The sequence below is a fragment of the Seriola aureovittata genome, chromosome 10 (genome assembly GCF_021018895.1).
Source record: "Seriola aureovittata isolate HTS-2021-v1 ecotype China chromosome 10, ASM2101889v1, whole genome shotgun sequence".
NCBI lineage: Eukaryota > Metazoa > Chordata > Actinopteri > Carangiformes > Carangidae > Seriola > Seriola aureovittata.
In genome coordinates, this window is record NC_079373.1 from 1,023,910 (window position 1) to 1,145,805 (window position 121,896).

At 40.7% G+C, this 121,896-nt stretch overlaps 2 protein-coding genes and 1 long non-coding RNA gene across 7 annotated transcripts; 2 read left to right on the forward strand and 1 right to left on the reverse strand.

Moving 5' to 3' along the window:
• Nucleotides 1-19,127: 19,127 nt before the first annotated feature.
• On the forward strand, nt 19,128-105,509 carry ripor1 (RHO family interacting cell polarization regulator 1). Of its 4 annotated transcripts, none has more exons than XM_056386530.1 (24): nt 19,128-19,345; nt 60,586-60,709; nt 62,480-62,632; nt 63,307-63,385; nt 64,112-64,135; nt 65,253-65,306; nt 70,850-70,999; nt 71,732-71,795; nt 72,999-73,042; nt 76,926-77,051; nt 77,889-78,037; nt 78,211-78,343; nt 82,097-82,222; nt 85,762-85,934; nt 86,108-86,807; nt 87,492-87,625; nt 89,952-90,072; nt 90,391-90,526; nt 92,550-92,711; nt 92,799-92,957; nt 93,077-93,273; nt 96,180-96,263; nt 98,077-98,167; nt 98,885-105,509. In XM_056386530.1, the coding sequence occupies exons 2-24, from the start codon at nt 60,612-60,614 to the stop codon at nt 98,980-98,982; spliced, it is 3,255 nt and encodes a 1,084-aa protein (XP_056242505.1). In that variant the 5' UTR covers nt 19,128-19,345; nt 60,586-60,611; the 3' UTR covers nt 98,983-105,509. The 4 variants fall into 4 exon arrangements, with proteins under 4 accessions (XP_056242505.1, XP_056242504.1, XP_056242506.1 ...); XM_056386529.1 differs by lacking the exon at nt 19,128-19,345 and adding an exon at nt 45,984-46,569 and having other exon boundaries at nt 62,516-62,632; XM_056386531.1 differs by lacking the exons at nt 19,128-19,345; nt 98,885-105,509 and adding exons at nt 45,985-46,569; nt 98,711-98,868.
• On the reverse strand, nt 59,855-67,735 carry LOC130175894 (uncharacterized). Its single transcript, XR_008828801.1, has 4 exons — nt 65,908-67,735; nt 63,314-64,007; nt 62,468-62,615; nt 59,855-60,660 (listed from the first exon to the last, which is right to left on the reverse strand). It is a non-coding gene; the product is annotated as an uncharacterized LOC130175894 (long non-coding RNA).
• Nucleotides 105,510-106,092: 583 nt separating the features above from the next.
• Nucleotides 106,093-120,480, forward strand: ctcf (CCCTC-binding factor (zinc finger protein)). 2 transcript variants are annotated; one of them, XM_056387094.1, is made up of 17 exons: nt 106,093-106,461; nt 109,675-109,825; nt 110,711-110,891; nt 111,015-111,160; nt 111,351-111,470; nt 111,683-111,862; nt 112,615-112,827; nt 112,930-113,092; nt 113,374-113,544; nt 113,687-113,820; nt 114,156-114,276; nt 114,516-114,665; nt 114,761-114,921; nt 115,609-115,791; nt 115,910-116,042; nt 116,139-116,384; nt 117,533-120,480. In XM_056387094.1, exons 2-17 carry the CDS (start codon nt 109,793-109,795, stop codon nt 117,778-117,780), a joined length of 2,583 nt encoding a protein of 860 aa, XP_056243069.1. In that variant the 5' UTR covers nt 106,093-106,461; nt 109,675-109,792; the 3' UTR covers nt 117,781-120,480. The 2 variants fall into 2 exon arrangements, with proteins under 2 accessions (XP_056243069.1, XP_056243070.1); XM_056387095.1 differs by lacking the exon at nt 109,675-109,825 and having other exon boundaries at nt 106,094-106,461.
• The last annotated feature ends 1,416 nt before the right edge of the window (nt 120,481-121,896 follow it).

Sequence of the window (121,896 nt, forward strand, 5' to 3'; positions counted from 1 at the left end):
GATGAAGTGATGGAGGAGGGGGAGTTGATAATTGTGTTTCTGACAGAGGGATAGAGAAAGAAGAGGTGCAGTTGCTAATAGTGTGTGTGATGTTGGTATTGATCAGTCACACAGACAGAGAGGTGGGACGTGACACCATGACCCGACACTGTGGCTAATCGAAAACTAATTCCCTGTCTCCATCATCATCATCACCATCATCATCATCATCACCATCATCATCATCATCATCATCATCATCATCATCAAAATCATCATCCTATCACATGAAAATACTTACAGCTGTGATCAGCCACTGTCCAGCAGCTATTACCTTTGTAAGGATTTCACCTTAAATAAAAATATATGGAGAAAATATCACAAGTCTACGAAATTGTTTAATAACTTTCAGCATCAGGAACAACTGTCAGCACTTATATAATAGATCATCTCCATGTCTGCCAAAATATGAAGTCTGTTATGATATTATTCCTTACAAAGAACACGTGGCTGAAAAAAGAACATTGAAGTGACAAAAGCTGCAGTTCCTCTAATGACCACTAGAGTCTGGCTCCAACAGTGAGTCATCCCCATAGACTCCCATGTTAAAATGTCCAACTTTACAGCAGAAATAAACATGTTTACAGCCTGGTACAAAAACACTGGTCTCTAGATCTAATTTCCTCCTTCATGACACCTGTACAGGAGGTTTAGTAAAGTGTAAAACCCATCATCATTTATTTATGAGTTACAATAAGGCTATAAATGGCAGTAACTCAGTAAGATTAATGAGTGGTAAGCATTTACTTGATCTTGTCTATCAAAGTGTTAATAACGAAATTAATAACCTACTTATAAACCATTTATAAATCCTTTATAAGGGTAGTCTTATTGCAAAGTGGTACCATATTTATTAAATGAATTAAGTGTCAGATAAAACTATAAAAGTAATCTTCTATTACAAAACCTACTTTAAAATATGGTTTAATTTTTTACAATTAAAAGTTATATAAAATGTGCTTCCAGTGTTCAAAAGAAACACAATAAAGCTAAAAGTAAGTGGGCTGAGGCTGGTGAATGGGCTAACAGGCTTCGACAAGCAGTGTCTAGGAGTGCTACCATACACTCACCACTAGTGCAGTCACAGCACAAAGGTGAACCACTCGTGTGTCCCAGTGTCGCAGCAGGGACAGCTTGTCTATAATAAACTGAAACTTGAACTACACACAAGGTCAAAAAAATGAACTAGAGACAAAGTGTCAGACGACACACCTCTGCCGTGTTAATGAGGGGACCCAACAATAATGGCACATAGCAGGAGCAAGAGGAAGCTAGCGTGCTAACAGTCGTCTTCATTCCCTACACCCATCCACTCTTTGGCAGAGGAACTCTGAGCAGGATGTGAGGGGTCAGAGATGATCTTTGCTTGCTTTGAGTAGCTGTAGAGATTCAGCTGAGGGGAGTGGTCTGTCCATGATGCCTTGTTAACAATCCGCTGTAGTTTTTCACAGTTTGACTCTCCGTGCTGCCGTACCATACTGTAATAGAGGATGTGATCAGTGGGGCTGGCAGGATCATAGTAAGCACAATAACCACCTGACCTGCGGCTGCAGCGTAAGACAGTGCACACCACAGGTGCGCTTGCGTTTAGGAATACGATAATTCTGCAGTTGAAAAAATGTAGTGCCAAAGGAAAGTGCTGATTTCACGGTACAGCAACACATCGCTCAGCGTGCTCCTCATAATCTACTGCAGGTAATGTACCGACTATATATGATTACCTCACACAGCCCCACGTCAAAAAACCCGAACTATCCCTTTAAGGAGGAGGATATAAATATAGTTACCCAAAATATTTCAGAAAGGATATTGTAATTGAGTACTTATCTAAAATATAATCTTATACACAGCATTGACAAAGATGTAGGTGTGTCAGCAGTGACATGGCATTCATTACATTTATGGCATACTGAGCTTGTTAAAGGAAAATTCATAATTGGCCATCTTGAAATAATTAGATCCTTGTTTTTATTCCTCTTCGCCGGCGACAGTCAGAGCTGGAGGCATATTGTTTTCAGATTGTCCGTTGGTCCGTCCTATTCTCATGGACACGATATCTGAGTAACACCTTGTCGGAACTTCTTCAAATTTGGCACAAACATTCACTGGGACTCCAGGACGAACTGATTAGATTTTGGTGGTCAAAGGTCAAGGTCATGGTGACCTCACAAATGTGGTTTTGGCCTTGAGGGAGATTCTTTAAATTTTGTAAAAACTTTCACCTGGACTCAAGGACAAACTAATTAAAGTTTGGTGGTCAAAAGTCAAAGGTCAAAGGTCAAGGTCACGGTGACCTCACAAAATTTGAAACAAAATTGATTTTGAACACAATATCTCCAGCACTCCTCAAGGGAATCCCTTAGAATTCTGCACAATAGTCCACTTGGACACAACTAATTAGATTTTGGTGGCCAAAGGTCAAAGGTCAAGGTCACGCGACCTCAGAAAACACTTTTTAGCTATTACTCAAGACTTCCACAGAAATTATGACAGAATTTCACACAAATGGTTCATATTTTCTGTGACTCTGGATAAACAGTATGTAACTAGTGAAACTAGTCTGAGTGGAGGAGGCAGACAACCACGAGGAGGTGATTCTAGTTTGTCCATAGTTCCTGAATTTATTCAACACAGACATTAAGTCTAATAAAAAAAAATACATGTAGGCGAATTGTTTCTCAGGTACACAACGGTGTGTTCATTCCAAAGTACAATGGAACTTCTAATTTCATCATGTGTCCCCAAAATTGTCTAAATATCTGAGGTGAGGCAACTTATTCCTTATCCTTTGGAAATAAACACACGGAACTCACATTTTGAGGTTTGCAGCATTTCACCCATCCCAGACCCAAACCCAGCATTGGAACTGGGCCTAAATATCCCTGGTCCTGATTGATAGAAAACATGGACCTAGTGGACCAGTAAGGTCAACGTTCAAGAGCAGTGAGGGGAAGTTTTTTCCAGTGTTCCATATCACATTCAATTGTTTCAAAACTATGTGACTGAATCACCTTTCTTACTACCATGAAGGTCAGCGCTGACTTTCCTAGTATGATCATAGTGTTGCTGGTTCAAGCTGTTAGACTCAGTTCAGTACAAAACAAGGCCTGTACAAGTACTGTGTGTAAAGTTAACCAGTATGTGACCAAGTGATCACTTTATAATTTCTCTCTGTGGCTTTTGCAGCCTTGAACCTACAATAACTGATTTTTGGTTCACTTGGGAGTGGCAGAAATTAGTTATGAACACAACATTGATATATCATTACCTTTTAAGCTGATATTAAATTGATGTGAAATGAAATATGAAATTGAATATGGAACAGTTGCTCATTCTACATCCAACATTACACAGAATCATTATTTATCTGGAGTCATGTTTGTGTCACCTGATGGATCCAAGTCCAGTATTCCCTCAGGGAGTCCTGCCACCAGTCAACCCACATACATGTCAGCAGTGACATTAATACAGCAACACACGTAAAGCTAAATATGCTGTATATATGTAGCATGTAGTCTGTCCGTCTCTGTATGTCTGTCTCTCTGTCTGTCTGCCTCCATCTGTCTGTCTGTCTGTCTGTCTCTCTCTCTCCATTAGTGAAGGTGTGTCCTCTGGTCGATATTTAGCGGAGTGACAAATGGGGACGCCCACTTCTCTGTAAACATCCAATCACAGACCTTATGACTCCCAGCTGACCTCTGACCCCTCTCCATATTTAGGGGAACTGTGTGTGTGTGTGTGTGTGTGTGTGTGTGTGTGTTTGGGGGGGTTGGGGTGAGGGTGGGGGTGGGGGTGGGGGTGGGCGGGGAGGCAAGCGGGGGCAGACTGACAACACTGAGAGATTACTCTGTCAATAAATGTTTTTATTTGCCGGGGGCAGATTGGAGCTTTTCTTGGAGTTGAAAAGGTGTTTTGAAGCTCTGTGTAGCGAGGCGGAGTGCAGACAAATGCTGTAATCAGATTGCTGTCTGGAGAACAATGTGTGGTCAAAATAAAGAGCAGAAATCACAGGGTAAAAACCCTCAGCACACAATCAATAGTGACAGCAGATGAAGACCCTCTTCCAAATCTAAACAGACTTCACTCACTCTCTCCGTGGACTTTCTCTGAGCTCAACACTGACAGTGACAACATCATGACTAAGAGTGAGTGAGTAGGAGGCTACTTCAGTCCTCTTCATCTGTTTCAGTTCAGGCCACAGAGGAGAAGAGAATGATGATGTCATTCAAACAATGACGGGTTAAATAATTAAACAGGAAGCTTTTCCTCAAAAAAGAACATTTTTCCGGTTCTAGGTTTTTGTTTTTTTAACAAACTGGATGAAGTTTTCCCAGGTTTGAAATGTCAGAAGCTGATATAACAACTGTCCTAATGACATCTGATTCTGGGAGTTGACCAAACAACAAAATCAAACCCTCAGCTCATCTGTGGGTGAGACGCTCTCTGCAATGCTAACAGCACTCTGAGTCAGTTTCATGTATGGAAAGATAAACTGTGGTTTTGTTGCACTCAGTCTTTCTCTACATAAAGTCTTGCTGACATGTGGTTCTGGTTAGCAGCCAGTTCATTATTTGTTGATTGACACCTGAGAAAAAGTGACCATGTTTCAGAATCGACCAGTGAAACCTGTAAGTGTATCATGTTGTTTTAAGCTTATCACCTGAAAAACTCTCTAGGAAGCTAATGCTAACTCAGGCAGCTAGAGTTGAGTACTGTCAACAGTATCACCAGGGATCATCAGTCACAACTTTAACATAGTCAGGAAACACTAACAGCAGTTTTTCCTACCACAGGTAGACAGCTGTTTAAACACTCGTTAGACTGTCATAATTCATTTTTCAGGTATATGAGCTAAATATTCAACATCATTTTTTATACCTTTCATTTACCAACAAGGTTTGTTAATGGGTACAAACATACCATGTTTAATAATATGTAGACCACCACATAGGCCTGGAGTTTAGTCTGCAGCATGTCATCTCTATTGAAATGACATATATTGATTTTCCTCATATCATTCACCTCATCATTTTACTGCTGATATATGGGACATAGAGTTTTCTCTATTAGGACCGTGTTTCCCAAAACATTCATTTTATCATAGCTATGCTGCATTTCAAAATATTATTATTATATTATTCTCATTATCATTATTATTATTATTGTTGCTGTTGTTGTTGTCGTCATCTGCGTTTGGCCACACCCCCAGTATCTCTACATGCAGTCAGTCTTGTCATATTGGTGAATGTGTTCTATTCAGGTTGTGGTGTGTCCGATTGTCTTATTCACCAATAAGCAGATGATGGTTGCTTGCTTTGTTTTAAATCAACAATTTTACCCACTTAATATTTTGCCTAATTACTTTGTTTGATTTGGGTTTGTGTTTTCTTTAAAAAGCTCTGAGAAGCTCGCCTGGGAAAACAACTTAGTGTGCCTTTAAAGTAAAACGTAACAGTGTGTTCACAGTGAGAGTGGGACACCCTCATGTGGACACAGTGGGGTATGTCTCAGCCATCCAGGTGCTGGTTTTATTAATCGTAATACGAAGGCAACTGGACTTGAGGTTCTTGAAGAAGTCCAGCTGGCAACATACAGCAGCACAGTGGGCAAAATGATGAGTTTTGGGGTTCCAAGTGGAACAGTGATTCTTGAGCAGGTCTAACACTGATTCAAGCTTTTAAGAGGCTCATCACTCCCCGGTCAACATGTGATGGTGTATTAGATATCTTACATGATGTTAGACTGTAATTGCCTCTGAAGATGTCGGGGTTTTTCATTTTATGACAGAGGCCATCTTCCAGTTTGAGATGGATTTACAGAGAAACGATTTTATGTGAAGAGCTCACCAGCAATCTCTGTGTGTGGAAGCTTTTTTTTTTCTTCAAGATGTCAGAGTGGTTCATTCAACAACTTTATTAACCACACATGCTCTGGAGGGTTCCCATTCTAAAATGATACTCTCTTCATGTGATGAAAAGACACGAAAGATTGACTGAGTCAATACTAATTGAGTAGAAAAGTGTTCAGCATTAACGCCCACTTGAAGAAAACAAGAGTATATCAGTGGCCTTAAAACAATCACAACCTTCTATAATTGCATTAAACAATTTAGCAGGGACCATGATTAGCTCACCCAGCTGTGAGGTAAAAGCCGAAAAGAAAAGACAAACACACCCAGACAAAAATATGCAGCTCATCATGATTACCACATGACATGCAAAGAACCCTGATACCCTGATAGTCTACCCATTACTTTAAAGGCATAATCCGTAAAGTCTCCCTAGTTCAGCGTTATATCAGGTGGATATTTGTATTAAATATTCTCACTGTGCAGAATGATGTTTGTGCAGGGTTTGACACTGACACCTGAAGGCTCTTTCTGAGTTTAAGAAGTGTGATTTTGTGATACTAAGACTAGTTTGGAAGCCAATCGTGGTCCAATATGCAACTTGGTGGCAAGTGGAAACTTGAAACCTCCAGAATTTTTTGATTAAACTCTTTTATAGCCTATCTTCAATTGTGTCTTTAGGGGTCTTTAACAACATCAACACCTGTGGTTACCAAGGTATCAACAAATGTATGTAGGACCAGGGATGTCACAGGAAAAGTTTCCTTAATCTCATATTTCAGACATTAGGCATTGAAATAGGAATTGTAAAAACTGAAAATTCAAGGAATAAGAGTGTAAATGTGATTTTATTTCAGATTCTGTCAGTGCTTGCTCAAAACACAGTATATGTTCATTTTGAGTCATTATCCCAGACTTGATTCACTATGACGTTTAACTGTCTTTCCTGTCTGGTAGCTTGCATGAACAAAGCCTTTGTTATCAAACACTGAAAGTTGAAGCATGTGAAGAAAAATGTATGTCTTTGTTGGAATTTCTATAAATATCTTCTAAAAAACATTATTTATATTCACTTAAATATATCATGTTAATAATATCATATTAATTATATATATAACAAAAACAATTCTCATTAAATAAATCATTTGGAAACACTTTTATAAATTCATGAATAAATAATAGAATTTGAAAAACTATTTGAAAGGCATTTTAAAAATGGGAATTCATACCTGGATTCCCTCTTCAATGGCCATTTCCTTTTTCCAGCTGCCTTTCCTGTCTTTATTAGCTAATCGATTAGCTTAGTCATTTAGCTTCTCCATTTAGCCTTTCTGTGACACTGTGGGCCTTCAGTGCTGGTAAAACCAGGCTAAACTATCCGATTGGCCATGGGATGTGTTAAGCTCTTTGATTGGTTAAAGTACTATCCAGTGGGTTTTAGCAGCACTGAAGGCGTAGAGTGTCACAGAAACTATAGAGACTATAATAGTTTAATTATAACCTAATTTTACAATTCCTTTTTTAAAGCCTATTAAAACATGAAATAAAGGAAATGCTTTATTACTTTTCCTGGGGCATCCCTGATCCTCCATGCAGTTGGGTTTCACACTAAAGCAGACACTGTCAGAAATAGCTACCGTATCTGTTTAAAGCGCAGCCAAACAAACTCCTGTTGTTTTAATGAAGTCAGTCAATAAGAACTGCAGCTGTCTGATTTCATGCGGCACACAGCCTGAGTAGTTTTCCACAGAGAGCATGGGAAAAAAGAGTTGGCTACCTTGCTAAGTTGGAGGTGAGCAGCCTTTCACCTTATTTATCTAGCAGCCTCTTCAAGTTCCATCACTCCAGAAATGGGAAATGATCCGCTCACACAAAACTGACCATTGTTCTCTTGTAGACACATTTTGGACAAACTGTCTTTCTGTGACCGCTTCATTTCATCAGCAGCAGTAAAAACCATTGGGTTTGCATTAGCAGTAACTGATACAAGCAGTGACACTAGATTACACGCTGCAGCCTATCCTGTGAACGCCTCGAGTGTGGCGGGCAACTTGATCCAACACAGGAATGGTGGACTGTTATATAGAGCGCTAATTACAGAGTGTAAATGTATTGAAGAGTATGAAACTTTTAATTAATTAAGAATGACACTTATTTATAGAACTGTTGAATCTGTGAGGGCAGATGTCATAATTTCCACTGAGTTACAGCAGTTTATATTAAGATTGTTTGGTGATTGGTTCACACACAAAGACAGTGGTCTAACTGAAACTATGAAACTACTGATGTTTTAACAAATCTGTTCTGGCCAAATTATATTAGTTACCAGTGTTATTCATGTTATAAGTGAATTTGACTTCATTTCAGCACCATGACCTGTTTAAACAGCCCTGATCTCTTCATGTTGGGACAGTGTTGGCTGTTATAGCGCTCATATTTGTACTGTGCAGTAGATTTGTGTTAAAACCATGTATGTATATATATACTGTATATATAAATATATATATTTTTTTGGAGAGCCTGCCACTGCCCCATACTCTGGTACCCTGATCCTTTGATTAACTGGTACATGATATCTTAATACCCGGAAACCCCTGCCACTGATACTCAGCAGCGAGATAAACTCTGTATTTCAAGTAGTTTAAATGTCTTTTTTTTCCAAAACAATTCCCCCGGTGAAACAAGGTCTGTGTAAATTTCATACAGAATAAGAAAATTAAATGTGAGCGGGTCCCTAAATGTGTGTGTGTGTCTCATTCTGGTTTACAGTATAATTACAGACAAGAACATCTACACTGGCATGAAGTGACACCGAGGTGACATCTCGACATTGCAGCCAGTTTTGAGAAGACGGCTTCTCACTCGCTCTGTCAACACAGGCGCACACATACACACACACACACACACACACACACACACACACACACATATACTCAGTTGGTAGTTTATTAGGAACACCTAGCTAAAAGTACTGCTGAAACAACCATTAAACCACAAGGCAAAGGACTCACACAGGAGACAGTTACTGGGTTAGAATCACCTCCTGGTGGTTGTCTGCCTCCTCCACTCAGACTAGTTTCAGATTACATCCCTGTTTATCCAGAGTCATAGAAAATATGAAGCATTTGTGCGACATGTTGTCATATTTGCTGTGTGAAGTCTTGAGTAATGGCTAAAAAGTGTTTTGTATGGTCACACTGACCTTGACATTTGACCTTTAGCCACCAAAATCTAATCAGTTTGTCCTTGAGTCCAAGTGAATGTTTGTGCCAAATTTGAAGAAATTCCCTCAAGTCGTTAATGAGATATTGTGTCCATGAGAATGGGACAGAGGGACAGACAGACAACCTGAAAACAATATACCTCTGGCTCTGACTGTCGCGAGCGCAGAGGCATAAAAATCTGTCCATTTGGAAACAAGTTGGTACATGTGTACACAAAAACAAATAGAAAAGGGCTAGGAAAAAAGTGAGGTCAATAGAACTAGACAAAGAACAAAAAAAAAAAGAACAACATTAGGTGAAAGGCTGGAACGCTCGTAACAAGGAACAGAGACAAAATACAGTGGAGGAGGAAGACAGTGAGACACTGGTGAAACCAATCAGACAATCATAGCGGCAGGAAACCCACAAGAGCAGACAGAAGGGATCTGAAACTAGAGGAGAGGTGAGTGACACCAAAATAAAACTACAGTACATGGGAAACACGGCGAGGTGCAGCAGAAGCTTTGTGGTTCCTCGCTGTATGTTCAGACTATGTATACAGCAATTAGTAACTCTACACATTTCAATAATGTACGGGGAAGGGCATTTTGACACCTCAGCACACGCGCTCTCTCACACACACACTAGTGCACAGTGATTACACAGTCAACACATCTACCTTCATGTGAACAGTAAATACAGACAACCTGAGAAGAAGGTGCCTCCTGTCCTACACTCTTCCCATTCTGTCCTCTCCTCTCCTCTCCTCTCCTCTCATTGTCAACAATGTGACATCATTATGACATCATCTGATAGACAGTGGACAGACCAAGCCTTTTATTACACACACGCACAGACAGACACACACACAACAAGTAAAGCCCACACTGGACCACCAGTATACAGTAATTATAGGCAAACAGCAGTTCTATTTATATCAGCACATTAATTACATACTGACCGAGTCCACACATATACAGAACATTAATTACATACAGTTAATGGAGGAATGGAACGAGGTGACATCTCAAGTTCTGTGGTGAGGTCATTTTCCCCAGCCTCTTCTTCGGGATCAGGCATCCACTCTTCCAATTTCTCTTCAGCTCACTGTCACTGCTCCATCATGTTTCCCATAAATTGTTCTTAGGGATTAGGTGATTCTGATCCAGGGCAAGTTAAATCCTGTGTTATAGGCCCATATGACAAATCACAAATTTGCTTCAAGGGCCTGAACAATCCAGTACAGCAGTATAACATTGTAGACCCACAAATCGGCCGAGGAAAAAAAAATGGAAAAAGAAGCCTCTTGAGGAGCAATAGAGGACATACAATAGATGTACAGAATCGAACAACAGTGGATTTACAGTGTGGACAATCAGGGTAAAAACATTTTAGATTATAAATATATGAAGAATATGATCTGAATATGATGAGTTGATACCCTCAGCAGAATAGAGATGTCATATCTCGTGAATTTTAAGTGAGAAGCAAAAAAATTCCAGCAGTAAGCCAACGATGAAATAAAGCAGACAGTGGCACAAGGAGTTCCTGAATCTTTACAGATGTAAAGTTCTGGGGAATGGTTTGAGGTTCCATGTGGAATTTTCCTAAATTCTCTCCATATACATTACATTACTCAATATGAAAACAAAATTGTGTTCCTTCAGAGTGATGATGTACACAAATAACAGACAAAATAAAAACAAACCAAACAAATACAAAGATAGTAAGGTGCAAATAGTACAGTCTAGTCCTTAATGGTTAAAGTGCATAAGGTCTCAGCGCTGTCACACAGGATACAGCTCTTGTGCTGATGGATAGATAAAAGCTGTTTCCCTGTACCATGCACCAGTCCACAGTGGAGACTGAGAAAAATCTGCAGGTGGAGTTGTGATCATTGTGATCCTTGGCTGCCATCTTCTGGCAACTCTCCATAATGTTGAGGTAAATATACTGACTGTGTTGATCATGTAGTGACTCAGAACTCAGAACTGGTCCAAACTAAAACACAAAAGGACACTAATTTTTGATTATTATCTCTTATCTCTATGCAAAGGTTCATGGAAGAATTAAAACAATCTTCACAATTTTAATCCAAAAAACTAATTACAGAATGAGAATCAGTAGCCTACAGATTTGGGGAAAGGTGGACTCAAAAAAAGGACATGTATCAGGTCGAGCTGTGCAACGCTGACTGAAGACTTAATATTGTGTATGTGGGTCTTGTTTTTGATGTTTACATATTTTGTTATAAGTTACAGAATTTTGTATGAAACTAAACTACATAAAATCTATATTTTTTTATATATATTTTTCAGTGTCTTTAAGGAGGTGGTTGCAATACTTACGCCTACAGGATTTCATCTAGGCAGAGGTTTAGTAATGAATTGCATTTACTCTTGTATTGTATTTTTTATGTACTTATGTAAAAGTATTTCTTAACTCAAGTATTTTACTTTTTTACCTTTCAGTTCAATTCAGTTTCAACTGTATAATGCAAAATCATAACATACATTATCACTGCTGGTCAACAGGGAAACTGATGGAGGCTAGCAGAGGCTGTGGCTGCTGATCATGTGTACTGGCTGTAGGCTGGAGGCTAGCATACTGGGAGGCAGGCTGAGGACTACCATGCTGAAGACTAGCAGGCCGAAAGCTAGCCGCATGGACTGGGAGGAAGGTTGTGCTAGCTGACTGGGAAACTAGTTGGAGGCTACCAGGCTGTGAGCTAGCTGGGCAGAAGACAGGCTGGAAAAATAGTAAGCCCAATGCTAACAAACTGAAGGTGAGCAGACTTGAATACTGGCTGGTATTTATGAAGTCCTTAAGCCAGCCAGGTAAGGCATCCCTCAGCCAAGGCTTTGAGGAGGTCTTCATCTGACAGCAATGATGGATCAAATCTCCACACTCGCTGCTGTTCATGACAGTCTGAAAAGGAGATATTCATTTGAACAGGGGAATGGTCTGATATTACAACAGCATGGTATCTATAGGATGTAACTTTTGGAATAAGTGCATCACCTAGCAGAAAGTAGTTAATCCTTGAATATAAATGGTGTACTGGTGAAAAAAGGAGGAATGTTTAGAAGTTGGGTCAATCGCGCACAGTGGATCTGAAACATTATTTGAAGAATCTGAATAAATGATTTAATTACTGTGGCCAATTTGGAGATTGAGATAGATTGTCTGGTTTTTGACCTGTCCAGAGTTGGACCTAGGACACTATTGAAATTACCAATAGCGATTTATTAAGGTCAGGCAATGTCCTCAATAGTTTTGGGAAAAATTGGGAATCGTCCCAATTTGGGGCTTAAACATTGGCCAAAATGACAGGTGTGTTAAAAAGTTTCCCAGTAACTATTACAAAATGGCCATAAATATCTGAGATGATATTGGTAGAGATAAACCTAACATATTCATCCCTATACACATTCTGTATCGCGACTCCCCTAGCTCTTGAATTAAAGCTTGAATGGTAAGTCTGAGTTATCCGGTTCTTCTTTAATTTGACATGTTCTGTAATCTGAAGGTGAGTTTCTTGAAGGAATAAGATATCTGGTTTAAAAGTCTGAAGATGTGTAAATATTCTATTGTGTTTAACTGCATTATTTAGCCCTTTAATATTCCAAGTAATACAAGTAATAGAGGAGGACATTGTATTACCGATCAGATTATTGGAGATAGCCATAACTGGTTAGTTAGGAAAAATTAAGTCACATAAGGGAATGTGAGTGCTAAGTAAAACATGATTCAAATCAAAGGTACAATAACACAGCTGAAAAGGAGGAGAGGAAAAAAAGAACATACAAAAGGTGACCAAACTAATCTGTGTATGTGACACTTATACCTTGGCACATCTCCCCCAAAACAGGAGATGACCCGCACCCACCCCCTAGATGAGCTATGACTCAACATGCTAACGAGGGTCTGCTACTCTGCACTTATCCTCCTTAAACTCAACTACTTGAATTGCTCTTAGCAGAGAACAACAAAGTAAAAGTCTAAATCCTACACATTCTTAATATTAGCATTGATAAACATCGTGTCAACATGAACTATTCGAACACAGTTATATGCAGGGAACACCATGTAGAAACAGAACATATAACAGTCCATCACTGTCCATTGCTCAGATACATCATCTTCCTGTCCTTTTTCCTTTAAGTATTAGGGCAGGATCAAATTAAGCGTAGTTCCAAACACTGTGTGGTGAGCTGTGGCGTCAGGTTCACACCGTTTCCTGGACCAGACCTTGTATTCATTTCACAGCCTGTGCAGGGCCATACTATAATTACAGTTATCCGGTAGATTGATAAAAAGCACTTATCAGTTATTCAGACGACTCCATTCCGGGAGAAGGTTTTCCATAACATGGGCTTTGTCAACGTTTGGGTCTGTGAAAATTTTCTCTCCATGAGAAGATGAGATGTGGGGCTTGCTGAATAAAACATACCAAATCTCACACCCTGGTAGTTGTGCAGGAGCTTTTTTACCTCTCTGAATGCACCTCTGCGTTTCACCACTGTGTGCGGCAGGTTCGGGAAATCATGATTTTATCCCCATTATAAGTTAGTTGGCTCATCCTTGCTGCTCTCCTTAGCACTTCAAGTTTCTCTTGATAATAATGAAATTTCACAATGAAGGCCCTGGCCTGCCGTCCTTGTGGGTGCTGGCTGTAAGATGCAATGTTCCTAGTCCAGTGCTGGCATTGTGTCAGGGTCCAAAACTAGTAGCTTAGCCACGGAGTTAGCAGGGAGAAAGCCCAACTTAAACTTTTCCTTTACCCCTAAGATTCGGATATTGAAGTGAAGTTGTCTTCCCACCAAGTCTTCTGCCTTCTGGTTGAGCTTGGTCACTTCCTCCCTCAGCTGGTAGACTTGGGACTCTAGTTCCCCCACCCACAGTATGTGTTTGTAGCATCCCCAAGGCTAGTTAGGCAGGCTTGCTGAGCAGCATAGTTAGCAACTAGAAAATTCCAGGGAAATTTTGAGTGCCACGGGGGCTACTGCCGGGATGAGTACATGATTTATTTCCAGTGTTCAAAAGTCACCCTGATCATATTCTGGTTTTGAGAAATGTCTTGATATCAAAGACTCTGATATAAAACAATGTCACATCCCTCCATCATGTATTATGTGGGAAATATCTCATATTCTGTGTTGTTTTTTTTAATAAAACAAGAAGCAACATGTCTTCAAACAGGCATTTAAAGGGTTAAAATCCTGAAAACTAATAAACATTTGGTAGGTTTGAGCAGAACTGAAGGGGTTTAAGAGATGTATGCAAAAAAAAGCAGAAAAAAATATTGATATATGATGATTTTATAGCATTTTCTTTGTGTGTCCTTTTTTGGACGCGAGGAACCCCAGAGGGTACAAAATGTGTTACCAGTGTATAATAGACCTGTAACAGTAACTGACATTAGATTTTAAAAATATGTCAAAAAAGACACTTTCTTGCAGAAATCCATACCTTCAGCTGTAACACAGCCAAAATGATCAGCAAATCAAAAAAGAAAAGTGAAGAAAATGTCCAAAAAAGGACAGAGGGACCCCTGAGGGTTAATAAATCCCATGAACCGCTATTTAAATTACCACTATTATGTTTTTTTCTGTGCTAAATTTAACATTACTGGGGAGGAGAGCAACGCGACTAGAAGTGACAGCGAGAGAGGGCTAGTAGCTTCTCCTCTCCTCTGTCTCAGCGGAGACCGTCACAACTTCATTCACTCATTTAACAAAACAAAAAAAAAAGCAACGAAGGAAGCAGTAAATAGACTTACATATTTAAGACCTAACTAAATGTAATTTAAGACCTAACATGCGGCTAATGTAAAGCTAGCGGAGCTTGGAGAGTTGGTAATCTGGTTGCTAGGCGCACGCACGCACGCACACAGGTCAGGAGCTGCCGTTGCCATGGCAATGTGAAAATCTGCCCAGAATTTGGCTTCTACATGGCTTCAAACAACTGCAAATTATGAGAAAACCGTTACTTCTTTTCATAAACCGAAAAGACCGTGCCAGACACTGAAGCCAGAAGTTTCTACAGTCTCTATTTTATTCAGATATCCCTTAAAATGAGTGAGTAAGCTCAGTGCGAAGACAGAGTGAGATTCTTTTGAAAAAAAAAGATGATTACATTAGGTGTCAATGAGAGTGAGACAGGTATTGCTGCCGGACTCGGCACCCCCGTTTAAATTTTGTGCAGACCCTGCCTGTCAAAGTTACATTTTATGAATCCCAACAACTATGTCTACATTTTCAGAAAGAATTATTTGTCTCCTTTTTACGGTTTGGCCGCGAGCTCGAGTTAAAAATAAAAATAAAGGTTATTTTTTTACTGCTTCACGCACTCTAGCCAACTGACGCTTTCACTCTAACTTTGAAGAAAAAGTGATTTGCACTCCTCCTTTGAGTGCTCACAGTTTGAAAAGTTTACATGTTATGTAAAAACAGTTCCTGTCTTTTTGAGAGAGCAGAAGTTTTCCTCCGTTTTATAGTTTGAATCACATTTCTACGTGCAGGTATGAGAGAGCTGGGTGACTCAGAAAAAAGGTGAAATTTTGTAGAAAAAAGGTGGGTTTCTAAAGAAAATTCCAATGCATTCCTAATGCATTATTTATTCCCAGTTTTTTGGGAATAACTTTGGGAAAAATTGGAATTTTAACACCAAAAGTCATAGCACCTCTTTCGGGATCAGGCCGCACGTTTTTATGTATATATTACCGGGGTTTTCTCAAAGCTGCGGGACGAGTTACGCGCCAAAATTTGGCGGAAGAATAATAAACCCGAAACAGAGTACCAAGAATACAAGTAGGCCTACTAGAATTTTGTCGGGAGGCGGAGGCGGCACGAAATTTGACGGAGGCAATTCTCTATACAGAGAGCCTCGGGGCACTCCTCTCAGCTAATCTAGCTGTAGAGGAGTGCCTCGGAGCTGAGCACCTGTGGCACTAATTAGCACAGGGTTTTTCCTGTATAGAGAATTGCCTCCGTCAAATTTCGTGCCGCCTCCGCCTCCCGACAAAATTCTAGTAGGCCTACTTGTATTCTTGGTACTCAGTGGATTTGCTGTATTGTAATCCATGCATCAGGCAGAGCCATCCGAAATTGCCAAAGAAGAAGAATATGAACATGCTGGATTTTCTGCCTGCGGAAGGAGGCGGCCACCTGATTTTGCAGCTCTTCAAACAAGTGAAAATTATCTCTTTTACACCTCGCTTCTTGAAAAGTTTTCCTAAATTAACGTTACATCCCATCGTGTAAGTTTTTTTTTTTGCAGAAATGTCTCAAATCATAGATTATTTTAAAAAGAGAGTTTGTGAGGAGGAGAATCGCGAGGACAGATGAAAGTTCAGAAAGTTCAGACATCATTAGCTCTTCTAAAAGTTAACTCATGTTACTGACGAGATACGGTTAATGTGTCAGGACTGACAGTAGGCCTAGTTCTCAGTCACAATTGGAAGGTGCTGGTGGAGGAGAGGATCAGAGCGAGAGAGGAGTCAAGGAGAGTACCAAGTCTTTAGCAGTGTAGTAACAAGTGTATTAAAGCCGACGTTTACATGATTTTAACATGAGTTTTTATTCATGTTCCAGATGTTATCAGAAGCATAGAATGACTGGCTTTGAGTTATATTAATGATATGTTAATCCCTTTTGAGCCACAGCTTGAGATCCTTAGTCGGATGTCTCCTATCTTGTTACCCCAGGAGACCAGGCCTTCTCAGTCTGCGGCCCTCAGTGTTGGAGTGTGTCAGGCTAGACAACTCTGCAAATCACTTGTTAATCACTTCTGCTGCTGTCAGACTGACAAACACTGCTCTCAGTAGACCACACACACACACACACACGCACACACACACACGCACACACCAAGAACTGACAAACTCACGATGTTCTAATAATTAAAACACACCAACTGTACAATATTCCTTATGGTTATGGTTCTATTTTTTGTGACATATTTTACCATATTTTTTATCTATCTGTACATACTATATTGCTATATTATCATTCTATTATTCATCTTTTGTAAATTTTTAGTATTTGATATTTTCATTTTGCAGTTCTTTTTATACTATCCACTTTGCTTTGACCATCTTATCTCATCTCATCTTAAAACTGACTTTTTATCCAATAGCCTTTTCCTAAATTTGCTCTGTATCCTGTTCTGTTCTTATTTTTCTTTGCTCCTCATTGTTTCACTGCTACATTCTGTGTTGTACTTTTAATTCTTCTTCTAATTTATTTAATTAGCATTTTTACTCTGTTTGCGCTTTTCTTTTGGCACTAGCACTTTTTAACTTTGTGTAGAAAAGTGCAATATAAATAAAGTTATTACAGTTACTATTATATTGTACCATTATGAATCTAAGGTGCACAAATGTTCCTCAGCAGCTAAGTGTCCAACAACAGTCATCAGGCTTACTCATCTCAGTGGTACCTGAGACAACAAGTACCACTGAGATGATGAAATACTTGGAGGCAGAATATAAACTGGGGCCCAACAGCATGTCTTCCCTGAGGGCCAGCTAACAGGTTCATCCAGCCATGGCTGTCTATTACACTGAAACCTGTCGTGTTCTCAGTGCACAGCGCTCATGCAGTGAAGAAATATATGATTTAGTATTACATGATGATTACCATCTGACATTTTAGAGAGATTTCCTCTCTATACAGTCATATAGACAATAAATAAACATTATACTTACAACTTCATAATGTTCTACACCACTGCTATTAACTGAGTAGCTGTCACTTACTTACTCCATGCATATAGATAAAGCACATGCAGGAACAAGGTAGTATGCACTTCAACTGAACTGACCAACTGATCCACATAGAAGTGACTGCAGCTCCACATGATTTCAAATGTCCAGCAGATGGCGATCCAGTACAACCGGAGGGGAAGAGTCCTTTTTAACACCCCTGTTCTGTTGATGCTTCTCCAGCAAAGTCAAGTAAAGACAAAAAAAACATTCAATTTCACAAGAATGAATAGAGAAAATAAATCACACATAATAAATGTTATCTTCTTTTCAGACAGCTAGTGAATATGGGAAATGCCTTTGATGAAAAGGCACATGGACACTTGCACTAAGACCACCTTTCATATTTTACTGTTTCTTAGGGTAAGGGCAACCATAAAAACACTTCTTGTTTAATGGATCCATAGTCAGAGCAAGCATAAACAAATTCATCTTAAAAAATATAACTCTGTCTTCATTACTACTTCATGTAACACAATTATAAAGAAATGTGTTGTTTTATGTTTGAGTGTTATATTTAAGATTCTGTGGCAATGTCGCAGTAACCTGCAAGGAGACCCTGCAGTAAAGATTATTTGCTGGTCTCCTTTTAACCCAGAGTTCCTCCACATTTCTGTACATTTTGAACAGTGTTTCTATGGTTTGTTGTGTGGAAATCTGTGGTGTGGTGCTTTAAAGCTTAATATCAGCTGAGATAATGGGGACTATAAAAATAATGTTGAGCATTTTTATGCCTCTGCACCGCTGACAGAGCTATTGGCATATTGAGGCATACGTGATTTTGGCCTCGTGAATATGATATCTCGAGAACTCCTTAAGGGAATCCCTTCAAATTTGGCACAGACATTCACTAGAACTCAAGGATGAACTGATTCGATTTTGGGGGTCAAAGGTCAAGGTGACCTCACAAAACACTTTTTAGCCATTACTCAAGACTTCACTCATCAATTTTGACAAAACTTTACACAGTGGTTAATATTTTATATCACTCAGGACAAACAGGGATGTAACCCTAACCGCCACTTGTTCTAGTTAATCCAGAACCTTAAAATCATATCATAAAGTAGACCCACCTCGTCATATCACTGGATATTGGACTTTACAAATCACATTAAACCATTTGCCAAATAGTGAAACTGAGGTCGTGCTGACCGGATGTGAGGTGAACCACAGTATAGCGGTTTAACATGTAGATCGCATGAGCGGTGTTTGAATTTGAAAGAGCCGACCGGAAGTGTTCACAGTGATTACGGAAAGCTTGACGCTTGTGAAGTGAGCCCTGGCTGCTGGCTGCATGGAGGAAAGCTGCTCTCTGAACCAGCCTCCTGGATCTTTTTGTTTTACCAGACAGGACCCTGCTAACAGGAGCCTGATGGACCGGGAGAAGACTGCCTGTTAGTTCCTGTCAGGAGCCGCCGGGTTTCTTATTTGGATAAAGGAAGATTTGAGTCAGCTGGGTGAGGAGAGCCAGGACAACGCAGCAAACATGTACGTTGATTCAAATGGCTTGTTTGTTTGTTTGTTTGTTTGTTTGTTTGTTTGTTTGTTGTTTTACCTGTCCTTACATCGAACTAGCTTAACCTCCTGTTTGTGGTCGGGGGGTTTAGCTACAGCATTAGCCCGGGACATCTTCTCTGTCTTATGTAGACGCGGTTCTCTAACTGCTGCAGTCTCGTCCTGTCAATCAACATGTCCAGGTCTCTCCTGCATGGAGACACCGGCCGTGCCAAACCCTGTTGACAAATCTCTTAATTCTGCAGGACTGAGCTCCAGCCTCACTGTCACATCAGCTCGGTGTTTAGCTTGTTGCAGAACATTCTGCGGTGTTCTGACGGCGGGCTTCAGCAGAAACCCCGTACAGTCCTCGTCACGCTGTATTGCCAAGTTTTCGAAGGTTTTGACTTGAAGTCAGTGTCACTTACATGAATGTGAATGTTTGGCACTGGACTGGAAATAGACAAAGTGCTGGTGTGTGTTTGAGACGGGAGGTGAGGTAGAGACCGGATTCTTCATCACCAAAGCTTTCGTTCTAATGAATTCAGTTGGGTCATGTTTATCTACAAAGAGCTGGTTACTGCCAGTTTTCCCCTCACAGTTTAAATACAGAGGGCTGATGAAATACTATCTTAAGAAATGCAGCATTTCCTTAGAAAGACGCACCAAGTACAAACACTGATGGTGAATTACATCAGGTGATTATTTTAAACATGAATTGAATTATCAGTTTAAAAAACTGCTATACATATCTTCTAGTTCCAGCAGATTTGCTATGTTTTTTGTCATTTTATATCATTTTAAATGAAATGTCAAATGTTTTGGACTGTTGTATCACTTTGGCTCTGGTATCTAGTGATGGGCTTTGTCATAAACATTGACATTTGTAGACTAAATTAATTGAGCAGTCAATAGAAATATAATCAAAATCGCAATATGGCCAAGTGTAATATCCAAATCACAGGAGCTGCAATTTCTTTAATAAAGGTTCAAATGTGTCACATTGTTGAGCATTGTTAGCCCCATATGTGTTGTGGTGCTACAGAGATGCCCTGGCCTACAAATCATATTCTGCAGATATAAAGGAACATGATTGTTTTGCAGCCTACTAGACCAACAAAAATCCCATCACCATCATCTGTAACTTTTTTCAGTGAAAATTAAATGCAAAAACAACCATTCACACTGAAACCGCAATATCTGACAAAATGATCACAATATGATTTTTTTATTTATTTATTGCATATCATGCAGCCCCCACTAATTCGCAGGCCTTCTGCATTCCCCCATCCATATTGTTATGACACCTGACAAGATGTCAGTCTCCAGATGGAGTGACAGCATTCCTGGCATAACTTTGAAACACAGCACATACTGTAGTAGCTCTCTGCCTGCAGAAACACACACACACACACACACATTTCCAAAGGAGGAAGGTCATGGAACCCAAATGTTGCTGTAATAGGTGACAAAAACAAACCCGGTCAGGCTGACTATGGGAATACTGCTTGGAAACCACGAGCACTCTCTGTGTGTGCCGCTCTCTCACAGCCAAGCGAACAGAACGGCCATTGTGCTGTTTCAGGGCTCTCACTGTTATAAGACCTAATTCAGCTAATGATCAGGCCTGAGCTAACAAGTGGGTGAAACAGATACAGAGCAGAGGGCAGACACTGTACTCACTCATTTGATTCTCATGTCATTCAACTTTTATTGTGTTCATTCACAAAGTAGGATGGAACATTATCTTTGTGCACATTACACTTTCAGCATATTTTGGCTGTGATGCAATAAAAATTGTCAAATCTGGAAAAGGTTTTTCAAGACGGACAAGGTGACATTATCAGGCATGTTTGCCATGTACTGGCTCAACCCCACAGCTCGAGGAGCAGTAGCTCAGACAGCTTCTCTGGCAAATTCACTTTTCAAATTCAGTTTCATCTTTTAGTCCAACGATTGAAACTGAAAGTGAGAATGAAAATTAAGGATGGCAGTCAGTCTCAGATGACTCATTCATGAAGAACTTCCTAAGGTGGTATTCTGTTGTATTACTGTAATGATAGAGATACATACTGTGCATTTGGACTAACCAAGATAGAAGTTCACAGCTTGGATGACAGATGAAATATATAGAAACTAAGGCTGCATGATATGCAAAAAAATCATATTGTTTGATTATTGTTTTAAAGTTTTATTTTATTGTGATGTCAGTTGGAATTATGGTTTTGCATTTTCCGGAAAAAAAAATGATGACGATGATGTGATTTTTGTTGGTCTTGCACCAAACAATCAAGTTCCTGTACGTCTGGAGAATCTGATTTTTTGCCCGAGGCGTCTCTGTAGCACCACAACACTGATGGTGCTAACAATGCACAACAATGTGACACATTTTACCTTCATCAAAAACATTTCAGCTCTTTGGATATTACATTTGGCCACATTGTGATTTTGATTATATTTTGAAACAGAGTGAATACAGTGACAGATGCGTCTGTACAGGTGACGGAGCTCACTGAATGGTTTGGTGAAAATGATGCATCTTGCACTGTGGCCGTCACATCTCAACCCATCTGGACACTGAGGCTGTGGGGGGTGTTTGACAGAAGGAATTTAATTGTGAAAACAGAGGTGAAGCGTGTCATCATGACATACTCCAGGTAGCTACGACTGGCTTACATGGTCTGGTTTAGTGAATTGGTGAATTTGGTCACTTTTGATAGTCACTGTTCTAAATGAAACACATTAGTCCATTGAATTAGTGCCACCCCAAACATAGCAGGCTCCCAGCAGGAGATCAAAGGTGCTTTTGCAGCTAACCTGTTGAGTGCGGTCAAACAAACTGGTGAATGAGGCAGAATTACCAACCAGGAAAAACAGGCAGCTGCCCAGAGGCCCCAGACACCCAAGGGCCCAAAAGCCCCTGGTTTACTCCATATCAGCTGGTCTTATATAGTTTAATTAATCACAAATTTTCGCCACTCATGTTAAATATCAACTATAACATCTCCATTTTGTGGCCCCCGCCTTGTAGACAGACCTTAACTGTGTTGGTTTGTTTTTATCTAATTGCTTTCATTTCTCTGTGCCAAGTAATCAACTCAGAGAAAACCATCAAAGGAGTACTGTAAGATTACAACCAAGAATTATTTTCATTATTTTGAATGCCCAAGTTGACATGTGGCGAAGTGGCAAAAAGACCATACATTTCTTTGCGTGGGTTAGGTTGGGGTTAAAACGAGGGTTAGGGTTAAAGTAACACATGAGTATAAGGTGAGCATGGCGGTGGAAAATATAGATTGGAAGCCATCATAAAGCAAATACGACGACATATTAGACTGGTACCGGCCGATCTGCACATTCAGATGTGTTTTCAGGAAGCATTACTTCATTGATGAAATTATTCCACCAGGCACTGGTTCTTCCTGGCCTCACCCAAAACCGGTACTCCATGTTGGGCTGATAACTCCGGTGGACATGGGTTGCTTGAATAATAGCTCACCTCTTGTTCATGTAGGCGGTTGTAGCATTATATATAAAATACAGAATTTAACTGAACAGCAGCTGCTAGCAAAGACAACAAGGCCACTAACACTGTAATTCATTATCATGTTGTAGTCACTACTGGAAGTCCAGGCTGAGTCGTTTTCGTTGCTCAAAATGTCGTTTGAACGGGAGGAGGAAACGTAGCAAAAGAGATGCGATTTGAAATGAAAATGTACCAGTGTGGACGTACGTTAAAGGTTACTTTGGGAAATAATTAAACTGTCATGTATAGTGGGGGAGAGTAGGAGCCCAAGGACAAAGTTTTTCCCCAGGAGCCACACTGGTGAGTTTGTCCACTTTGTTCATTGATGCTGATGTGAAAGCTGCCGATCAAACTCAAACACTTTCAGACTGCTGCTTGAAAACCAAAGTCTGATGTGGTTCATTTGTGGTCTGACAGCAGAAGTGGGGGCAGGGCTTGGACTTCTGGAACTGATTTCAACACTGAGAATAATGATAGTGGGCTTTCCCCTTTGCCTTTGAGTGCGACTTTTTTATCTTTATTTTTCTGTTTTCTGCTTTATTTAAATATTGTGTATGTACATGTGTTGATAGACAATGAACTAGCTCTGAGGCAGTTTACCCAGTGTCCTGGGTGTCTTAGCCAAAGTCCTTTTGAAGTTAATGACTTCCTGTGGTGGGGCAGACTCCCTTGAAAAACTGTCCAAACAGCCCATTAACACACACAAACTCTCCAACATGGACATACACACTTATATATACACATGCACACACACATGCCAGTGTGGGCTGTTAAATTTATAATGAGAGTGAATGACTTTTGCTCTTCAGATAGATCCTGGTGTATAGCAGGTTTAGTTTTTCAGAAATAAAAGTTGTATGTTGTGGTCTGGAACATGTTTGGATTCTGGATTAACTCTAGCTGGTGGGTCCTGGAACAGTCACAATTTGGTTAGGTTTAGGAAAAGATCCTGGGTTGAAATAAGTACTTTCTCGAGCCTAGAGGACCTTCGTTGTCATGGTTACAGTAATAAACATGCGGTTAAGGTTGCGGAACAGTCATAGTCAAAAGAAACAACATGTTAGCAGGGTACCGTATATATTTATATTTATCATTATCTCTCCAGCCACTGCGGGTCACTCACTCTATGCTTTTTAGACAGCGCTGGTTTACCTTGTTTCCGGAGGAAAGAAGCGAGAAGAAAGTGCAGTGAGAGAAATGGAAAACATAAAGGAAAAAGTCATTCAACCTGCCCCATCTTCAGTGAAGTGTTTGGACACATTTCAGATTTTATTACCTTGAGTGGAAGAAGCAACTCAGACCCATGTTATCTGCAGCTTGATCTACATTTTTAAGAGCTTGAGGATCTGATCATCACTAAAGCGTATGTCATGAAGAGCTAATAAAAACAAATGAAATGGTCAAAGTTGTCATATTGACATTTAAGGTGTATTGATTAATTTCCAAATGTCAATCATGCATTGAGTAACACGCAAGAAAACATGTCATCTTAAAAGACGCCTGTAGCTGCCTGTAGCCTCTGAGCTACTCGGTGAATTGAATTGTTAATTAGTAAAGATGAAAAGACAGAAAACATCCAACATGAGCTATTACCAGCGTTCTTGAATCGTTTTGAATCGAATCGTAAGATTTTCTGAATTGTCCACCCTTATTCAACAGCATCACAAACTAAAATGAGCATACAGAAGATTTATTGCAGTGCTGTTGGATTAGACTCATTGGTTTTTAGCTGTGAGGACCTAATTAACTGAGCATAGACGTCACAATGCCACAGTGTGTGATCTACAAGTCTAAAAAGTAGAACCTTTCAATAACATTTAGCCCAGTTTTCAAAGATACTAAGACAGTTCCCCTTGTCCATGCTGCTTCAACAGTTCACTTCAAAATACACAAAACTGTTTCGTGGATGCCAACGTGGCTGAAGAGTGTAACTACCTCAGCCTGTGGAGGGAGGGAGTCATAGCAGCTTCTCTATTAAAACTCTGACCTCCGTTTCTCAACATCAAGCACTATATGCTGATTCTCTACGTGGTCTTGGTTCTTTATTTGGGACGTTATCTTTATTGAACCAAGTCTGCCAACACGTAGAGGCAGAATGAGATGAGATAAAGATAAAGCTGTCGGCTCTTGAACTACAGGAAACTGAAGCTCAAACTGAAATGATGGAGAGGAGAATTTTGATAAAAATTAGAGTTTTTAGTAACGGTGGTCGACACTGTGTTGAGACATTGATAGTTGTTGTGGGAACAGTCATCAGTCATGTACACATGGGTGGAACCTTAAAACAGCCAGACTGAAGCTGGATCACTGTTATTATCAAACCTCAAGGCTCTACCTGACATAACCTCTGACTCAGCCGAGTGTGTGTCCGTGCAGTGGAGAGTCCTGCACACACTGACTCATGACTACACTAATAACAGAGCTGCTGCAGTAATCGTATATTGCACTGACTAGAACGGCTATTTAGCCCTTTGCTGACCTCCTGTCTGTGTCTCCTTATGGAGGGAAGTTTAGTCGTTGGTCAGTCGGTTGCTGTTATTCTCAGCACTGGTCCTGGGTCCTGCTGTTACTGCTGAACCTACTGTAGTCAATTCCCTGGAATGCTTTTTGCATTAACTGCAGATTTACATCACATGATCTCTGCTCTCATCTCTCTCATGCTCAATCTTATTCTTCTATGAAGCTTGTTAATTGTGTGATAGCAGTGATTTCCTTTTTTATGATGGCAGCTCACCTTAGATCTAAGACAGGCGGCCTGAAGTTTAGATAATGAGGAAATTCTCTGCTCATCATGTCTTATCATTTCTCCCTGCCCATTCTGTTCCTCTTGTAACCCCACAAACCCCCCAGCCTCCTCATCCTCATTACCCAGTACTGCTTTAGGAGCTGATCATACAGTTGAATCAGCACCTCCTTAAAACAGATTCATCACAAACTGAACATTATAACCTTCATGAAGGGGGACTGTCATGTTACACTCCATTAGTCTAAGCAAGGTGTTCCTAATAAAGTGCCAACTGAGTGTATATGACAATGATTGTCTCTCTCTCTCTCTCTCTCTGTCCTCCTCTCCACCTCTGGTGGTGTCTGCACATGCAGATGGTTCAGGTAAGAGAGATTATAAGAGGATTACCCACTAGGCCTTTTGCCGGTAAGACCAAAGCCATGGCAACCGATAGGGTGAGGAAGATCGTGAGTGTATGGTATATCTGTGTGTGTGCATGTGTGTGTTTGTGTTGTAAGTTTGAGCGTTGACACAAGGAGATTAGTGGTGCACATGGATATAAAATGGTTTGTACTCTCTGAGGGTGGACTATATAACTGTGGAGTGATACCATAGCTCCAGACATTTTCTCCTTGTGTCAGTGATTGTGACATGAATGGTAAACGACACAGGAAACATACCAGTGTCTTCTGCCTGATGTGTGCTCTTTAATGTGTGACACTGGTCGTGCTGTAGCGTGGCCACGGCCATGTTTGGAGTTAAGGTTAGCTCTGGAGCTGCTGAATGTGGATGTTCTCACAATAATGACAGTGGCTGAGTGGCAGTGATGCAGAGCTGAGTCACAGTGAGGCCAAAAACACAGCGTTGTGTAGATGTAGTAGAGAGACGTCACTCTGCCTCTAATTATAAACATGGTAAAGAAACTTGCACAATAGGATTTAAATCATGTCACTTACTTTTGTGCACACTGAGGCATTTTATCAGTGTGGGCAAGATCACAGAGCAGCGCTTTGAGACCAGCTCAGTTAAAAGCTGACAGTGTCAAGTTTGACTAGTAATGTCATCAGCATGACTGAGACTCACAGTGCATTTGATGACATCGGGCCAGTGTTCCTGTGCAGGGGTTATTGATAATTAAAACTCTGTCACAGGGGACACATTCTTCTGCGCAAGCTCCCCTGCAAGTTTTATTTTAATGGTTAAGTCCTTGGCCTGAAAAAGTTTGAGGTACACTGTCCTCAACATATTTAATGTGGAGAGGTGCCGCCGAAGGCTTCTGTGGCCCAGCCTCATGGAGCAGCCTGGCAGCAGTGCAGTGATATTCCCTTCTAAAGTTTGAGTGAGCTTCACCAAAGTCAGAGGTGGTAGTGTACACCTGTCAGTCTATACATGAAGGTGTTTCTGGTCTAATGCTCCTCTTGCACCTCTTCAAGATAGTATTAGCTGCTGGAAGAAATCGCTATGGCTGACTCACAGGCTAGCAAGCTCCTAATTCCTGCTTCAGCTGAGACAGTGAACAGGAAGAGGATGGGGGTGGAGGGCTGGGAGGAGCATCACAGAGCAGGGAGAGGGAGTGGTGGGAAGAGCAGAGTTGTGTGCTTTCCATTCTCATGCTAGCGTTAGTTTTATTTCTATAATCTACATATTAGAGCTTTATGTCAGTCAATCATTTGTGTAAGTATAGCAGCTGCAGTCATTTGGACCTGCAGATATGTTGATGTCAGCCTGTTTCAACTCACAAAAATAAAGCTAAAGCTGTTTGTTTTGTGTAGCTACTAATGCGTTGTTTTTCACTGTACTGTTTATACTGGATCATAAACTGGCAGTAAACCAAAAAAGAATGAGTTTCACATATTTAAACACATCTTAATGGCATGTAATTTGATTAGAGATTCTGGTATGTCCGGTTCCTGTACGTCAGTTAAGTGAGTACCCGGTGGTAATCACTGGGACTGGGGTCCCAGGTCTAATTTTGGTGAATCCCTATGTGACAGTTGCAACATTGCCTAAAGAATATGGGTTCAAGGGTGACAGTCTAAACAGACTGAATCCCAAGATAAAGACGTGTGCAACCTTCATCTAAGAGGTGAACAGAGGAGCAGGTTCTGGACACAGTCTTTCTTTGTGGTTTACAATAAAAGTATAAATAAGAATCCTGGTTTTCCATGGAGTTCAAATCACCACTGTGATGGAGTAAAACCTAACGGAGCAGTGTTTTAGCTCTCTGCAGTTGATTAGTTGCAGTAAATACTCTGAACGAGGAACAGCATGGACAACTGCAGCGTTAAAATACAGAATGTAACTGCACAGCAGCTGCTAGCAAATACAACAAGGTCAGTAACACTGTAATTCATTATCATGTTGTATTCACCACTGGTAGTCCAGGCTGATGAGAACCAATCAGGAGAGACCGTGGGTGTCTACGTCATGGTTTCCAAGGTCTCATTTTCTGTCGTCCAGACTACAACACAACCTCAGAGTTTTCAAAATAAATTAAAAAACCCAGAGTTTTCAAAATGGGACCAGCATCAGCTCCAGAAGTCTCTGTTTTCGGTGCTAGAAAGCTCCGGAGTAGTGTGGACGGGAGGAGGAAACGTAGCAAAAGAGATGCGTTTTAAAAAGAAAACATAGTACTGTGGAAGTAGCCTTAGGCTGTGTACTAAATCACTCACTACTTCCTATGTAGTCCGCTATATACTGAGTTTGCCATGTTGTGGTACTCTCTGAATGTATAGTGAGAATTACTATACCCTATATAGTGAACTCATAGTATCCCATAATGCATAATGAAAAGTGGTGTACAACTGATGGTCACTAACCAAACAATATGTACCATCATGCATTGCGCTAATGCTGAAAGACAGAAAAACAGTGCAGAGAAAAAGACCTGAGTGTCTGAAAGTGTTTTAACATTTAACCAAAGAGTTCACTGTATAATCATCTACACTGAACTCCCAGGAGAGTGAGGGAGGAGTGAATGAGTGAGTGATTTTTGGACCAAGTGGCAAGCTGCCATGACGTCACCCATTGGTTTGTGAACTGCCGTTTTGAAGCCTTGAGTTTAGCTTAATGGACGTCGCCATCTTGGTTTTTGGAGCTGGGGAGGAGTGAGGGTGGATTTGACCCACGTCCCCGAGGACTCCAAGTACACCCACCCGCTGACAGCAACAGGCTCCTGGCTGAGCCGTGCGAAGGTGCTGCTAACACGGTTAGCTTTCACAATTCGAAGTAAACTTTATAACTAACTGTTAAATTAGTCTTAGAAGCTAACTGCATACATCCACATTTGGCAAATATCATATATGTGAGTAACATGTAATGTTATTGTAGTTGAAGTTAGCATGTGTGCTAACGTTAAACTGTAAAACCACAGTGTAAAACGTATTCTAACCTTCCGTTTTAAATTGGTTCTGCAGAACATGAACAGACTTCAGAACAGCTTCTCCCTCAAACTGTGAGTGTGTAATAGCTGATGGCACTGTCCTCGCATAGCTATGGAGTATTATCTTTACATTTCTACTATAGTTGTCACTAAATAACATTTATCTATCTCTCTTTATTATTTAAGCTGACAGTGAAGTTCATACACAACTGTATTTTATTTTTAAGTCAGTTGCGGTTGTATTGCATTCTTTTGTACACCTCTCCATTGTTGTAAATTAATGAAGTTTTAATGTGAAATTTTTTTATGAAGCTTTGCTTTGTTGATGGTTTTCATGGAGCGTGTCTGGTATGAATTTTAACAGCAGCAGCACATGCAGAAGGGAAATTACACATGACACTGACGTTTTTCCTGAATTTGTAATTAATTACAAGACTTCTATGTTGGCTTGCTTTAAAATAATAGAAATTTAACACGACTAATTCAATACGATGTGCACATGATCTAAGCTCTCCTTTGGTGACCGACCTCCCGGCCTGCCTCGTCAATCATTGGAGACCAGGCATGTCAATTAAATAGGTACGCCCCCAAAAATATCTGTTTTTAAGGCCTAATACCTAATTAATTACATGATTATTTTCAGATGGACTACCAGAACACTGAACGACAGGTGTGAATTTTGCCATTGACACCATAATGAGTTGTGGAAAAAATGTATTGACTGAGTCATTTAATTGAGAAGTTGGTGTCTCTTGAATGGGTGTGTATTGGAGCCAGAGTTTTTTGGAGCCCGCCCCTAGCGGCCCTCAGTGGTATTGCACTTAAAGTCACTTCTGCATTGGCTTCACTTCTCAGCCCCGCAGCCTACGTCCATTTTTTTATACAGTCTATGTTTCGGACACAACCTGAGCCTAGACCTCTTGGAATCAGTTGTCAGTGGTTACTCAGTCTTGTTCGAAGGTGTGTGTAATGGTATTTGCTCTGTGTGTATCTCTCTTTCTCAAATTAAATCGAAGGCAACTGGACTTGTATTTGTCTGTGGAAGACGTTTCGCCTCTTATCCAAGCGGCTTCATCAGTTCTTATGTATTGGTCTCTCTAGTCCGCACTAGTCAGTCTGTGTGTATCTCTACTGGCCCATGCAACAGCTTCAAGGTTTTTGTTAACCCAGTGACACAGTTTCCTGAAGTGCACAGCCTGCTCACTGCCTACACAGTTTCCTGAAGTGCACAGCCTGCTCACTGCCTAGCAGCGTAGAGTCAGGCCCGGCTATGATCAGCACTCTCCGGTAGCAGGGGTTCTTTTATGCTAACATAACATTTTCAGTTAAATTCAGGCATGCAAAACAATGATGAATAGAAGTCTAGAAACTTGCACTTTTGGAAACATTCAAGTCTATAGCACATTGAATGTTGGGTAGTAAGTGAAACTGATCACATCTGATACATTAGCAGCTTCACAGGAAGACATGACTCCAATCCTCCAATCTATTTTAGCATGAGTATTAATGTAGGGGTTATTTTCAGTATGGTTATGTGTCACTCTGAACCATATTAGACTGGCTTCAAACTAGTAATTAGCCTGCTGCACTCCAGTGACAGTTAAGCTGCTTATTGGCCAGCTGGAGATTAACCAGAAAGTCCCCACTTCACAGGGGTCCACACACACACACACACACACACACACACACACACACACACACACATACACACACACACACCTACAGAGCCAGTCATGTGGTGCTTAGTGAAGTAGGAACAGTCTGTCAGCTCATTAACAACCTCAGTCTACTTCACCAGAATGAATCATGATTAAAATGATTGAGTTCAGGATTGTGCAGGTCTTGGTCCTGCTGGACTAAATCTAAGCTGGGCCACTCTGACCACATAGTCTGGCTGTACAAGATGAGATAGAGTTACTGGATAACATGAGCAAGGAGGAGCTGACCTTTCATCAGTTTTAGTAAGCTTGTTAAAGCAAAATCATCACTTCCTGCTGCTTTTTCACAATAAAAGCCTTTTCTGTAGATATGAAATAATTAGCTAGCTGGACAAACAAACATGTTTGTTCTAAACTGAAATTGAGGTTCTGGCTGTGGGACCATCTCTTGTCACTTGGTTCTAATATCTCTCTCTACTGAAGGCATAACATGCCAGTGTGATTAGGCTGACATGGTAAGAGCTTCTTTTAAAGAAGGTTAATACACTGTTAAATGTAGTTGTTTTCAGGTTTGTCCGTCAGTCCCATTCTCGTGGACTCGATATCTCAATAACACCTTGACGGAACTTCTTCACATTTGGCAACATTCACTAAGCCTCAAGGATGAACTGATTCGATTTTGGTGTTCAAGGGTCAAAGGTCAAGGTCACAGAGACTGCACAAAATGCAGTTTTGGCCTTGTGAATGGGATATATCTCAGAAACGCCTTGAAGGAATTTTCTTCAAATTTCATGGTCATGAACACCTCAAAAAACATGATGTCGGCCTTGTGAACACAATAGCTCCAGAACTCCTCAAGGGAATCCCTTCACATTTGGCATAAATGTCCACTTGGACTCAAGAACAAACTGATTAGACACACAATTGTTTAATATTTTCTATGACTCTGGATAAACAGGGATGTAACCTGAAACTAGTCTGAGTTGCATAGGCAGACATGAGGCCAACAGTAATTTAGTTGGTTATGGAGATGACACAAACCCTCAAAACTCTTTTGGATTTCTCCAAATACTACAGCCTTGCATTGTGAAAGTGATTCTCAGTACACAAAGACACACCTTCTGGTTTTGGTTTCTTCTTAGGAGGGGTTTAGAAAATGCTCAGTTGGCAGTAGGGATGCAGCGATTAACCGGTTTCATTATTAGCCACGCTTTGAAACATCAAAGTTATGTAATAGTAAAGGTTCAGCTTTCGGCGCAACCTGCATGGAACGTAAATAGTTATGCCAGCAGTGCACCAACTTTGAGTGCCGTGATTATCAAGAGAATGAAGAGGGAGACATTGAAGCTATGATATGATCACCACCCAGATTTACACGCAAAAGTAAAGGTGATACTAACAACCTGGAGGCAAGTTAACTCATGAAACGCTGAGCTGGGAGGGAAGTAAATATAAACGTCTCAGTTACAATCAACAGCGAGATGTTCTCAATTTCTTTCTGTCATTTTTACTAAAACTGCAAACAAAGAAACAAAAACAATAATAGACAGGATTTTCTCAGGCCACATGTAAAATAAAATGAATCATTAAAAAATAGGCACGGATGACAGTTGATTACAGTGACACTTAGTTTATAACCCACATTAGTAATATTTACCCGCGGAGGATCATTAAAGGTAATCTTCGTCTTTATATTTATAATAATAATTTTGAAAGATGTTTTTAAAATCCTTATTATTTTTCACTGTATTATTTGGATGCTGTATTATTTATATTTCAAAGGGCAGCAATAAATAGCACATTGAAATCTAAAGAATTCTCATGTGATTTAATACATCAGCAGTCTTGTTAAATAAATAGTGAATATTAAGAAGTAATACAAATAACTAACTTGATGTTAGCTAGTTAAAGCTGCCTTTCTACTTCTGTCTTTTTCTGTTCTTTCTCTCTGTCCCTCTGTGTCCATCATTTCAAATTAAAAGTCCTCTGCAGAGTCGTGTAATTGTGAGTTGATGACATAGCAGCAGTGGTAATAATGTAAATGAAACACTATAAGGCACCAAACCCATACACATGCATGATTGATAGGCTGTAGCTAGCTGGGACCACCTCACCTGCTTTGGTGTTGGATCTCTCTCACCTACACTGGATGACTGTGTTTGTACTGGGTGGGGCTGTGATGGACGGACCTCTCCCCTGCTCAGTCCGAGAGAACAACACTATTGGCAATCAAATAACTGGTGGACAATCTCCCCTTGCTCTGCCCCTCTGTACCTGTTCGTTCACCCGCCACAATCTGTGTGTAGAAATATTTTTACACTCCTCATAATAACATGAAAGATCTTTAACGTTGATTTTTTGCACCGTGGCATAGAACTGAGTACACATCAACTCAGCCTTCCCCACTCTTTCTCTCTCTCTCTGTCTCTCTCTCTGTCTCTCTCTCTCACACACACACTCCGCCTCCCCCGCTACCACCACATACAGAAACTAATTCTGTGGATGGGATGGAAGACAGTCGATGGTGACTAAACAATGATTACTGTTTATGTCACACACCACATCTTCTCCTGTAACTTTCACCATCCAAAAAATTAAATACAAAAAAAAATAATAAATAAATCATCACAGCCCTGGCACTGGGCACCAGTGAAATTTTAAAGATATGAGGCAGGACAGTGTGGAGCTCTGTTAACATTCCCTCGAAAGGAGTTATTTTTAAACCTATACTGAGAAACAGGTCACACAGACACCCAGATAGAAAGGCTCTGCCACTGTTCTCGATTCACTTGACCTTTTTTTTTTTTTTTTTTTGCTAAAATTAGGAGCTGGATATTTTTTTTCCAACTTCCTGGAGTCTCTGGTGGTCCCTGCCAAGAAATTGCATAGAACCTCCTGGAAAAAGGTGAATTGTCCCTTTTACAGTTTGGTTTTGCACAGAAGTGAGTTTTAGAGGTGCTGGTAGGTGGATTTAGTCACCTTCAAACAGAGCCAGGCTAGCTGTTTCCCCCCGTTTCCAGTATTTATGCTATGCTAAATGTGAAAATGGTAACAATGTAATCAAATGTTCAATTACTATCAATGGGCGCTCTACTGATTATAAGTTTACTTGTCAATGGGGGTTAGCCTTATACTCAGAAGAGACGTACAGAGAATGGTAGATGTCCATGTCTTTCTTGATTATATAGCAGGTCTACATTCTATATTAATACTATTAATTCTACAGAGAAACACTCACAGCCTGTATTCACAAACTGAACCTTCCAAGCCGTCGGGATTTACATAATTTACAAAACAGTCACTGCCCTCAGCCACGCCCACAGCCCATCTGACCCCTCTGGACCCACCCTCCAACCTTGCAGAATTTGGATTCTCAGGACCTGTACAGACCTGTTCAGACCTGCATTAACATGTGTCTTCAGTGATCCGATCTCAAGTGGTCAGCTCTAAGAGCGTCAGCTCACACCTGCGTTAAAAAGCGTCTGCAGTGACACTTGTGATCAGATCTCACCTCCACGCTTTATATGCAAATCAACAGGTATGCGTTTTTGTTTTTAGCCAATCAGACAGAGGGGTCTATTGTCAATGTGCTTGTGTGTGAGAGAGAGAGAGAGAGAGAGAGAGAGAGAAATAAATAAATTTAAAATATTATTTGGTTTCAGTATAAGCTGTGTCGGGACTAATCAGACTGTGACAGGGGACGTCAGTAGAGAAGTTGTTCCTTCAGTTTGGTCCAGGACACATTCACGTTCACACTGCTAAAGGAATGTGGACACGTGGTCCAGACCTCCTCTGAATGTGGTCTGAGTGATCAGATCTCAATTGCGTCCTCAGTGCATCTTGGATGCGTTCATACCTGAACTTAGAGCTGAGCCTTGTGACCAGATCATATATATATATATATATATATATATATATTGGATCTCTATTACAGACTCTTCTTAGTGTTTTGTTTGGACTCTCCAATTACCTTTTCAGCATTTCATCTTTTTAACACTGTTCTTCTACTCATCATTGCTTTACTTTTCATGTTGTTTTACATTACTTACTTACTTACTTACACTTGGACTGAAAACCAGCTGTGATTGTGTGTGGATTATGAACTTGCTTACTCACAGTTAAGAGATGATATCCAGCGCCTGGATTTACAGCTCTAAAAAAAGAGCAAAGCATATTTCCACTATAATTTCCCGATAGACGCTGCCATTACGCTGCCGCCAGCAGACGTTCCTTCTGTTCACCTGCCTTAATATCACCGTCAGTCTCTCATCTGCAGCCCCATTCAACCCCATTCAAAAGTCCACACAGTAAAGCAGCGACAGAAGTGTGGACTTGTCCTTCTCTTTCAACACTATTTTTAGGTTGACTGAGGTAGTGCAAAAAAACACAAAAAAAACAGTAACCTTACTGTAAGGTGTGTGTATATATATGACATGCAAATGTATTCAGTTACAGCCCTGTTTATTTTCTGTGCTTGTGGTGGCTTGGCACCATATTTTCGTTGCTGATCAATCAGAGTTGTCGGCTAGGCTAGGCTATTCAATCTGAGACTTTAAGAGAAATATAACACTAACACAAATAATTGCGTTATCCTGTTAAATTAACACTGTCTATTAAAGTTACTGAAGGGCAGGACGTCTAATGTGGCTATCGGCTAATTGCTAATAGTTAAACGCAAACGTTAATGTTCGCTGCCAACCAGGTAAAATAATAATGCAAAATAATTTCTAACGGCACTTTTGCTTTTTTCATTTTCAACTAAAACAGTTTGCGAAGGTCCTTCAGCAGCTGCCATGTTGATGTAGCTTTATGCTGGCGACACCAGCTCAGTGTTGTGAACGTCAGCTAGCGTTCAGCTGCTAGTGAGGGGGGGGGGGGCTGTGTGCAGTGCTGCTGTATGAAGTTGTGTCAACTCGAGGAGGCGAAGACGGCACTGTTGGTATCCATACTGTTGCAAATGAGTATCTAATCCGATACTATATTTTAGTGTCGATTAGTATCTGAGTATCGATTTTTTGACAACAGTAGTTACTATATACAGTGATGAGAGCTATAGAAGTGTGTGTGTTGCCTGTGGTATGGACAGTGTGTCTGTGTTTTATCTCAGTCTCATGCTGTGCCAGCCTCCATGACTCTTCACTTTGACATTTTCTGGATTTTTCTCTTTATGAAATCCTCCCCTCTGTCTGCTTCTCTCTCTCTTTTTCTCTGTCTTTATTTCTGTCTTACTCACTCCAGCCTAGTAGTAGTGTCAATACTGGTATCAAAATTCTTTACTGTCAAATGGAAAAAAAGGTCTATTTAGTTTTGTTTTTGCAGGTCTGTTTGTGTATATCTGTGAACTGTCAAATGTGATAAAATGCTGCTTTCCTCTTGTGACAGTGTTTTAAAGACAACAGCAAAAACGTTTTGTAGGAAAACTAATGGCTGGCTGGATTATGTTCAGAGGTCATGTAGTGCGACCAGGAGGTGCTTAGGATGGTGGGATTACAAAGTGACTATCACACCAGAGATCAGGTTCACATGCAGAGTCCTGTCTGTGCTTCAGGAAACAGAAGCTCTTTGGGTAAAGTCAGGGAAAGATGGTTAAATGTAAATGAACAGGTTGTGTTGAATTCCAAGTGAAGCTGTTTTTCTGTTTTTGTTGTCAGACAGTGGAACAAGTATGAAACAGTGACTTAAACGCAGCCTATTAAGACTACATGTTGACCAGCAGTCATTCAGGGGGCACTGGAGACTCTCTTCTAAGGAGAGGAGCCAAAGTTTGTCCAGGAAGTAACTAGACTGTGACAACTAGACAAAAACTGTGTGTGTTTTTGAAAAGAAAGTCACTAAACGAGTCTGTAACTCAGTCAATGACAGATGTTGGTGTTCATAGAGTCGGCCCCTGAAGAGTGTCATTGAAGGTTTGTCATAGTATGTGTCAGTGTTCACAGGTAAACATGGATGACACAAGTTTTCTCTCTTACTCTTGAAAGATAATGAACCTTACCAAAGGACCATACCAGTGATCTTTCATCCTGCCTTTCATTCTGAAATTGTGTACTTGAAGTTTTTTTTTTAATTTTTCTAGTGGTGATAGAAAAGCATTGCATTAAAGGAGGACTACAGTTTTCTTTCAGAATATCAAACACAGACACAGCGTTAAAGTTCCTCCAGACATTTAAACTCTGTAAAAATCCTCTGCTGGGATTCATATATTTTTTTAACCTGTTTTTACACATAAAAAGTCTCATCTCCTCTTACTTCCTGATTGAGAAATGTGGATCAGAACTTGAGCCCCGCCCACCACCTGCTGTCTCCAGGTGGACAGGTGAAGGAGCAGAGAGTATCAAGATGGTGAGAGGAGGAAACATCAGAGAGACTCAGCCACATGTTTGAGCCTCAGTCAGACCCAGACTCAGATGAAGAGTCTGAGACCAGAACCAGAGACTAGCAGACGGATCAGAACGGTTAGCGAAGTTAGCATCTTTTATTTGTTCATGTTGTTTGTTAGCTTGTAACTGGCAGTGGCTGACAGTGCTAGTAGTTAAACACTGGAGTTTCATCAGAGGGTCTTTATGTTCTTACTACTAAGAAATGATGTCAGTAGGAAATATAATGTGGATTTGGTTGTTTCCTAGATGCAGAATACTGCTGGAGTTTTAGGAGGTGGATTGACTTTGAATGCACCAGAAGAGGGAGGCCTCAAAACAGTCCCTGCTCCCCGCTGTGTTACCACAGGACGACACTGTCTGTCAGGACAGGAACGTACTGTAGGTGCACTAATATTTCACTGTGATGCACTTGCTGTCTGCAGGACCTTTCAAGTCTCTGCAAGTTGATTTTCATATTGAACAGAAATGAACTAACACTAGTGGCTGCCTGAAGGGTAGGAAGTCAATTTGAAAACTTATGATGTGCTTTGGAAAATGGTCAGAAAAAATTAAAGAATCTGTAGTGAAATGAGTAAAACATGTATAACCACTAGTCTGTGCCCTGCTACACAGTTACAGCATGTGCCTCATCAGAGGAGGAAAGAGGAGGGTGAAAGGAAGATAATATGTAACAACACTATGACTCAGACCTTTGATAATGGAAACAAGAGAGAAGAGAAAGTCGAGGTGTTGTAATTAGTGATTAATCTTCTCTGGAATTTAGGGATATAAGAGCTGAAGAAGGGGATAGAGGTGAAGAGAGAGGACAGCAAGAGAAAGGGTAGGATACTTCCAAACATCCACTCATATGTACATTTTCTTATCTTCCATCCCGGTTAAAGCCCTAAACACCATCTTAGATCTTTTCACTCTGGTGGTGGAATTATGTAAGGTCACCAAACTTAAAGAATCAATAAGAATGATAAAGTTGCAACTATTCGTGGTGAAATCAATCAAATCAGAGTAAACTTAGTGGAAAATGTGTGTTGGTGTATAGGGCTTTTAAAGCTGAATTAATATTGTTGTACAGCTTATGGGTTGAAGCTAACATTAGCGTTCATTTGTGTCCACTTGATGAATGTAAATCAAAATTCACTCTTTCCACCAGCTGGTGACCAGCAACTGAAGAAAGTCTGACTGCAGTATTAATTATGATAATCAATTAATCACAGTCTTTGATTGCTGCATCTCCAGTGTGAGGAGTTGATGCTTTTGTCTGGGTTTTGAACTGTTAGTCAAACAAAACAATTTGAAGACATCCTAAAGGAGTTTTAAATCGAAAAAAAAAACAAAAAAACAACTGGACTTGATTATTTGTCTGTGAAGACGTTTCACCTCTCGTCCAAGAGGCTTCATCAGTTCGTGTACGCATCTGACCAGGCTGGGACTGGTCCTACTTTCTGGTGTGGAGACCCAGGTATTTAACCTCTTGTGGGCGTTCACAAGGCTGATGATGTCACTGGTTCCCTTTTGTGCTCCAAGTGTCAACGACAGTCGTTTGCATGACTGTCGTTGGTGGAAAGTTGGTTTCGACTTCGTTAGTGCTCTATTGTGTTATAACGACAGTCGTTGGAGTCACATGCCACTTGTGAACAGTTGTTATTCTTGGAGGCTAGATTGTTGAGTCTCCTGGGAAGGGATGAAAGGGCAGCATTGTAAATTGGAGATAGGTGGTGTCTGAGACCTCCTCCCCTGTTGAGGGATGGTTTCTCTATTTTAACGTAGATGGCCTCTTTTACTCCTCTTTCGAACCAACTGTCCTCTCTGTCTAGGATGTGGACATTGCTGTCCTCAAAGGAGTGGGCTTTCTCCTTGAGATGTAAATGGACAGCAGAGTCCAAGCCTGAGGAGTTAGCTCTCCTGTGTTGGGCCATGCGTTTATGCAGTGGTTGTTTTGTTTCTCCAATGTAGAGGTCATTGCATTCCTCGTTGCACTGGACTGCATACACCAGGTTGCTTTTGCGGGTGTGTGGTGTTCTGTGTGTGGTGTTCTGTTGTTTTTTCGATTTAAAACTCCTTTAGGATACTATGACCTGGACAAATGAGAATATGCACAGGCCAATTTGAAGACATCACCTGTTGGAGTTATGACTTCTGACTTCTTATTAACTGTCCTGTCACCTGTATCTCAGGTACTCCATCTGTCTGCATGTTGGGTCTGAGCTCTGCCTCACGAGCGGTACACCATAAATGTTGGGCCTTGTCTATCAATTTATTGATTCATTTAGAAAATATTAATATAAAAATATTCAAATAATAACTTTAAAATGAATTAAAGTCCTCGGGGGCACCAGCCTAAACGAATAGGCAAATTAGCCAATATTGTTTTAGTCTCAAATTATTACTATTAACTTGGAACATCTTGGATTAATAATTAATTTAGTAACTGTAACCAAATTACCATATCAACAGTAAGTAAAGGTTGAAGGATTGGAGCTCTACTGCCTGGAGGTTGGCAATATTATACCGATTCAAAATGGTCCCTGTGACCAGATGACCTGAACAAAGAAGACTACACAAGATGGCGGTAAACAAAGAAACTACTCAAAATGGCCACTGAGACCACCTGGTGTGTGTGGGAGGGAAGGTGTGAGTTTCTTTGTTAGCCTAGATTATGTAATCTAAAGGTACCAGGTTAGAGGGAGGAGGTTAGCTTCATGCAGGTTCTAGAACTGAGACGTACTGCAGGTATGTGTGTGAACATACGAGTACTCGATTAACTGTATGACTGACCACAACCTAAGCAAACATTACAACAAGAACACATTAATCAACATGTACATTAACAAATTTGAGACTTATGCTACTTAGCTGTGCTATGCTGTGCTGGGAAAGGTTAGGCCCAGTCAGTTAACGTTACCCAGTCCTTGGAACAAACAAAGAGGTCCTTTCCAGTGTTGGTGTAAAGTCCAGTGAGTTGGGAGGCTTCCTGCTGGAGTAACGTCCTCTCTGACTGTTTTGCTTCTACTGTTATCACCTGTTCTCCTCACAGAGTTAGCTGTGCCATGCTAACTCTGTGTTGAGGAGAAGAGTGTTGTCCGCTGTGAGCAGGACAGCGAGAGATGTAGTCGCAGGTAGCAGGGGTGACCTGGGATGGGGCCTGGTGCTCCTTGAAGAGCTGAGAGGGGAGAGGAGATGCTCTCCTGAGCAAGCCAAAAAGACAAGATAGCGAGAACAAAGAAAGGTGTTTGGTGACACCCTGGGGGGGGGGGGGGGGGGTCATATGTCACACACTGACCAACACTGACTGGTCAGTGACGTCCCTGGGGGAGGGCCGTCCCCAGGTGTGAACAGCGAGGAATTGTGGGGAAGTGAGTTCCTTAGTCCCAACGCTGTATGAGGCGTTCAGTTGTGCTGTCGCATCAGATGATAAGCAGGATGAACTCAACGCCTCACAAGTCTGTCATACTGCGACTGTTCTCAGGTCCTGTACATCAAGAACCATTTACATGCTTCTGGAGTTTCGTGATGTGGTGCACAGTCCAGTCAGTAGTTTTAGACTGTTCCGATAGGTGGCAGTAATGCACCGAGGGGTTACAATAGAATAGAATAGATTAGAATACAACTTTACTGTCCATCAGAATGAAAGGAGAGAAGACTGCTACCTAGTAAACGATGGATATAGATCCTGGGTGTAAACAAAGCAAAAACTGCGCCTTGCCAACGTTTTATGAAGAAGAAATGCATTCAAAGCTTTTGTTAGAGTTAGACTGTTAGAGTTTCAGTGAGAAACAATGAATTTGAACACAACTTTTGTTTGTTTACCAGAAAATTCCACAAGGAACCTTTGAATTCTGAAGCATTGAAGCTTTAAGATCCACAAAACAGGAGGAGAAAGAGAAAAGGAGGCAGAGGAAGATGGATAGAAAGTTGACAAGCATACCTGGTCAGTCAGGATGTTAGAAATATGATGGGAATGTAAAGAATGTGGCTTCATTTCAGCACTGTGTGTGTGTGTGTGTGTGTGTGTGTGTGTGTGTCTGTGTGTCTGTGTGTCTGTGTGTCTGTGTGTCTGTGTGTCTGTGTGTGCGTTGAGCAAGTAGATTCCCAATAGCCAACAGCTATGCACACTGCCCACTGAAAACACACTGGGTGCATCTCGGCTGCGGAACATCTTGGTTTTCATTGCGGCGCCCATGTTAAAGCGACATACTGGCTGCGTCTAACACGTCTGTGGCAAGCCGGTTTAACATTTAATGGCTAGTCTGGATATGCATTACAGATATCCGTAATTCAGTTCTTCTTAGTCAAAATGAACATTTCAGATATCCACAATGACATTTTTTATAGGACAAATGACATCACTTGTCCCATTCATGTGTATGGGGTTTCTTATTACAGATATCTTTAATTTAATTGTAGATAACCACAATGTCAAATGTGGATATCTGCAACTAAATTCTGACTATCTATAATTCCAGTTTGAGATATCTACAATTTAATTCTGACTAGTCATAATTCCAGTTCAAGATATCTTCAACTCCTGTCAATGAAAGATATCTATATTGTTCTTTTTACATATCTTAAATTATGTTTTAAATGGTCAAATGATGTCATATATATCATGAAGTGATTTGTGACTAAATGTGACAGAATTCAATTATAGATATGTCAAACTGGAATTATGGATAGTCATAATTTCAGAGAAATCCAACACACCAGTGACCTGTAAACTCTATATAGAGAGACAGAGCTGCAGCAGCAGAGACACAGCCGGTGTGAACACACACACACACACACACATGCTTCTCTGCAACAGCTCAGCGACGTCAGCTGCTACGTTCATGCAACACAGGCAGTGTGTTCCCGGTGTAAGTAACTCCAGTCATTGAAGGTCCCGTGTCTTGCTTTCATTACACTTTAATGCACTGTATTTCCCTTTGATAGATCATGTTGGGTATTCGACAGTGAATCTTATCTCATTTATGGCGAGATGGACACTTTGGTTCGATTGGCGGAGAGACATGTTCAAAAACTTGTGACTTTATTGCCCCAACCTTTTCCAAATCACTTCTCATGTGCGAATATAAAACTGCCTTGTGTTATAGTTATTATATGTGCTTCATAATAACAGGCTCCATGTGATTTGCCAATGAAAAGCCTTTAAGGGCCCTGGTGCACCTGTGGGAGAAGATGGAGATCAGACTGGTGAAATGAACAAATTGCCTTTAACTTGGGGACCTGGGAGCCAAAGACTGCATGCAGAATGATACAGACTCAGTAACTAAGAGACATCATTAGTGCTTTAAAGATAATGACTAAAATGTTCATTGATTCTGTAATAAACTAGCAGCCAGTGTGAGGATAGTAACGTGATCTCCTCTCATGATTTTAATTAGTAGTCTGGCAGCAGCACTCTGTAAAAGTCTATGCTTTGTTTTATGATTTATGTCTAACCCAAACCCTTTATGTGAGGAGACCATTACCATGCTCTAAACGTGAAGGAATGAAAGCATGTGTGATGGATTCAGTGTCGGTTTGTAATATTCTCTAGATGATAAAATCAACAGCGTTGATAGTTAATGTTGGAATCAAGCGGGACACCAAGGCTTGTCTTGTAGAAAACAGACAGAGGGAGGATTTTTAAATCTGCCAGTGTGCCAATGTTTGGATTTGAGTTTTATTAGAATTGAATTGAATAAAGCAGTTATCCATTTTTATTGTGTGTCCAGTAGGGATGGGAATTGATAAGATGTTGTTGATACCAATGCCATTATTGATTCTGCTTATCGATCCGATTCTTCATTGATTCCCTTATCAATTCCTGTGGATTTTCTGTGTGGAAAGAAGTAGGCCTAAACACGTTTTCAGTGTCAACAACACAGTCTCTGAACACTGGACAAGATGGATAACTGCTCCGTAGTTGTTCAATCCCTGGGGGGGGGGGGTAGCTGTCTGCCTCTTTAGGTCAGGGGTGGTGCCACCTTCATCAAACACATGGCGCTCCTGATATTTAATGCCGTGCTGCGTCAACAAATGTGTCAGCATGTTGCGGGGGTCTCCACCCTCGCTTGAAATCTTAGTGACACTGACATTGCACATTGAACTGTCAGTGTCACTTTGTGTGAAATTAAGCCACACCTCCTCCACTCCTTCGCTGTTGTTCGTGCTGACTGCCACTAAGTGGAAGGCGTCGATAAGGGAATCGTTAAGGACAAAGGCAAATGATGTCCATGGATCGAACCAGTTGGAACCGGTTCTCAACTGGAACCCATTCTCGATTCCCATCCCTAGTTTCCAGGCTACCGGGATTTATATAGCTGTCCATCATCAGCCTAAAGATGGAAGGGAAGCTCAAAGTTTGTCAGTTCACACCAGGCTTTAAAATGCGTCTCCACATGCGTCTCAATTGACCACTTGTGATCAGATCTCACTCCCCAGCTTTATATGCAAATAAACAGGTATGTGTTGTTGTTTTTCAGTCCTGTGTTTGTGTGTGAGTGCGAGAGAGACAGAGATAGCGGGTCACGGAGAGAGGTTGAGTGAATCAATGCTCTGCTCACAGCTCTACAGTAAAATCTCTCTAGCTCTACAGGGGGGGGGGGGGGGGGGTAAAGGTGTGGACCCCTGGAATAAGATGACGATTCAAGTATTCTAGAAGAAAATCCTGCAAAGAGTAAAGATTTTAAACTATGAGCATGTAGGAAAACGTGTGACTCGTAGCAGGTGTGAAAACTGAAACGCTGTCTGATGGTGTGGGCTTCCTGTTTCCTGGATGTTAAGTTTGAGTGATGTATCCATGATTCTCAGATGTCAAATCACTGCACAATGGTTTAGGATTGGATTAGGCTTGGACAGGATTTTACAGCTCTGGTAAGTTATCAGTGTGGCAGTCATTTCATTCTGTTTCATCAGACATCATGATGCCATTTGAACTGAACATGGACTCATTAGAACCAGTGGTGATGGACAGCATGGCTTTCATTAGAAGGAGAGCAGTAGAGTTATCTGGTGTGTGATTTATGCAAGTAAGTGACCTATGGCTTCCCATAGCCTGAACCTTTAAGAGCATCGTGAGATTTAAAGTTCTTCAGACATGTTTTAAAATCCTCTGCTATGATTCATATTTAGTTGAACATGGTTTTCACACATAAAAACTGAAGCTCATCTCCTCTTATGTCCTGATTGAGAAATGTGGATCAGGACTTGAGCCCCGCCCACCACCTGCTTGCTCCAGGTGGACAGGTGAAGGAGCAGAGAGTATCAAGATGCTTAGAGGAGGAAACATCAGAGAGACTCAGCCACATGTTTGAGCCTCTTTACTTTCTTTACTAAATCTACCAACACACCAGTGTCAAACTACATCTAAAAGACTACTATTAAAAGTAAAAGTCCTGCATTCCATTCATACCAGTAGGCTACACGAGTAATACCAGACATATGTACTTGAAGTTATAATCTGTAACATTTCCAAAACAACTAGACCTATGTTTTATATGTTGTTGAGTTGTGTTGTTATATTTTCCCAAATGTTTCTATCAATTCTCAAACCAGAGAAATCTATGATTTTAATCATGTTAACGCTCCGTTTCATTGGTCGCCTGTCAGTGACATCATATCCTCTATGATCATGTGTCAGTGTGTTTGTCTGACTGAAGCTCAACATTGACTTTTATCTAGTTTTAAGCCACATACACTTTTTCCACCTTGGTGGTTTTCAGCTCTATATTTGAAGCAGATGAAGGATTTTAGTCGTCGGACGTCTGGATCTGAAGTTATCAGAGAAACAAGCTGAGGAAATGTTAGACAGCTCAGCTCCCAGCTGCTGGAGACGTCCTGTCCTGTGTCACTGAAGAGAGGAGGACACCTCTGTGGATCATTCAGCTGCTGGTAAAAACCTGCTGAACGTCTGCTTCATAAGTTATCAGAGAAACAATCAGAACAAAGGTTAGCATCAATCTCAGCTCCAGCTCTTCCCTGAGTCTCTGTCCTCCGTACAGCGTCGCTCAAACTCTGACTTTAAATGTTAAACTGCTTCATTCAGTGTTTTTAATGGTTAGAATCACCAGGTCTGTTTGATTTCCTGAACCACTGACACTGAAGGAATCCAAACCAATAGGTTCTGATACATTAATCTGTTTAAAAAAAAAAAAAAAAAATCAACTTTTCAACTTTGCTTTTTGTGAAATGATCAATTTAGTTGTAGTAGCTATTAAAATGAAACCGTGTTAGAAGATTAGAGGGGAAATGTCTCTGGTAACAAACCTGAATGTGAAACATGGAAAAGGCCATAAGCAAACAGTTTTTGTTCGATTAATCTTAAACAATCTTTTGTAATTTATCATTTTATAATATTTTAATCTATGTGACTTGCGTGAATGAATTTAAGTTACTTTACGCCACTGCAAAACAGCATCCTGCACAATGGACATCTTTTTTTATTGTTGGCTGAGCCAGTCATAGGCCACAGTGTCTGTGACTGACTGACTGACTGACTGACTGACTGAGTTGAGTGAGTAATGAAAGTACACAATTGGTCTTGGACTTTTCCTAGTGGCTTTTCCCCTTCAAAATCTTTTGGCCCCAACAGTTTCTATTACGTCCTCAGGGGGGTGACAGGCCTTTTTGTCTAATACCCTCTGTTTGATATGTATTTTTAGTACGATGCCTCATTCGCCCTGTTAGAGTTACTCCTTTAACACTTCCTGTGACCGTTTCAAATTAAAAGTTCTCTAGCTTTTCAGTGGACAGAGAGAAGCATTGTGTACCTTTGCATCCAGAGGAATCCCCAGTTCACCAGTTTTAACTGTGCTTTATCTTCTCGTCTGGGACCCTCGGTGTTCAGCTTTTCCATTTCTCCATGGTTCTTTCTAAAAATAGAATGTGTTGTTAAATTCTCCATTTAGACCACTGTCTGTGCACACTTACATACTCTTTATATGAATTTTGTTTTACAATTTCTGGCACTCAAGTGATGCCAAAAACCTGCAGTGATGCTTTGCAATGAGTTATGTGTGAAAAAAATCCATATTGCTTATGGGATAGGAGGATGTTGGGTTAAGAATTGTGTAGTGTGTGTGTGTGGTCAAAAACAATATGTTCAACAGGAAGAAGGAGGGGCAGGGAAACTGGTGATGTCAGCAGAAGAGAAGGGAGGACCGCCTTGCCTTTTCCTTTTTCCTCCTCCTCCACCCCCCTCCCCTGCCCCCCCCTCTTCTTATCAGCGCGATAGAGCGAAAGCGAGAGAGGGGATCAGTAGGAACGTGGACGAAGCATTAACAACTGTGACAGTGGAGATGGGGAAAGAGAAAAATAGTAACAGGTCAGAAAAGAGAGACTAAAAGAAAAGACAGACATAGTTATTGACACTGTCCAACAAATTCAGAGAAACAGATGCCACAAAGAGAGAGAGAGTAAAAGAGAAAGGAAAGCAAGAGATCAGAAAGTATACCAACTAAGAGCCAGTCCTCTTGGAGTGAGGACCGAGTACTTGTTTCTGGAATTGGGTGGACCCATCATAAGGAGGACTCGACATCAACCAACACAGCTACAATGTACAGTGGATATGGAGGTATGAACCAGTGGAGTGAGACTAGCTCATCTCTAATCATTAACTCTGTGTTTGTCAGGATGAACTGACTGTTGCTGGTTAACAGCTTTGTAACTTATTATGTCCAGAGAGAAACCAACAAAACCTGTAACATGTTTGGTAGCTTTGTTTGTCATGTTCGTGTGACTGCAGATGTTTCTCCCTTTCATACAAACAGCCTCAAATGTATTTTACTAAACTGTCAAAAGAAGTGTTCCTTCTGCGACATTAGCGGGGTCGCTCCACCTTTAAAGGACCATGATGTCACGGCGCTACTGCCACTACGCACTGTAGCAGCTATAGCCAGAGTTGTGTCTCGGTTCCTACTTCCATTTGCCATCTGGTTTGTAGAATATCTAGATTTGTTAAATTGAGTTTGACACAGGTTTTGGTCTCTGTGGTCACTCTGTGTTAAAATCCATTGTGAACATCAACATCTCGTCCTTGTTGTGGAGAAAAAAGTTGTCGACGAGTGTACAGTATTCAGAACCCAAACCGATATACTGTAAGATTTACATTATTGAAAATGGTCAGACAGACAAAGACGGGGCTGTACATAGTGATGGCCAAATAAAAAAATGGTGTGTGTGTGTGAGAGGGTGTGAGAAGTTACCATGACAACAAGTACCAGTGGAGGAGGTGTTGAGTGTCCAAAACAGCAGCAACAGCAAATTAACTCAGCATGCTTCTAGATAATGTATGATCAAATATACTTGAAGGAGGAAATCAGTAACAAAGGCCTATCTCCACCAGTAGCTTGTCTCCAAACATCTGGATTCTGTTGCATCACCTGTTTGTATGTGTGAAGTCCTTCCTACTTTCTTAGCCCAACCAGCAGTTAGTTTGAAATTAAGACTTTTGAAATTTGTAAATAGTTTGAGAGGAAACATCTGCATGTAAGCAGGAGCCACACAAACTGAACATAACTTCCAAAATAACAGCTTTAAGAGGCCAAGTGAAATAGTAAACTTTTAAATATTTATATCTGCATACATGGAGAAATATTTATGTTTCAGAATACCTGCATAATGAAGCATTATATCTGACTGTTGTTGTTATGTGAAATCTAATTGTATTTAATAACATTAACATTCTGGATTAAGAGTATTATTGAACTAGAGTTAGTGGGAGTGGAGCCTCCATGCTTTACTGTAAATCTTACGATACAAAAGCTTACATGATTAAATACCATTTCCATCAGGTGTCAAGTGTCAACCATATTCCATATGACATTTGATGCACTCTTCAAATATTCAATAACAGCAAATCTCTTTGTAAAAATTGTTTGCATGGTGCAACATTTTGTCGGAGAATTTATGGTGTATGGTGTTTGTTTTCACGCAAGTTCGTTATCTCTTTTAAAGTTGCCTTGTAAAATGGTTGGTAGTACTATAATTTATGGGTTTTTTTTGTAATAAATAGTGGTAATTTGCATGGTCCTATAAAGAGCTGCTAAAATGAAAAAAATATTTCATACTCCATCTCCATTGTAACAAGACAAACACAAATTTGGGAGATTTACTGTATTTGTTTATTTGGCATGCAAATGGTAGAATTCAAAGTTAAAGTAAGCAGTGGTGTAGAAGACTGTTCATATATGAACTGAAAAATATAGTCAAATATATGCCACTATTTGGTGCTCCTTCATGGCTGCGGATTGTCAAAGCAGCGACACAGTGGAACCCAGAGCATCTCTTTCTCATAGCTGAAGCAAAACAGACCTTGTACTATAATACATCATCATACAAACCACACACACACAAACACAGGACCATAAACACAACAGAGTAACAACTAGAGAGTTGCGCATCCTTCCCAAGGATCGTAATATAAGAGAGCAGTGAGACCAGAGAGGCTCAGAGACGGATTCAAAATGACCTGCTGTTAGAGCTCCAGAGAGAGCAGATGTAAAACTACACTCAGATGGTTTTTGGTTCTTAAAGCACAAGTATTTCCACTTTGTGAATATCAAAACTTTAAATAAAACCCAGAAGGGTCAAATATGGGACCTTTAATAGTATCAGTACACAATATGAGCTGTTGGTAGCTATAGTATGAAAATATTAACATCCATTTCACTTTTCAAACTGTTTCCCATATTGACTGTATCCCCTTGTGTGTGATAAGTTGTCACACATGGTACCACGGTGGTTTTAAGACGCAGGACTAAATTTTCAGTTTTCATAGCAAGTAAATATGTATTTAGAGAGAAAAGCCACACACATTTTGACATACACTACAGACTGCTACTCACACTCCTCACTATACACCGGTCAGTTGGTCGGTTTGAGCTGGTATAGCACCAATGGTGACAGCTAGATTATAGAACTGTTGACTTCTCATTCCTTCAGACATGACAGCAGTGAATCTTAATATCTCAGTATGAGAACTATCACAATATGATACAGAAAATGTCAAAACATAGAAAACAGTTTTGCTCTCAGAGGAACAATAACAGACAAAATACAGTAAAAATACATTTAAATTATTATTAACATATTCAACAATTTGATATACAAAACATTAGCTCCCTGAAATATGGTGTCATCTATGTATGTGTGTGTGCATGTTGTTTGGTAAATCTTACAGCAGGATTTGAGTTCTGCATGTTTTAGTTGTTCATCAAACAATAGTTCTGACACATAACACCACTTGAATGCAAAACACTCTTGTTTTTACATTTCTGTTTCTGTGCAGATTAAATGAACAAGATAGAAAATGTTTGTTAGTAAGCTTTAGAGGTGTTGGTAGATGTAGTTTTTAACTTTGGACAGAAACAGGCTACCTGTTTCACCCAACTTCTAGTCTTTGTGCTAGGCTGACCACATCCTTACTCCAGATCTGTACAACAAGAGATATTGTGTCATTTTTCCCCTGCATATTCTTTTTCCTTGTAAAAACCTGACCCTACCCACAATGCAACAGACAATGCAGCCAGCTGCTGGATTGGAGATTCTGTTGTGTTTTGCTTACAGCATCTGATGTAGCCTTGAGCTGCTAGTCTCAAGCAGAGATGAGCAGACCACAGGCGTCTGGTAACTCTACACCACCACATTTCTTCATTTTTTTATCTTATAGTCCTCAGACCAACTGAAGGTCACTTGAGGCAATTTATCAGACTCTGTACGGCATCATCTGGACTCACAAAAACACAGACTTTTTCAAATATGCAGTAGTACTTCCCAACACCTGTAAACACACTTCAGTGCTCTTCACCTTTTACTCACAGAAACGAGACTCTCATCTCAGTCTTGTAAAGAAAACAAATAATTGCTTTCTGCACAATGCTAACTCTAACCCTGCTAACCCTTGGTAATGCAGCTGTAAACTGCCATACTGTGTTACTGCACAATAATAACATGGCTTTAATTGAAGATGAGCATTTTTCTCACTGCCACGGCCCTTTCAGCCTTATAATAATTTTTCAGACACTTATATCCTTTTCCTGGAAATGAGCAAGCATGGCTGTACAGTAAAGCTGTTGGGTTATTCCTGTGACTCAGTATAGCCAGAAACTGCAGGAGTCTTTTCCTGACCCTGCCCTCCGTACAGGATGTTACTCCCTCCAGGGTTTTCTTCCCCTAAAGACAGTAGTGTGAGGCAGGGGGGGGGGCCTGGAGTCATGAAACTAAACTGTATGTACAGTATGTGTGGCTGTGAGAGAACAGTGTATGAAATAATGGTGTTGTGAGGGGAGGAAACTATTAACATCAAATGGAGCATTAATGATCCCAAGAGGAAGGACTGACCCGTCTTTCACCTTGCTTTATATGTAGTGTTGTCAGTGCACACATTTCTCCTGGAGAAACCAGGAAATAGTTATGAAGCAATTTTTTCTTGTTATATGTACATTTAGAACTGTTTATTCAGTTCTTACGTCACCCACCATAGTTATGGGTAGAGACAGATTCTTCAGCTTCTTATCTTAAATATAAACGTACGAACCCTTATAGGTATGATATGTAACTTTTCTGCATTAAAAGGCCTAAAAACAACCTGACTAATATTTTTAATGCACTGTTGTACACAGGATAACAGCGACAGAGGTGGAAGGCTGTGCAACTGGTTTTCATTTCTCTGCTGAAACCCTCAGCTCCAGAGGAAAGAGGATCCTTCATGTGCTAGGATTTTCTAACTGTATTATGACACACACTTTTTATTTCTTTGACTGTGTGGAGAAGTGATGTTTTCATATTGCAGATGACAAACATTAACTCTTAAGTCTTTCAACATGAGACTCATAGTGAGGATTCGCTGCTCTGCATGGACACTGGACTGGAAAACACTGGAAAACTGTATATGTTGAGAATAGATAGATAGAAAGAATTTCAAGTGTCCAGCAGCTCACTTGTAATAATAATAGTAATAATTAGATTAGTCCAGTTCATTATCAACTGTCTTTGGCTGAGGTGTTGTGTAGTCTGATGGCAGTGGGGACAAAAGATCTCCTAAACCTCTCTGTTCTGCAGCGCAGTGAGACGAGACGTTTGCTGTAGAGAGTACTGAGGAGTTAAATCGTTTTTCAGGGATGGTCACTATGTTCATTCCCTTACTGCAGCTGTCACACATATTGTACTGTAGCACACATTATGTGATAATTATTGATGCCCTAGTGATAGACCAGGCAGGAGGAGATCAACTTTAAAACAGACTGTGTTTAATCATTATGTACAGTATAGACTACACTAGACTAGTATAGACACCCATTAGCCTACCACACTGTTACCAACAACTTTAAAGCTCCATATAGTACAAAGGTAGATGTCCATGTGTAGTTTGATTATAGATCAGCTCTAGCTTCTATATTAATGCTGTGAAAGTATCAAAGCCTCAGTCCACAGAGAAATGCACACAGCCTGTATTCAGAAACTGACTCTTAAAACCAGCCGTCAGGACTTCTTGGACTTTGTGATGTCACAACAAAGCAGTCACTGCTCTCAGCCATGCCCCAAGCCCCACCTACTTGGACCCACCATTCAATCTTGTTTTTATTGGTGTTGTTTTTACTTTATTAACAACACCAAGTGGCCATTCTGTCGCCGAGCTAATAAGCTCAGAGCCTCCTCTCTTCTGATTGGCTCACTGACCTGTTGTGACTAGAGCTCCAGAGAGAAGTCTGAGAGAGGAGATGTAAAACTACATTGAGGTGGTTTTTGGTTCTTAAAACCAAAAATATATCTTCTTATGGATCAACACTTTAAATAAAACACAGCAGAAGAAGAAAATATGGAGCTTTAAACAGCGTTGCCTGAGCTTTTTCAGCCTGACTGGACATGTTTCATTCACCATGGAAATATGAGCGTTTAGATTTACTACAAAGATTTCGTTGATGTAGTGAAAACTTAAAAGCTGAGCAATAATACCAACCAGGCAGTGTCACCAGCAGATCCTCAGCTATCACAGTTACACTGTGTTGTACAAACAGATTGCAGAATATGATTATTTTACAGGCTGCAATTGTAAATGCAGGGCTTAAAGTATTGTGCCGGATCTCCGGTGTAACGCTGTGAGAGACAAAATTAAAAATGAAAAGTCAATACACTTAGGAATTTGTTGTAGATGCAGTTTATCATGTTCAAGGTAATAAACTTAACCAACCAATGGTATGAGAGGAAAGCGGTTCTCGCCCGTTTACTAGCCAATCAGAAGCAGAGCGGGGCGGGTCTTGGCAACACTGGCAGTATAGGATCCAGCGGCTTGAAGAGCCGGGCGAGGAAGCTACTATATGCACCAGCATGCTGTCCGCGCACTCCAACATACAACTACGTTACCGAGAGCGACCGTTACGGTTGACACTCAATAACTGACCGTGTCTGCCATTTATAAAAAAAAAAATAATAATAAAAAAAAAACGTTAATTGCTGAACATGATCTGTCCTTCACTATTTCTTTGTTCACAACACAAAAACAATGAAGAAATAAGTGATAGTGGCCTTCTTCATTTCACTTTAAACTTCAGTTTACCAGTTCTTTAAGGACTTCAATGTTACTGTATTTTTTTTTAATCTTCAATATTTATTTAACTCTCATTATTATCTGTTTTTCAGAAGGAAACACTTGAACGTTGCTATAATAGGCCTATTGTATTGTTTACAGTTGTCTGTTATATTGAACATACTTTTATGGAGAATAGAGAAAAATGGTGCAAAGCACATATTGTATATGTGCAAATCTTTTTTTTCCAAATTATAATTACCCAGAAGTTTTTCAAAGTAGATCGCACTTTAGAGCTGTTGCACTGTTACTGTTGACATATAGTATTTTTAAATAAATGGTGCAAAGCACATGCTGTTGAAGAGAAGTGAATCTGTGCAGCGAGACATTAACAGAAGTGCTGCTGTGTCTCAGTGGTGCTCAGTCATCCACAGGTCTGAAACACGTGCAGCTGGCTTATGAAGAATTCAGATTTAAATTGCATAAGGATTTCTTAATTACATTTTTGAAAACCCTGAATTAGTCTTATTTGATTAATTAATACAAAACTTTAATTTGAGGCTGAACCTATTCTTGCTGCTCTTCCTGAACACCCTGCACTGTGTTCAGCTGAGCCTGGAGGCAGACGTTCAGGTGCCCTGTTAGAATCAGCACTTTCATTATTAATCTAGACACAAGTGTGTTTTTCCAATTTCCCGCTGTCTGTGTGTTCTTGGATCTGTCAGCCTGTCTGGATTTGGAATTTCTTACATGACAGATATACACACGCCCAGTTTTCCCAGTGATGCATACACACACACATGCACACACACACACAGTTAACAGTGGGTGGTGCTACAACAAGTGCTGCATGACCTGCCTATCTATTCAATATAAATAAATGACAGAAATAAAGAGTCGTCCATGTTGGCTGAAATATCAGTTCACATCTCAGTTTGAACCTGAGTGTTGTGTGTTGTGGGTGAGTCTCTGAACGCCTCACTGTGTTTTCAAGGGGATGGACACACTCCACCAGCTCTGATGTTGTGGCTTGTGAAGTGAAGTAATGTTTGAGACTGAGCACTTTTTCACTGTGTGGTTTATTGGATGCTGATATTTTAGGTGATGAACTTTGTGGCATGTCCTGTCTTTGTTTGCCCAGTTTTTCAGCTTAGTTAATGATTATCATCAGTATAAAGGTTCTTTAAGCAGCTTGTTCATCCACTGTGTCCAAATGCAGCTGTACGTTGACAGCTTCTTATGTTGAAGGTTGTGGCTGTTGACAATTAGAGGGAGCTGCTGTCTGCTCCTATCTGCTCCTATACAACAGCCATTCAAACAATAGCATTTGTTGAACTGACTGGTCTGGCCCTGCTGTGCCTATTTTGAGACATGAGCGGTCCATTCATACAGCACAACCATATGACTGATTAGATTTACCCTCCTTCCAGTGAAGTTTGTCTACGTTGTCAAGCAAGGTTTTCTTATTGAGGAAATGTTTCTGTTTCGACAAGTGATTTTTTTCATTTCTATCATCTATCTTCCGTGTACAAGTATAGATTTAAAACATTATGAGTAATCCTCAGGGGATCAAGAATATGCACATTAACCTCCATAACAAACTGGTTCGTATTTTAGATATCTTGCTTTGACCAAAATCACCATGCTTTGGTCCTCCCATAAAAACAATGTATGGTATATGAGGCTTGGATGATATGTAAAATTTAATATCTCAGGACACAGTCCAGGCCATGATATACGATATTAAAGCAGTTTATGGTATAATTATATTCTTGAATGTATTTTTCAGTTGTTCGTTATTAAATAATACATAATTCTATCATTTTGTTTTATGTTTCAGGTATAAGTTACGGAAGAGGAAACTAAGAATTCCGACGTTTTTCTCAGAACTCTGAGATTAAAGTCAGAGTTCAAAAGGAAAAAAAAAAATTCAAATATGGCCCTAACTCTCTTCCGTACTAAGTGATGTTGCCACTAAACAGCAGTTCAAAGTTGTGTTTGTCAGATGCCAAGATACAATGCACAGTAAGCAAAGCAGTGAAATGAGGGTTGACTCATCAGCCTGTGAAAAAATGCAAAAAAAAAAGTATATATATCTATATATATATATATATATATATATATATATATATATATAGATAGATAGATAGATATTATGGAACACATAGCATATGGCGAGAAATATTACGAGATTTCATATTACTGATATAATCGGCCCAGGCCTGTGGTATACATGGGCTAAGTATTGTGCTATGTGTGTGTGTGTGTGTGTGTGTGTGTGTGTGTGTGTGTGTGTGTGTGTGTGTGTGTGTGCGCGTGCGTGCGTGCGTGCGTGTGTGTGCGTGTTTGGTTGGGTGCAGGCTGCATGTTTCCAGAACGGTCTGGGAGAACGAGGCCAGAGAGCGTCAGACAATAGGTGTGGTGTCACACGCTCTCTTTCCACAGGCGTATGGAAGGCTGAGTGTGTGGCACAGAGCCACAGCCCCACTGTTTATATGAGCGCATCAATAGCAGAGGAGATGGTGTGACTGGACTTCTGTTGTTATCACTGGGCAGGACTGTACCACTGTTTGGATCAGGTAGGGAAAACACTGATGGACTTCTGGATGAACTAGCTGAAGTTTGAGCGGAGCTGATGAAAGTCTTTTAATAAGGCTGGAGATTACAGAAGAGACAGGACAGTGGGGCGAGACAGGGAGAAATGTGTCGACTACCACTGCCCTGTCTGAACTGGAACTCTGACAGAGACATGGAGCCCTGTCAAGGTTGGTGTTTGGTTTTATTAGAGTTTAGGAGTGTAACAGTAAAACTCCACTCCTTCATTTTGGATTCATGGTTCAGTAGATATTTGATACAGCAGGGAAAGCGAGAGAGATGCAGATGATGACATTTATTTTGAAAATGTAAGTCAAGTCAATTTTTATTTGTATAGCACCAATTCACAACACAAGTAACAGTGGCAAGAAAAAGTATGCAAACCTTTTGGAATGTCATGGTTTTCTGAATAAATTTGTCATAAAATCTGATCATCTAAGTCAAGGGTATTGACAAATATAATGTGACTAAAATAATAACAAGAAAAAATCTGATCTTTCATGTCTTTATTGAACACACTCATTCAACATTCAACATGGCAGTGGAAAAAGTAAGTGAACCCTTAGAATTAATAACTGGCTGACCCCCCCTTAGCAGCAATAACCTCAACCAGGCGCTTCCTGTAGCTCTGGATCAGAACTGCACATCGTTGAGGAAGAATTGTTGCCCATTCTTCCTGGCAGAACTGCTTAAGCTCTGCCATATTCTTTGGACGTCTCATGTGTATGGCTCTCTTCAAGTCAATCCATAGCATTTCTATTGGGTTGAGATCTGGGCTCTGACTTGTTCACTCCAAAAGGTGGATTTTGTTTTTCTGGAACTATTCTGTTGTGGACTTGCTCCGGTGTTTTGGGTCGTTGTCCTGTTGCATCACCCACTTTCTAGAGAGTTTCAGCTGATGTAAAGACACTCTCAGATTATCCTGAAGAATTCTCTGATAAACCTGGGAACTCATCTTCCCCTCAGTGATTGCAGGCTGACCAGGCCCTGATGCAGCAAAGCAGGCCCAAATCATGAGGTTTCCTCCACCATACTTTACGGTTGGGATGATGTTTTCATGACGATATGCCGTGCCCTTTCTACGCCAGATGTAGTGCTGGGTGTGTTTTCCCCAAATAGTTCAATCGTAGTTTCATCAGTCCACAAAACATTTTGCCAATACCGCTGTGGAGTGTCAATGTGCTCTTTTGCAAACTTCAGGCGTTCAGCAATGTTCTTTTTAGTAAGCAGTTGCTTCCTTCGTGGTGTCCTGCCGTAGATACTCTGCTTGTTCAGTGTTTTACGTATTGTAGACTCATGAACAGAGATGTTAGCCAGTTCCAATGATGCCTTCAAATCTCTGGCTGTCATTCGGGCTTGTTTCTTCACCTCATTGATGAGTCTTCGTTGTGCTCTTGGTGTCATTTTGACTGGGCGTCCACTTCTTGGTAGAGTAGGGACAGTCCCATAGTGTCTCCATTTGTAGATTGTTTGCCTAACTGTAGACTGGTGAATTTCTAAAGTCTTTGAAATCACTTTGTAACCCTTGCCAGCTTTATGTAAATCAACAATTCTTGATCGTAGATCCTCTGAAAGCTCTTTTTGGCGAGGCATGGCACATAAACGTGTTCTTCTTTTGCAAAAAGTTCTTTTCCAAAAGTTTGGGGGTTTTTATCAGTCAAAGTAGCTTTAGGCCACACCCCCAAACTCATTGTCTTAACGAGACTCCTGGTATGTTAAAACCTGACACCAAATAGCTTTTTTGAGGTCATTAATTCAAGGGTTCACATACTTTTTCCACAAGCACTATGAGGATTTTTTGGTTATTCTCAATAAAGACATGAAAGATCAAATTTTTTTTTGTGGTATTATTTAAGACACATATATATTTGTCAATACCCTTGACTTAGATGAATATCAGATCACATTTTATGACAAATTTACTCAGAAAATCATGAAATTCCAAAAGGTTCACATACTTTTTCTTGCCACTGTATATCAAGGCACCTTTAAATCAGAGCAGGTCTGGACCTTCTCTTTATCATATCATTTACAAAGACCCAACAATTCCCACCAAGAGCAGCACTAGGCGACAGTAGCGGAGGCAGAAAGCTCGAGCCATCCGCCTCGACTGGTTGGTAAACATTAAATGAAGGCTCTTAATTCTTTTAAATTAATTATCATGTTGCTCAAACATTGGCTAATTGTAGATAACTTAAAAAAAAAAAAAATACAGTGTGAGGTCATGACACTCTCAACATACTCTAAGTTTAGACCTCTGCTCTGTGGGTGTACGCACAACAATTCAGCCCATGGGAGCGTATATGCTTCCAAATGTCACGTTGTCTGTAGAGCGTCATAACTGTGATGGTTTCAGCTAGAGATATGCTGTACTGCTTTCTCTTTGTGTGTGTATAGAGGGATTCTCGTCCGCCATCTTTGCTTGTGACGTCTAGAGTCACGTCACTCAGGTCGTTGCTTGCATAAAACTAAGTGGGAGCAATGCTTTTTTTTATCCTGACGTCAAAGTGAGGAGAAGTTGTTTTGAGTTTATTGTAGTGACAGTCAGATATTTAGAGCAGCAGATGGACTCATCTACAGCAGGAAGGCTGCTGTAAAGGAAGAAATGTGACGGGTCTTTGTTCCTACTTGCATTTTTGTTCTTTTGGTCTTTTGTAGTTTGCTGCTTGTCTGATCATCGATGTATTTTTGAAGGTGGTGTAAAAGGAAGTGATTGGGTCGGGACCACAGACAAACAAGCTAATCATCGAAGAGCTGTGTGCAGATGTTAATTGATAATTGTAGAGGTTTGTGGAGCTCAGCTCACGAACAATGCAGCAGTCCCCTGTTAGAGTTAGATATTTCCACTTTGTTAGTGCACACATTCAAAACCACACTGAGTTTGTTGCTGACTTGATGGAGGTTTATCTGCTGTCATCACCATAGATACTAATGTAACCACAGACAGCACCTTGTTGTTTTTCATTGTTTCCATGAATTAATTTGAATCCGATCCATGTGCATGAGCAAGTAAAGTACGTGTCTCGACTTGTTTTGTATTTTCACTTTACTGTAACTTGGATCTCTTTGGAAAACTGTGACTTCACATGGTCAAATAAATGTGTGAGATGATTCATTCTGGGTTTAGACCAATTTATGTGCAGGAAATTGTGTACGCATATTTTTGTGCGTACGCATCATTTATGCATCTTGCCCCTGGAGTCTCAGACTGAGACCTCAGGGTTATCGCTTATGATCTAGACTTTCTCATAGAGACAGCGATCTGCTGTGACAACAACCCATGATGATTTATCAGGAAATTAAAGAGGAAGGTGCCTGTGTGGGATGGACCCAGTGTGACCCAACTTTTCCACTTGGTCTGTTTGTCCACTCGACACCTCTGGCCGGCTCTGTGTCTCTCTCTGAAAACTGTTTACTTCCTTTATCTCTCACTCCCCTTCAGCTCCTCTGTCTGTGTGAGGACTTAAACTAGGTTAAGTCAACACACACACACACACACACACATTGATTTTTAAGGTTGGAAGTAAGAACTAATTACTTTAGCTCCTGCTGCTGTTTTGTTTCTGAGTATTTTGAACACTTTAGGTTAAAAGTAAAATGAAAGTGTTTCTGAGGTGAAAGTTGTACAATCAGTTTACTTCTACTACAATGAATATTGCTAAACACTCTTTCCATCCCTTGTGATTCAGTTCAGCTCCAGCAGAACTGACCTTTTCTGTGCTGCCCTCAGGACTATCTCCCTTTGTTAAATTTCCTGTCAGGAGAGGCAGTTGCATCTGACTTCCTGTAGGATTGTGACATTTCCTGTCATGTGGGAGGGGGGGTGTTTGGCAGTCATCTTGTAAAGGCTTTTCAGCTGTTTGAAGAAACAGGATACAGGACACTGATAGGCCACAGTAGGAAAACACTGCTTTAGCTGACAGAAATCAACCGCTGACTTAAAAAACAATAACAAAACGCCGCTGCAGGCCATAGACACAGATGTTGGTGAAAGGCCAAAGAATGAAAAATGGATTAACCCACAGAGACAGTTCAAGTCAAAGTACTACAGTGATTTAAACTGAAGCAAAATGTTGCTGCCTGCGTGTTTGAGTTTAAACTTGTCCTGTATAAAGAACTGATTTCCATTAAGGGTTAGAAGCAAAGGGCAGTTTGTCAGATACTATCACCACACACACAGCTTGCAGTGTATTAGTCACATCTACAGATGGGAATCAAAGGAAACACCAACATAAAATGTCTGTGTTGTTCCACCACCTTCCTCCTGAACAGTAAGTCAGCAAGTCTCTGACTCTACTGGAGGATGAACTCCAGTCTTTCTAAACATGTTAACTCACTTGGTGTTTAGATGATGGTGCTGGTGGCGAGCGCTGTCTGACATCCACAGGGCAGTATTCACATCATTCAGTGAGCCCTCATGTCCTGTGGATGGGGGCCTTATCATTCTGTTTCTACTCATTGTTACCCAAACTGTGGGTCAAGGTGTAAGAGAATATGCTGGACCCTGAGATGGTGCCTGCAGTTTAAAAAGTAGCTTGTCCAGAAAAGCCTAAAGTCTTCTCACTGACTCACTGAAGTACAGCAACATACTGTACACTCATATTGAAACTCAGATAGGGGGGGGGGTCATATCCCTCTGTGTGTGTTACTGCTCTGATTAACTGACTCTTGCTCCATGTACTTAACCCTGTTAAACTGAGGGACACACAGACAGATGAACAGCACAGAGCTGAATCTCTGGCAGTGAAATGTGCTGTGGTGTTTATTGCAACATGATGTCAGGTTACTCACATGACACACAATGTTTGTAACAGAAAATGAGTTGGTCAGGTCAGATGCTGACTGTCCGAACACAGCTGCTGCTTTCTACCGGTCATTTCTGGTTTCATTTATAATGATCCAGTTTTTGTTTTGCATTTGAAGAGTCAAGGTCAGATCAGATTTATTCTTCAGTCAAGATAAGTTCGACCTTAGATAGCCGCAGCACAGAGACGGACACACCTCCTCTGACACAGGGTTTGTAATGATTGTACAAAATATCATCATGATAAATATATGTTAGCTGGTGCAATAATTCAGCATTCTTTAGTTTTAACTTACTAACTACATTACATACAGCACTTTTTCTGTCTTCACTGTCACTGATTTATTCCTGATGGTGTCTCTGCACCAAAATGTCCTTTTTGGGTCAGTTGTTTTTCTGTTTGTTTCCATTTCAGTCAGTTTCCTATTATTCCATCCCCATTCATGTATTAATGCTATATACTACTCTAACTTCCTGTCTGTCAAAATGTCAAATGACAAAGAGTCCTCAAAAAAAGGTACAGAGTGACTGTTAAGACCAGGGGAGAATGTAGTGGCTGTTTAATCAGATGTGCCTGAGATGGATGACAGACAAATATGGCCGATCAGTCCGTCATGCTGTGGTGTCGGCAGCTGTTGATGGTTCTGTTCCTCTGCTCTGCACAGGGAGTCCGTCCCGAACACTCTCCACTATGTCGCTGTCCGTTCGCCCAGTCAGACGCATCACCTCCAGATCCATCACTAGGAGCCAGAGTTTCACTGGAGTCAACACCTACGACAAGTCCTACAGGTACACACACACGCACACACATACACACACACACACACACACACACACACACACACACACACACACACACACACACACACACACACACACACACACACACACACACACACACACTTGACAGGACATCCTGTCAGGTGGAGCTCAAAAGACAGACAGTCTGACTGTGTGTCTTCATACAGGGTGGAAATGGGCCGATGGGACTTCCAGGTCAGATAATCAATACAGCTGCTACAATACAGTTTATTTTTAAATTTAAATTTTTTCAAATTTTTTATTAAACTTTATTTAATCAGGCAGTTTCATTAAGATTAAAACCTATTTTCCAAGAGAGACCTGAGAACAAGAAGCAGTCACGAGAGACAAATCAACAACAAAGACAACAGAGCTACACAACACAAGAAACTAAGAAACAAAGAATCAGCAAAAACATTTACAATAGTCATAAAATACATTAAATAATAAAGATTTAAAATCTCCAAGGGAAATGTAAGACTCTACTTTTATAGATGAATTGTTAACTTATATATATAATTATTTTTTTTTACTTATATGTTTATGTTGGGATTATGAGATTCCAGGCTGGACGGGCTCATGGGGTCAGCTCACAGGATAACAGCTGAAGGAAATGGTGGTACACTGTCGTCATTATTCAGCTCTTCTTTGTTAACTAGCAAGCTGCGGCTGTGAAACCACTGACGCTCAGGCCTGTGTATTGTGTTGGTGTCAGTGTTGTTTCATTCATGACTGTGACCTCACTAACGTTCCTGACTGACTGTGAAATCTGAGGCCTTTGACTGACAGGTGTGGACCTTCTCTCACATTTAATAACACAGTTACAGTTTCAGTATCTGAATTAGAGAGTTGTGATCAGTGGATTCAGTCACTGAGGTGAATGTGTGTGGAGATCTGTGTAGAGTTGTAGGACAGAGCGAGGCTCCTTCCTGTATTCGTGCTACAGCTGAACACGTCACATAATCATATGTCACATCATTTACAGTGTTTCTAAATCTATCAGTAGTAAATCTTTTACCATGAAAGAGACAAAAAAGTAGAATATATATAGAAACATTTGTACAGGCCCATGCACTACCCCAGCCCTTCTCTTATATCTGCTATTATTATATGGATGTCCCTGTTACATAACTACACTGCACTATCACACATTTGTCACTTTTAGTAATAGTGGCTGATTTTACACTGCTCTGTCCAGTGTGTGAGACTCCAGTCCAACAGAGCCTGGACAAGAAAAGTGGTTTTATAGATGAATGGACAGATTTACCAACCAACTGACTCTGTACTGCTGCTGCCATATGTTGTCATCTCATGGCGAAACATCAAATTCGCTGACAGGGCAACACTGTTCAATGAAAAGCTTCACAATAAAGCCTCATCAAGGTCTTAACGCTTTTCTGATGTTTGAGGTGGATCTGGTCAACCTATACTGACATGTAGTTGTCTTTAAGACCAGGACTCTTATCAAACATGTAAAGTTTGGAGCAGATTGGACATAGTATAATTGAGTTACAACAACTTCCTAGTTCATCAGAATTCATTGTATCACCAGGGAAACGCTGTTCAATGAAAACCCTAATAAACAAAGCAGTTTAGCAGGGTCCTCTCACAGGTTGGTGCTTGGGCCTGAAATGTTTTGGAGGAGAGGGAGAGACAGACTGGGTCAGGGTTAGTGTTTCAGTCTGACGTGACTGGATCAGGCTGATCTGATGATGTCAGGTGAGGATGTTTGAAGATGATGTTAACCTGCTGTTGCAGGAACCTCTCAGTGTTCAGCACTCCACGTCTCAGCAGGAAGCCCAGCAGAGCCAGCAGGATGTTTACTATGTCCACCAAGTCCAACCCGCCACCTAAAGTTCCCCAACCAGAGCGACTGGATCAGGTCTATGAGGCACTGAAAAAAGGCCTTCAGTGAGTACACTCACAACACACACATACAGACACTCACACACACACGTCAATTCTCAGCTTTAATTTCCGAGGGCTTGATGCTGCACAAATGATATTTCTGCATGTCTGAAGTCTCTCATGTTCTGTGCTCCCATTCTGTATTAGTATTGCAGTATACCTGATCTAGTAATACATTTCTCCTGTCTACTGCAGGTAAAATTGTTTTCACACACAATTATTTGTTAATTAGTTGTTCAAATTCTCAGAGAAACAATTAAATTTGAAAATTGAACGATATCAGTCTTCCATCTGTCTGTTAATTATGAAGCAACAGCCAACAGTCGGTTATCTTGACTTAGCATGGGCTAACAGCTAGCCTAGCCCTCGTCTGAAGGTATGAACAACCAATACCTCTAAAGCTGATTAATTAACACAGATCTCATTTGTTTAACTACTATTTTAAGATCAACTGTCAACGGTAGAAATGCACAGTGAACTAGGCTCAAAGTTCAAATCATCTTCAGCTCACCAAATCAAAAATATCTACATGGTCAGACTCTAGTGTGTGTGTGTGTGTGTGTGTGTGTGTGTGTGTGTGTGTGTGTGTGTGTGTGTGTGTGTGTGTGTGTGTGTGTGTGTGTGTGTGTGTGTGCGTGTGTGTGTGTGCGCGTGTGTGTGTGTGTGTATGCTCTCAGGTCTTACCTGCAGGTTCATCAAATGGACTTGGACAGCCTCAGCAGACAGATGAAAGAATCAAAGAGGAATTCCAGACTGGTATGTCCTGACATGTGACCGTTTGGCTTTGCCTTTTAAAGTTCCATATTCTCTCTCCCTCTTCTTCTGTGTTTTATTTGAAGTGTTGATCCATAAGAAGACTTATTTGTGGTTTAAGAACCAAAAACCATCTCAGTGTAGTTTCACATCTCCTCTGTCAGGCTTCTCTCTGGAGCTCTATTAACAACAGGTCAGTGAGCCAATCAGAAGAGAGGAGGCTCTGAACCCCTCTCTAAACAAGAACCAAATCCTGCAAGGTTGGATGGTGGGTCCAGGTGGGCGGGACTTGAGGCTGGGCTGAGTGTGGTGTCTGCTTTCTTGTGACATCACAAAGTTCTGACAGCTGGTTTTAAGGCTCAGTTTCTGGACTGAGCGCTTTGATACTTTCACAGTATTAATACAGAACCTAGACCTGCTTTATAATCAAACAACACATGGAGAGAGACCTTTAGACTATGTGGAGCTTTAAACTCAAACCTAGTTACAATTCTTATGTCTAATATGGACATAGGCATTGACACTCTCAGTTCTTGGCTTTGTGATTTTTCCTGGGTGTCAGTGTGTCAGAGGTCAGCTGGGTTGTACTGTGTCCTGCTTCTTCACACTATCTCCATCTTGATACCTGTTTGAAAAATGAAAAGCAAAATGACACTGAACATAGAACAAGAGTGTACAACACATTGTGCTGTGATGAACACTAATGACTGATGCTTTCTTCCTCTTCAGGGTTTCCTGTATGAACTAGACAAGGTGAGTTACTGACAGTTCTTAAAAAGTTATATTAGAGACAGATTTTTACATTAGAGACAGGCCTGTATTTCTAACCCTGCCTGTTTAAGTATGCACTCGTATTCTAGTAAGAAGCGTCCTGTTTCAAACTGCTGTTAACGTAAACTCAACACTTCCTCCATGTTTACTTGTGTCCTGATGTTAAATTTCCTCTGTAGGTCAACACAGTTTTGTCAACACTCTAACACTAATTATTTCCAGTCACTTCTACTCAGTGTTTGTTTAGCTCTGTTAAACTAGCCTCAATGAAGCTCAACACTTCCTGCACAGATGTTTCACAAAGAAAGCCCTCCAACAGCTCAGAGGTCTGATACTTTCTTGGTAGGCTTGAAACATTTGTAGGAAGTCTTGGCAGCTTAACTGAGACCCACAAAAGAAAGAAATTAGAAGGAACTGTTTGTGTGTTGTGTTGTGTTGTGTTGTGTTGTTACATTGGAGGTCATGTGACCCACCTCAGTGTTTTTAGGAATACTGTCCTGGGGCCAGTTGCACAAAAACCTTAAGATTTCCACTCAAGTATGACACGTAAGATTTGATTTCTCCTTAGCTGAGGGAGTTACTTAAGGGTGTTACACAGAATGTCTTTAAGAGTTTCCTTAATTAAGGAAAAAAAGTTGAGGTATTTGCAGCAGTGAAGGAGATTTTACTGAGGTAAAGATAAAATTCCACTGTTTCCATAGAGACCTTTTTTTTGCTGGCACTAGCTTGTGATACGGTTTAAGGGTGTCTCCCAGGTGCAGCACACTCTTCCTGGGATGTGTTCATTTTCTTCATTTATCACCATAAACTCAGCTCATGTTGCAAGTAAGACAGAGTCAGAGGAAGCTTTAGTTTTTTTTTTCCTTAATTTGGTCACTAAGATATTTTGTGTAATGGTTTAACTGACTTTAAGTAATTCCTTAAGTATGAGACTAAGATAAAGAGAAATGCTTAAATACTTAAGTGAACATAACTCCGACTTGGAGTTTGTGCAACTGGTCCCTGAGATTTAAACTGGACTTGAGTTGGTATACTGTGAGCTTAGTTCAGTCTATGTTGAATAGTAGGATTAAATGTGCCCTGTGCTTTACTGTAACAGCAGGTGAAGGTGACTGAGCGGTATATAAGACGACTGGAGTTTCACCTCAGCAAGGTAAGACCACCATGACCTCTGTCAGAGAATACCTGTCTACATATGACTGAAATGTGTTCTCGATAGAACTCCACTGGTTGCTTTATATTTAGATTGAGTTTTTGTTCACATGACCTCTCAGTGACCCCTGATATTTTAATGTGGGGTTTCTCTCTGTATACTTGTTTTTGGATGGTGGACAAAAAAGAAAAATGTTATAGTACACATTAGTCATAGAATAAGATTTTTCTGCTGTAGCTACTAGCTGTTTTTAGTCTGAATTGACTGACTGTTGATACAACTTAGTGTTTTATAGGCAGCCAGTGTTGATGAGGGTCTGATGAATTAAATTTCCATTTTACATCTGAAACCAAGTACCACTTACTGAACCTGCCAGCTATAGTGGAAGTCTTCCAATCTCCATTTATTTTTATAGTTGCTCAGTTTTCAAGTCAACATGATGCAGCTTACAGAGGTCAAAACTAAATGGACTGCACAAAGTCTAATTGACCACTCAAAGCACTTTACACTACAATCCACAGTCACCCATTCTCTCACATATCTATACAGTGCAACTTCTAATCATACACTCACACATACAGCTGGGAATTGAATCCCTAACCTTCCGATTAGTGGACAGATCGCTGTACGTCCTGAGCCACAGCAGCCAACTGAATATCTCAATTTAAATCCAAAGAAGTCCACACTGATGATCCATCAGAATACGTCCTGAAGGATTCTGACAGTCCCAGAAAGCAGCTCTACCAAAGATGCAGAACATCTGTATATATGAGCTACAGGAAACCTGAGCTTCAGGTGATGTTACTGACAACATCAAATAGTGACTAAAAATCACCAGTAACACCAGGACAGTGTGGGCACTACAATTAAATCAAATCAGTAGTGACCATGGAAACAACAAAGCCCCATGCTGTTGGTTGCTATGACAATACACAAACATCACACATAGTGTGACAATAACAAGAAGTGAAAACACTACAGAGCAGTTTCACTAAGTTTAACCAACAGGAAATGAAAAGTAAATGCATTATTTATTCCCAGTTTTTTGGGAATAACTTTGGGAAAAATTGGAATTTTAACACCAAAAGTCATAGCACCTCTTTCGGGATCAAGACGCACGTTTTGATGTATATATTACCAGGTTTTCTCAAAGCTGCGTTACGAGTAAAATTTGGCGGAAGAATAATAATAAGTATGAGGAATATTAAAAGATGCCTCGGAGCTGAGCACCCGTGGCACTAACTAGTAAAACCCTGAACATGGCAGGGAACCTGTCTGATTAGTTCATCAGGCCTGTAGTGACAGGTGTCTTTGGTCTTTCAGTATCACTTGTGGAACAGTTTTATACTCTCCTTGTTTCTTCCTCCTTGTAACAAGGTCTTTTGGTGGATTTAGAGTCAGTTTTTCAACACAGAGGCAGAATCAGTCTGCAGTCGAAAAGTCTTTCTTTCTTATGAAGGTTCAAACTGAGGGAAGTGAGCTGAAGTATCTGAGCAGCATCATGATCACAGCTGCTCCACTTCTCTAAATGATGAGGAAAGGAGCTTCAGTGCTTCCTATCTTATCTCCTTTAGCATAGGAAACACTGGAGCTTCCTTCACAAGAGGAAAGGAGAAAATGCCGTCCCACAGTTCCTTGCTGTAGCAGCATTTAAAGCGACGCACCGTTATAGTTTCACCTAAATGTAGAAATAACAGAGCAGCTGTTTGTTTGTGACACAATCCAGAACTGATGGAAATCCTTGTCTGAGCATCTGAAGCTCTCCTTCCTTCCCATTGGGTAAAGCACTAACAATGAATTTTCTCTACTTAACAAATGTATAGAATTGTCAAAGGTGTCTATGGCAGAAAACTATATATATTGTGTGAATATACAGTAATTTACTCTGATCTTTTGCTCAGTTCGTTATTTTTTATTAAATTATTATTTCAATGGCTCAACTTTCTCTTCTTGTATATTCCTTTGATATTATCTTATTTCAACATTTTCTACACAATCCTGTTTGCTTTGTTTTTGTGGTTAGGAAAGGAGGATTTATCGTCCATGTGTTTTAATAAACTTAGTTTGAAAAAAGAAATCCTAGTGTAAGTGCAGTTTGATTATTGTGTTTTCATAAGTCCTTATGAATTCTCCGTGATATCTTTCCTGGACCTCATAAGGTTTACCATCGAGGTCAAGGAGAAGTGGTTAGAGAAGGAGATTATTTTTGACTTTTCAACCTCAGCCTCAGTCTCACTAGAATGTCGACTAGTTCGAGGGAAATCAGGGAGTCCAGAGCTACTGGATCTGCAGGCACAGCAATAACTTACTCTAGTCAGGAAGGAGACCGGCTGTCCTCAGCTGCTGGAGTCACAGAGTCAACGGTCTGGGCTGCAAAGTTGATAAGCTTAACTTTTGCGTGCTGCCTAATACATATCTATTTAACTGAATGGCCTCAGATTATGTGTGTGTGTGTGTGTGTGTGTGTGTGTGTGTGTGTGTGTGTGTGGTGTGTGTGTGTGTGTGTGTGTGTGTGTGTGTGTGTGTGTGTGTGTGTGTGTGTGTGTGTGTGGCCACTTGATATGGTTCTTTATGATGGTGCATGATAGTCTCTGTATATAGACATTTTTAACAAAATTCGAAAACTGGACTGGTAAGTTATGAAGTGCCATCAGGGATATTATCTAGAATCTAAAATTACCATGCATATACACACATGAAACCATACTCATTCACATACTATACTGAAAAGCTCACACATATGCAACTGAAACACTCACACACAACTGAAAGTCTCTTACATATACTACTGATACACTCTCACATTTACAACTGAAACAGTCTCACATATACAACTGAAACACTCACATTCACAACTGAAACTCTCACATATAATACTGAAAAGCTCTTACACATACAAGTAAAATGTTCTCATATACCGAACTGAAATGCTCCTTCATAATATTGTGATCAAGCAAGAAGATTTCCGTAAAAACTAAGTGGCAACCCATCGTGATGTCATCCACTGGTTTGTGAGCTGCCATTTTAAAGCCTTGAGTCTGGCATTTTGGCTGTCGGCATCTTGATTTTTAGGAGCCATAAGTAACCATAATTGGACAGGAAAAGTGAGGGGTGGATCTGACCTACACCCACCTACACCAGCAACCCGACCGCAAAGTTAGCTGCCTTAATTCAAAGTAAACCATATAGCTAAGTTTCAACTACAAATAAATGAGCTGCACAATAACAAACTAATATGTAGCATTTCTGTCAGAACTTCCAGATGCTGCGCTGATATTTGTATATTAGCGATGGATAAAATGCTGTGCAATGTGAAAGAGATAAACTTACAGAGCTGAACTGTCACCAACTATACAGATCTACTCAGACTCTTCCAGCTCATTGTCTTGACCATCTCTGATGTTCATCACTGTCCATGACCTGCTCAACAGCAAACAGCCTTTAGCAATTGAAGAGCCAGATATTCTCAGGAGTTGTTTGAGCTTAAGGAGTGTGAATAGAGCCAAAAACATGACTGGTGATGCTAATGTTACTGTGTGTCTGCCACATGTGTAAATAAGGACGTTATAAAGTGATAAGAAAACAATTGCAAATACACAAACGCACTGCAAATTCAGTCGCACAACACAATGGGGGGACAGAAGGCAAAATCCTAACTGCAGTGCCCCATGTTCGAGTCCAACCCATGGCCCTTTTAATCCTCTCTCTCCCCCCGACTTTCCCTCTCTCTCTGTCTCTCTATATCGGAATTAAGAAAAAAAATATATTAAAAGAAAAAAAGTGATGCACCTTCTGGGACGCAGTTTTTGTTCAATGCTTTTAACTTCAAAAGTCACAATTGGGCATTGAACAAGTTTGTTTTCTGAAGTTGTTTGTGTTTTGACTGTTAGCATTAGGACTGCACCTAATGATTATTTGTTTATCGATTTTTTTTCGATTAATCGATCGATTATTTTTTCAATGAATCTATTATTTTTTTCATACTCGATTATTATAACAACGAATTTACACAAAATACATTTTAAAAACTTTTATAGTCATTTATATTTCAATATTTTTGTTCTTTAATACCTTTTGTGTTTTTCATTTTGTCATTTTTAACAGTTTCACCAAGTGCTGCACATATTTAGGAACAGTATAACTTCAGCTAATAATTAATGTCACTTCAGTACAGTATAATAAGGGTTAATAGCCCATAAAAAAAACAAAAAACAAACCTTGAACTTTTCCTTATTTTATTGATAAACCCACTGTAAATCATAATAAAGAAGAAAAAATTTAACACAGAAAATTGTATTTATTTGTTTGAGTTGTTCTAGAGGTGATTTGAAGTTTCTATCTTTATCTGTTCATGAGATAAGCTCATTCTCTGGAGCAGTATTTATTGGTGTCTTTTGTCTGGTCCTTGAAAAACCAGCTCCAAATTCTCTGCTGCACTAAATATGTGACACATCCTTCTGTCTTTATTCTGTCACTTCAACAAACTCTAAACAACTTCTCCTCACTTTGATATCAGAGTAAAACAGCACTGCTCACGTTTAGTCTGGGTATAATGCAAGGGCAGGCCAAGCCTCTGAATCAGGATCTGAATCATACTCTCGCACGGGGGGTTAAAAGGGTTAAAACAAACAAATATGACAAACATAGTATCCACTGCAGGGCATTATTCCCCAGCAAAAATAGCCGAGTCTTAACTGGTAATCTGTGTTTTACAGTCCGATATAAAGTCTCTCCAAAATAAAGCTCCGCTCCAAGCATTTGAGCATGGCAGTAGTTCTGCTGTGATAAGCCATTTCTAATTTGCAGAGCTTGCAGAGCACCATGTTATTCGTCCCTTCTTAAAATACTCCCACACTTTAAATGATCGTGGGTGAGGTTATTTCGCTTCAGCTTTGCTCTTCAGTTGAATCCATGCTCTGACTGGGTGCAGCTATCATCACTAAAGCAAAACATCACTAACATCACTAAAGCAAATAAATAACTGTACACATAAAAAACTGACAGCACACATTTTGATAAAAGTTTATGAATTTCCCCTAGGGGATAAATAAAGTATCTATCTATCTATCTATCTATCTATCTATCTATCTATCTATCTATCTATCTATCTATCTATCTATCTATCTATCTATCTATCTATCTATCTATGTATCTATCTATCTATCTATCTATCTATCTATCTATCTATCTATCTATCTATCTAGTTCAATAAAAAAAAAAAACTGTGGTGTAAACTATATGCTACAGTATAGTGTGCATATTGGCACGTGAGGTATATGAGGTATATGAACATGGATAGATAGCAGTAGGGTCAATGTGGAAGTCATTAAATGAGTGTGTGTGCAACAGAGGTGATCAGTGCACGACGCAAGTCTGAGTGTGTGACGACACAAGTAGCCTCACCCTGAAATGAAGACAGTGCTAGTCTGCTACAGACTTCTGTTTTCAGCTCTTCACTTGCTGTGACGCTGCTTTCTTAGCATTTTCTTAGCTTGCATAGGAGAGGAAGATGAAATGTGTAACAGTGTTCCCTCTCTTCACAGATTGAGGAGCTCTATGAAGCCTACTGCCTGCAGAGGAGACTCAGGGATGGAGCCAACAAGATGGTGAAGGCATACACTGCTTCTCCAGGCAGCAAGGAGGCCAGGGAGAGTTTAACAGAAGCCAATAAAGGATACAAAGAATACACAGAGGTAAGACACAGAGGACAGAGCGTTGGCGGGTAGGATGGAGGAAAATGGTAATGGTATAGTTATCCCTGTAGGAGAACTGGACCATTGCATAAGCAAGTTGTAGGGGATTGGATTAAAGAGTAATATGATATAACATGGCAGCACTATAGATCAGGGGCCAGTCGCACAAAACACTTCAAGTTTAATTTCTCCTCTGCTGAGGGAGTTACTTAAGGGTTTTTCACAGAATCTCTGAAAATATTTCCTTAGTTAAGAAAAGAAGTTGAGGCATTTGCAGCACTGACAGATTCTACAGAAGTAAAATTCTACTGTTTCCATGGAGACCATTGATTTGCTGCCATTAACACATGTGATACCTGTTATCACTTTTGGGAAGTTGATAACATTAAATAAGTGCACTGCTATCTCAGCCTCCTCTTGTTTGGACGGGACCATGTTGCAGTTAAAACAGAGTCAGATATATCTTTAGTTTTTTTCCTTACTTTGGTCACTAAGGTGTTTTGTGCAACTTTTTAACTGACATTAAGTAATTCCTTAAGTATAAGACCAAGTTAAGGAGAAAACCTTAAATATAAGTGAACGTTTTAAGGAAAGCTTAAGGAGAAGACTTAAGGGTGTTTTGTGCAGTTGTTTTTATTTTAAGGAAATCTTAACTCAGACTCAAAATCTTAATTTAAGGTGTTTTGTGCAACCACTCCTGATCATTAAAGTCTCCCTTGATCTTCTCTGTAGAACATGTGTGTGTTGGAGAGTGAGATGGAGAACCAGCTGGGGGAGTTCCACATTAAGATGAAAGGTAAGAATTAAACATCCACCCATGTGTCTTCACTCTTTCTTTTCATCCCCCGTTTTACTTCTTCCCTTTCTTTGTCTTCTAGCCATTTTGCTCTCTCCTAAATTCACATGCTGGAAAAGGTAGACACTCCACAGCTCAGTGTGAGTGGGTGTAATTCAGAGGATCTTTGAGTCAAAGAGTTTCTCTGTCAGAAGATTACTGTGCCTCTGATCTCATGACTGGTACTGGGCAGATAGTCAGGTATCTGGGTAAAATTGAAAATAATATGAAAACACAATAATTCTAACAATTATTGTACTAGGCTGCACGGTGGTGCAGTGGTTAGCGCTGTCGCCTCACAGCAAGAAGGTTCCGGGTTCGAGTCCCGGCTCGGCCGTGGGATCTTTCTGCGTGGAGTTTGCATGTTCTCCCCGTGCCAGTGTGGGTTCTCTCCGGGTTCTCCGGCTTCCTCCCACAGTCCAAAGACATGCAAAATGGGGACTAGGCTAATTGGATACTCTAAATTGACCATAGGTGTGGCTGTGAGTGTGAATGGTTGTCTGTCTCTATGTGTTTGCCCGTAGAAAATGGATGGATGGATAATTATTGTACTTGGTCTTATTCATCAACAGGTAATTTTGTCTGCTCCTGATCAAAAGCAAAAGCTGAAATATGCCGTATTTGTTTGATTCATTTTTTTTTTTTTTTTTTGGGCCTTTTTATGCTTTTATTGACAGTGCAGTAGAGAGAGACAGGAAATGGGGAGGCAGAGAGAGGGGGAACGACATGCAGCAAAGAGCTGTCCGACTTGAACCGGGGCCGACTGCAGCGAGGACCTTAGCCTCTGCACATGGGGCGGATGCTCAACCAACTGAGCTACTTGATACTCTTCAACAGTTATTCAGTGATGACCGAACAAACATGGCTGCTGTGGGGCCGCTCCTAAACACTGTATTATTAGTTCAGTTTACAGCAACAAAGTATAGTTAGGGGTTTCAAGCACCGTGACTTTTATTTCACTCAGATTTTTATTATCAAACCATCAAATGTACACGGAGCAGGAAGACGTGTCCAACTCTAAAACTAACTCAGTTCAGCTGTGTCATTACAGGTACACAGTAACATGTTCCGTCAGTGGTCTGTCGTATTTCCAGACAACCTTTGGTGCAGACAGACCGGTTTCAGCATGTTGATCGGTTACATCTGTTTCTATTTGTCTTTCAGGTCTGGCTGGATTTGCTAGATTGTGTGCTGGTGACCAGTATGAGGTTAGTCCATCAGTTCAGCTCTCTCTCCCTATCTCTCTCTCTCTGTGGGTGATTTTGTATTTACTGTGTTGTGAACTGGCTGACTGATCAGACTGATCCTGAGGCAGAACTCTGTTTGAACCAGAACCAGGTGTCAGGACCGAGTGAGGCCTCTCAATACCTCTCTCAGTATGTTGAGTGCACAGGGAGCCTCTACACCACTTTGTAAAATAAATCAATAAAACATTATAGCAGCGGTACACACAGCTAGAACAGCACGATGCTCACCTTCACCTTCTGGCCTTAAAGCCAAAGTCGAGTCACATTTTATTATATAACCCAATATCACAAATCACACATTTACCTCAACTGGCATAACAGCGTGTAGAGCATATCGACCCCCTCTGTCCTTCAGAATCAGAGGAGGAAAAGCTTTCCAAAAAACCTTTAATGGAAGAAACATCAGGAACAGCAACAGAGGACATGCAATAAATGTTGTGTGTATAGAACAACAACATCTGAGAGGACATCAAGCAACTTCCAGGTGCTACCAAACCGAGAGGAACTGAGCCTGAAGACCTGGGAAGAGGACAGGCACAAACCCCAGCACCTCATTCATACGTCTAAGAGAAGGAAACAAACACAGAGGCAGAGAGAGACGAGGAGGAGGACCAAGACCAGATCCAAATATCCGGAATAAGGCACTGACAACTAGGGAGGGTGCATCACAGAGAGGGGGTGGGGGTGCTATTGGCAGCCTGGGGGAATAACCAAAAAGGTTTTAGAGGGATGCAGTGGTTTTCAGAAAGTTTGCAGTAAACTCGGCAGGACCACACAGACTCTACTGTACTAGTATTAGGATTAATGGATTCAGTGAGACCGAGACCGACACACTATGGGGAGATGGTAACAGGCACAAGGCCCCAACTGATCAAAGCACAAGCCACTGACTGAAAGTTAAGGCCTATAGATGAGTTTTAAGTTTGGGTTTAAAGGCCTCACTGGAGTCAGACAGTCTGGTGTCAGCTGGTTGTTTCAGAGGGAGGGGGCACGGTAGAAAAAGGCCCTGCAGCCTGCTGACTTCCTTTTAACTCTGGGGACAGGAGCCCTGTATTCTGAGAGCAAAGAAAGCGGGATGAATATAAGATTTAAGGAGGTCAGACAGCTATGAAGGAAACGGAAGCCGGTTCAAATCGGTACAAATTGTCAAAAAAATTGATTTATTTAGCTGCACAATTTCAAGACTTTTAGTACGAATACACAGGAGACCAGAAAACCAGGTGTTAAAATTCTGGACAGCACAAATGTGTTGTTACTCCCCTCAGGTTGAAACACCAGCACTAGGCGTTCTTTAGGGTACAGGCATTCATTAGTTCAGTACAATATCAAGCATTCTCATACAGAATAATCACATAACAAATGTAATACAAACATAATACACACTATTATTATTACACTATTTGTCAGATGTAAAAGGCTATACGCGACTAACTAACTTAGGGATAAATGAAATGCAGGCAGACTATCACGCTGCGACCATTAATCACTATCTGCAAACATTATACAGAAACACAAAAATAAGTTGCATACCTCATTGGCCGCGTTATCTCAAAAAAGTCGGTAAGAAAGAAGACCTGACTCTTCCAAATCTTCACTTTATTTGCCTTGCATCAAATCTGACACCCTCTGCCTCACATGCTGACCGTGGGGTGCAACAATACTAACAAACCCCACCCCATACAACACTAAAACATTAGTTCCTATGAAACACCAAAGGTACACAAGGTACAAATAAGAATAAATGGACCTTTAAATATTTATTCTTATCTGTACCTTGTGTACGTTTTTAACTATTTATATCATTCAACAAAATATAATCTATTTTAAAATGTAAATTATTCTTATATTTTAAATCAAATTAGTAAATGAACTTAAAAATGTATAACTTTCTCTTATGCAGCTACAGGTGTGAAGTAGGGTCTCAGTGTCTGTCACATGTGGATGAAAAAAAGGCGGGGTCGTGATGTCTTTAAAGTGATGGTTGGGGTTATTTGACGTGGGGTTGTGTGAGGTAGTCATGCAGTCGCTGTGTTACCTGCAGTAGATTCAGATCAGCATGCTGCCAGTTACGAGCGGCGGCCAGGTGTGCTGGCACAGAAGCTGACTGATGTGCTTCTGTACATGTGGTTGGTAAAAAAAATGCATTTTAGACACACAGCTGCAGCGCAATACAGTGCACACTGTAGGTGCACTTGTGCGTAGGAATACGGTAGTTGAGTGGTTGAGAAAAATAGAACCAAAGGAAACTGTTTTTTTGACGCGAAGATACAGCGCTGAAAATGTTCTACTTGAAGCTACATTTAAACAGATATTGGATTGTTTCAGCTGGCCCCGTGCACAGCAACACATAGCTCTGCTAGTGTACCATGTTCCCTGCTGCCTCTCCTAACTGGCAGCACTGATCTGAATCTACTGCAGGTAACACGCTGACTGTGCATGACTACCTCACACAACCCTACTTCAAATAACCCCAACTATCCCTTTAATGTCCTAATCAAAAGAGAGGGTGCGATCAAACACCACGAATCTGGGCTCTCAGACTTTGAGAATCACACAGTTGTTGAGTTACTGTTACTTATTGAAACTGGTGTCTATGTCAGTGTTATCTAAATCTAGGCACAGGTCTTTTATGACATCAAACTTCTCACAGCAGACAAGCCGGCCTTTACTCTCACAGGCACATACAGCTGAGTATCATCAGAGCCGCGGTGGATATTAACTTCATGACTGTGTGTACTTTTGTCAAGAGGTGAAATATAGAGTGAGTAAAGCAGAGGGCCAAGAACGGAGCCCTGGGGTACTCCGTATTTCACAAAAGAAAATACTGATATAGTATTATTGTAGGAAACACAGTGTTCTTTCACATAATCAAGACTTGAAACACATGAGATGTTAAATTTGTTTTCAAATCAGTTTAGCAGTACAATAGCATACAATGATTTGGTGGGGACAATGCCAGTTGAAAGTGGTAAATTGACAATATTTAGGATTATAGATCCCTAAACTGGCCAAAGATCCTTGGAAAGCGGCAGTAAGTATGTTATGAAGCCAAAACCAGCTTACACACAGATTCCTGAGAGGTCTGAGGTCTTCCAGTGACACAGTCATTAGGACCATCAGAAGAATTATTTTCCTGTAAACTTAAACTTCACTGTATAGACAGAAAAATTGCTTTGAAAATGGGGTGAAATGATGGGTTCTGAAGAAAGAAAGAAAGAAAGAAAAAATAGAAAAAATAAAGGAAAATCTAGGCGACTTGTACATTTCTGTCATACCTTAGAAAGAAAAACAAATTGATGAGGAAACTGGTAAATTCCACAAAATCTCTGAAGGCACTTGTATGTTTCACTTAGGGACTAATCTGTTTGTATTATTGGTTCTTCCATGTGTTTCATAAGTAAGTGTATCAGCTGAGAATTTATATGACAGAAAACTTTCTCCATGTTACTGTTCATACACATATGTCATTACTTATCAGGGTTGCACTGATCTCCATGTGTTTCTGGACTACTTCATTGATGCAACTAGTTTTTGTGTGCAATGAGCCGTTTTGATCCTGAGTGTGTGCATGTATGTTTGTATGATCATACGTGTACCAGAGTGTATCTCTCTCTCTGTTATCTGCCACCAGTGTACATTCACAGCTAAGGCTCAGTGAAGAACAGATAGATTTGAGTAGAGAACAGAAAAAAATGGAAAAGTACAAAAGATTCATCTCAGACAGTTGAAATGGTTGTTGAACACAATGAATACACACATGTAATATACACACAGCTCTGCTTATATGCACAACTGAGATTGATGCAGCGTGTGTGTGTGTGTGTGTGTGTGTATGCGTGTGTAGATCTTTATGAAGTACGGTCGGCAGCGGTGGAAGCTGCGAGGCAGAATCGAGATCAATGCCAAACAGGTGTGGGACAGCGAGGAGATGGTGTTTCTGCCACTCATCAATGAGTTCCTCTCTGTGAAGGTCAGTCCCTTTGGATTTATTTTTATTGAAATAGCTCATTCATACTTGATATTATACTTTTGTCTTGCACACTTGTACCCATGGTTCCAGGCTAGTTGGTCCTATCTCTCACTGTTTGTCTTTTATGTTATTACTTCCTCTTATTTATCTTAGTTTGACAGTGTGTAGGTGTCAGCCTGAATGAGACCAGGGGCCAGTTTCACCAAGATATCTCAGACTGCTGCGTAGTGTTGGTCCAGTTTTCTTTTTGCTCACAAGTCAGACCGTTTCACTGAAATAAAGACTGGCTCATTTTAAGACAAAAATATTACACACCTTACCCCCAGGCTAACTCAGGCCCACGACCGATGTTACCACGGTAATGATCAATGACACCTGTGCTGACCAACAACAAAAAAACAGGGAAACATAGCTCATAATTTGAGTTTTTAGAGACTGCAGCCAATAATTTTTTCAAATCAGATTTTTATTGTTTCACTTTGCTGAATTTCACATTTTACAACGTCCTTGTAACTGTTGAATTCTTCTGAGAGACAACCATTTTCTGCCAAGGTAAATGGAGCTGAGCTGATGGACGCGGTTCCTCGATCAGCCTTTTTTCTTTTTTTAATTTACCCAGAATTGATTGGAATACAGTCTGTCTTAAGATAGTCAAGAACTAAACTGCTTTGTGCAACAAATGAATTTAGACGTCTATCTGAAGTCTGACTATTTGTTATATCTAAGGCATAGTCAAAGTCTGTCTTTGTGAAACTGGCCCCTGTACACTGGCAGAAGGACTGGAGAAAGCAGAAGACAATGGTTGCATGATCAAACTTTATTACTGCGGTCTCCTAGGTGACAGAACTGAAGAGCTTAGCCAATCACGTGGTTGTAGGGAGTGTTTCCTGTGAGACCAAGGACCTGTTTGCTGCACTGCCCCAGACGGTTGCCGTGGATATTAATGACCTTGGGACTATTAAATTGAGCCTCGAAGTAACCTGGAAGTAAGTCTTGCCAACCCAGCTGACTTGATGAGAACTGTCCTGTTTGTCCATTAAATCAGTCAAGTGTTATTCAGTAACAGAACATCACTTAAATATTATATGGACAGTTTATTTATTCTGTCTTTTGTCTTCCATCCCTCAACCCCCCACCCCCCACCCCCTCCACCCTTCAGTCCATTTGATAAAGATGACCAGGGGTCAGTAGCGAGCACAGTCAACAAAGCCCCAACTGTCAGTAAGAGATTCTCAACAATCTTCAACCAGAGTCCACCTGACACGCCGTCTCTACGTGAACAAGCCTTCTATGTGAGTTCCTCCTCCTTGATTCTCTTTTACCCTCCACAGTAATGTTTGACTGAATGTTTTTGACTGAACTTTGTGCTGATATTCACTTTCACCTTTATATTTGTATACATTATGATGTATTTAACATGGCAGAGTGCAGTGCATGCAGTGGTTCCTAAGTTGTGGGCCGGGGCCCACTGGTGGGCTGTGAAGGTATTGCAAGTGGGCCACAAATCATTTGCAAAACAATACAATTTTGGTGAATTATGAAAAAAACAAAAATACATATATATATATATATATATATATAAATATGTGTGTGTATTTTTTGAATGTTTTAAAAGGGTATAAGAATGTTTAAAAACTCCTTTGTTTGTTTTTTTTCTTGTATTAACACCTATCACTGTGATAAGCCACGGACAGGAACTTTTATGTTGTCGCTGCCGGACTACATCATATAGTTGTTTGCTATCTCACTCTGATTGCGCTAATAGATCACATATATGGCAAAAACTGGAGAATCAAAACAGATAGCTGGTTAGAAACAGGGTCAAGAGACAGATGGTGAATCGACAAGTGATCCCTCCCCCGACAAACAAAAAAGAAAAACTGACCTTCAGTCTCTTTCAGTTCAGTCCTGAATGTTTGATCATTATCATTAAAATAAAAAGTGCTCTGAGAACGTATTATCTGGCCTCCCTATTGTAATGGGGTCGGATGTGGCCCATGATTTTCAGATTTTCAAGTGAAGAACTCTTGAAGAAGCAAATAATTCTATTTCTCATCAAAGAATTTTTCAGTTTCATCAGATAAATGACAGGACAGAGTTGAGCTGTTACGGTTTAAAAACACTGCAGACTGAGTTGAGAGAACAGCCACCGACCTCTAACCACTCCCACTGCGCTTTGCTCCACCTGCTGCTCCTCTGACGTGCAGTCTCTGCCTCGGAGTCTGACCAGGCGGCAGCACTGGCCGCTGCTGGACATCTTCAGAGACACGCTTAGCCAGAGCTGTTCCTGTAGCGACAAGTCACCAACAAGACACGCCACTGCAGTAAGTCATGATGGAGTAGAACCCCTGCAGATTGTAAAAGAGCCCAATGGCGTAGAACATTGGAAACATAGAGCAGTAGTCTCTGTTTGTTTGCCCATAGCCTCATGGAGCCATGAGGTATGTATGCAAGGTTTCCAAACAGCTACGCAGCTGATTTCACTGATCGTCGACAGGAAGCAGACATCTGCTGCTGTAGTGTAGATCTGCACATATATGACTCAGCACCGGCCTGTAGTGCAGGTAGAACCTCCTGACAGAACTTAGACAGTACTTTTAGGCCTTTAAGTCAATTTATGATGATAAAATTTGGAGTATCGTGGACCTATAAATCTGTCAGTCTACCACCTGATGTAGGTTATGACAGTATAAACTATACAGACTATAGAGGATATAAAGAAACATCTGCTGGCATCAGTCATGATGGAGAAAGGCTTAAAGGCAGTTTTCTTTTTATTCCTCCACGGCGACAGTCAGAGCTGGAAGCATATTGTTTTTGGGTTGTAGTCCATTATCTATGTTTAAACATACATACGTACATTCCATTGATGGAACTCAAATTTGGCACAAATGTCCACTTCGGCTCCAGGATGAACTGATTAGATTTTGGGGGTCAAAGGTCAAGGTCACAGTGACCTCACAAAACATGGTTTTGGCCTTGTGAACACAATATCTCAGTAACGCCTTGAGAGAATGCCCACTGGGACTCACGCGCGAACTGATTAGATTTTGGTGGCCAAAGGTCAGAGGTCATGGTCAATGTGACCTCACAAAATAGCTAGTACTCAAGACTTCACACAGCAATTATGACCAAATTTTACACAAATGGTTCATATTTTCTGTGGCTCTGGATAAACAGGATGTGACCTGAAACTAGTCTGAGTGGAGGAGGCAGACGACCACCAGGAGCTGATTCTAGTTCTTTATTACACTTCCAGTCCAGAGTCCAACATAAGTTTTGACATAATAACAATGTAGTGACCAAGTTCATTGCTGACATGTGGGATCTCTGCAACACTGATAAAAGGAAGTCTTACAATCTGTGAAGAAGCTTGAGCACACACCTGTGTGTGACCACTCACTTTCATTTTGATTTCCACATAAACTGGTTTAGATATTCTGGATGAACTGTAAGTTTGTTTACATAATCTCTGATCATCTGATGACGTCATGTTCCCACATCTCAACAATTGCTTTGATGAATATAAAGTTATCTTAATTTATGTTAATTATGGTCAAACTATGATTGTAAGACATGAATTATAATAAACAGGAATTATCCTTTGGTCCTTGCACAACAGGTGCTCATTCTTGACCTCGACAACAAGTAGTGTTACTATTTTTTTTAAGCTTGATTTAAAGTATGATTGAAAAATGTTTTTAAATCTAGAACTTTGAACCCATGTAACTGTGAGGGTTTCACACAACATGTTTTTTATATATATATATATATATATATATAATATATATATATATATATATATATATATATATATATATATATATATATGTTCCCGTTGCCATCAGGTTATACAACACCTCAGCCAAAGGAGGTGGACTAATCTAATTATTATTGTTTATTTATTATTAACTGTTTTTATTATTATCAACAATGAGCTAATGGACACAGAATTTCCCCTAGGGGATAAATAAAGTATATATCTATCTATCTATCTATACATAAATATGTATATATATGGTTACTGAATGATCCTTGTATTTCCAGTAGAGCAGCTTTTAAAAGACTGGTCTTCCATTGATTTCAGCACATTGATCAGTATCAGGCTCATGAATAGTTTGAGACATTCTCCGTGACTTCACACTTAGCCTCCTCTGATCACTGTTGACCTATCAGTTTTGTTCTTGTGCAGTGTACTCAGTGTTTTACCAATCTGGTCACTGAAGCAGATCAGAAGAGAACAAAGAAGAGGATAATAAAGATAATTAAGGAGTGTCTCTGTATTTGCCAGATTGTTTAATCTGAAGTACCCAAGCCTCCTCCAACTGAACCTATCAACAGATTTCCATAATAATTACTGTGGATCAGAAAAGCGGAATGGTCCATCCATTGTCACATACAGTGTAAATAATCAAAAGGGGCAAAGTGTGTGAAGCGTGTCACAGAATCTGCAGTGTGGTGCTGGCCTGTATTAGCCTGCTAGCTGTTGGTCAGTTGAAGCTCATGGCCTGGATACAGAATGAATGTGAGGCCTTCTGGCAGGTGGTCTTCATCTCTCACAGCAAGCTAACTCTGTTGAGAGAGAGAGAGCATTCCTATTGGCTGTTCTACAAAACAACTCCAAAGTTGACATTTGTTTAATTATTTATTACTCAAACAGAATTTGGGGTTTTAGGAGGCGTTGTGTCCTGCAACTATTTCTTTGTGAACAACCAGGTGCAGTGACTGCACAGCTTCCTGTGGTCTTACAGTGACGTTACCGGGTTGGGAACCATGATAAGTGTCTGTACAGGGACCGAAACCAAAATTCGTGCTCACAAACCATATCTGATGACCTGCACTACAGATTGAGACATAGACACTACTGAGCAGATGGAAAAAAAAAACTGTTGTTGGTCAAGCAGTTGGTCAATCAAATCACTTATCTCCTCAAACAGCCTCATGATTGCCACCTTGAAGATGCCTTGAGCAACAGAATGTGTCCACCTCTGTTGATGTGTTTGTCTGTATTCGGCCTCTGTTTCATCAGTGCTCTTCCCTTTCAGAACATGCTGCGCCGTCATGAGGAGCTGGAGAATGGAACAGCTTGGTCTAACTCATCTGAGTCTTCTGATGACTCCTCTAGTCCTCAGCTGTCTGCAGGAGTGCTACGCAACTCCACACAACATAAGGTAACACACAGCACACACTGTGCATTATTTATGATCTGCAGTCCTGTTATGACTCTACCTCTCTCCTCTCAGTTTATCATTGTATCATTATCTTGGTGAAGTACTGGTTCATAAAGGAGACTGACAGTGGAAGTGACTCTTTGTTTTTCCTGCTTAAATCCCTCTGAGGGCCACATGAAGAATTTACTGTTTTTATCATCCCTTTGTGTTTTGCCTCATAAAGTTGTCATTTTTAAAAGTTTCACCAAGTGCTGCTCAGATTCGGAATCAGCACCCCAGCTAATTATATATGTCACTCAATAAAGACTTGTGTACAGTATAATAGAGAATTAGTAGCCCATAAAACAAAAAATAATCCTTTATTTTACAAATAAAAACCTTGATAACAAAAACTTCAACACAGAAAGTTTCACACATTAGTTTGTATTGTTCTAGAGGTGATTTTTCTATCTTTACCTGTTCATATATATGCTCATTCTCTGCAGCAGTATTTATGGATGGTTTTTTTTGTGCTCCTTGAAAAATCAGCTCCAAAGCCTCCGCTGCACTAAATATCTGAAAGTCACATCCTTCTGTCTTTATTCTGTCACTACAATAAACTCAGAGCAACTCCTCCTCGCTTTGACCTCAGAATAAAACAGTTAGTCTGGGCAGACAAGCAACTGACAGCCAGGCCTCTGACTGGTTGTAACAGCACCCACTGGAGCCAATAGGAGTGTCTAATTCAGTGACATGAACCTAGATGTCACTAGCAAAGATGGCGGATGAGAATATTGAAATAAGTGACTCACACAGACGAATGGGGGCTTGTTAGAAAGCGCTGATTCTCTAGGTTAACATGAAAAAAACAGCACCTCTATCTCAAAGACAACTGTAAAGACAACATGGTGTTTGCGAGTGCATACGCTCTCATGGGCTTCACAGGTTTAAACCTTTTAATGTCTCTGCTGCATCTCAGCGATCCATGCAGTCACATGTGATGCTCGTCTGACTAAACTATACCCTGTAATTTCTGTGTCTGTAATATCATTCTTTCACTTTCACAAAAGAAACGAGATTTCATCAAACTTCGATCACTTCCTATTTGTAAGTGCAAAGAGTCATGGTGTACAGTCGGGGGACTTGGTCCGGTCTACTCCAGTCCTTCCCTCATGTCAGCAGCTGTGCAAAGAGCTCAACACTGGCTTCATTTATTTAAGTTAACTAACAAATAAACCTCCCTCATGAGGGTTATCATACAGTGCCATACGCAAATGTAATATACTGTATGTACATGTATCGAATTTCCATATATAAAATATATGTACATATAAAATAAAAACATATATGTAGAAATGATATATGGAAATTGGAAACTGGAACAATTTCATATATTGACATATATGTCTTGCCCATATAATTTATGTATGTATGCTTACATTGTAGACATGTTACATAAATATATATTCATCACTAAGCCTGTCAGTATAATGTATGTTGTAGCAGGCTCCAAAAGTCTGAGACCACTTTCACAGAATGAGAGAATTAATAAGAAAATCATATATAAGCATATAGAATGTTTCTATGTATGTTCTTTTAATAAACTTGCATATTTAAATTAAATATACAGTGTATCATCAACATATGTGGTCACAACACATTATACCATATAAAAATGGACAAAAATGACACTGTCTAATATTGTGAACACATATCATAACCATGTTTTTTTATGTCAAAAAGTGACGGCATTTATATGAATCAGTCTCCTCCACCTCCGCCTAGAGGTCCTTCTGTCTCTCTCCTCAGGAGATAACCTCTCTCTCTTATGTTGAAACTGTGAAAACCCAGCATAAGGGGAGCTGGGTCTGTTTCCTGGTTGGAGAGAATTAGCTCACTCAAGATAAAGGTGCTTCCTAGGTTGGTGTATTCCTAATACAGGCGCAGCCAAGCTGTTCACTCCTGAACAGCTTTTACTTGAGTGTTGTACTTAAGTATATTTTTTTAATATCCGTTCTTTTGTATTATATTTTTAGAACCTTCTGACTTTTACTCCACTATACTTAAAGACAAACATTGTACTTTTGACTCCACTATATTTCTATGAAGTACTCTTTGAAGCAGAGCTTTTAGTCAGTGAATTAATTTTTCTTTTTTCTTTTAATGTGATAAACCATACATTGTGTTCATCACAGAAGAAACACAGTCAACTCCTCCACTGTCAGTCATGCGTGAACCTGTCAGTGTCCTAATGATGGCGACATTAGATAAAGATGAGGCAGAAGGTTCTTCACCAGAGACCAGGGTCTGATCTGAAGTCTGTTTGAAGGTTTAGAAATAATGAAAGATTCATTAGTTTGAAATGTTTGCTGCGTTTACCACGACCAAACTTTATCACATACTAAAGAAAAGGTAATACAAAAACAACAAAGGCTCCTTTTGTTGATTCAATTGTGTTTTTATGGCCATCTCTACCGTCTTTTTCTACAGGTTCATTATTACTAAATGAGGCAGAGGAATAACTAAACATGAGACACACTGAGCAGAGAGAGCCGGAGAGAGAGAAGTCATCGGTAACGAGGCTTCGTAGTAACGACTATGACCAACTCTACATATCAAACAGAGGGAGTTAGACATAAAGACCTGCCTCTAATAAAAGTCTGTGACGTTCTGGAGTTGAAGAAAATAAAGACTAAACCATTGTGGATGCAGACGGAGGCTGTGCTCTGTGTGAGAGACTCAATCAGAAAGACAGACTGTCTCTGGGGGCCCCAGAGTCCTGCCTGTGGCCCTTTACTGTGCGTCATCCTCGACAACGTCAAAGTTATAAAATCAGGATTTGAGTACAGGAGGTCCAGATAGATACTAGGTTTAGACCTAGTCTTGTTTTAAGATTATTTGTTGAGAATGTTATGCCTTCATCTGGGATTGTGCAGAGAGACAAGGAATGTGGGGGGAAAAGCAGAGGAGTGATGTGCAGCGATTTGTCCAGCCAGCCGGAATTCAAACTGGGGACTTGCTGCTCGGGGCATTTGCACTAGGTCTTATGTGCCCAGGTCGACGCATGACTTGTAAAATGTTAAAATCAATTTTAAAATGGACCGGCAGCCAGTGGAGAGATACTAGGACCAAGGTCATGAGTACTGTTACATTTCGGACCAGCTGAGGGTGTAATACAAATATCTGGTCTACTGTGTCAAAGACTGCACATGGGTCCTGTGTCAGTAGTTCAGAGCTGAGGGGGTCAGAGTGAGCAGAAAGCAGCCTGAACAAACAGAGGCTTCATCTGCTCTGCTTTCCTTTTCCACTCTTGTTCTCCTCCTCCAGAACAGTTCAGTTTGCAGTTCGATGGTTGTGTGTTGCGCTGTGAACAGTGATGACATGAGATTCAGCAGCTGCTCTAATGAACCACTGATCTTCTAAATACACTGTACAGATACTTGCTTTAACTGACTCCGACGTACTCAAGTTTTTTGGATTGTATAACGTGTGTTTATTTACTACGTTGTCAGTGTGTTGGCTTCAACCCTCCCGGTCACTCAGTGTGTCCATGTCTCCAGGCAGTGGTGGTGACTCCAGAGATCCAGCCAGCTGTAACAGGAAGTTCCTCCCCACAACCTGAAATCTCATTCTGCCCCAGAGACTCCTCCTCCTCAACTCCAAACTCCACCCACAAAGTCAGTGCCATCAGCGAGTTTCCCAACACACCCAAACACCAGGCAGAGAGCAACAGGTGCTGCTTCATTTTGTTACTGTGCTTTTATTTGAGCTCTACTCTATGTTCAACATTTTAACATGACATATTTGTTGACTTAATTATATGATGTATTTTACACAGAGGTGATCTTACATGCTCATCAGTAGATTAATAGTAGTAGACTAACAAATACATGAACTCATTTACAGGGAAGAGGAGAAGGGGACAGTGACTGTGGTGACAAAACCCGACAGTGAGGAAGACAATGCAAGGCAACAGTCTCCCATAGCAGCAGTGGATGGCGTTGTGTGGAACAGCCACACCTCATGCAGCTACTTGAGATCTCTGAGCCACATCAGTGAAAGCAGCGCTGACGGCATTGTGGTGACTGACAGGTCAGGCGGCGAATCAGGGGAGGTGATGTCTCTGGCCTCCGGGATCTCCATCAACGACATTGAAATGGAGATGCCCAGCAGAACTCCTGAGCCGCCCGGCTCTGCTGCCACAGACACTGATGCGTCACCAAAGAGACTCGGAGTCACTGAAGAAAATGCTGATGCTGTCACAGATCAACAACCAATCAGGGTGCAACAGGATACATCCAGCTCTTTCCTCACACCCTCCTCCCCCAGGACTGAAGGGACGGACTCTAACGCTCCATCACACCTGGAGCTCGACATCCTTCCAGAGAGCGGGGATGTGACGTATGTGGCCCGATGGGTGCCGGTGGAGGAGGAGCTTCCAGGTGCAGCTGCAGACGGTCTGTCCAGAGAGGATGATGGTCCAGTGGACTGCGGGCTGGAGGATGCCCTGGGAGCTGTAGTTTCCTCTCTGGATGATTATAGGGGACAGTTCCCTGAGTTACAGCTGCTGGAACATGAGCTGAAGCTGCTGCAGGTTACACTGAAGGTGAGAAACAAAGTTACTTCCAGAGGTGGGTAGAGTCGCCTAAAAATACATTCCAGTAAAACTTCTGCTACTGTATAAAAACAAGCTCTCCAGTCAAAACGATTTGGGTGGTGAGTAACCAGATACACACACACACTGCTGTCTTTTTCCCTGCTATGCAGTGTGTTTATGAAAAGTCTTTTGCTATCAGATTTAATATCAATGTCAGAACCAGCCTCAAACAATGTGAACATTGTTTGGACTAAAGCAGCTCCATTATTCTATAGGAGATCTCGTTTCTTTTTCAAGCTTTCACAGATACATGTAGATACAACAAATACACAGATTCTTCACATATACACACACACACAAACAGACTTTATTTATATATTAGTTATATATTAGTTTTTTTTAATCTCCCCTGTCACGGACAACAGGCTGCATGTGATATCAGTGTTTGATGTTAAGGGGGAACCAGGTCTGGCTGGTGTGTGATTGTGTGTGAGTCTGTGCATGCTCAATGTGTTTTCTATTCACTATAGATTGTGTGTATACAGACATGCACTCGGTTCTGTCTGCATCTAAAGACATACGTGTGTGTGTGTGTGTGTGTGTGTGTGTGTGTGTGTGTGTGTGTGTGTGTGTGTGTGTGTGTGTGTGTGTGTGTGTGTGTGTGTGTGTGTGTGTGTGTGTGTGTGTGTGTAGGGTGGCAGGCACAGCCGTTCGCCCAGCGTGGTCAGCCTCACCGTGGAAACAGCTCTGGGCAGCTTTGATTTCCTCGACACGTCTGACTGGGAGGATGAGGACGAAAAGGGAGACAAGAGGAACAGAAAAGGCCGGTCAGTCCTGAAACACTGAAACCCAACCAACCATATATTTTATACCTAAGATTAGCTTGAGACACACTCTTCTATTAAGTAAATAACCTTACTGTCAGTTATCTGTTCATTGAAAGCAGACATGGTGAAGTCTGTCATTGCAGGATAATGCTGCCATCTAGTGGAGTTGTTTTGGACCATCACTGTGGCACAGACAAACTGTTCTGTTGATAATACTGGGCTGGAGAATTCATAAGGACTTAGGAAAAGAATCATGTAATTACTTTTTAAACTAACTTCATTTATAACACCAGGAGGATAAATCCTCCTCCTGACCACAGAAACAAAACAACAGGATTGAAATGTTGAAATAAGATAACGTGAAAAAAATGTACAAATAGAGAAAGTAAAGCCATTGAAATAATAATTAAATAGAAATAAGGAACTGAGCAAGAGATCATAATAAATGAATTCAGAAATAAGTATATAGTTTCCTGTCCTAGGCGCTTTTGATATTTTTACACATTTGTTAAGTAGAGAAAATAGATTTTCAGTGTTTCACACAATGGGAGGGGATTTAGTGAAATGACATTTATGTATAGATTGTAGTATTTAGCTATGATGATGTTATTGTTAACTATAGATTCAATCTGCTTGTTCTTCATGACTCCACTGGATTTAAAGAGAATGAATCTATATTTATGAAGTTGGGCTTCAGTCGATCAGACAAGGATTTCCATCAGTTCTGGATCGTCTCACAAACACAAAACAGCTGCTGTAACTATATAAATGTACTATGAAACTATAATGGTGCATTGGTGCACATTAAATGCCACTGCAGAAAAGAATTGTGGGATGGCATTTCTCCTTTCCTTTTGTAAAGGAAGCTCCTATGCTAAAGGACATAAGATAGGAAGCACTGAAGCTCCTTTCCTCATCATTTAGAGAAGTGGAGCAGCTCTGATCATGATGCTGCTCAGATACTTCAGCTCAATTCACTCAGTTTCAACCTTCATAAGAAAGAAAGACTTTTCAAACACAGCCCTGGTCTTTGCAGCAGGAAGGATGGAAAAACCTGATATGCTTTCATAACTTCCTCCTGTCAACACAAGCTCACTGAAACATGACTTTACAGGGGTTTTTTCTGCTCAGTATCACAAACTGTCTGGCATCAGTTGCTCACCTTACATGTCATTTAATTTGACCATCTTGATGGTTGGGTAACTTACTTCAAATGAAAACGATATTGCAGTGGAAACACTTTATTAATATGAAAACAGTCAAATATTCAAAACCATCTTGTGATGGGATCTCACCATTATTACATGGGTATTCATTGGTCATGGGTTGGACCAACCATCTTCATGTCAACTACACATCTGTAAAGTTTCATGACTGTATGTGTGACAGAATCTGTCCACAGACAGACAGACAGACAGACAGACAGACAGACAGACAGACATATAAACACTAAGAATGCCTCTGTGATAGTTCCTGCTACAGTCGGTGTCTCCAGGACCACACTTTACCACAAGGACTTACACACATACTCACAAAGTGAAAACAACACCAGCAGCTGGTAATTAACAATAAAAACTAAAGAAGACTAAAAATCTGTGATCACTACAGGGTACAGCACAGGGTGCTAAATGCTAACACATCTTAATTGAATGTGCTAACATTTGCTGATTGGTCCTAAACACAAAACTGCAGCAGAGGCTTATGGGAAAGTCACATATCTTTTCATAAATCAAAGTATTGAACAAAGTACAAATTTAAGCTGATGAAGTTATTAAAGTTCATCCTGAAGGGAACATGAAGCAAATCAATCCCTCCTGCATTTGGTGAGATGTTTCACTCAAACTCACACATGTTAACCTCGTAGTGGTGCCAGAAAAGTTCTCTGGAGACCATAAATGTCTTTATAAGCCATCATCTGGCCCTTCAGACCAAAGTGTTGGTCCAATCAGCTGACCAGCAGTCGAGGTTTGAGTTAAGGGTAGGAGTAGACTCACCCCATTAGATAAGATAATTGACAGTGGTATTTCCCAGCTCTCAGACTGAGGTGGAGCTGATGCCTCAGGACAGACCTACAGACTGACAGCTGTGTGCAGAAATATTTTTCTGTATTTTATCAAATTATTTGTGCCACTGCTATAACACTGGAAAACATTTCCTGTCAAGTGGCTTTTATCTTTTGCTCAATGATCACGTGTTGTGTGTTTTAAACAGTCTGTTAGGCCGTATGTCTGTATCTACTGAGAACTTTATCTCCTGTTGAGAGAAGAACTGAACTGAACTGAACCGAACCCATCACACATTACAAATCCCTGTTGTGTGTGTGTAGGTCTCTGCAGGACAGAGGCTGGTACAGCCCCTCCTCTCCCACCTCCCCCCTCACCACAGGCTGCACCACTCTAGACTGCGCCCTGGTGGTCCACCTGAAGAACTGCAGTGCACAGTTGCTGGTAAGAGACCCACAACACCAGAGGCCTGTAGCTGCCATAATGCACTTGTTTAGCAGTGACACTCGCTATGCTTAAGTTTGTTTTGTAACCTAAATGTAATATGTAATAAGTTCTTTAAAAAGAAGCATTAGCAGAGTTAAAGCAGTGATAGGGTCACTCATGCAGTCACTGAAAAGTCTTTTGAAATACATGATTTCCTGTGGAAAACCAATTCACTAGACATGTTATAAAGATTTACTCTTTTTCCAAACATGTTGTTCTGAACATGGCTGTACATGAAAGTTGTGTGTAATTTGATATATGGCATTGTGTGTGTAGCGTCTGGGTATGTTTGGTCCTCTACGGTGTGGAGAGATGTACGCCTTGGACAGACTGCTGAGAGAGGCCAGGGTGCTGGAAATCATCCGACGCATCACCAAGGACAACCCAAGACGCCTCAGACAACCTGCTGAAGGTAGGTCCCTGTATCTGTACATGTGTTTGGGCTCCACTGTGTGTTTGTCTGATGATCACATGCAGCCATCACTTTCATATGCAGAAGAACTAGAGGATCCTCAGTCACAATGGCACCACGAATGGACACTTTCCACTGACAGCACATAAACATCTGCACCTCTCTTCCACGGACTCTATGTAATGTTGCTGTCTCATGCTAAAATCATTTAAATCCATTTCCCCCTCATCAATCTACACTCAATACCCCATGATGACAAAGTGAGAAGAGAACTCTTAAATTGTATTACAAAGGAAACTGAAATATCACATTGACATAAGTATTCAGACACTTTACTCTAACATTTGAGATTTTGCTCAGGTTCTTCCATTTCTAATGGTTTCTGTGTTGTAATTGACATCATTAATTGTGGACACTAAAAGTGCACATGTACTGGTCGTACAGTGAGAGCCACATACTCCTCCATCTGGCACCAAAATACCAGGCTTATGTATGAAATAAACAGATAAAGACAAAAACTAAAGGCATTTTCTCTATAATTTTAGTTTAATTATGTTAGTCATGGAAATACATTTGCTAAAAGTTTCAGCATGCTTCAGCTGAAGCACACGTCAGGCGATCAGACAGCTTCCTGTGTGGTTTTACAACGGTCAGTATAATCCACACAATCTTTTTTTTTTTTAAAGTATATTTTTTTGGGCTTTTTATGCCTTTATTTGACAGGACAGTAGAGAGACAGGAAATGGGGAGGCAGAGAGGGGGAATGACATACAGTAAAGGCCGTCCGATGCGGGACTCGAACCGCCACTCGAACCGCCACTACACTACACGACGCCCCCTAATCCACACAATCTTAACTATGGTCATGTCAGCAAAGCAAATTTAAATTTAAATGAACATCCTGAAGCACATTGAGGCTAAAAACAAGAGACGCAATAAAAATTTTGGTGTTTCAGCCAAACCTGCTTCACCATGTTGAAAGTGACAACTAACTAAATCTCCACAGAAGATTCTCCTGAACCTCTCTGTTCTGCAGCGCAGTGAGATGAGACGTTTGCTGCAGCTGTAGCTGCTTCTCTGTCCTGCCATAATGTTGTGGAGAGGATGGTTGGTATTGTCCAAGATGGCCTCCATCTTAGACCCAGCCTGTTTGACCAGCTTGTCCAGGCTCTTTGTGTTAATGTCGGACATGCTGCCCCAGCAGACTGCAGCATAAAGGAGTACACTGGCCACCACTGACTGATAAAACATGTGCAGCATTTCACTGCAGACGTCAAAGGATCTGAGCCTCCTGAGGAAAAACAGCTGGCTCTGCTCCTTCAGGTAGATGGCATCTGTGTTCAGGGACCAGTCCAGTTCACTGTCCAGGTGCACACCTAGGTATTTATAAGTGTGCACCACCTCAATGTCTTACCCTGGAATGCTGACTGGCTGAAGGGTCGATGACCATCTCCTTGGTCTTGGAGGTGTTCAGAAGGAGGCAGTTCTTGTCGCTCCATTCACTGAAGGCCATCATCAGATCCCTGTACTCCTCTTCTTGCCTGTTCCTGATATGCGCCACAATAGCTGTGTCATCCGAGTATTTCTGGATGTGGCAGGACTCAGATTTGTATTTAAAGTCGGCCGTATACAGGGTGAACAGGAACAGAGCCAGAACAGTCCCCTGTGGAGCCCCAGTGCTGCTCATCACTGTCCCTGAGACGTGTGGTGTCAAATGTGACAAGTGACAAGTATGGTGGTGTGTCAGTGTGCTGTAGTCTGGATGTTAGTGTTTCAGTCGCCATCAAGTCTCAGTCTGCAAAAAATTGCTGATCTTCCTCTGTGGAAAAAGCAGTACTGTATGAATAATAACTAAGAAGAAACTAGCTTTTTCTAAGCTCTCAACTGCAAGTAGGTCAGGAATGAAGCTCCATGCTCCAAACTGAAGAAATTACTTAAACTTCAAGGGCCTGATTGAAAATAAAGAGTAATTCTTTCTTCTCTTCCTCTCTCTTTACTCTGTCCTATCTTCTCTCCATCACAGTGGTACCTCAGCTGGGCATGTGCCTGGGTGCCGAGTCACTATGGCAACACAGTGTGGGGAAGGGCAGTGTGTACAGCATCTCTGCTGAGAGCTTCCTGGTTACGCTGTCTACAGCCTACTCCAGCATACTGCCCGAGAGGGTGAACAGCATGGCAGACACAGGTACAACATTATCCATGTGTGTGCATGTGGTACCTGTCAGAGCGGGTGCCATGTTAACATGTGTGTGTTTCTGTGTGTGTTGCCTAGTGTTCTTATGTCTTGTTGAGCGAGTGCTGGATCAGAGGTTACCACGGCGAGGCAGCAACAGAGACACAGTGACCGTGACGCTGTTCCAGCTGTGGAGTTACTTAGACGCCAACAGCATCAGTGACATGGAAACACACATCACGGAACTGGCAGAAGAGGGTATCTCTCTCTCACACACACACACACACACACACACACACACACACACACACACATGTAAAGCTAAATGAACACCTGTATGCAGTGGTAATAAACAGAGACAACCTGCCTTCCACCAGTGTGGCTGGTGCAGAGGCTGGCATCATGTGACCAGGAAGTGATCGTCCACACGCTGCGGCGTCCTGCAGAGTGCAGCCTGAGAAGAGAGGGACTTCATGCTGTGGCTAAATTACTAAAAGACCCTCGAGGCAAAGTATCAGCCTCTGCCAGCTCTGTGCTGAGGAGCCTGGCTGCTCAGCCCCGGCAGAGAGAGCAGGTGAGTGTGTTTGTACTGGATGTATCTGTGACCAGGAAGTTTCTAACACTTTCACCAAAGTCTTGCCAAGAATGATCCATATTTTAAAATGATTTTAATATATTTGACTTTGTTTTAGGTGTATTGTTTTTACATTCTCTATGACCTCAGTCTATTCTGGATTGTGAGAATGTGTCTCCAGTCTTACTGTTACATGTGTTTACTTACATCATTCTAATTAGTTTTTAATGATGATCCTTTTCATATTGTTTTCCCGTCGACCATGCAACTTTTGTACAAAATCAACCAGATCTGTTTGACTGTTTATAAAACATCGATCCATTATCTATACCGCTTATCCTTGAAGGGTCACGGGGGGCTGGAGCCAACCCCAGCTGACACTGGGCAAGGGCAGGGTACACCCTGGACAGGTCACCAGCCTATCACAAGCCTGACAACCACTTACGCACGCATTCACACCTATGGGAAATTTAGAGTCGCCACATAATCTAATGTGCATGTTTTTGGACTGTGGGAGGAAGCCGGAGAACCTGGAGAGAACCCACACAGGCACAGGGAGAACACGTAAACTCCACACAGAAAGGTCCCAGGCCCGGGGTTTGAACCCAGAACTGTGAGGTGACAGTGCTAACCACTACTGTGCCGCCCTATTTATAAAACGTGAAAAATAAAATGATACCCAATAATTGCATTACACCTTTTCAGCCAACTTTATTCCAACTTTTTTTAATTCTATGGTCAATAGACCTAATTTAAGTAAACTTATACTTCACTTTTGAGTATAAAGAAGCAGACTTTTTTAATTATTTTGACTTTAGTTACAATCAGAGGAACATATGTTGATGGATTATCACTGACAGATATATGTCAAAGTTTAGTCAGGATACTGTTTGAAACCATTTCAAATTTTTTAATGGCAGCCTATAATGACACCTGTTGTCCTCGCATGTCAAAACTGACCCGGTCTGTTTTGACATGCGAGGACAACAGGTGTTACTGTTTTTAGACAGCCTCATTCCAACCTATTACCATCATTTTTACACTTGTTTTTTGGAATTCAAGGATAATAAACCTCATTTACATAAAAGTATACCTAGTTTTAAAAATAAAAGTAAAAATAAGAAGAAATTATAAATTATTATGGATTATTATGGATTATCACAGACTGGTTTATGTCAAATAATAGGCAGGATCCCAGGTCAAAACTGACTGATGCAATTTTATTCACAAATAAAGAAAGCAAAACAATGTTATTCACCAAGAACATTTATTTCCAAAACATAAAACTTTGGTTTCTATCATTAGAATAAATTCAGTTCCTTTTGGATTATAAAATCAACTAGAAAATTCCTGGAGAAATTTTGAATGTGCCCGCTACTTGGTGCGTGTACTTCACTCCTCACGGTTCTATCTGTACAAAGCACGTTACTTTCAGTTTTATTCATGTCGTAGAGACACTGACCTGGACAAAATGACCTCACAATAATGGTTTTCAACCAAAATTTTCCTCACAATTATAAAAAGACATGTACACACACGCAAAGAACCACACATCAACGTGCACACACAAGTACACGGAAATACACCGTGTTGATTTATCTTAGAGTTGCTCTCATACCTGGGTTAAAAGGCTAAGAATGTAACTCCCATCACTTCCTCAAAAACCGTAAAAGATATCAGAGTGTGTGTGTGTGTGTCTGTGTGTGTGTGTGTGTGTGTCTGTGTGGCTGTGTCAAAGAGTCTCTTAACGAGCTGGTTCCAACACCTGTGTCTAACTGCAAGACACAGAGCTGACTCAGATGTGGGTGTGATTTTGGCTCGGCGAGCCTCTCAAACGTCTGCTATTTGTGAAAAAATGATCACTCATATAAGAACCATTAGAGGACCATGAACGGAACAAGATCTTTGTGCACTGCATGTCTGGCTTTGGTGTTTCTAGAGCCAAAAATGTGGACACAGAAGCGAGTTACAGAAAAATGTCACTTCTGCATTTTTGGGGAAATGGGCTCCTTAATTTGTATTGCAGTCATAGGGAGAGGTGGAGGATACTCCCATCGCTTTGAGGCTCATGTTCAAATTCTGTAAGTCTCTGTGCTTAGGTAAACACGTTCTATGAAACAGGACAAATTTCTCTACTACTGAGGAAGCTGTGATTTGTGAAGATTGAAATATGTGGCCGTAAGGACGAGTTAAACAGAGTTTTTTCAGAGGAGTTCTAGAGCTTCTCCCACCATAGCGATGATGTCATCCACTCTAGCTATGAACATTCCGTGCAATACACACCCATTATAAGGTCTGAAACAGTCTAAAAATGACACAAAATGTAAACTGATTTTGTGTAAACCATAATAGTTGTCAAAATACCAATTTAACCTAAAAGAGTCCCATTTAATGTTTTGACCAATAAGTGTGCAGAATAAGAATATATGTCTTCAATGCTATTGCATTGCAGGCACATAACTAGAATTACTGTCTCACTGTTGTATGCTTCTGCCGACCAGTTCAGTTGCATTAATTAGAATGTGAATTCTTGATTTATAGCCTAAAATGCTTTTTGTGAGGTCAGATTGAACTCGACCACCAAAGGACAACAGGAGGGTTAAAATGATGAATCTCTCTTCAGTAGCATAATGATGATACTGTATTTGAGCATTTCACTGTAAGACACCATGATAGACTACACCAGGATGTTCCTGTCTGATATCATCCTTATCATCCTGCATTTACAGCAACACTGTTCTTCTTTGCTTGGATATATAATAACAATAATATTGATTGGGCTCTATTCATAAGGCTTCAATCACACAAATGCATGATGTGAACAGTGACGTGAAGTGTCCTGAAGACACCAGCAGCAGTGTCGTACTCATTGTAAAGTCTATAACAGTGTGCGTTCTCCTCCTCAGGCTTTGGTTAGCTGTCTGGAGCTTCTGGAGGACCAGAGTGTGGACACCAGAGTCTGTGGATGCAAGGCCTTGGCTTGTCTCAAGGTAGAAACACATGGGGTTTTATTTTAATTATCCAAAGTTCATGGTCTAAAGTGCGCGGTGCAAATATATTCAGGGCATGTCCATGGCTCTGTTCAGACCTGGTATTAACATCCGTCCCAGGTGATTGGATCACAAGTGGACAGCTCTAAGTTCACGCACCCAAGATGCATTGAGGACGCATTTGAGATCCAATCACTCAGACCACATTCAGAGGAGGTCTGGACCACATGTGTCCACATTCTTTTAGCAGTGTGAATGTGTCCTGGACCACTCTGAAGGACCAACTACTCTACTGACGTCCTCTGTCACAGTCTGATTAGTCCCAACACAGTTTATACTGAAACCAAAATATTTTACTATTTCAAATGAGTAAAACCTGATTTCACTGTAGAGCTGTGAGCAAAGCATTGATTCACTCAACCCCTCCTTACCTCTCTCTCTCTCTCTCGCTTGCTCTTTCTCTCTCTCTCTCTCATACACACACACACAAGCACATTGACAACAGACCCATCTGTCTGATTGGCTAAAAACAACAACACATACCTGTTTATTTTCATATAAAGCAGGAAAGTGAGATCTGATTATAAGTGGTCAATCGAGACACACATGGAGACGCATTTTAAAGCCAGATGTGAACTGACCAACTTATATCTGATCACTTGTGATCCGATCACTGAAGACGCTTGTTAATACCAGGTCTGAACAGGACCCATGTCACTTTTGCTATTTTAACAGTGGAAAAAACAGTCATGAACATGGTTCAAAGGGTTCTACTTAGTCTCTTGATTGATAATGAGAGTGTTTTGTGTGTAACATCCGATAAACCAATCACAGTGCCATCTCCCATTTCCTTTAAAAGCCAGGCACCTGCCTCAGTAGAAGCATCATCTGATAATGCTCCTTAAAATAGCAGTGAAATACTGAGCCACTGACTTCAGACCGAGTTTTTGTTGGTCAGTCACTTTTCTGCTGCCTCATGATAACAATGCGCCAACAATGCTCCTGACCTCACCTCATTTTAAGACCAACACGCCCAAAAGTGCCAATCATCAACCTCCAAGGCTGAAAAATGAAGCCAACACTGAAATGTCAAAAGCTGCAGTTCCTCCAATGACCACTAGAGTCTGGCTCCAACAGTGAGTCAGTCCCCATAGACTCCCATGTTAAAGTGTCCAACTTCACAGCAGAAATAAACATGTTTACAGCCTGGTACAAAAACACTTTTGGTCTCTAGAGCTAATTTCCTCTTTCATGACAGCTGTGTATACAACTCACCTGTTTACATTTTATTAAGCCTTAAAGTTATGTAGTTATGGGTGTGGCCTCTTTGAGTGACAGGTGAGTGAGCGTATACTTGCCACAAACCCACATGCAACAAAGTCTCAGCTCCACACACGCCCCACCTCTTTGTCCATTTTTGGATTAGCTGGGAGTTAGGGGCGGAGTCAGGCACTGAAGCTAAGTCCATCTTTATTTACAGTCTATGATGGGCGCTCAGATGTGTATTTGCTATTTAAATAACATGGGCGCTGGACAGGAAAATACCAACTGCATCAGTCTGAAACGAGCAAAGACACTTGTGTTGTGCTTTTCGCCGGGTGTAAGATAGGGCACATAGAGTTTGTTTTCTCGTCCAGACTTGTTCTATTTTGTCATAATACTATTTTAGGGCAATGTTAGTTTGATAGTTTATGGCACAAACATGGTAAATATAACTGTCATAAAATTCTGGCTGTATGCAGCTTGTTTGTTCTGTATGATACAGTTTGCCTTTGTGTTACTGACCACTTTCTTCCATCTGTTGTGTTTCCAGGCTAAAGAAAGTATTGACCAGCTAGTGTATCTCTGTCGGACGGACAAGGAGGAGGTCCGCGATGCTGCCAAACAAGCTCTGCTCGTGCTCGGTAATAACAACCATCATAGAACAGGCTTTACAAACAGAGTAAAACACACAATAATGATGAAACACGTTAAAAACATTAAATGTCAGTGGTATCATTAGATGGCACTGTTTCCATGAATGGAGTGAATAGGATGGTTTTAAGTAGTTTTCAGTAGTGTACTTTAAGTCTTGGTCATGACCTTTTAAATAATAAGAATTGTAAAATCAGTTCTAAAGCAAACTGGGAGCTGGTGTAATGAAGCTGAATGGTCATTGATGAAGGCTGTTGGTTGTTTGTTGTCTGTGGATGATTTATAAAGCTGTTTCACCCAAATCTGAGCACTAATGTCAGTTAGTATAATGTTGCTGTAACTGTTAGTAATGATGAGCGAAACTATGACAATTAGCCTTAAATGACTGAATATGTATTAATGTTACTGCACATAATGCACTTGCTGCTTCTTATGCATATATTTAATGTAATTATGGTGACTGAAACATGCTTTTTGGTATTTTTCATCCATTCATTTTTTTTTATTCCATTCATTCACATTTGTGACATAAGGTCATAAATAGTCAGAAAAAAGAAATGTGCATCTTTCCTGTTTTCTGCTTTATCACTTTATCCAACACAAATGTATCCAGGAGGATTAATGCATTCATTCATTCATTCATTCATTCAGTCATTCTCTTTTTTGCTTTTTCCATGTTCTTGTTATCCATTCATTATGTGGAACAGGGGAGGAGGGGAAGATGGCCCACAGACATGTGGAGACGTCTCAGGACAGCATACCAAGACTCTTCGCTCCAGGAAGCATGGCCAGCACAGCTTTCTAACCACACATTTACACACACACACACACACACACACACACACACACACACAAACACACACACATACACACACACACACACACACACACACACACACAAACCAGAAGGTCAGCCAGACAATACGAATACTGTGTATTGTGCAGTGCTTTGACACAGTATGCTGTTCTATTATATATACTGAAACATGCAAAGACAAATATGATCTATGATACACATTATATACACTGTCAGAGAGCTTACATTGATATTCACATGGAGGACAGACCTCTGCTTAACACTGGGCAAACATTTAAAATCAGTAAGCTACAAATAGACCAGTTCATGTGATAACTACTCCTAGAATATCAGCTGGTAAAGATGCTGGAAAGAATGTATAATGTGAGCAGGCTGGAATGGAAGGATGGATAAAGAGAGGAATTGACAGATGGATACTGAAGGAAGAAGATGTTGAGGAGTTAAGAGGACAGGGAGGAGCATGTCTATATACAAGTCAGATGACTGAACTCCTGTTCATCGCAGTTATGTCCTTCCATGGCCCAGACACAAATATTTTATGTTAAAATAAGTTAAGAAAAGTCTAGAAAGCTGTTTAAAGGCACTTTTCTTGGCCTACTAAATGCCAAAAAATGTACAAAAGGTTAAGTGTCTTATGATTTCTGATATCAAAGTTTTATTATTTCACTCTCTGTGTTTTGACTGGTCACATGTTGAACCAGTTGACATGCTACAGAATAATACGACCCCAAGCTCCAGCTCCTTTTCTTTATGGACACTGCTGTCTCTGGTTCAGGCTTAAAGGCTGTTTGATCAGTCCTGTTCCAGATGGACGACTGGTTCTGTGACATGTTGGCAAACTCAACATTAATGACACTAAATGGCTTTTCTCATACAGCTCTGTCTGCACTGTAGCCACTGGTTCTACTTATGCTTGTTGATTGCAGTTTTTGCCAGATGGCTGTGGTTCCCTGTCTGCAGGAGTTGCACCAAGGCTGTAGTCCAGATCACTGTTAGAGTCCACATCTGACTGGTTCTCAGACCTAGTCGAGTGAGTGAGTCCCTATGAAACCTAATTTAGACAGAGACCAACTAAATATCAAATAGTATTTGATGAAGAATATCCCTCCACTGTGTTATAAGCTAACTATGAAAGTGTGATGTCTGTCACTGCACAGCCACACAACTGAGAGGTAACTGAAAGCGTTGTGACCAGACTCGAGAGCAGACTACAGCCCTGACTATGCAACACTGTGAAATGCACTCACAAGCTGAGACTGTAGAGGAAGTTGTCACAGAAACAGTGACTGACTCACTGACATGGGAAAAATATTGGTTTGTGCTCAAAACACAGACGTTCTGAAATTATTGATCTTGTTCATATGAATTTCTTTTTCACTGCAGGAACAAGCAGAAGATTATTGAGACTGTGAACTCATTAAGATCCACAGAAACATCAGCCTGAAATATTGGACAGGTTCAGATTCTTTCTTTTATTATACTAAAGTCTACTTATTGGTTGCTGTATTTGTTGCTCCCGTCTGTTATGGCTCTGACCTTCGTAGCATGATTGCACTCACTCACCAAGAGAACAATGCGTCGTCCGGCTACTTCTCAAGGCAAAAGTGTCGACAGTGAAAAGCCTGTTCTCTTAGCAGCTTCCTCGCTGCATCCCTCTGCCTGACCTGCCCTGACCTCTCCAACAGGCGTGTGTGTTTTGTGTGTGACAGAGGAAGTTGGACAGAATGTTAAAACCCTGCTGAGGAGGTTTCTATGGAATATCTCTTTATCTTGAGATAACAAAACATTGTTTTCTGCTGATAATATCTCATTATCTTGGCATAATGAGCTTTGTTATCTGGAGATAACGGGATAAAAAAATATTTGCGAGTATAGCCTTTCTCGACTTCCGTAGGTTTCAGGAGGTTTCAGGTGCTGTAAGAGCGACATACTGAGGCCTCAAGAGATGTGATACAAATCCCCGTGTCCTGCTGAAGTGAATATGAGGCTTCAGTAGGCTGCCCTCTGGAGGCACAGCAAAGACACGTGTTTGTTCCTGCATTGAAAAAGAAAGATAAAAATGAAAAACTACATCTTGAAGATCTTTATTTTTGAGTGCAAACCAGGACTTGTTTCCATTGAGCTGAACTTCATGCATGTTGAATCACATGCATGAGCATTAAAATTTTGATTTAGAGGATGACTTTAGAGTGTCCTGTGGGTCATAGGACTGTGTCAGAAGAGAGCCACACCCTGGGAAGCAAAGAAATGAATGAGATTTTTATTGGATTGTATTGGTTGATTTGATGAGAAAGGACAGGGTGTATGTTCTTTTATATTCTTCCTGGATCTTTCAGTGGAGCTGGAATCCTTTAGCCAAATGTATTATGAAGCTGCTGGTGACGGTTGAGCAGGTAGGGCTTCACTGTGATTCTCATGGTGACGTGTTGTTGCTCATGCAGGGAGGGAACCCTGGGTGCAGTAGATACAGCAGCTCAAACAGCTGCAGTCAGTAGCCACTAATGCCACTGGCTTATTAACTGTGAATCCTCTTCCAGTTCAAAAGATAAAAATGAAAGCTTTTCATTCTCTGTCTTGCAGCCTTCATGTTTCATGTTGTCGACACACTGGCAACAGGTTAAAAAGAGAAGAAGTCACACTGTATTTCTGGATAAAGACTGAGACTCTAGATACTGGATAAGTTGCTTCTGCATAGAGACTGGTTTAAGCAATTCAGTGCCATCACTCTTTATAATATGACATATCTAACTCTTAATGGAAATACATATATGATTGTAAATTGTTTTTATCTAGCAGAGTCGTTGTTTGTAAATGTATACTTTGTTTTATGAAATGCATTTTTACTGTCGAAAATTATTCTCATTCATTCAACAATCAGTTTGAACTGATTCATTGAATGACACTAATCTGCTGTTAGTGGAGGTGGAGTCACTGAAAGGTTGTATTACTGTCACAGACTGCTGTGGAGGAGCAGACAGACGGATCACGCGGAGACGGACTGGTCCATGCAGGTCTGGGACCGGGTCAAATTCAGATCATTAAAAGTTGAACCTCTTACAGTGAATCATTGAAGATCTCTGGCTTTTAGAAAGCATAAGAATTTCTATCTGTCTGTCCATTTGTATCCTTCAACACTTGATCAGGAATAACTAAAACATAACTGGGTTTCAATTCTGGCCCCAGACATGGGCTCATGAATTATTAGATGTCTGGTCTTACCACTGTTTCTGCAGGTTAATGCCATTTACTACAAATAACAACTCTAATCTTTACAGTGCTACTGATTATTTTCCAAAGTAGGCACACTGCATTCACCAAAGAAAAACACTGAAGACCTTATTATTGACCTCACAGTCAGTAATTTATAATTATGACTCAGTAATTCATAATTACACGATGTGTGTCTATTATGACAATTGATATTATATATATCCATCTATTATGAGATGATGACCTTTTAATTACAAGACACTTTCCTCATAACTTTAAAATATGATCCCACTGTTTTGTGAGTCTGAGTTACAGAGTAATTTTTTGGGATAACTGGTCTCCATTTATTTAAGCACAGTATCATCACAATACACATCATGTGTACAACAATAATGTGACTAAATGTAAACACAGAGCTGATGGTAACTGTGCTGTGAGGGATTTACCACACTCAAGCGAGCTTCACCTGTTTGTAACTTCACATTGTGAGTGAACACATTCAAAAATGTAAAGCAGCATTGCAAGCATGAAGTCAAGAATGTGGTTTTTAGTAAATGGGTAAAAAAGATGCAAAAACACTGGTATCATTCTTTGAACAGTGGTAATATTTCTTGGTAATATTTCTATTTGTGACTAAAGTCACCCAAAGCTTTCCTCAATGTGTGAAACTCAGTTACCCACACTGAGTTTTGACCAATAGCAGTGGAAATGCCAAAGTGTCCATCCCCAGTGACTTCAGTCCTCCCTGCTTCATTAATTTCATCGTGACTCTGCTGACAGTGATGCTGCCACTCTGCCTTTTTCATTTCCTGAGCACCATGACTTGTGGGTCATCTCAGTCTGATGACTGATGAGAGTTTATCATTAGTATATTTATAATATATAGTTGTGTGGCAGGTTGCATACTCTATATTAGGTCTATGATGTATTAATGTTGCCTCTGCACTGTTCTGGCAGTAGAAAAATAGAATTACTGCCGTGCGGTTGTTTGCCAACCAATCAAACTGCAGGAAATACGGTCACAACCTTCTGTTCCATTCCTGAGTTACAGTGTTGATTAATGGCCAGAAAAGTGTTTTTGCAGAAGATTATGATGTCTCAGTGAAGTTGACCTTTGACCTTTTGGATATAAAATGTCATAACTTCATCATTTTATTCTTTTAGACTTTTGTGTTAAATTGTGTCATGATTAGTGTATGAATTCTGGAATTATCGCCAAAACATTTTCTATGAGGTCACAATGACTTGACCTTTGCCCTTTGACTACTAAAGTCTAATCAGTTGATCCCTGAGTGTGAATGAACCAAATTTGAAGAAATTCCCTCAGGGCATTACTGAGACATCATGTTCATGAGAATGAGACAGACAGACGAACGGGCAACCTGAAAACATAATGCCTCCTCCTCTATCGCCAGTGCAGAGGCATAAAACCAGAAGAAGAAATTTGTGGTAACAGGAAATGATATGTGATTCCTAGCAGTGCTAGCGACGGGGCTCTAGTTAAATCCACCACTTTGATCCAGATTAACTAAGATCAAGAAATAATTGATGGATCTGTAAAATTTAGTTCAGACACTCATGTCCCCTTCAGGATGAATTGACAGACATCTTTTTTAGTGCCATCATCAGGTCAAAATCTCAGTTTGTCCAACTGGTTTAAGACCAAATTGCTGCAAAGCTAAAGACATTCCCATCAGCCTTAGCTGTACTTTATGTTTAGTAAATGTTAGCATGCTACCATGCTAAAGTAATTTGGTGAACATTATACTAACTAAACATCAACATGTTAGCATGCTGGTGTTAGCATTTAGCTCAAAGCCCCACTGTGCCTATGTAGAGCCTCACACAGCCGCTAGCCTGGCTTTAGACACCATTTTTAGCCTGCCCTTCGGGTTGTCTGTTCGTCCCATTCTCGTGGACATGATATCTCAGTAACGCCTTGACAAATTTGGCACAAATATTCACTAGGACTCAAGGATGAACTGATTAGATTTTGGTGGTCAAAGGTCAAGGTCAGGGTCAGTGTGACCTCACAAAACATTTTTAGACTTCACAGCAAATATAACAAAATTTCACACAAATGGTTCATATTTTATATGAATCTGGATAAACAGGGATGTAATCTGAAACTAGTCTGAATGGAGGAGGGATAAAACCGCAAGACGGTTGTGTCCACCAACATCACACACAAATGTTGCAGTTTTAGTCTGACCGCTGTCATTTACCTCACTGTATGATTTTTACTCAGTATGTGAACATGCTACACGCCCAGAACAGTGGTTAGAGTTAGAGTATGCAAATGTGACACAGCTTTTGTCTTCAAGTGTAAGGGTTCAGGTTCCTAATGTACAATGTGCCAACCCTGTTTATTCCCTTAGACTGAGTTTGATGTTATCAGCAACACTTAAGTGTGAAGAGAATGTATTTCATGAAGACTGTTATGAGAAAGAAATCTGCAGTAGCTGTGCTTGTAAGCATGAATCTTTACAGAGGATTAGTCTTTAAAATATCACTTCTAAGATTAAAGTCAGACTAATGTCAGAAATAGAATTTAAATAATCAGAATTTGGCCAGAAAACTAAATCCTGAAAATAAAATCAGAAATCTGACATTAAAGAAATCTGACTTTTTTTCTCCATGAACTCTGAGCTTAATCTCAGAACAGAAATATTTTTTTCTCATAACCCCAATGCTCTTTTATGTATCACAGGTGTATATTTATTGAAAGCAATGATGCTTTTTTGATGTACTGTGAGACTGTCAGATATTATTTTCAGCTGTTAGAGGGAGGGCTGATCAGACAACGAGCTGGTTGTGTGTTGTGTTCAGTTTGAATGTTTACTTCTTTAATACAGCATATTATAAGTGACAGGCTGCAGTGTCACTAGAATCACAATATAGGACTGATGTTGTGTGTGTGTGTGTGGGGGGGGGTCTCACTGTTTGTAAATATGATGGCTATCACTGTATGCAATGTATTTACCACAATAAGTTTCTATAGGACAGCAGCAATCTGCAGCTATACCTCTGCATCCATAAAGCATCTCACAGTGTTTAAGTGCCTCAAGGTTTGATAGGAACAGAGATGCAACAAGACATAGATGAGATACTTTATTTAAGAATGAAGAAAGTGTGAAGCAGTGGAAAACCACTGTAGCACATTATATTTTTATTCCATAAGCTTGATAATTTGTGCAGCATTGGACACAAAATGTTTTATTCTTTTTTTTCTTTTCTAAAATATATTTCCAGGTATTCTGGTGTCAAATATATACAAACTATTAAAAATGTGTGTAAAAATCTCACGTACCATTGTGCTTGTTAACTATATCATGATCTGCCATGGACCTGTCCTGTGTGAAGTTTTGGGATAGGTTATGAGAGGGCATCAGCAGACTGCGTCTCCTAAAACAGTGATGCTACAACAGAAGGACAGCAGCTGTTAACAGCTCACTGTCCTCAGTAAGCTCATATTTTTGCTGACAATCATTTCATCATCATTTGTACCGATGCACCATATGATTTTGCCCAGAGAGCACAGCATATTTTATGCTGCATTCACTGCATTTGTGAAAGTTTGGATGCCCAATTGAAAGCAGAATACCTCTTAGCTCAGATATGAAGGTAAATCAATGATCTTGGCTGAAGTCATGCCGTTCATGCACTTAATGGCGACTTCTGTGGACTTTAGTTTATCCTTGTCACGTTTTGCACTCTCAGTATGAACACATGCACGATGACTGTCAAACTGCGAATACAATTCTACAGTATCGATCACAATTAAAGCAATTTTGCATGGTATTAAACAGATGCACTCACGTCATTTTAGTAAATCATTGTATTTGTTTTATTTGAAATGAACATGATTTCATACAAAATTTAAACACGTTATCCTTACTTTCAGTGTACATTTTGTCCCTTTGAAATTCTTTTCTGGTAGTGAGGGTAATCTCCGAGGTTCATGAAAGCAGCCTTATTCTTCCACATTGTGATAAATGGCCTTCAATGTATTCCAACGGGCGCCCCTCCTGGCCAATCAGGGTGTGTGCAGCAGCTTCGACACCACCCCCCAGCGGCCGCACAGGCGCACTGAGCTCCCAACTGCCATTTTGTGGCAGAGGCTACTCTGCTAAAGCGGGAGAGGGATTAAAACAAACTGCGAAGAAGACTGCATTTCTTACCAGCCCACCAAACTTTGTAGCAGACACTCTGTGCTTTCGGTCGAGTTAAACAGGAGGAGAAACACACTAAAAAGAGGTAAAGTATCACTACTTTTCTGATAAGGGGGGAGTTTGCAGGATCTTTAATCGGCCTCTAGGTGTCACGATGGGGCTCTGGGTCCGGGCAGCTCGTCGAAGAGTGTTTGTCTCCCTCTATCGTTATTGAAAACCCCGTCAAAATACGTTTAAATAACCGAAGTTCTAATAAATGTATACACAACCCACTGTATTTCACACATATTTGTGGAAATATCGTCGCGTATAAGTTACGAATACTTCGTCGATTTGGTTGGAGAGTTTAGGCCAAGGCGTCCATTTTCTCGCTTCTTTGTTTCCCGTCTTTACAGCCTTGACGACATGGAAACTGGCGGGTTTAAGTTATCGCCCATAGCTAACGTTAGCTTGTTTGCATTAGCATACGCAAAGTGTAACAACAAATAAGCTTTCATACGTAAACGATAACGTTACTACCTGATTGTACACAAATAGCGTAATTTCATTTCCCAGTACATGTTACGTTGAATTTTATCATGCTATATAACGTTAAAGGAGACCTTTATTTGAAGAAATCAATGTAGCAACGGACGTTAGCTAAGTTAACTAGGCTAGCTCAGATTCAGGGCCTTCCCCACCCAATGGCCCCAGCCTAGAAGTGCCCATTCCCTTAAAGTAACCAGAGCAAGCGTTCGTTGTCGTGTTTCCTTTAGCAGAATCGGTAGTCGCCGTACATAATACCGTTGAAATTAAATTCAGTTTAGGTAGCTTTCCTTGTAGAGAAGTGTACACACGGAAATTGTAACGTTAAGGCCAGCGCGGAAAAGAGGATGACGAGGCATTCATAGCAAAACGATCCTCAGTGATCACAGCGACCACTGATTCACTAAGACCAAACACACGATTTTGTGCTCTCCCAAGCTCTGACTTCCTCCACTATCGAGTATTGGAACTCTTCTTTTCTCCTGTCACCGCGGCCATGGTCGGATTTGGCAGTTGTTGTTGCACCCGTCGCCCGCTTGTCTCTTATTCTAAGCCCACCTAGAGCCTCATAGCCACAGATATATATTACAGCAGAGAGCTCCCTCTACGACTCGGCTTGGAGAGCTACAAAAATACCGCTATATAAATGCTGTGCAAGGAGACGACAGTTGCCCAACTGGGCGCTAATTATCTTTTCCATGTTGTGGTAAATTTGTTTTACCATAAGTCAAAGGATCTGTGAAGGCCTGTACCAGAGCCTCTCCGGTTTCCATCTATTTAGCAACATGAAGACAAATGTACATGGAAACCTGCAGACACACACATGTTAGGCATTGTCACAAACATGACTGCTGTTGCTACTCCCCTTGTCAGTGATGTTACACACAGTTTACATTTGCCAATTTTACTTTATTCAATCCGTTTAGGCCCGAATGCAACTCTGATGTTTATAGATGAACTGAGCAAATACAATCACCATTTGACATCATTTCAAGTATTCATCTCATTAGGTACTCTGGTTGTTAATCTAGACAGCCATCTCATCCAAACCATGAGTCATGCTGCTATAACTGGCATATATTGGTAAGTGATGCAGGTGGAACGAATAGTTGATCTGTGTTTGTCCAAGTATTTAAATTTCTTTACTCAGTCACCTACACAGTCTTTAGATCTAGATAGAGACCAGTTCTTGGACCCAGGTGAATGTGTCGCAATTCAATATGGACCAAAATCACCAGTGAATTGTTCTGTGGACTCAAAAGAAAGCCAATAAGATTTTGAGCTTGTGAAGTGCTGAAACATAATTTCAAAGACTAGTTATCATTATCAGCCTTTGTGTACCAGTAGAAAATAAACTCTGCATTAGAAAGTTTTTGAATGTCTTAATAAGATCTGAGAACAAGTGATATCAACAGGTCATTCCTATGTGAATTTCCTCTTGAGAGAATCATTCCTGCTTCTTCCAGATGCAAAAGGAGGTCTTGCTCAATATAAAGCACTTCTACCCATTAAGGATGGCACTGTCTGAACACCATGTTTTGAAAGATTGGGAAGAATCCCTTCAACTTCCCCTGTAATCAAAGTTTGACTGACATCAAAAGCAAATATTGAACACTCCCTTGTGTGTGTATGTGAGTGTCTGTAAGTTGCGTGACTGTATTCACTAGAGATGCCCAAATCACGTTTTGTGCAGCCGACTGATCATCTATGAGTGAGATCGGCCAATACCAATAATTTTTGGTGTTTTGTAATAGCAGCTGGTTTAGCGGTTAGTCAGTTATGTTCAACGAGCAGCACAAAAATCCCAAGGAGCAATGCAACAAGTATTCTTCAGTAAGGACAGCTGAATTATGCAATGTAATAATTAATTAACGTGTGTTCATTTACGTGATTTAACACAATTATTAACAGACTGAAAAAAAACATTACATTGTTATTCATCAGGCTAAACAATGCAAATAGTCTAATAAACAAAAGGCAACATGTTTCATAACATAAACTCAGTTGCATTGTGCAAACTAAAGAATAATAGGATTTCAAGCCAGATACATGCTGCATTGAAATTTTTTCAAATGTAAGAAATAAAATAATATGCCTCATAACATGGCTTGCAGTCTGTGTGTCTTGTACATTTCCAAAACAAATATTCATGACATGTATTGCAGATGTCGTATGTTATATCAATTTCGCACACTTTGTACTAGTTTCACTGGGCTGACATGTTGTTTTGATGGCCTGTTGCATGCTTGCACACTGAACAAGGTGGGATGTGGGACTACACTACACAGCACACAGTGCTACAGTCAGCCGCAGACGGTATTAACCACAGGTGATTGGTTTTAAGGTGATCAGTGACTAGAAGCATTATTTCCAATCTACCAATTTCACATTTTTGGTGAGAATCGGCTGATAAATCAGAGCATCCTTACTATTTACCACTTCACGTCCTTTGCTATCACTTCGTTGTGATAGGTAACTCAAGACATCTGGGGCTTTCTCAGCAGCTGAGCTGCAAGAATAAAAAATGAGAGGAGCTGTCATGGAAGCACTGACTAGTTTAGTGAAGATATTGGTGTCTAACAATAGAGTCCCCTACCCCTCTTGCAGGTTTACAGGCAAGTAGCAGCCTGAAGCCTAAGGTTAGCACAAGTATTTTAAGCAGAACAGTTGTCAGAGATGTGCAGGGTTATAAAATCACTGTCTGTGTGTGAGAGAAATATCTCAATGTACAGGTACAGCTGTGTGACCCTGTGTATCCCCTTTCCCTCCTCAGGTTGGCAGGGACAGTCAGGTAACAGACAGTTGACTCAGCAAAGCTCAGGGATTTCAGCAGCAAAAGGGAGATTGCCAGTACCACAACCCTGCAGACTGCAGCCCAGTGTACAGAAATCATGAAAACAGTCCATTTTTCCTTGCTATTCCAGGTAACACCAGTAGTGTTAAGTGCCAACAGTTTTACAACAATGGGTTGTTTGAAGTATGTCACACTTGCCTCAGACATTCGCTCAAACAAACCTTTTCATCAATCTCATTCATCATTAGTGACAGGTTACTTTACCTGTAGAGAGCCAAGTTCTGTCAGTCGACTCACAGCAGGTGGATTCAGTATTATTTGAATGAAGTATGTACAGAGCTGTACATGCTCGCTCGAGACTAACATTAGCATTAACAGCTGTTTACTTACCAGTCTAGAAGAAACATTGTGAGTTCAGCATCAAACCTCATTCCTTTACTCACCAACAGCTGTCTCCAGAGGTGGAAGCAAACATCAATGTTAACTCTTGTTTTGCTTCTTTTTCTATCACTTCCTTTCTTCTACTGAAGATAGCATGCTAACCAGCTAGCCCCAGTTCTCTGCTCTACCACCAGGAGAGATCCTGTCACACATTAGTGGGCCTGTGAACCGTAATGCCCCTGTCTGTGTGCCTGTCATTCAGGTGGCACATGAGAGCTGTAACCCAACCCAAGTCAGTCAGGGTTGTTATTTGTTTAACACAACGTGAAGCAATGGAGATGTTTATATTGTTAAGTTAATTGTCACAAAGTACTTGGCGATTAAAATATTTTTAGTGGAGCAACTTATATACTGCAACTTATCTACCCCCTCCCCCAATTAGCTACCGCCACACACAGAATCCGATTCTGTGGGAAACACTGGTTACCTGTTTTGTGTTGAGTTGCTGAGAAAATCTGCATATTCTTCCATGGTGTAGGATTAAACACCACCATCATAAAGCAAACTGTGGATGGCCTAAAAAGCCCGGGGGGTGACACTACATAATGTTTGTTTCCACAATGCTATATTTCAGTTTCTACCCAGCATGGACAGAGGGCCAACAGAGGGTGTAGGGGTGGTGGAGGTCCCTGCCAAAGACTTCCCCTCCATCCAGGCCGTTCACAGCCAGGATGCCATGGTTGCTGACCTCCTCCAGCAAGCTGCAGAGGCCGGGGGCGTGGTAGAGGGACAAGCTGGAGTCGTCCTTGAACAAGGTTGTTACTTATTGGGCATGACATTATCCCACAGTCTAATTGTAAAAAGCGTCTTGTAGTTGTAGATACGTTTTTGAGTGAATGTGGTCAAATGTTTTATCCACCTGCAATGTCATGTTTCAGGTCATGGAGAAGGAATGGTATCAGCCACTCAGGCCCAGCAGCAGCTGATGGGAGCTGGGGTCGGGGTTGGTGTAGAAGGCGGAGCAGGGGTTGAAATGATGGTTATGGACTCACTGGATCCCACCCTGTTGCAGATGAAGACTGAGGTAAGGTCGCTGTTTAGAGCCCAGTCTTAGCAGAAGGTTTGGCCTCACAAGAATACGTCACTGGTGCTGATGTCATTCTACCTTAGAAATGAAATCAGATGGAAGTGAGGACACCAAACCTGCCTGCTACTGTCTGATGCTTTGCCCTACATTTCATGTAACAGTCCCTTAACATGAACTTTATTTGCAGGTGATAGATGCTGCAGTGGGGGGATCATCAGCAGCAGTGGGTGTTGTTGGAGGGGTCGCTGGTGCTGCTCACCAAGCAACTGTAACAACAGTGGACCAGACCCAAATTATCACACTACAGGTAGGTGCTCTTTTGAAACCACTTCACACCGCACTGTCCTCCAGTTATTCCACTTTTTTATCTCTTTGTAGTGTCTGGAGAACGCCGTATTCACAAGCTTTCCTTTGGCATACTAGTTATATTCTGAGATGTTTTATATTCACTTTCAAGTCCTGAGTTTAAATTAATAGATGCCCCAGATGTGCTAACCTTTTGTTTCTCACTGTCCTCAGGTGGTAAACATGGAGGAGCAGGCAGCCCTGGGCCTCGGGGAGCTCCAGCTGGTCCAGGTGCCTGTTTCTGCCACCACCGTGGAGGCTCTGCAGCAAGGCACTTTTGTAGACACCACTGCAATGCCAAAGGATGGAGACCCAGTCATCTGCCACACCCTGCCGTTGCCCGAGGGCTTTCAGGTAGACAAACAGACATAGGTCAGGATTTGAGACTGCATTTGAAAATTAGCAGCTGCATCAATGCTGTTCTGTTACTTTTAGTCAAAAGTTTGATTGAAATTACTGCAGTCTTTCTAGTTGAACCTCAAAACATTTCTGTTGGACACTCATAGCTCAAGTCTGAATTAAATACAGTCACATTAATTCATTGACCACAGATGCACAAGGCAAAACTGATCAATTCTTTTTTTGTACCCCCAGAGCAGAGATGGATTTATAACTTATTAATCAACTCTTATGCTCAAATAAAACATCACATCAGTCTGTTAAATGATTTTATCCCTGTCGAAAACCCCAGAGTAATGTGGATGCCAGGAGGAAAGAATTAAAAGAGATGCATCTTAAAACTAAAATGTATTACCGTGGATGTAGACTTCCTCTGACTTGTCATGAGATCAAAATACATCTATAGCACTCATCTTAATCATTCTCAGTGTTTACTAAAATACCAATGCCAGCCCCAAATTATCATTAGAACTGATATAATCTAATATATAGATATAGTCTGGTGTTGATATGTGCACAAGTATTGTGGTTATTTCTTGTGCATTTAAACATCTTATGACAGCACAGTGCACATAAGAGGATGAACTGCTCATAATTCTGTTGGGCACAGCATTTCTGTTTTGCCCGTCAACACCTACAGAAGAAAAACCTCAAACTATTTGTCTGGAGTGATAACTGATGAAACAATTATTGTATTTGATGTGTAGGTAGTCAAGGTTGGTGCTAATGGGGAGGTGGAGACAGTGGAACAGGAAGAGGAGGGAGGAGAGGCCCACCAAGAGGAAGAAGATGAGGAGGTGGGGAACCAGCTGCTGGAAGAAGGGGAGGATGAGCCCATTCAGCCTCCGAATGATGACCCAAACTGGGCTAAAGACCCAGACTATCAGCCTCCATCCGGAGCAGTCAAGAAGACCAAAAAGGTAAGTGTGTGCTGTCAAGTTCTTTGTTACTGGGGATGTGAGACTCTTCCCTTCCCTTTTCATCTGCTGAGGATGAGGTCTTGACACTTGCTTTTTTTCTAGGGTAAAAAGAGTCGTCTGCGTTACGCTGATGGAGATAAGGACATGGACGTCAGTGTGTATGACTTTGAAGAAGAACAGCAGGAGGGCCTTCTGTCTGAAGTCAATGCTGAGAAAGTGGTGGGCAATATGAAACCACCCAAACCCACAAAGATCAAGAAGAAAGGTGAGACACTGCTGTGTGCTGTTATGAGGGCACGATGGAAATTACACTACCAGTCACTTTTTTTGAAGCACAAAACAGCTATGGCAGTCAGGGTTAGGGTAAGTATTTAGTATTATTACTAAACTATACTTAATTACTTCTACTCATCATTCTTAACTGTAGGTAAACATGAGTAGCTGTTGTTTAATCTACACCAGGCTGTGGTGCAGAGAAGTTACTAAAGTTTTCACAATTCCCTCTGCTCTCAACTCTCAACTTTGTTATGGAATTTTGTGTGTTAGGAGTGAAGAAGACGTTTCAGTGTGAACTGTGCAGCTACACCTGCCCGCGACGCTCCAACCTGGACAGACACATGAAGAGCCACACTGACGAGAGACCTCACAAGTGTCACCTGTGTGGAAGAGCCTTTAGGACGGTCACCTTGCTAAGAAACCATCTCAACACACACACCGGTATACACCAACACACAATATCATAAAAAATATTAGACTACAAGAAGACCAAAAAAGTGGTCTATGAGTAGATAGAAGAATGTTTTTTTATTTTACATCATACAAAGGAAGCTTACACAAGTCTTGTTTTTTATTTATGCAGGAACTCGTCCACACAAGTGCACAGACTGTGATATGGCTTTTGTGACTAGCGGGGAGCTGGTTCGTCATCGTCGCTACAAACACACACATGAAAAACCCTTTAAATGCTCGATGTGCGACTATGCCAGTGTGGAGGTAAGACAGGCTCCTGTCTGCTTTATGTTCTTGATTTTTTACTAAGTTTAAAGTTTAGTTTAATCTATTACAGCTGTTACACTTCTCTCCATCCAAATAAACCCACCCAGGGCTGGAGAAGAGTCAAAGATAAATTCATAACTGTGTAGCCAGCTACAAGTTTAAATATGTTTCTCCAACAAGTTAATCCACACTGTTACAGACTTCAGATGTACAACTGCTCTGCTCCAAGAGTCCAAAACAGTTACAGACTGCATGGCCACCATGATGACAGATGCATTGTTTTATTGCAGTCTTCTGTAAGGTGACTATGTTTGTGTGTCCATGTTGTGTAGGTGAGTAAACTAAAGCGTCACATTCGTTCCCACACCGGTGAGCGTCCATTCCAGTGCAGTCTCTGCAGCTACGCCAGCAGAGACACGTACAAGCTGAAGAGACACATGAGGACACACTCAGGTAAATTTGACACCTTCACCGCTTTTCTACATGCTACACAAAACTATAATGTTCACTTGTTATAGGGTAATTTAGAATATTCTGATGAATTCAAAACTTTTGTGTAGTTCATATGTTGTGTTTCAGACAACATATGCCTCATTGTTACCTCTCAGGTTTCTTTTGTCTTTTATTCAATTAGATTAGAAACATAAATTGAGCAGCAATGAACCTGTGTATATGTTAAAACCTATTCTCAGGAGAGAAACCTTATGAGTGCTACATCTGCCATGCCCGGTTTACCCAGAGTGGAACCATGAAGATGCACATCCTGCAGAAACACACAGAGAATGTGGCCAAATTCCACTGTCCACACTGTGACACTGTTATTGCACGCAAGAGTGACTTGGGTAAAACAAGCACACAACACACACATACTATTTACTTTGTCGTGTCGTTTCATTCCTGTAATATGTTTTCTTTTTTTTAATGTGTGCTACTGCAGGTGTCCATCTTCGTAAGCAGCACTCATTTATTGAGACTGGAAAGAAGTGTCGTTACTGCGACGCTGTTTTCCACGAGCGCTACGCTCTGATCCAGCATCAGAAGTCCCATAAGAATGAGAAAAGGTTCAAATGTGACATGTGCGACTACTGCTGCCGCCAGGTCTGTACACTCATTACTCTGTAGAATTACCATACATGTAGCAAATTTAATAATGGGTATGGGTGACCCAAACAGCCAGTTTTTAAAAACTTTTTAATTTGGTTATTGGTTTATAATAACCATGTCCACCATCGGTGTTAGTTGGTAGATGTTAAGTAATTTTATAAGGGCTGAAATAATTCCTCCAAACTTGAATAACTCAATTACTAAAAATCCTTGAATCTGAACCTTCATTTTATCCATAAAACATTAAACTGTTGTATATATACCCATTCAAGTAATTTAAAATTTATTAATAAAAATTTAGTTTTTCCTTTAAAGGCAGCCCTGTCGTATTGTCTTTTGTGTATTTAGTCTTTGTTCTATTACTCTTAATAAAGCGAAATTATTTCTTATCTGATTACTTGTTTAGTCAAAGGAAAAACTGGTAGAATATTTGATGAGTAAAATAAATGATAGCTGCAGTCCTAAAACATCTGAGCTGCTTTTGGCACTAGAGGGAAAGCTGGGATCCCCAAAGTCACAGGGTGTTAGAATTCATCCTCTTATATCCATCCACTAGTGCAGTTTCAGGACCAAAATACTAGGCAGAAAGACCGACATCCATAGGGCCTTGCTGCTAGCATCATAAAATGTAATCATTTGAATGGCTGGGTAACTGTGGTATGTCTCATGCTGCTGGTACAGGAGCGCCACATGGTGATGCACCGTCGAACCCACACCGGAGAGAAACCATATGCCTGCAGCCAGTGTGAGAAGACCTTCAGACAGAAGCAGCTGCTGGACATGCACTTCAAACGCTATCACGACCCCAACTTTGTGCCCACCGCTTTCGTCTGCCCCAAGTGTAGCAAGACCTTCACTCGCAGGGCAAGGGCGCTTCTCTTTTATCTTTCATACACCCGAAGTTGATTCTTAGGGGCTACACACAGGCTAAGATGGATTTGTTATAAAAGTCAACAGCCTTTGTAACTGTGTATTCTTATAGAACACTATGGCGCGCCATGCTGAGAACTGCAGTGGTGAGGTGGAGGATGCCGAGAATGGAGCTCCAACCCCAAAGAGAGGGAGAAGAGGAAGAAAGAGGAAGATGAGGAGCAGGAGAGATGAGGATGACAGCGGTGGGAATGTGATTGTGTGGGTGCACGTACTTTGTTAGCTCAGCTCCGATTAGTTTTGTCTGATCTCTGTCTTTGCTCTATCAATCTGTCATTCAGAGGAGGATCACGTTGAACCTGACGAGGACGAGGAGGGTGAGGGTGAGGGTGAGGAAGAATCATCACTGCTACAGGAAGAGGAGGAACCAGAGGGTATGGAACTGGACCAGGCCCCTGCTGCCATTCCTGTACCGGCCCCCGACGAGCCACCAGTCAAGAGGAAACGAGGCAGACCCCCGAAGAATGCCCCTAAGCCTCCCGCAGCCAGCAAGCCAGTCAGGGTGGCTGCCAAGACAACAGCTTCTGGTGAGAACACTGACTGGATTCATTAGATACCAGCTGATGTTAAGCAGACAAGATGTATTTAGTCTTGAGGTGAGGTGGTCACATGCTGAGGTTGCTTTGGACTTTCTCATTGTCTCGTTGTTCATTTTGATGAATGGGTTCGTAAATATCTTGTCATGATTCTATTCTTATCCATTATTTTAATATAAAATTTTAATGATAATGAGACGTTCCCAGATTAATTACATATAATTTTCAAAAACACCTTGGATTATGCATTTATAAGGACATGGAGAGAAAAGATAAACAGACTGTGTGACTGTGTCACATCACAGAGCAATAAAACTTAACAGACAAATATGAGCAATGTTCTTTTACAGAGTTCGACAATTAAGACTAAAATATGAACAAACCATTGATGAGACATTACGCTAAACTCAAATGACTTGTTGTAGCCCAGACATGGTATAGTTTGGGTTATTTGACATGGGATTGTGTGAGCTACTTATACATAGTAGTAACCTTGTTGTTGTTACCTGCAGTAGAAATGCATTGGAAAATTTGCCAGTTTGGAAAAGTATGAGTACCAGCACAGAAGCAGAGTCTTTAAATAATAGGGCTGCACAATATGCCAAAAAATCAATTGTTTTAGCAGATATTGCGATTTCAGTCGTTGGTCGTTTTTTTCATTTTCACTGAAAACAATATAGAACTTATGATGTGATTTTTGTTGTGTCTTGTACCAAACAAACATGTTTTTATGCCTGGAGAATATGGTTTTTAGGCCGGGACATCTCTGTAGCACCACATTGTGGTGCTAACAATGCTCAACAATGTGATACATTTTACCTTTATTAAAAAATGGCAGCTCCTGTGATTAGGATATTGTACTTGACCATATTGAGATTTCAATTATATTTTGATAAATTGTGCAGCCCTATTAAATATAATGTCAGTGTCTCTACTGGAAAGACATCTCAGTGGCAATAATTCCCCCTTCATTGCAGATCTGACATGGTAAACTTTAGAAGTAGTACAGCCCTGTCTACAGTGCTAAACGCCACAGGGTAATGTAGTGCACTGCATTATGATTTTGCTCTACGCTGTGGAAAAGTATCTGATAAGTCACTGAATTGTGACCAAGCTTGTCTTCGTTGTGTGCTGTGCAGCTGCTGCCATCATTCAGGTGGAGGATGAGAGCACCGGAGCAGTGGAGAACATCATAGTGAAGAAAGAGGAGGGCGACGCCTCTGCAGCGACACCTCTGGAGCAGGGAGTGGCCCTGACAGTGGAGGGGGTGGGGCTAGATGGGGACGGGGTGGAGACTGTTGAGCTGGCTGTGAATGAGGAAACGGCAGCCGCTGCTGCTAATGGAGACCTGACGCCAGAGATGATCCTCAGCATGATGGACCGGTGAACACATCACAGACGCACACATGCAGTCGGACTCTGTCGAAAATTGGCGAATACAAATTAACGTTTCTGCATCCTCAGCCTTCACCTCATGTTCCATTTGTGTGTGCGCTTAAGTGGCAGCCATTTTGCCTTCATTGGAGTGGCTGCAAAAATGGTGACAGCAAAAACAACCATGCACAAAGTAAGGAAGCCACATGTAAATACTTACACAGCAACTTCACATCTACGTATGTCAACCTGCAGACTAACGTTTGTGGGTCTCATACACAAAATCCCCCTGCACATACCTGTGTCCTCTCCTACATCATATAAGGATATTGTCCAAACTAATGACTGACTGCTCTCTGCTCTTAAATGCTTTTTTCAGTCTGAATGTCTTCTGAATGAATCATTGTGTATTTTGCTACTTGTGTCTACCCAAAGCCACATCCTGTGTCAGTCCTCACCCACACCTTCTGCAGTTAATTTCTCTATGTTGCTCTGCCACAAGGGGTCATTATTTCATCCACTTTCTCTTTTTACTTTGTTTTTCTGTCCTGCTTGAGGTTCCTGCAGCTTTGCTGATTTAGCAGATTCCAAGCCTTTATTTGTGTACGTATAGATCTAAATGTAGTTTTTTCCTAATGAAAATGTAGTGTATGGTACTTCAGTTTGCCTCTGAGATATCACCTGCTCTCAGTCATGATCTGTATATTTTTCTTCCTTGGCCTGTGTAAACACATGGTCTGTTATGTTATCAGTCAGCTGTTTGTACATTGACAGAAGGATTCTTTATAAATGAGCTAATGAGGCAGGTGTATTCAAATGAACATAAATCAGTGATAACTGTTTCTCAGCTTCCTAGTTCATCATCCGCATTGCCAGCACCCAACCCTGTTCTTATGGAGACTTGCCCTCAGTCAGCTCATGTACATTAAATACTTGAGGTAGTTTCCCAGAACCAACAGAGTTTGAGATGAAGCTATTTTTCGACTGTTTTCTATTTTCTGCGACCTGTCACTGACAAAAGATACTTCTCATTCGTAGCTAGTGTTCCTCCTGTTCGAAAGAGAGCATAGATAGTTTGCCATCAGATAAACTGAATGATCCCTGCTGGATGGAGAAGATGCAGATGATCCTGATTGTTACATATTGATCATTGAACATTCCAGATACTTGAGTTAATATGGAATTATGCTTGTGCGTTAGAATCATCTCATCTGAAGAACTCGGCAGTAACAAACTCAGTATTCACACCCCAGTTCACACTGTGTTTGGAACAGTTATCAAAGAGGTTGTCAATCACCCCCCCGCCCTCCCCCACAATAATCAATGATCACCAACTGTGGCAGGTGATTTGCATGTAAATACATATTTTAAACCCTTTTGCTCTTTGATTTCTGGTGAACCTTTTTAATGTTTTTAAATAGCTGGTTTGGAGATGTTTTGGTTAAGAAGGACATCATGGTTTCACTTGTGGTCAACATGTCAGTACTGTGCCTGGTACTTGACGTCTTCAGCCTGTAAAGGTGCTTTTCCTTCCACAGATGAACCCATCTTAACCAACCGTGCTGACTTGAACTAATCTGAATCACTATGGTTTTCTGTCTGTATTCTGTTGCTCATAGCCATTTTCTATCTGCTTTGATACTGTTTTTAGTTTTCATTTCTAGCCATTCTTTTGTAGTGGTCACTGGGTTTCCCTGCAGGCTGGTTGGTTCAGTTCAGTCCTATGACAGAAGCTTTGTCTCACTCTGTTCTCCTTTAACCTTTGGCCCAAAGGCATGAGGCTTTCATCCATGAAGGATCGAGAGGTTTTTGAGTGTCTGCTGAAAAACAAAACTGTTTCACTGAATGAAGTCCAGCTAGTAAATTGTAATTAATGACAACAAAACAGCCTTCATGGTCTTTTTGACAGGTTTTAAAACTGTTTTTAGAAGGATGACAGTTTGTGGAAGCTGTGTATTTTTGCTGTAATATGATTAACTATGTAATCAAGAGGGCTAATCCACACTGTTCTCAGCCTTGGACTAAGGCCCTGTTAGCCCAGGTTTTGCAGTTCCACTAGTATTTCAGTCACTGTCCATTTGCCACTGATTCTAAGGTATGTCCTAACCTCAGCAGAGGCCAATCACTCCTGATCAGAGCTGTCCCTGATATTTTTTTTTATAAAACACAGAACTAAAATCACTCACAGGAATTTTCACAGTCCGGATCTCAACAAACGTGAATATGTTCATCCTCAGACTCGGGCTAAAAAGTCGGAGGTTTGACCACAGGTTATGATGGTCATTATGTGGCCTTCATTTTCTTTCACCTGTTTTTGTTATATATAACATCTCCTCTGTAACATGACACTGGTTAGATGCCCAACATTAAATGTAAAAATGAGGATCTAAAGAACCATGGTCACAAGATATCTGAGGGAATCAATGTTCATGCATCAAACTGACACTGTATGTTCTGTGACTGTACTTCTGTGGTCTGTTATCTGTCGATCATGTTATTCTGCAGACGGACAGATGATGCTTCGCTGTTCTCATAGCAACAGTATTGTTTGTTCTTTGCACATTGCTTGTTTGTTTTGGCAGAATTGAGAGAAGAGTTGTCAGATTTAAACACGTCCCTGTTTGAAGACCCAGAAGAAACCTTTGTCATGTCATTTTGAAGCTGAGACACTGTACAGCTGATGAAAAATAAAATCATCCTAATGGGCCTATGACTGCTGCATGTTTCTGCTCTGTCATTTAATTAGTACAGCTGGGGTGGGGGTGAGCGGCAGAAAAACCTGGTAGAGCTGGGTGATGTTGATTAAATTACCATGATATTTGTATGATACGTTAATGTTATGATAAAATACTAGAGTACTTGGAGTTCTTTGTGTCCGTTGATGTACAAAATGTAGAAAAAACTTGTCTCTTCCTCCTTCACTGAGGGAAAAAAAAAAGTTGCATGATGGACCATGACTCACATGGCTCACAAGTTGTGACATCACAAAATCCAGCTGGATTCTCATTATTATCTGTTTTTCAGAAGGAAACACTTGAACATTGCTATAGTAGGCCTATTGTATTGTTTACAGTTGTCTGTTACATTGAACATACTTTTATGGATAATAGAGAAAAATGGTGCAAAGCACATATTGTATATGTGCAAATCATTTTTTCTGAATTATAATTACCCAGATGTTTTTCAAAGTAGATCGCACTTTAGAGCTGTTGCACTGTTACTGTTGACATATAGTATTTTTAAATAAATGGTGCTCTTTGTGTTCATGTCGGACATGCTGCCCCAGCAGACTGCAGCATAAAGGAGTACACTGGCCACCACTGCCTGATAAAATGTGCAGCATTTCACTGCAGACGTCAAAGGATCTGAGCCTCCTGAGCCACGAAAGAGCCGGCTCCGCCCCTTCAGGTAGATGGCATCTGTGTTCAGGGACCGGTCCAGTTCACTGTCCAGGTGCACACCTAGGTGTTTATAAGTGTGCACCACCTCAATGTCCTTCCCTCGAATGTTGACTGGCTGAATGGTGGGCCTAGACCTCCAACAGTCCATGACCATCTCCTTGGTCTTGGAGGTGTTCAGAAGGAGGCAGTTCTTGTCGCTCCATTCACTGAAGGCCATCGTCAGATCCCTGTACTCCTCTACCTGCTTGTTCCTGATACTCGCCACAATAGCTGTGTCATCTGAGTACTTCTGGATGTGGCAGGACTCAGAGTTGTATATAAAGTCGGCTGTATACAGGGTGAACAGGAACGGAGCCAGAACAGTCCCCTGTGGACTTCCAACACACAAGAAGAAGAATACATTTTTGAGAAAACCTTTAAATATGCAAAAGAATTATAATCAGTAATAAAAGTAAAAAAAAAAAAAAAAAAACATTTTACAAGCAAAATAAAAAAAAAAAGGCTAATAATAATGGTTCAACAATTAAACAAAAATCGTAATGGTTTGAAGTATTTCTACAAAGGTGCGCTCATTCCAGTGTTGTACTTTAGGACATTTTAACAGTAACTGATCATTTATATTTTATGCAGCTTTTCTACACTTTAACTTCCTTCATGTCGGGGAGAATGTTGTTCGTCTTACTCCACTCAACCGACACCTGTAGTTACTAGTAGTTTGCCAAATATGA

What these genes read in the sequence shown, in the direction of transcription:
- ripor1 (XM_056386528.1), top strand. An exon ending in TACGTGAACAAGCCTTCTAT is followed by an intron (nt 78,344 to 82,096) that starts GTGAGTTCCTCC and finishes CTTCCCTTTCAG; the next exon opens with AACATGCTGCGCCGTCATGA. An exon ending in ACTGCAGTGCACAGTTGCTG is followed by an intron (nt 90,073 to 90,390) that starts GTAAGAGACCCA and finishes TTGTGTGTGTAG; the next exon opens with CGTCTGGGTATGTTTGGTCC.
- ctcf (XM_056387094.1), top strand. Translation starts at nt 109,793, where the DNA reads ATGAAAACAGTCCATTTTTCCTTGCTATTCCAG. An exon ending in TGTTGCAGATGAAGACTGAG is followed by an intron (nt 111,161 to 111,350) that starts GTAAGGTCGCTG and finishes CTTTATTTGCAG; the next exon opens with GTGATAGATGCTGCAGTGGG. An exon ending in CCATCTCAACACACACACCG is followed by an intron (nt 113,545 to 113,686) that starts GTATACACCAAC and finishes TTATTTATGCAG; the next exon opens with GAACTCGTCCACACAAGTGC.